Below are 116,479 nucleotides of genomic sequence, written 5' to 3' on the forward strand. Positions count from 1 at the left end.
AATTGAAAAAACTAAAGAAATTATATAGTAGCTTAATTTTTTAAGTATATGGCACTAACCTCCTTCAGAACAGCAGCAGGCTTGTCCTTGACCCTCATTCCCTTCTCCACCTCTTCCCTCCTCCCATCATCCGGTTATTCACCGGCATCCACAAAGGGCAGGACAGAGCAGCTTATGTGCAGGCAGGTAATCGGATGGCTTGTGGCTACCACATCTGAGCAGCCACAAAGGCCAGCGGCTAGAAGCAGCAATCAGACTTGGCTAGCGAGAACTTCTGCCACATTAACGAGTCCCAGCTGAAGCTACTTGCAAAAGGAGTGACCGCGCTAGCGCATTTAAGCAATCCGCATCTGTGTTATGTTCAGTGTTATGTCTGTAAAAGCCTGGAGCCAAAGCTTTTTGCTCAGCCTATCTCAACAGGACTGGTGGTTTTCTTATCAATTCTGTCACTGACACCTAGTTTGACTGTGGGAAATTAATTTAGTTTTGTCTACACTTCATTTTTTTCAACTGCAAAACAGCAATACATTCCTTTATATACAAACACATACACATATATACACATAAACAAATGCACACACTTTTACCACTTAAAAGCCTTTTTTTTTTAGTATGTTTTGCATTTTGAGATCCTACTGTCAACATTTTGCAATGAATATAACATTTTAAACTTCTCGGCACATTTCTTGGTATACTGAAAAGCTGCCCAACAGCAGTTGTCTGCACATCAGATCCTAGGGCTGGGTTATGTACCATTACATTCAAGACAACAGTGACTAGAATAGGTATATTCACATCTCACTAACTACTATTTAGTAGAAGAATTATGGTTACCACTATTTCTTTTTTAAAAAAATAATTAACCCACGTTTCAGGTTAAACTTCTATTTATTGGCTGTGCTGTTTTCCACCTTGCAGAAGTCAGAGAACAGATTGTTCTGTTGCTGCACTAAACTTTTATCTTTTCTCAAGAAAAGATACAGAAATAACTCATGGGAGGTGTTTCTAAACTAGCAGATCTCAACGCAATGTCTCAATTTTTAGTACACATTTCTTGCATGTCAGATCTGAGGGCAAATTATTCTGTGCTACATATGTATTTGATGGCAAGAAAATTGATAAGTGATTCAAAAAAACTCTAGATATTCTTCGCAGCTTAAATGAGTCTATGATATTGTGAATTTAAAGTCAGTTAGAAACAAGTTTTGAAAAGTCAATAATTAATGATCCTGAGAGAGCCAGATAGCCAGGCAAATACTCAAATACTTGCCCAATCTATTTCATTTATTCAGGTATTTATATGACAGTTAACCTTTAGATCATTAATCTCGAATGAGCAAGAAAGGGTTTAATTACCATTGTTTTACTTTCAGTATTTACTTCTGCTCAACAACCATCTTGAGATATTTAGCATTTTCCAAATATTTTGTAAAACAATTTGTTGCTAGTGAAATAATTTGCTGCTAATGACTCGGACATATTTTCTGGTTTGTCTCTGTAATGACCATCAACACAGAAGCTAGACAGTTAAGACATCTTTTCCAGTGTCACTGGCAGCATTATGTCACCTGAAACACCTTCCACGGTAGGTGTGTGCTGAGAGTTCATATTTGGAGAAGTCATCACGCCCAGATGCTCTTGAGGACCTACCGAAACAACTCCACGAGTACTCCGTGAAAGGCACCCGTCCCAGCTACACAGGGAGTTTCCAACTGTGTAAAATGTACTGTTATATATACCCCTTTATCAGACATACGGAACAGTTTCACAGTACCCGAATAACCTAATTTCCATTTGCCTTTGGCTTCGGCTCAGTATTTCTTTCTGATGATTAATACTTCACTTTATATACTGCATATTATAAAGCTCACTGTCTGAAGTTAGTTTTTTGTACAGTATTCTCAGGAGACTTGATAAAATCCCTCTGAAGTCAATGAAAAAGCTCCCATCAACTCTAATGAACACTGGACGAAAGCCACTAAAACTGTTCTGTGCTGTTATTTTTGGTTACGATCCATGTTGCTTCACCTTTTATTAAATTGTGTACTATTCATTCACCCAGGAACCTTAATGACAGAAATCTGTCTCATGAACCATTGCAAGTGTCCGTGAAACTCAAAGACAAGGAGAACATCCTACTTTTCACAGGAACTTGTACAAGATAGTAAAGTGCTTATTCTAAAATAAAACACAGATGCAGCAAACCTTCAGCTCTGCAGGTTTCATGAGAGCCAGTTGTAGACATGTGTATTCCCAGCCGCACTGTGATTCACCTTCCTAGTATGGTGGGAAGCACAGAAAAAACAAACAATTCCTGTTACGTAAAGAATGCAGCTTGTAGAACTACTGATTCACAGGAATCATTCCTCCTTCATGAAGGAGGAGCTGGAGCCTGCATATACACATAGGAAGGGAAAAGAAAGAATTGAATAAGAAAGAGCAAAGCTGGAACAGAAGGGCTGGAAGTGATGACTAGACAAATTTGAGGGAGAAGGCAGGAAACTGAGTATGACTGAGTAAAAGGCATCTCTAAAAATAAACGGAGTACTACTCGGTTTGACCTTCATCCAAATTTCTTTTTCTTTTCTTTTTTTCCAGCAAATAGGAAGAGGGTTTGTGAACCCGATCTTGTTGTTCTGCGCATGTCAAGAACTTGTGAGTTGTTGCACTGTTATTTCTCCCTGGTAGAGCTCATATGCAGCTGTGTTTGGATCCAGGTATGTTCACACAGAGCTGCCAGCTCTCCCAACGTGGATACTAGTCTGTTGCTTTTAGCAGGAAATCTCTCTCTGCTGCCTTCAGCAGTGACTGAACAGATTTGTTTAAGATGCTGGATGTCGGGAAATCCTGAGCAAACGGCCATTTCACAAGAATGCTGAATCACATATGCAAAGAGACCACTGCACCGACCTCGCTGCACGTCCGATTCGCAGCGTCTGCGTGCGAACGTGCAGTATGTCCGACCCAGCCGAGATGTGTCGGATTTGTTGTGCATACACACATCAGCCGTGCAGCAACCACCACTGAACCTAATGCTTCTGGACCTCCCAGGTTGGTAGGTACCTCTACCTACCTAAGAGGACTCCAGCTTTGCTCTGTACCTTAGCCTTTGCAGCACCTACTCCTTCCACCTGTGTATAGTTTCACTGCTGATCAAGCAGTGCTTCTTTTACTCTCCTTTTTAGTCAGGCAGCTTCCCTCTTTTTCAGCTGGTCCTACAGCTAAAAGGACCTCTTCTACCAACAAGGCAAAGCCCTCCATGTCCCTCCTCTTTCTCTGAGATTATTTACATTCCTTCGGGGAAGTCATGGAGACCCCATCTTAACACAGTCTTTCACTTCTGTTTGCAAGGAAATTACCAATTTCTAAGTATCTGAGGACAAATTGGACAGTTGTGCTTACTTAATGATCAGCTGTTCTGCTGTTTGTTGCTCACACTGGAATAGGTTCCAGTGTTTACTAACCATCCCATTTCACTAGTATGTAAAATGCCTAACACAGTCTGTAGGTGATTTCACATCCACAGGGGCAAATATTATCAGACAATAGCTTCATATACTCAAAAAGACCTCATAGATAAATATATTCCCCAAAATATCATGCTATCATTACATAAAACATCAAATGTCAGATTATTACAGTAATGCCTCCTGGCATGGACACTGATCTTGTCCCACATAAGCCAATTTGAGCTTTGCTATTAACTTAAGTGAGTAGAAGATAAAATTCATAGAGGAATAAATAAAAGAAGGCAAAGGAAGACAATTCACTATTGAACAAAAAGTAAACTCTTAAATTCTCTTCTATTTGATCATGTATAAATGTTCAAGGCTGATTTTCAGAAAACCTCTAGGTGCTCAGTGAGCTTGCAGACTCTCTGGGATGAGACATAATGCTGGTGACCAACTGGAACACGCAGACTGCTCTGTGGGGACTTGCAGCCGTTCTGTTCCTGTCTTCTTCTGCTCCCTTCAAAACTCATCCGTCTCTGACACTAGCCACAGGGGAGACAGAGCAGCTGGGGAATCAATAGGGACAAGCTGAAAGTTATTTACAGATGTTACCAGAGAAAATGGGAAACCTGCAGAGCAGAGCAGTGTATACAACTCTATCTCAGAGTAAGTGTTCTGCTGTAATTAGACATGCATAACCTTTTCTGCTAATTTTCAGCTTTTGCTGTGAGCAGCAGGACCTAGTCTCAGCAGTTGCTGTCCAAATATTCTAATATGCCTGACACTGAGACTGTAAACTCTCAAAGAAAATTAAAAAAAAAAAAAAAAAAGCCAAGCATAGGTCCAGTTATCTCCAAAGACAAAATCTCTATCCAAAGACATATTCTCTATCTCTCAGGTTTGTGACAGCACCACAAGAATGGTTTCAGCCAGTCAAAGGATGTATACGAAAATTTGAAGAAGGCAACTGAGTTAGAACAGCCTTCATACCATCTTCAGGATGCTCAATTAAACCCTAAATTTATTTTTAAATTTACTGATGATTCTGTCCCACATCTATCCACGCTCCAGCTATTTCATACTCCATGACCCTCGTCACAAATAAACAAGCAGAACTGAACAGCCATCACTACCACCATCCCATCCTTGATGTGAGGTTTGGGAGTATCACTCACCAATACTGCCCACAAATGTCTATTCATTCCTAATCTTATAATTTAGATTGATCATCTGAGTAAAATTGCACAACTATGTATCGTACCTAGAGGATGAAAGACATGCTCAGTTCATCTAGGAATACCATCTCCTGGAAAAACCACCTATTGATGAGATTTGTATCATCACACTTACTACATCCCATCCTTAAATTGACACTTCGGAATAATATTCCCTGTTATCTAGTTTACAAAACCTAGTGCAATTTTTAAGTATTTTAATAGTTCCTCTCCTGCTCACAGAAAATATTTAACTTAAAAAATTATGACTGCTTTCTTCAGACAAGAGTAAATAGATATTAGCTTCTAAATCTATCCCCCAACTATCCAGTGGCATATTACAAATGCAGTTTGCTCATATATACCATAAATCCACACTAGTCTTGTAATGTTCAACCTGAAGAACAATTTTGACAAAAGGAGACAGTAAAAATAAGAAGGCATGTTAGAGAAAAATAAAACTGAACTTAACATTTCCAGAGAAATACGCTTAATTTTTAAGATAACTGTGTATGCAACTGTGGCAGTTAACTGATCTCAATACACAGAGAGTAAATGTAAGCATCAGTCACAAGTCAGATACCTGCCTGGCCTTTGGCACACGTCTTCCCTTTGTATACATGGTTGCATAATTCCACGCCAGGTTTATGCACCAGCGGTTTTATGTGTCGTTAGTAGAAATTTTGTAAGTGCTCTGTTTCCGCGGCTGGCCTTAATCAGCACCATAATGCCTTCACAGTAGGCTCTCGCTGTCAGCCGTCTATTAAGGCTATAATTAATTCTGCAGTTCTAGATGTTCCATAGCTATAATTTATTTATGCGTCCAACATTTGCCTCACATCTGAAATTAGATTTTCAGTACTTTAGTTTTTCTTAAATCTTCCCTTGATCCTTCTGAATATATATGGCTACTACATTTAGTGTTCTTATCTCTTTGACATCTTCAGAAAAGGCCTCTGGTAGAGTACTTTTCTAGTCGAGTGCGTTGTGATAGTGTCACCAAGAGTAAAGGTCTATACTACTTATCTGCTCTGAAAGGCTGACTCATTGCTATCATTTGCCTTTCCCTGTTTCAACTTGTCTTGGGCAACACACTCATATTTCTATTATCACCAGACATAACCTCACGTTCATTAGTCTCTTCTCTAAAAGTTAAAACCAACATTTGAGGTGTGCATCATGCTTTCTGGAGCTTTCTAAACCAGGGAATACCAGTGATATTACAAAATCACTGAATAATCACTATGATGGAATAGATATAATTTATTTTTGCAAAATACCCAAACAATCAAAACATAGTAAGTGGTGTAGGACCTTCCACACACTCGCAAAAAGCCAATAAATCCTAATCTTATAATTAATGCTGCTGCCGTCCTGCCAGCCTGGACATTCACACTAAGATCATCTCCACAGCCAATTTACCAGCCAAATGAGCCTTACCTCTCTCTTTTTTAAGATCAAAGGTGTACATACATGTCCACCAGCCTCTCAGAAATACTTATTTTACAAGCTGTTGTAAAAATGTAAGGATGGGTACCACACAGGTGTCACATGTTCACTTCTGCAGCCACTAACTGAACCCCAAGGTAGGGTTGTCCACGGGGACCACAAAAAGCCCAAAAGCCAGCTTTCCCTTTCAGCTCTGGCCCTGGCATGTTGTGGGAAATAGTGCATTTCACTTCAGCTTGGTCATCTGTGTAACGCCGAGCCCAACTTTGGCCACAGTTCCTCGTAACTATTCTAATAATAAAAACAGTATTACACACACACACACACACATATATATAGACTGCTATACTCCATCTACCAAATGCTGCTTATAGCCTGTATTTATCCGACAGATACCCTAATGCTGATCCATGGTCACTCTAGTTGAAACTGGAAAGCTTAAAATATCTCAGCTGGAGAGAAAGAGTGAGCAACTCGCATTACTACTCTTTCTGTTTTTCCTAGTAACAGGTATTATGCAACTCCCGTCGAGGCATTTGCTCGGAAGTCTCGATGTTGCCTCAACACACTCTTTCTGCGTTCCAGCCTGGAGCACTGCATCTCTTTTGGTTTTCTATCCTACCTAAAAATTACTCATCCAAAACACTCGTATAAACTTAGCTTCTTCTATTTCAAGGGTGGGGAAGAGAGATCTGGTATGCCAGTGCGTGGCTGTCAGAAAACCTCTCATCCTTACCGGCTTGCAGCTACTGAGGAAATGATCCTCTGTGTCTTTACACATTATGTCAGGGCACAACTGACAATATTATGGGTATTACATATGCAGCGTAACAAGAGTTATGTTTGCTGATCATATGTTAACAAAACAGGAAAGTCGCTTGATTCAGTTTCAAGTGTGGAGGCAAACCAAAACCTACTCCTAACTGTCAAGCAACCGTACCAGAAGCAGTCTGCAACACTAACAAAACCACGTAATGCCACAATGAGCCGGAGTCTCATTTCCAGGTTTATGTCACATTTATTCTCTCAGCTCAGAAACACATTTGGTTCCGAGAAAAAACAAGGAATGGCTTTAAATGACTCATTTATACCTCATCCAAACTGCACTGCTATGCAACGCACCGCAACGCTTCTCGTTCCTAGAAGCAGCCGCTCCGCTCGACTCGCAGCCTGCTCTATCCGTGGGCCTGCCACAGCTATTTTCCTGGAGTACATTCGCATACTCGCTCCAAGCCGGCATTTCCATGACGAGGGAGTGGGAGTAGTAGGTGGATATCAAAGCAAACCAAAGCGCTACCTTGAATGTTCATTAAGGACTGGAAATGGAGTTGGCTCTGCCTCAGCTGCGAGACCCTGCTCAGGAGACAGGGGCGAGAAGGAAATTAAACGCGACTGGCAGAGGGAAAGGAACAGCGGTGCTGGAGCTGAAATTAAACAAAATTATTGGAAATTCCACTAATTGAATGGGACCAGGAAATCAAATTAAGAAGAGCACAGCAGCCTGAAGAATCAGGACATGGCCTAAACCAGTGCAAAGGAACTAGCAAGCCAGTGAGAAAAATATCCAAGACAAATTTAGAAAAGAAAAGGTGCAGTGGTAAGAGTTTGTATAGCTGTATCAATAAAAATGCTGAGTGCTTTATACCTCTGAATCACCTGTGATGGTCAAGATAAGAGAAGAAATTGCATGTTTTTACTCAAAAGGACAAAAAAGAGCAACAATTAATTTAGAAAAAATAGAACTAAAATATATATAAATAATGGCTTCAAATAAATAAGTCTATTCATAGTTTCAGGCTTGAAAGCATATCTAGAAATAAAAAAAGCCCATGAGTCCAGCTTCATTTTAGAATGTTTTAGGCAACCACACTGTGCTGCCTAGATATTTATCAGGTCTGCAGCTGAGTGTCCTGCGAGGCTCCCAACCCAACTGCACTGGGACTCCAGCGCTTGAGGGAGGTGAGTTCCTGCAGAACCTCATTCATTTATTTCAGCCTTATTCAGTTCTTTAAACATCTGTGATTGAAATGCCTCACAAGGACTTAAATTCTTCAAGTAGGAAGAAAACGATACTTCTGATTAGAAAACAAAAATTAAAATACAATTAAAATAATTAAATGTAAAAACATACATTAATTATTGTTATTTTTGACATGGGAAAAAATCAGCACCACCTGAGAACTAGCGCATCCAGCCATTCAAAATGCCTCATTTCTCCAAGCCAGGAACATCAAATCTCCCCACATATTCAGCTACACACACTCTTACATAAATCACTCAAGTCATCACCGGAGGGCACTGAGGATGAGTTGCCAATTTCATTTTGTAGGCTTGCAACAAAACTCTCGCAACACTAATTTCATCAAATCAGAAGAACAAGAGATGTTTTGAAAAAGCAGAGTGTTTTGCTATATTCTTCTCCTTCCGCTAGTGCCATAAAAGACGCAAGTTAGATAAAACAGTTGTGCCTGAACTGATTCCTAACCCCCAAACCCACTGCCACTGGACCAACCACGTGCAACCAAATCAAGCAGTGTGGCTACTCACACCGGGCGACAGAGGCACGACTGGCGCAGGAACCAGAGCCTCCTCCGAAACGCACTGCTACTGGTATCAAAACAAACAGGTTTTAGTACATCTACCGACTACAACAAAAGCCAAGTTACTTCGGCTAAGGATTTTTAAGGGGCCGATTGTCAGGATGCTGAGTAACACAATACGTTAAAACCCGAATAAGCAGCCTACGAGTAGCTCCCCACGACGAAGAACCGTGGAGCAGCGGGCGGACTGTACCATGGCGCCTCACTGAGCGAGGAACAAGCTCTCAGCAAGTTACTCCCAAACAAATGCCACTGAACTTTTAAACAAATCTGCTCTGACTGCATTGCAACCTTTTGTGATTACTTTCCATGAATATTGTATCAAACAAAGATTGCTCACTGGAACACTGAGTTTTAAAGGAACATTGTGGAGTATCTGAGGAAAGTGAACTATGAATTTTTAATTTAAATATACACATTAGAAACAAGTCTCTAAAAGCTGTTGTCTTCCGATCGGACAGATAGTGACCTATGAGTCCAAGCAATACAATTTCAATTTCAAATCCTAAATAGGAACAATGAAATCCTGTCAAGCTGCAGACCAAGAATTAATGAAACATGGCTTGCATTTTTCCTGATGCTAAAATACTAGAATGGAAATTTTAATAGCATTATATTCTTTTAACCTATCTGGCTTTCAGAAGAAAAAAATACAACTAAAATTCTATCCTTCACTGTCTAGATGTAGCAATTTATGCAACTCAAACCCACGCCAACTCCCACTTACACCAGAAGAAGTTGATCCAGCTGATTCAAGCCAGCTGACTGAACAGGAGTGGGATCCAGCTGATAGCATTCTTGCAGAAATAACAGAACTGCAGGTCTTCTGCTAAATCCACTAACGGAGCTTTTTCTCAGTCTATTGATCCAAACTTCACTGAGCCTTAATAAACCCTTCAGAGTCACAAAAATTCATCAAAGGAAACATATCCTTTTTTTCCCCCATTTTGCAACAGAAAATTATTGTGTATCCCATATTGCAAAAATACATATGAACCAGATGTTGCTAATACCTCCCAAACAGTTCACATTTTAACTTATACTATGCAGAAAAAGTTTCAGCTGAAGAGGCATTTAATGAAGAATGATAAGCACCTGAAAAAAGGGAGCTATTACAAAAGCATCAATGAGGCACTGAATACAGTCATTACTAATTAAGAAAATAAGTAAGAGAGCAACTGGGTTGAGATGATGACATTTCCATACATTGTACAACCGCTGCAGAGCATATGCTTGATACCATTCCTGTTAAAGTAGTGGTTTACTGCTAGATCACGTACAACCAAGGCCAACAAGGTACTGCACAGGTTGTGGAAACGGCTCTCCTCCAAAGTCAAGATGAGAAGAAAAAGAACAACAATTACTAAGTGATTTCTTTGAGCAAGAGGAGAAAAATGTACAGAACAGAAAAAAAAAAGGAATCTGCCTTTTTGTGTCTTTACAAACTTGTTTTTGCTGTCTAGTTGTAACCAATGCAATGAATGTCAGCAGAACAGGAACCTCTTAAAGCCACTGGGAACTTATCAATGGTACCAGCCAAATCCCAGTCTCATACACTGACATCCCTGGTGGCAGCTGCAGTTAAGGGCAGACGGACACGTACGAGCAGCCACCACCTCTGCTCTAAGCAGCTCAGGCACAAGCCAGATTTGCGAAGAAGCCGCGCAGCCCCTCTTACGCCAGTTATGCTGAGTTGATAAGCCTTACCACAAGCTGCTCTAGGGAGGCGAATCTCGTGTCCCTGTGATGCAGAGCAGTGTGTTTTAGGTAACGCATGGGGCAAGTTAAATTTTGCATCAGCTTTTCTCAGTGTTGCTTCCAAAACAAGGCTCTGCGTGGACGACAGCACCAGGGCAAGGGGAGGAGGGAAAGCAACAGCAACTGCAGTGTGCAACGCCAGAGAGAGCTGAAGCCAGTAATTTGTAGAAACCAAAGGAGTATGAGCCACGAAAAAACCTAAAAACCACTGTGCCAAAACGTGTGGAAAGTCTAGGCCAGAATGAGGGGGAAATGAATTGCCTGGGTACCAACTCTCAGGCGCTCAGCCCGTTTCTCAAACCTGCGCTCCTAGAGCTACTAGTAAGTTGGACGACAGCTTTTACAAGTTTCAGTGATTGGAAGATGCAGCAGATTTGTCAGTGGCTGGACAGGAATTAATTGGTTCATAAAAACAGGTGAAAATCTCACATTCCACCAGGCTTCATGACTATTTCACACATCAGGACATATGTCACACACTGCCAGAATTAAAGCTTTCATGACCTTTGCTAAACATCATCTTTTCTTCCTTTATTCATGTGATGACCCATGAAAACATCAAACCTTTCTTTCATAAAGATAAGGTGTACAATACTCACTTGCCACTGCCACTCTCATGACTTCTTTCACTGTCACTCTTAAATAAATATATGAATCATCTTTCTCTTCCTCAACCCCCTACAATATATACCCTTAAAAAGTGTTCGCTAAGAGCTACAATAGTCAGCGCCATTTCATGCTAATATTTCATGCTCTGATTATCTTTTTTTCCAATGCATTACCTTTTAAAAAAATAACCTGTCTAACAATACTATTTACAGTTCATTTCTGTCCTGTGAATGTTTTATGCTTATTCATGATACTGTTCTTCATTGCTTTGGCTGAGGATATTGTAATCTGTCACCTCATCTGTCATTTACATCTCATTAATATCAATTGTACCCTCAGGGATGGATCTTGTCATCAGAAAATGGCACTGAGGCCCTGCAAATAGAAGAAATACCAAGAAATTATGCCAAAAATAGTCAGTAAAGAGACATCTCACCTCTCCTTCTCAGACCCCACAGATGCTCCTGTGTATAATCACAGTACACTGATGCTGTTCCAGTCACTACGGTATAAGGAACTTGTATTTAACAATCATGTTGTTTTTATTGAAAAGTTGTGTAACTAACAGAAGAGCAAGCCTGGCATTGATTGCAGCCTGCTGTTTCCTACTGCCTAGGACCTTGTCTACAGAGCAACAGCAGCTACTCCAGACAAGGCTTGAGGATCCAGACTGGGAGGGAAGCATTAGGGCATAACCATTGGGCTACTTTTTATAGTACAGTATGCAGGATATCCAGAGAAATGGTATTTCTGTGTATCTTTACTGGCCTGATACAACTTTACCTGTATCTTGTGCCACTCAGCTTTTCTTGGGAAATGAAGCTATAAAATTTCTCTGGATATCCTGCATATATTTGCAGGATGCATGCTTTTCATCTTTACAAAACATGAAGGTCTCTACAATGTTATACAGGAATGCCCTTGGGACAGAAATTTAAAAGTATTCTTCTGACCGCACCATTACCAAGGCTGCCAGTCCCGCTCACTGGAAAAAGTGTATGACAGGTTTGCCAGAATCATCAGATTGGCTTAGGCCACATGACAGATATCTAATGGGTTAAACACTGGAAGTTTTACTACAGAAAAAGTAACCGAGCTTCCCTGCAGATGAAGGCTGTGATTTTTTTTATATCCGTATGACTTCAGAGGCTGAGGATTTAAGAAAACATAGAGAAACACCTGATGAAACTTTGCAGCCTGCTGGCCTGTCATACTCATGTGCTCTTGAATCCATTCTGCTGTGCAGCATTAGATCCATCAGCATGTTCACCTCCTTCCTTCTGCTGATCTCTGTTGTTGAAACCTAGATCACTGCTGGTTTTCTCTTTCTCTCTGACCCTATTCCTAGAAAAACGTCATTTTTCCCTTTAAAGCAATTACTGGTTGCCTTTTCTGTGATTAAAAAGCTCATTTACCATATATATTAAATATGTCATTCCTTCTGCTTGCAACCCACATATGCAATTTTCACAAATTATACATTCAGGTTTTTTACATAGACATTTCAAAAGTTCTGATATTATTTATTGGTTCTTTGCAGCAGGCCCTACCTTTTCAAAGGTAGCTAATTTCCAAATGAATGTCCATGAATACAGCACTCAGCCTCTTTCGAAAATCCCAGCTGTAGCTGCAAAATTGTATGTTATATCAAAATTACTGTAAAGCTCTCATTTCAAGATGGACAGTGCTGTACTCACTACAGCCACATAACTTTTAAGCTGTTTACCTGTTTGGTTCATTTACTCGCAATTATATTTAGTAAAATATCTCATACTGTTGACTGTTCAGTCACTTGCCTCCACACCTTATTAGTCTTGTCACTAGGAGAATCCTCCACTGGTTCACAAATAATGCTGAATAGCAGTCTGTAGGACATCTGCCTAACTGCATAAAAATGCACTTACATTCTATTTTATTGCAAATAGTGCCTACCAAATTTTCCAAAAGGTACATATTTCATACATCCTCCAATACACTTACCTACAGCCCCAAAACCTTTATCCTAATTCCACTCATCAGCTTATGATGTCTTTATGTACCACACTAGCATCTAGCCTAGCTCATCTTTTCCACTTCAGCAGTTGTACATCCCCTTGTGCTGTTCCAGTTTATCCATGTGGCCCACACCTTCCACACGGCAACATCAAGATGACCACTCATCCAGATAATCCTGGTCAGTACTGTCACAGCTCTGACACCAGGCGACTGTACCTGTCACATTAGATAAGCTATTCCATTTGCTTCACATTAAATGGCAGGGCGATACCTAGATATCATCTGTCACATGGGAAGCCTCAGTGAAAAGACAGCTTTATCAAACAAAAAAAAAAGCATGAAGAGCAGAAGAAAAACCCAGTGAATGAAAAATATTCGAATATTTAAATGATTCTCCTATTAAATTAAAATGGATTAAAAGTAAAATGGTATACATGCATATAAAGAGTCGCCTTACTAAAAGATGGCCTGTTCTTACCCTTGCTATCTCTCTACCAATCACCTTGTTTCCATCAGAAATACTCTTAATATGGTAATAAGTTCAAAAAATTCAAGGAATTAGCCACAAATCTTCCACCAACTGACAGTCTGTGCTCTTTATATTAGTTTTAACAGAATGTGCAATGATATGGCTTTGAAAATCTGTAAACATAGTCAAGGAAACCGATGTATTAGAAACAGTCTCCAAGATAAGAACAACCTTCATGTCAAATCTCTCTTTATTCACCTTTGCAAGAAATAAATTGTATGTAGGTTACATCATTTACGATATTTTATCCAAATAAAATGATGTAAATGGCCTACATGTAAATTGCCATCAAGCTGCAGCTTTCCATTAACTAGGTAGACAAGATCCTACTTCCCCAGTCCCTGAAACCACAGGAGCTCCTCCAACAAAAGTCATAGCAGCAAATGCCAGAAATAAACTGCCAAAAGCAACCAGATAGGTGGTGGCGGCCTCTTACAAAATGATGATGATTTGTAGGGCAGTGATAATTCATCCATGTGTAACTTAATTGATTTAACTTTGGTTTTGTTTTGATATTATAAAACCTCATTCCGAATGAGGTGTTAAAACCATTTTCTGAGTGCAAGTGACAGTGGATTTGGGACATTTCTTGCATACCAGATATATGAAGTTCAGAGTCAATTACTGAGGATAGTGACTACTATGGACAGAGGGCACTAGCCTCTCTGTTGAAAATCTGGAAAGGAAGTTCTCTTCCAGAAAGCAAAACTTGTAAAGGTCTCAATATTGTCAACATATTTTTTCATAATTGTTCTGAATGAATTTGGCCTGCAAGGGCTACAGGATCTGCTAAGGATCTCAGTTTTTATGACTGATCCAAAACTGCATATATGTTTGCACAACTGATTGCAATATCATGAGAATTTATGGTTCAGAACATTAACTATTCTTAAGTAAGCAGTTAGTTAGAATACATCAGAATTGCTATTTTCTCTCTAAATCCCTCTATCACCAAAAACACAGCCTTTTTGTCAAAAAGAAAACAGAATTCCCAAACTGTTTACTTAGCTTTATCTATTTTGATCACTTTGATTTGTATCTTGACCACTTTGATTAGGATTGTTTTATTTTACCAAAATCTTAAATTTTTCAGTTAGGAAAAAGAATTCAATTTTATAGAAAACAGAAAAGTTTTTGATAGAAAATTTTCAAGAAGCACCACGGTTAAGTTTACATCCATCTGTTAAGGGGGATAAAAGCACCCAAAAAAGTCTTAGGAGAAGAAGAACAGCTTGGATTTAAGAAGAGAGTGCAGACTTCAGCCTGGATTGTAGCAGCCCACCTCAAACCCAATGTGAGTGACTAGCTCAAGTCAAGCTCTGTGTTACCACCTCTGAAATACTTTTCCATTCATGCTATGCAGATTATTAGCAATCATATATTTGATTGGAGTGCGTACAAACACAAAGCCACTTAACTTCCAACTCGAGCAACAGTATCATCTCAGCAGGATGCTGGGAGGACGGAAACATTCAGGAGCCTGCAGCATTCATATCCTATAGCAGCAAGAGCTACATAAGAAACTTGATAGAATTTTCTGTGCCTCACCAACACGTTTACCTACAGCTCTAGGTATGCAGCGAGCCCCACGGCTATAGGGGTGACATTTTCAAAACTTTCAAAGGGGTTTAAGAATACCCACAGGACTTGGGCTAAGTCACTAAGGAACGCTGAAAAGTGCATACAAAATATTTAGCCCAGGACAGCAGTGGCAGCGCTCGCTGTTTTGCAACAGCTCTTTTAAGAGTTCTTTAAAATGGGACTGTTCACGTAAACGCCAAAATCAGGTACACGTACCGTGGCTCTACATGTGCTGATGACTAACTGACTAGCTAGATCCTAATAATTGCATTTGACTACATGTGCAGTAGGAAACTGGATCTAGATGGTGAAATTCAGACTTAACAGTGAATATCTGAAAAAGACTTGTTTCTGTATTTTTACTTAATCTTGACAGTTTAATATCCCCTTCTGTAAACTAGGGATATTCTGAGATATTTATTACCTGTTCTAAAGAAGAACTGTCATATTTAATCAGTTTGTACTTAAGTGTTCTAGAGATGGAAATTCTATGTACAGCAAAGATATTACTATTGCTTAAATACTATAAAGTAGATGCAATAGTTCAAATCTAAGGTGATTAGAAAAAAGGCATTGTATAAAGCATAACACAAACATTGAGTGGGCTTCAGCTACTGCTCTGTTGTTAATATTTTCTCTCATTTTTTAAATTCAATGTTGCTAAAGAGTCAGTTCATACTTCATAGGAACTTCATATTTTTTCTCTTTTTTCATTCTTTTGTTTATGCACTTGGAGCAACCAATTGCTTTTTAAAAGGATGGATTCATTTTTAAATATGAATCACACAGTAATCTTAAAAGGAAGGAGAGGAATTAGTCACTAAAACAATTGTATATTCAAGCACAGAAGAATGTGTAGAGCAGAACAGTGAGGGGTGGGAAGCCAAGACAGACAGAAAGCTGCCATAGCTATTTTAATCAGGAAAAAAAAATTGTAGTGGGGGGGGGAGGGAAAAAAAAATAGGCCAGCTTCATAGCCAGCAGAGGGAGCCAGGAAAAGCCCTTAGTATCCAGAGTTAAAGAGAAATTAAAACAGATGCATCATTTTTTCCATCTTCTTTCACATTTTTACCACTTTGTTGAGTGACTCACTATTGGAATTCATGTCATCCATTTCCACTATGACACAGGCGCATTAAATGTAATGAAGAATCTTTACATGTTTCAGACTTACCTTCTACCAATGACCAATAGGGTTTCTACACTGTATAGAGAAAATGGAGAACGTTGACTGCACGGACTCGGAAGACTTATCTGCTATGTATTTTAATCTTGATTTAAGAGACAAAAGCTCTCCTGCAGTATTCTGCGGGACTCAGCCACAAAGAGACTGCAGGCACTGATCCATGGCTCGTGCTTTTCCCAAAATACATACCTGCAGATGGCTACCCCGAATCAAGTGCCTCAGACATCTGTACTGCACTTGAGCAAAGAGGTGACTAACACTAGATTAGCAATGGACTCAGACATTGCTGTTATTCAATTAATAACATAATTAATAAAATAAGACATGACACAATTTTTAGCGTTATTCAGCCAGCTGCATAAATGAGTGAAGAAGTTGCTGGACAGATTAACAATCATCTCCCATGGATCTTTTCTTTCTTTTTTTCTTTTTTTTTTTTTTTTAAGTAGACAGACTAGATCACTAACACTTGTAGGAAAAACCTAGCTCCACTTTCATTGGAAGTGGTCTTGTTTACACAACTCTGAAAATCTTGCCCAAAGTTAGGCAAATGCTGCATTAAAATAAAACAAAAAAAAGCAAACTTTCTGGGTTTTTTTTTGTTTTGCTTTTTTTGTGCACATTGCATTACTTTAACTGTTCTTGAGCTCTAATTTTGGGCCCTGCTCTTCAGCTACTGAATTAAATGGGTAACTGTTTAAGTCAGTAATTCTGAATAGGCTGGTCCCTCAAAGAGATGCCTCAGCACTTTCTGCAAATAGGAAGCAGGACTGGACTTTTAAGGCAAATCCTAACTCCTTTCTTCCCCAAATCCAAAACATTTATTCCAAAACATCTAAATTCTCATTTAGACCATCAGAGTCACCTGACAGCTTCACTCGCAATGCACTAGTTACAGCGAGCCATGGACAAGGCCTTTTTTGGGAACTACCACCTTGTAAACAATCCCAAAGCACAGCTAGATGTGAGGCAATGACAGCCTGTTCATGAACAAGCTGCTAGTAGAAAAGGTTTGGAATATGATTAATAAGATCCAGCTCTTCCTAAACTGACCACATTCTTCTGTGCTCTTTGGACTGCCAAAACAGAGAGTGGGAACAGGCATTTTAAAAGTCAGTTACTTGGTTATGAGTGCACTTAGGACAAAAATGATTTACTGAAGCTTACATCATGTGCTATTATTTTCCACTGTGGCACAGAATCATAGCTGTTCGGCCCGTAACAGTGATGTGCAAACATCTTCCGTCCCCAGCATCGCTCTGCGGCAGGGGATACAGAGCCCATTATGTTCCCGACTCGCAGAGCAGCGACAGAGCGCTGTTCCACCCGGGGAGCAGAATACAAGGAAGAGAACTGCCAGCAGCTTGTATTTATACATAGCCTTCCTCAGTAATTACACAAATGTTGCCACTCTTTGGCTGCACACTTTGGATAATAAATGCTACTTGATATACCTGACTTATCCAGAATGCTGACGTACTTGATTTAGCCATTGCTGTCACATTATTATTTCCCTTTTTTTCCCCTAAATATTACCCCAAAATTTCGTAAGAATATTCTACAATGCTGCAGAAGTGGTGATAAAAATCGACCATAAAGAAATATATAGGAAACAGGTCTGATTTTTTTTTCCTTTTTACAAATTCACTGATTATAACCATTCTGGTGGTTTTTGCCATTGCAAAGTGTGTACTTGTTCCTAAGAGATACTGCTATGTGTGCCTTACCAATGTTCTTTATCTTAAAAATAGCATTCGTAACACACAATATAGCAGTTGCTTTGGTAACTGATATTTCCCCTTTTAAAGGCTGAATAAAGTGAATAAATAGTTGTGTAATACACATGTAAATTATCAGCATGCTTGTGATGATTGCCATGAGTCTGAAGCAACTTCTAAATCATATTTTTTTTCTGTCCTTTTCCATGAATATGCATAAATATCAAGGTATGACATGCTTACTAAGGAAATAACTTGTGTCAGCATGGCATGTTGTGATTAAAGGAGCTTACTGGAAAAAAAATGATTTTGAGCAGAAATTGCAAAATTAACAAGAGCTCTGGTAAATAAAACTTCAAGTTGTTTCACTCTACTGGTAACCTTCACCTTAATGAGAGTCCCAACTGTACATGAACTCAGGGAATGAAATAGTTACTTAATGTGTATTTTGAACTGAATTCAGTAGCAGAATCCAAGCATGTTGCTTTGTGATTTTGGAGTAAAGCAACAGAAAAGAGCTAAACTTCTTAAAAAGCACAAAACTATTCATGTCTGCACATACCCCACTGACATCTGTGGAGTACTTATCTTTCAGACCAGCCAAAACTCTTATCAGTGCAATCCTCCTATTCTTCAGTGGGTATAGGGGACATTTACATTGAAATTTCCCAAGAAAGTAAATAACACCCTGCACAAATACAGGGAGTATCCAATCAAGGGTCGAGTCCTTCCAACTGACTTCATTACCAAAGTCCAACTGACCTCACTGAGAGCAACGAAGATCCTATGTGACTTCTGCCAAAACCAAAAACATGACACTAAACAACAGCACTTCTGCTGAGAAGGCACTTGTGACTAAGTTAGAAATGTAGATTATTTTTACTTAAGTACAGGTACAGTTACATAGTAGAGGAAGACTGATAAATCAAGCTACTATGGTATAGCTGGAAATAAGACCATTTCTTCCTCCCCAAAATGTGTGCAAATATATTTGATCTCAACCACTATCTTTCCAGCTACTTATTTAAAATAAAACACTATTTTATTACTTAGTAAGAGCATTAAAATGCCTTGCCTATGTAGCAAAGAATTAATTAAAATTCAGATTATAATAATAGTTTAACACTGAAGCATAGAACTAAATTTCTTTTTTTACAAATCAGAAAGGGTACTGTGAGCACAGATACATGTGTCAGGAATGTGCTATATTGTTGTGAATTAATTGCAAAATACAGCAGATGACTCTGTTCTTACACTTGGTATTGAATGGCCAAGCTATCATATAAACACAGTGCATTCTGCCTGGTAGTACCATAGAATGAATGGGTAAAATTAAATGAATTACAAGAAAGATTCCTTATAAAGACGTACTCAACAGATCATAACTAGATGCAAGGGCTATCAAAGTCAACAGAAAGATTTCTATTAATTTTGGCATCAAGCCCCAAGAAAAGAGGCTGTTTTGGAAAGGAGTGATCTTACCTTAAGTATTTTAAGAACATGAGGAAGGTGGGCCAAGCAGCAGTTTCAATCTTTAAAGTCTCAGATGTCCTTCAAGAATGTCTTGACATAGTAAGGAAAGGCAAAACAGGCATAAAGTCAAACATGAAGAGGTCTATAAAGAACTCTTACCTATCTGCCTTATTCCAATCATTAGTAGATTAGACACGGATAGTAGCTGATACAGTGGACAGGAGTGACTATGTGCATGAACTTCAGAAAGATTTGAATCCTTCTGCATTGACAGATGCTAAGAATTGACTTTTTTCTTCAGTCTCTAAGAACTGTGGTCCCATTTCCATTCTAAAGGGCAATATTTCAAAATAAAAAGTATCACAGCTCACTCTCTCCATATGCATAATCAGATACCCTCAAACACCACCCTTCCCACAGTCCCTTTAGAGGAAATATGCAAATCAGCATTCAGTGTATTTAATTTTCTACTTATAGGTCCACACTTGCACCTTGGCCTGCACAGGATTTCGGAAGTTTTTTTCACTGACATCCACTAATAATATCACTGTATCTCTATGTGGGACAGTGCGTAATTCTAAAATATCCTTTTTAACTTGGAATCACATTTCGCAGCACTTATGGTAACGATTCTGATGTTTCCAAGCAGCTACTTCATCCAGCCCGGGGATGCGCTGGGAGACTCGGGTTCATCGCTGCTTGCTGCATGTGATGGTCATGTTCTCTCCACTCCCATTCCCCACATTCCAAACTAATTCAAAACACAGTGTCATTAAAGTGCTCTGATGCCTCCACATTAACTAGCAGTTTTACCAAGTGAAGTACTTCCCTTTTATCACTATAGGCACTGAATTTCATGTGATCTTATTTTCAGTAGCAAATTACTTCCTGTTGTGAGTTCAACTGTTGAAACACTCTGCAAAGGATCCTACACTGCAGGAAATAGTCCTGTTCTATTTAAGTATTTTCTAGTTATACAAATTACTTCCTTTCCAAATTGCTTTTCTTTTTTTTACTCTTTAAATTGTTTAGTTTAATTATCAAACTATTTTCAAAAGCAGGATAGCTTAGTTTTTTCAGAATACTATTAAAGTTATTTCTGTAACTAATATATGTTCTTATTACAGGTTTTCCAACTCTCACAAAAATAATTTGTAATTAGTTTCAGCACCAGACAACACAACACCGGTATATTTAAAGGTTAAAGGATAAAGTTTAAGAGACAACTAAACAGCGATTCTTCCATTCTGATAAAGATAGACCTTGTCACATTAATCCTTAAAAAATCAAAATAGGTAAACATTTCCTTTCTTTTTTTAAGCCAAAGCCAGAACCTATTATGATTTTATTTTAAATGGGAAAGAAGACAGTCTTATGTTATACTAAGTGTATTAAATGAGTGCTGGGGATATCTGACTAAATGTTTTGGAGGCAAATGCATAGTGACACGTGCCTAATGAACTACCAACAGCTCTGATTTGACCCTAATAAAACCACTTTCGGGTTATTTAGAGAGGTCACGGTAAAACTACAGATACGTTTTTGAAGGTCAGCTCTGCTACCTGCTTGCTCAGTAGACCAGTACTCGCCACGCAATGACAAAAGCAGTTTGATGAAAGTTGAGCAGTTACGGCTTGACTCCGTCGTTTACATCAGGATCTAATTATAGCGCGCTGGGTCACGCCGCCGGCTCCGCCGCCCGCCTCCAGCGCAGCAGCCCGCGGCTGAGTCACGGCCGCGCGGGGGGAAGGTCCACCACCGCGACCGCTCTCCGCCCGGCGCAGGCCGCCGCTCGCTCCCGCTCAGAAAACGCGGTACGGTCACGTCTGAGCTGAAGCGCTGACATTTCTTACGCACCTCCACTCCGACAGGGTGAAAAAATGAGAGATGTAATGGTCATGCTGCGTGATTTTAATCTAACCTGTGCAAAGCTCGCCAACACAGGCTTTGCCCACAAATATGTTTAAAGAAATCCAACTGAATTTGTGAAATAAACTATTTACAGAGTTTCTGGGTTTTTTAACATAATCTACTTGATCATCTCATTGCCAAATAAAGAAAAGCTTCACAAACAATATTCACCCACAAAAAGTCAAATCTTCACAGAGGATAAAATTACAGACTTCAAGCCTGCTTTCTGAATTACACCAAGGACCTACATTATGTGTCAATTTACAGGAAATTTGTCTACTATGCAATACAGTTGTGAAATAACAAATTTGTGTAGGACAGCATGTTGTAAAAGAGAAGGGTGGATCTGAAAATGAACATAGAACTCTGCATTCTTGAATGCACGAAACTCCTAAAGTTTCTTGTACAGAAATCAAAGTACTAAAACTCCTTCCGCAGCCGTTGCCTGAAATGTCATCGCTGGCAGCGTCAATCCAACACTAGTTCAACCTCCATTCTTTATTGTTAAGCTTCAAAAATTTGCATCTACTCCTGTTAGATACTCTTTTAACTTCAGCCTACTTACTTTTTAATCTCTCACAATTCTAACAGTAAGAAAGGGTGGTTTAATGATTTTTCTACAACGAGGCTGGTATTTATCCATAGCGAAAATATTGCACAGTTTTGCATCCTTTTTATAGGCACCACCACTCTCCTGTCTCAGGACGACTTGTTCCTGAGTTATGGCATTCCAATCCTGGGACTTTTGTGATCATGTTAAATGTTGCTTTTTGTACAGCTGTGCCAGTTGCAGATCAAATTTGAAACAATTACATCTATAGATGGAATTTGAAGCTTAAGAAAGAAGCAAGCATGCAACCCCTGTAAAGGGAGGAAGTGTACTGAATTTATAAAATTCATGCTTACGGATGGGTGAGCCATAATTCTGACTGTGAAGAAGACTTCCACTGGCTGAAGGAATGAAAGCGATATGAAACGGAGTGAACTGCAGTATGATAAAAAACACGGTATTTTCATTCAACAAACCAAGGAACAAGAAGGTCACAAAACTTGCGTAGAAGGCCAAGTTCTTACAATTTTTCTTTTACTTAAGATGAACATTTAATATTACTGTACTAAAAACAAAAGAAGGTGCCCAGTCATTGCTGAAAAAAATATTGTTTGAAGGTTAAATTCCTCTGCGGCAGCATAGAGGTCACCTGCATTTCACACAAAGGGCAGAACTGGCCTTGTGATAGGAATAGAAAATACTTCTAACATTTAGCCTGTTATTTCCTCAGCTTCTAGATACTTAGTACACGGTTATACTGAACTTATTCTAGAAGTCTGTAAATCTGAGTCAGTCTCTGAATATAAATTCTTCCAAGAGAATCATTATATAACCATAAAAGAAGGCAAGTATTTTAAAATGTTAGTAAGCTTTGTAAATACAAACATTATCTGGCAAGTAATATGATTTAGTTATATTAAAGCTCAATGAATTTAAGTGATGGCAAAAACCACGAGATACGTGGAATACATGATGATTCTCCACATGTTCAGTGCAGGATACCAGTTCTGCATCAGTCAGCAAAATGGTCTCATCTTGCTGCCAAATTCTTATAGGTTAATATTTGCTAGAGACATTACAGCAATTCAAAGGATACCTTTTCTGCCGGTATAAATGCTGAGACTGACTCCAAAGAAGTCAATCCTTGAAATGGAGTCATCTCGTTCTGTTTACAGTATGCCCAAATGAGCTCTGGTGTTTTTTTCTCATAAAGGAGACTGTATCTTTTCCTGTCCAAATATATGTTAATAGAGCAGGCAGAAATTTTAAAACATATTTAACTGGGGAAACTAGTAACTTAAGACAAGTTGGAAGGTTCACTATCATGGTGGTTACCCACAAGATCAGTTGCAGGGAGCTCAGGTGAAATACCTTAATGCAGTGAGGGAAGGATTTTTTTATCTATTTTATTTTTATACAATAGCTGAGTACTTAGTACTCAGTAAATGAGAAAATTACTGTCTAGTGCTATGAACTGCTAGATATCTGAGGAAGGTTTTGAAAACCATCCTACATAGCTCTTTATAATTAACTACAATCCATAAAATTCTCCAAAATATATTTTGTTGCTTCAGCTTACTAGGAAGAATAATGATGGAGTGACTGGACATCAATATTATTACCAGGTAATAAAATAGGATTTATCAATATGTCTGACTCATTCATAAAACTGCTAAACTTCAGTATTTGGACAAAAATTTCCACTGTCACTGCAAACAGCAGAAAGATAGGAGGCAACTAGTCCTGTTACATTTCTAGACAGGTCAACTTTCATGCGTTAAAGATAAAATTCATTTTTTGGACTTTCTCTTGTGCTTCTTGGTTGCAACTGCACTACTGAGTACACTCTCAGGTTAACGTCACGTTCCTTCCTCTGATTCAGGATCCCTGAATTCAGGATCAGCTGTTGGTAGATGCCTGGATCCATGTTTCGTAATCAGCTGCATCTGGTACATGGGGTTCGACGGAGACTGTGGCAGTGCCCCACGGCAGGGTAATACACTTCCAGACAACATACATCCCAATAACAAGCTCTGGGAGTAGGCCCTTCCTGTCGTACAACACGACATAGCCAGGATTGGTCATGATGTGAAAAAGTGTCACTGTTGCACAACCCTGCGGCAGACACCCTGGATCCACACCAAGTACCTAGTCTGACATGAGAGTCGTCATGATTCTGGTGGGGACAGTCAATTCTGGTTCCTTAAGAGATCTGGGCTTCATGCCAAATTCTTAATAAATCGTAATTAGGAGCTCAGATGTTGGGAATTGACACAATGATCATATCCAAGCAGGGAATTTGGTTCAAATCCCCTCTCTTTACCATGCAAATAGAAGAATGACCACCCAGCACTAAGAAAAGCTCAATTTAGCATTGCATATTGCTCAGTTTAAGAGAGTGAATTGTACTTAATAATCTGTCTCCTGTACAGTTCTACTTCATCATAGTGAACTGGTTCAAGGAGAAATTGTTTTAACCTTGGTATTAGAATTCTGGATAAGATACTTAATACTCACTACTGGACAGAGAAATAAGGTCATAGGAGACATGCTATTCTGAACCCTTCTTTCCCCTTTGTATAGATTAGCAATCACACTGGGGACCTAAAAACACAATAAGGAAACTACCATGCAGTACAGAAGCAGATCCTCTCCTTCAAGAAGAGCCCCACTCGGTGCAGAAGACAGAGCAGATATTAGTGAGAAGGACAGAGATCCTGGGCTGAGGTCCAGCTCTGAAGCCCCAGCAGGGAGTCCTCCTACAGTAAAGGATTTCTCTGCTAGCAGCCTGTGGCCAAAGCCCATGCCCTTTATATAATGGTACATACAGACCAGAATGTCAGAATCCAAACACAAGAATTGTGTTAGGGATCAGTTAACAAGCAGATTCCTTTTTACGTGTTTTATAAATGCTGATGACATTTGTATGAAGGCTTTGGGCTTTTGCAAGTGAGTTAGTATGAATGAGCCGACTTTCCTTCCTCTGCTAAGGTTACTTTACTGGTTCCAAGCAGCAGGGTTGCAAGAGTCAAGATAAAGGGGTACGTCACGCATAATTAAATATTAATTTCTACTAAGTTTTTAGAAATGCCAATAATATTATTCTCAGTATGTATGAGAACATTGATTATTTCAGTGCCTTTGTCTTGAGTGATTTACCTGCATCATCGTGTATGATGTTTTCAGCCATTTAAATTTACTTTCAACTCTTATAATTAATAGATTAGCTAAATTAGATAGGACGTTTATTAACCTGAATAATCTTTCTTCACAGAGTTAGTCTAATACTAAAAGTAATTTTACACTGGCTGCATATTTTTTGGACCTAATATCTTTTCATGGCAAAATTTTCAAAAAAATTCCATGCCTGGATGCATTCTGCTTACACTGAAGTTAGTGCGTATTCTACCACTAATTTAAATGGGAAAAATTAAGCCAGAACCAAGATTTTTGGCAAGTGCCATCCTCTGTCCTTGGTTTTGAGCAGACATCTCATCATCTATAAATAGATCTTATATCTAGTAGAATCACATTCCTTGTTGTTACCCAGCTGGCAAAATATTTAGCAAAATACTTAGCAAAAAATATATAGCAAAATATTTACTACTGTAACATTTTTCTACTGGAGTAGTTAATGGAAATGTTAGTATAGTTCAGATTATATATTCAAACTATTTGCCAGCTTCCTCTCAGCATGTGAAAACCCTTATTTGTGAGCAACGTCTTTCATGTACTGAGAGTATCCCAAAGTAGGCAATTACTGCTTAAACAGTGGTTACGGTGTAGCATTCTCCAAAGTACAGAAGTATTAGACAAAACAGATGAGAAAGCTTTTACTATGGCCAGAGACTGCAAAGTAAGAGTTACCCTTTAAAACCAACTGTACCAAATGCTGACCTTTCTTAAAGAAACTCAATCACATTCCAGTCGGCAATGTAGTGATTTTATCAAAACACCTTCTATTTTCAGAAAGAACTTCATGAACTTTGGCTGAATTTGCTTTAATTTAGGTTAGATCCCAGTGCCAGTATAGCTTCTCTTTTAGGAAAAAAAAAAAATCTAAACATTTGTTCTTTTAGGTGGAAAAGCCAAGTAACAGATTTGCACAGATCAGTGATGCCTTCTGAAGTTTTATGGACATCTATTTTTCTTTTAAAAATCTTGCAGATTGCCTGCAAGTTTCCAGAAATGATCACAAGAGTCCAAGAGCCAAGGTTACAGGTCAACCATCTTCTCTGACTATTAACAGAAAAAGTAGCTGTTATTTAAAAACCACAGCCCTATTGAAACACTCCAGTACAAAAATAACACAGGCGAATTGAATTAAATGCAGTAACACCTCTTTAATATTCAAACCATTCAGAGAAAGGTGGAAAAATCCAAAAACCATACCAAGGGAAAGGAAAAGGAAAAGGTGATTAGTGTTGTATAAAAAAAGAGTTCAAGAATAGTTTGTTAAAACACCTTTCCAAGTAGGTGTATGGAACAACACGGGAAATAAAAATCGTGTTCTACAACATAGTATCATCATCTTGTAAGCTAAAAATACAAGAGCAAAATTCATCCCAGATGAGCAATGTTTGTGTACAAAACTTAGAAGACGGGGGTAAAAAAATCAAAGCATTTATGACTCCTGTAATACTGAAGAGACGCTATAAATCAAATACAACAATGTATTTACAGCCATTCTCATCAAACAATGAAAGCCAAATTTTAGAAGCCAAGCTCAAAGGGACTCTTCTTGTTTTGAAAGTGTTTTGGATGCTCACACGCTGTAATTGACTTGTAGGCATCACTTTGTAAAGTTTCACACCTCAGAAATTGTGCTGGGGTTTAAGGTCACAATCTTCCACACCCAGCTGCGTGATTCATCTCGGCTTCGCTGGACAACAGAAAATTTTCTACTTTGTTTTCGTATTCATGTCCCCAGTGCTTATCATATCGCAGTGTACAGCCAGAGAAGAAGGTTATTCTTTATTGTGCTAGAAATCGGCCGAGGGGTGGAACTCTCCATCATAAGGACTAAACATTGTTTTACCCGTGTAGTCTGCATTATAAACTGCCCCATATTTCCAGTTCGCCTTGGATTTAACCCTTTCTAGGTAAGCAGGTTTCTTCACTCTTCTCCAGCAGCGTCTCAGAGACCTGGTCTCCGAGTCCTCTGTTCTCGTCCTACTGGAACTTTGTTATTCCTTTAACAATTTTAAAATCAGTTTTCACAATTATATGCAAAGAATGGTCTGGGTAAGGGAATCTCCCTGCATATGAGGAAACATATCTCAAACCAGAAGTGATAACCAGAAATAATCTTTTTGATGGTTTAGTTGAAGCTAGAAGTTAGTTCAACATTTCAAGCTGGTCATAAGGTGTGGCTACCATTTTAAGCTGTATGTCAGTGCTTGGAATGAAAAGGTTAACTAACACAGACTAAAAGATGCTGTATTCTACCTGGGTTTTTCCATTATAGATCTGACATTGTAATGATAGGTTAGACTTAAATACTCCTGTATGAAAACGTTCTTTTGGAAATTAAAAAAATCATAGTCTTTTCATGGTTTGAGGCTTTTTCCCCCCAAATCCTACATAATTTTCTAGAGAGTTATATTACTGCTATACAATTTTATGAGCTATTTCAAAACTCTGTCTAAGGTATCATTTACCATTCATTTCTATGGGTAATTCTAAAAGTTTCCACGGGACTTTATTAAATTCTTGTAGAATCTAACTATTCTTGTTCCTATTAAATTTCACAGCATTTTTCCACAGGGGGTTGCACAGTCTGTTACATCAAAAGCCTGGAGTCAGTATAATCTAATTTGGACACTCTGATGAATGAATTTAAAGGGAAAAATTGAGTCATCATTAACTTATAACACATTGCCAGACTTAACAGTAAATACTGATCACCATAGTTTTGGAAACATCTACACTCAAAGTTTTTACTGACTAGTTTGCTATCACAAACATGCATTCTCACGTATTTTGTGCAGATGTAGACAGTTACATATTTGCAATGGATCCTAATCCCTTATTCTTGAAAATATGATTTTAAAAGCCCAAATAGTTTAGCTTCTTCCCCCAATTGTCCCTATAAGGAAAACGACCCCCAAGCAAACAGAAAACAGCTTACTACTAACTAACTGGAAAGCAGAGGCTTTAGTCTGAAACAAACACATTATATGACTATCCAGGATGAACAAACAAATTGGGGCATAGAGCTAATAACTTATGCCAGCACAGCTCCATGCATCAAGGATCTTATATGCACATGGGAAGGCATTACAAAAATTAGACTAATGTACCAGAAAGAATGGGTCTGATCTTCCGTTACAGCATTATTCTATTACCGCTGCTTTGCTTTTCAGGCAACCCCACAACAAATACCCTTCCAAGGAGTGAGATAAGGGTATCTGCTGATGGGAATTCACCTTGTTTATGTTGGATCGTGGACCTTAAAAAAAAAAAAAAAAAGTGTAGCAGATGAGTAAATTCAGATCTCCTCTGTGCTTGCTCCCTTTTGCCATACGGCCATATGTTAGATTAGCATACGGAAAATCTTTTTCAACACCCTCGATCAGGTTATTTATCATGGTTTAGTCAGATCCCGCTCTGCCTCAAGAGCATGCATAGGTTTGGCACGTGAGCATCATAAGAGGACTGAGCTAAAGAATCTCAAGCAGCAGGTGGGAAGACGCTATGAAAATACTGTGACGGGCACCAAGAGGTTATGAAAGTGAACTCAGGATTCCCATTTCGAATTGACTGACTACTTAAGAAGTGAACAAATACTTCATGAAGTGAAGGAAAAATTCATACATAGTCATTGCTATTAACAGAAAAAAATAACTTGATAAAGCCAAACTTACAGACATTATTTGTAATCTGAAGACATCACAGAATGGCAGCTACCTTCAGCTAAATAACACAAGAAAGCAACAAGTTGTGGTAAAAATGATAGGTTTCTGTTGCTGAACATGTATATTCAACACTTCCACTAAGCATTTAAATGAAAAGCTGGTGAAAGTAGCTGCTGATTTATGGCACTTTTCTTCAGACATCAGAACCACAGTTTCCAAGAGCAGTAAGAACTCAAAACCCAAAACGGTCGACAGCATAATTACACTGAAGTTACAATACTCAAGACCGGCCATATTCCATATCTCACTCTACAAATAAGACCATCTGTGGACGTCTACCAGCATATGGAACAGCAGCGCTTTGTAGGAGATGTTGCAGTGGAAACCTCCCTACGAAGTCTGGCCCTTTACATGACAAAAATTAGGAAAGGCTTTGGGAAACTGCCCACTGAAAACAGTGGAGAGTGCTCCAGTGACCCCATTTTTTTCACTAAGTTCTAACTGAGCTGAAAACAAAACTATCTACCACAAAGTAGTACGTAAAATGGAAAATTTTGTTACTGAAAGGATTCTCATATAGATTCTGCTTTGCATTTCACAGGAAAAGTTAATTAGCTGGGTAGGAACTTCACAACTGTTTTCTTAATTTCTAGATATGTACGTACATGAATATACAATAAAGGCAACTTCTCACACACATGATAAAAAAAGCTCAGTGAATCTTATAATTTTGTACTTCATACATTTTCTCCATTCTGTGTATACTTTGTGGACAAACCTGAGAGGCAAATCCAGTAACACATTAGCATAACAACAGTATTATTAATAACATCAATGCCATAATAAAACAACAATAACTTAAGGAACATCAACATTTTGTCATTCATGTATCTCCTATGGAAAAAAATACTAAGATAAATGCTTCTGAGAAAAGCATGACTTTAATCTTTTCACACACAAAATATTGCTACCATATAATTAATGCCAGTAGACTCACAGACTGTACTCATGCATTGCTTTTATCCTCCTTGAAAGGAAAAAATCCAACAATTTTCATCGCATACAAGTTAGTTTCACTATGATTATTTTCAATCCAGAACAAAAAGCATTGCTCAATAATAAATTAAATACTGTATTTTCAATCCAGATTTCTATACACAAAAGCAGTGAAATCATGACAAGGGAAGAATAACTCATCCACTAAAGGGATATCCTTGCGTATGGCTGGTTTGCTGCCATTCTGTGAGGGACTAAATTCACTTCGCTTTGACTGGTGAAGTTCTACTGGCTACCAAGGCCGTAAAAATGTCTTCCAGGTGTTTCTCCAGTTTCTAACTCAGCTGAAAATAAAAAATGCAAAAGCAAAGAAGGTACTAACAACTTCTGTTACTGACTATTCAGCTGTTGTACTTAACATGGGCCCAACTGTGGTCACCCATGTGCTACAACACTTCATTCCAAGACACCCAGCGATGCAGTGTTAGCTTGCTGCGTGAAAATCCAGTGGGGCCTCTAGACTGAGGCAGGACACGCAGGGGCACGGATGGTAATGGGGTTGATGCAGTAGCAGGGGGTGTCCCATGGAGCCATTTTGACACTGTGCTGTTTTGACGCTCTTGGCTCACTTGGACCATCTTTTCAGTAATGATGTTCTTTACTCCTTTCAGAGGTTATTTGGTCAGCAATGAAATGGGGTTCACTGAAAGCTAGTGGCACTCCCAGAAAGTCCTAAGTGGAGATACAAATCACTTGAGATGCTTATGAAAGCACTTCTCCAGAACAAGATCCTAGTTCTTGAAAGTTCCTGCTTTCAAGAAATGATGACATGCACAGCAACACTCTGTTACTGATTTTCTCCCAACAAAATAAGATAGCATGGAAGTCCAGCCACACAATAGGCAACTGCTGGATCCTGGAGATCTGGATTTTGCCATGAATTCTGTCTCTCAGAGACTAGAAAGAAGGGTCATGAACTATAATGTATGTAGTTGTATCTATATCTGTATATAGATGTTGTATATTTATTAGTCAATGGGGAAAAAATTATTACCTGTATTTCAGCCACACTGGAGGTGAAAAAATGTAAGCTAAGGAATGCAGCCTTTAAGAGTGCCACTATTCAAAGAGACTCCAGTTTGATGTGCACAAACAACTACACACAATCACGCATCCACACTGATTTATGTAAAGATCTTTTCTCCCTAGTCTTCACTATAAATATGTAGATTAAAGTTTTCAAACTGTTTTTCTACTCATCTCTTCCAGGATTTTACAGATTCAGAATGACTCAAGTTCAGCTTCTCAGTCAAGTTCAGTCATGGATTGTGCAATTCAGTATTATGTGGTTTAATATAAATAAGCATTTATTCTTATCAATTTACTTATACAGTATTTCTGTCTGGTTGTGGAGGGCAGAATGATATTGCATTTTTGACTCATCAATGAAAAATATTAGCTCATGGTGTGGTAAACAATCAAATGAAACTTCTGAGTGCACAGTCATTGCATTTAAAGGCTCTAGCTTTACACTACAGCAGATGTGTTTCTAAAGGTTTCTTTTGTGATTACCAGTTCTAGAAAACACTATTTTCCTGAACAGAACAGTATCCTTACTTATTGTTTTTTTCTTGAGAAGACCATGCTGCTAGTTGCATGCAGATGTTATTTGTGACAAATAACAAATACAGATATTATTTGCAAGTTCTGCACCTAAAACAAAGGAAAAAAGAAAAAAATATGCAGCACTGCTATGTGGGAATACAGGTTCCATCCTTTGCTGCTGAGCGCAAGGCCTCCGAAAAGCAAGCTCCCACAGAGCCATGGTAAATGTGAAAAATCTTCAAGAGCAAAGAAGAAGAGTTAAATGCAAGCTGTCATGGACTCTGAACTCTCCAGCTAGACTCTGTTCTAACAGTATGAAAGGAAGAGGTGGAGAAGTAGATAAATAAAGGTAAAAGAAATGAAATAGGAGGTTATAAGGGAAGCAAAAAGGTAGTATGACTTCTGCAAGTGAAATTGCACGATACCACCAAAAAGTTGAATACGGAAAACAGAAATGGAATGAAACCTTTATATGCTGGGTGAATCACAGTTTGGCTAGAAACCAGGAAATAACTGCTGGAACAGGCAAACAGTGCAAAGCCATTTATAAGACCCTCGGCAGGAAACAAGCAAGATGACTTGGGAGAAGTTGCTGGACTGACTTAGGACAATTTCCATTGATGATGCAGGTTAAGAGAAAACACAGCACAAAATGGAATTAAGGAACAGCTGCTCATTTTGACAAGTAATGTTATCACCGTCTGATCTGATAAGCTAGAGGAAAACACTTGACTTAAAGAACAACAAATGAACTTTGTAAGAATCAATCTGCCTAAGGCAAAAGGTAACTTTAAAAGAAAAAAAAAAACAGAACAGAAACAAAATATTTCTTTCCTACATCCTTCCATAAAGTGGGTGACTGCATCTGGTTTTAAATGGAGTGTTTAGTTTTCTTCTAAAAAAGGGTTTTCCACAGAAGTGTTGGTTTTCCTTGGAAAAATGCTGATTCATTTAAAGTAAAATCCCTAGGAAATACATAGAGGACTTGGAAATTTTATTATGATGCTGGATCAGAGCTGTACTTTAAGTGTCTTATACTTCCATGAGAGGAAAAATGAAGAAACATAACTCATAGAAGTCATTGTGGGGATTAAGACATCCTGGCAGCATTTTCAAATCAAAACTTAATGTTTCAACACAAAGCCACTTTTGGCTGAACATTTTTTTCACTGTTTATTTTTTATTTTTGACAAAATAAAAACCAAAAAGTATTGCCATTAGCTTTAAAGGCAAACTTTTAGAACAGCCAGAGAGTATAATATATTATGTCTTTAAATAGAAGTAGTTATTTACTTAATTTCATAACTGTAAATTCAATTGAGTAGGGTATTTCTTTGAAAAACTGCAGGAGGATCAGATTGCATTATACTAATTTTTATTTAAAAAAAAATCTATTCTAAGCCACAGATGATCAAAAGATTACAGATGATGACCCTTCTCCACTAAATTTACAAAAGGATAAGGCATAAGCATTTGTTGAAAATACCATTTCTGTGAGGTTAGATATCAAATTACTAGTATGAGAATGCCTATGATTAGGAGACATTGCAACGTAATGTGAATGAGTAAACCAACACTTCTGTGCAGTCTCAGAGCATGCTCACAGCAAAGTCTCTTTGAAACAAAGGGGCGACTAGAGGTTTATCTAACCTCTCATGCAATTAATAAAAATATTCAGTTCTCACTCTTGGCAAATCTGACTTCTAAGTGCTCTTCAAATGTTACAGTATTCAGCCTTTGTCACACTCACGAAAATATACTCAAGTGAAGTAGAATTTAGCCCTCAGCCATTAACTTAATTAACTTTTCCTCTATTTTTCCAGGCCAACTCAGAACACTACAGGCACATGCAATTTTACCATTTCTTATGGATGACATAGATCTGAATTAATTGACCCATCTCAGAAAAAAATGTGTCTTTTTGGACAAATACACAGTTTTTGTGTCTACTGATCTCTTTCTAACTTTGCCCTTTTAAGATAATAATGCTCTCTTTCTTTTCCCCTGATGTGAATTAGAGGTACCCTAATTAACTCAATAAATTTATACTGGTGACAGAGAACAGGTAGCAGGCCCTTTACACTCCTGCAGTATATAAAAACAGTATTCTTCAACAGAACTTTTCACCGTGACTGTCTCCAGAAATTAAGAGTTCTAAGGAGAATTAAAATTACCTCAGAATTTCAAGATTTTGAAATTTAACTTAATTCTAAACAAAAAGCAAAAACCTTTCAAAATGGTGTAAGGAAGAAAACTGAGGGAAATACATTTAACATAAGACTACAGGGTCATCCATACCAGCTCAGAGGCCCTAAGCGCCTGCCCACTCCAGTAACTTGTCTCTCTCTGGGCCTGGCAGCAGATGCCCAAACAAGAGTATAAAAGCAAGCAAGCAGATAGTGACATTTCTACAGAATACTCTCTCAGACTCCTCAGCAAGAGTCAGTGTCTGTTATGAAATAGCTGTGGATTAATTTTTCCTTCATAAATTAGTGTAGTTGCTTTTTGAACTCATGAAAACTTTGGTTAGCCACAGTATCCTGTGGCAGGGAGTTTCACAGCTGAATGCCACACGTTTGCAGCTCTTTTCCTTTTCTGAACTTGCATGCTGCTAACTTCATTTCACGCCCCAGATCTCGTATTGGAAGAAAGGGTGAGCCATAATTTCCACCTCACTCCTTCCATGCCACTTACAGTTTTACATATTTCTATCATCTCTCTCATTTACAGGCTAAGTCCTAACCTTCATTCATTCTTCAAGAGGAAGCAATTTCATTCCTTTGATTTTCCATGTTGTTTCCATGATTTTCCACTGCATCTTCTCTCCAGTTCTGCTGCATTTCCTTTCACATAAGGAACCACAACTTCATATAGAGCATTAAGGATTAAAGCATACCATGGATATAGGCAGTGACCTGTTTTTATTTGTTTCCTACTTACTGCATTCATTTCACTTTTTTTGAACCACTAAGCTGACATACTGAGCTGGCTGACATTCAACTGACTGATATTCTGACCTTGCTTTGAGCAGGGGTTTGGACTAGGGGTGGGTTGCATATCCCTTCCAGCCTCAACGACTCTGTGATTCAAATTTATGGGACTTAAGGGACAGCAGGTAAAACGTTAGCATTTTGTCACTGTACAAGACACTCCCATCTCAGTTTTATACACAACTTCAGTCATTCCCATTCAAGAAAAATGAACACAAACTGGATCAAGCACAGAAAATTATTACCGAGACTATTAGGAAAGGCAGGCATTATTCTGCATAAGAAAACTAAAGGAACTCAGGTTCAGCCTGAACTGAAGGCTGACAGGATTTACGATTGATATCCAAACTACATTAAAGAGCTAAATACTGTAAACGTCTATTTAAACTAGATGATAGCATTGACAAGAAAAAAACTCTGCACGTGTGTTAACTATCCTTGAAAAATTTCAAGCGAGCAAATAGGAAAAAGATTCTGTAGAGGCTTTAAACACCATTTCAAACTCTCAACATTTCTGGCAGTACCAAAGCCAAAAAACCTCATTATGTTTAGTATGGAGTTTCCTGAGTTTTGACATTTTCTGAGCTCTTTCTTCCTTAAAACTAAATGATGGGGAAGATGATGCAATTTTTCAACGTGTTTTAGCTTTCATGGAATTTCATACCATAATGGAATATGACACTTTCGAATTTTCTTCATCCAAGTCTATCTGAGATGCAGGATACACAGTTTGAAACTATTAGCTATAACAACAAGTAAGAGATGGGCTTTCTACCAACTTTGGATAGAACTCTTCAAAATCTAATGTGAGAAAAAACTTCAAAACTCTTAGAAATGTCCACACTGAAAAAGGAAGGCAAGCCCAGAGACATTCACTGCTTGGAAAAAGCAATTAACAACTTGGAAATTACACTTCCTAAATCATTCTAACAAGATGTGACACTGCTAAACCAGGGATTGTTCTATTACCTCATATGAAGCCCCCTATTAATAACTTGAAAGAGCAACAACTTTCTTGTCTATCAGCTCAGGCAAGTCAAGACAATAGCTTTCTCTTTCATCCATTAAAGCACAAAAAGAAAGCACCATCAAATCAACCAGACTGAACAGGCTTCTAAATGAGCTTGGTTTAAACTTGGTGTCCCCTGTCCTCCCTGTTCATTTTTCATCTAAGCCATACAAAACTGGGGCAGAGTTAGGAAACCCACTGGTCTCAGCTCTAGGTAGATGTTCTAGCTGCTGACGTGTTAAAAGAACCAACGTGACAGATTTCATTGGAGCTGCAGAAGTTAATCTGTCGGTTAGGAAGTGTGGAGTACAGGACATTACACACTTCCTAAAATCTTGTAGTCCAGGTATTCCATAAGCATTCTGTAACTAAGATTTTGAGTCACTCACTTTTTTAATTTCAGGTCTTGCTAAGAACATTAAAGCACGCCTAAAGTATTGCTGTTGTGGTGGCCTGCCGCTCCATTCAGACGGCTTATGTCTACTCAAAAACAGTTTCACGTAAGACCCTCTCTACTTCCCAGGCATAGGGTCCATCTGCACACATACACACGTGATGTCTTGTAGAATATCACATGCAGAGGCATGTAGACTTAGGTGAGAGACTTGTTTCTTTTATAAAGACAAAGCAACAGAGCCTAATACTTCACAAATGAAAAAAGAATTTCTTCAGAGTAATTTTAAATAGAAAAAAATTATTTTCTTCTACTTTTTCAGGAAAACATCACTGTCTGTGAGGATTAGCAGTCAAATACTGATAGCATAAGTTGTTGAGCACTTTTTCTTCAATGGAGCAACAGTTACTACACAATCTCTAGAGAGGTCATAAGCCTCCCTACAATTCACATTTTAATTCTGATTCTTATCGCTGCCTCTCGCCAAATCCTAGCCTTGCTAAGGGACTGGGAAATACGTCACTGGCCTCAAGGAGTCAGTTTGAGACACTTTTTGTATATAAATTATTTCCAGAATGTGTGTATAAAGCCAATATAAAAGTATGTAACACTTTAATCTTTAATCACTATGATTGCAGATTACAGGAATCTCTCTCTTATTACAACGGTAAACTTATGTCAGGCTTTAAACAAATTACTCTTGTATGGTAGAAAGAATCACATCTAGCAACAGCCAGTCAAGGTTAATCACCATTCTGCCTCAGCAGCAGTAGCTACAGCACTTACCTTGTAAACCTTCTTTTGAGATCTCCTGGGAGAGAGAAAAGCAGAGGACAGGTCCAGGGTAGGGTCAGATTGTTGCTGTTTGCTTATGTATGTTTTTTACTATTCTGATTTTACTGTTCAACAAATATTGTTCAAGAGTTTTTTGCATACCTGAGCTGATTTAACAGTATAATTAACTCGTTTCGACTTCAGTCTTCTGATCAAAGAATTTTAATTTGAAGGCAATTGTGTCATCTACCAGTACCAACATCTACACTCCTATGCCCTTTTTCTGTGCAATTCTCCTGCTGTTACTGAAATTTACTGCTTAAGTAAAGATTTCAGCCACAGGATCTGGCTCAATCCCATCTCTGTTGTCAGAATGTCTCTGAAAGACTTTGCTGGAAGTGGATGGGGTCCTAATGGTTCCTTGAACTAACACTAGTGTATTATTGGCCATCATTGCACTTATCTTCACAAATATTTAGCCAAGTACCAGTACTTTTTATTTTTTCTCTCAATGTTAACGAACTCTAAATGTTAAATAACTTTCTACACCTCAATTCAAGTTAAGAAAACTACTTCGGAGTTTCTTGGCATTCTGGATGGAGTGCAGTAGAAGACTTCAGCTGCAGGTTCACCACACTGCCGTTTTAGCCATCCATATTCTCAGCTCAGAAGTTCATTATGGTCAGGAGTAACACATAGAGCATAGCTGTAATGCACATGTAACCCTCAGTAGCATATATCTAATAACATGAATACGATGAATCTTCGTTAGCTTAGATTCTACTGGTTTTGTATTCTGTGGTCAAGATTTACTGACATCTGGCAGACATTAACCAGTTATTCTTGCACCAGCCTGTACAGAACAACTAAGAGAAATGAGGTATTAGCCTCATCTCAGCAACATACAAGAACTTCTCATTATACATAAATGGAATCATCTGGGACTACATCATCCTAAATACTAAAATAAATGTGGAACTAACACTATCATCTACATCAAACTCTACATTTGGCCATAGCGAATGTGACATTTTCTACTTAAATTAATAGTTCTTGTCTTTGAATGAGCCATGTATATGAAATTCTGGTCTCAGACAAAATAGACATTTCAAAGGTATCAGTTACGGACTACTTCTTTACAAAGTTGTATTTTCAGCTTTTCTATAACTTCCAAAGTTGATTTAGGCATTAATGCATTAAATTGTGACTAAGTGATATAAACCTGCTTTCACTAAAACTTAACTCCCATTTACTGTATTAACATAAAATTTTAATTTTCTCATTCAAATGAACACAACAGCTGATGTTGGATCAATCCTCTACTTTGGCATCATCATTTTAGCTTATATTATTGGTCACTTTATTTAAGGTCGCATTGTGCTAAACATCGATGGAGGATCCCTTAATATACAATACTGAAAATTACCGATAATTTATTCTGAGACCCCTTGAATATAATTTAGACTTACTCTGATGCAATACTCTAAATTACTTTTGTTTTGTATGTTCAAACAATAAAGTTCATGCTGCTTATAATAGTAAATGATATCATTATTTTTATATTAATATAATATTGAACACATTTGAATGCAACAGGATGCAAAGAATCTAGTTTGTACTGCTTCACTTCAATGAAATTAAGATCTGTGTAACCAAGAGGCAGATCAAATCCAAAACATAAATTTTACTATCTACATAATTTCAAATTTAAGACAGGAATAAGTTCAGTAGGGTAAAATGGTATAAAGTAAATTTTGTAGTGAAATACATTTTCCACAGAACAGACTGACATTTCTTTGAAGGTTTGCAAAAGGTACTTTATGACCCATTAGGAATCAAATGTAATCTTTGTGGCACAAGTGCATATACTGCAACATTTATTGAGCCTATTTATCTGAGGTAAAACACATAGGATACAAAATGTGAAAGCTATTATAATATTTTGTCTCCATTTATTTACGTGGCCAGGATACACTATTGAATTTCACAACTCATTTATGACGGACTAATGGGAATATGGCAATTGCATAAATAATACCCCAAGTCAAAATGCAAAGCTGTAGCCATTGAGAAAGTACAATTGCTTTTTATAGCAGTTCTTATCTGCTCTTTCCTCGCCAAGGAAAAATAACACGTTAACTGTTTATTGATCTTTGATGTCATCATGTGAGCTTTAAAACAAAAAGGTGTGGACTTAAACAAAAACTCTGTTCCATAACAGTTTAATGCAGTTGGCCTTTCTCGTGACATTGTTATAGCTTCCAGAGCAAGAGTTTATGATGTAGGATGCAGAGCATTATCATTTCAGCAAGCACAAAAGGAAAGAGAGACACCGTGGATCAGAATCATCAGTTTACCTTGCTTAATGAGAAGTAACCCTTCATTGAAAATACTAGGAGTCAATCTAAAAGAAATTACATCTTTGTTGTAACTGATGACTAAACTACACGTACCAGTAAGGAAATTAGTTATCAACTTCCAAGTGGACCATAGATGGATGGATATACATATATATGTATATATATGTGTGTGTGTGTGTATGTATATACATATATATGTGTGTGTATGTGTATATATACACACACACACACACACACACACACACACACACACACACACCACACACAAACATATTCTACTGTATGCACTTCTCATGGCCAAATATTTCAGGCTCAGAGTGCTGGAGCCAATAGCCGCAAGCGATTAAACCGACAGGCACAAAATACACTTGGGTGCACGAGTCTTCCTGTCTCATGCAGACAAATGAGTGATGATGCTCCCAAACAAGACCAACGTTTGTGTGTGAGAAATTGTGCGCATGAACTTGGGCAGAAATCGGTGCTGCAGCAAGCACCACTGAGGATACAACAGGGCAGATTCTAACCAGAGATTCAGACAGGGTGTTGATACTGGAGAACGGAAGGAAAAAAAAGGGGGGAGCGAAATATCACAACTTTAGGAAGAAAAGTGAGAAAAGTTTAAGTTTCGTCCCAGGAAACATCCAATGTCTAATGTGTATTTGGTCTAAGAATTTTATCACCAAGCTGGAGCAAGCACTATGGACAGCTGTTCCTCAAGCTCAATCGTACATTCAAGAGGCCCGGTGTGCCATTACACTTTCTTCCAACGAGGGGAGTTTATGGTGTACATCTTACTTGACATTTCCACTGCAGAAGTAATGGGACACATGTTTTCCAGTTACAGTAAGAACAATGCGCGGAGGGCTGAGCCTCTCAGACAAGGCCAAGTACTTCTCTGTTGCAATGATGTGGCCCCACTGATTTCAAGATGTGGCTTCAGGGATAAAAAAAGAATGGAACTGCAGCTACAACACAGACCCAGTTTTCATATGAAGAAACAGATTATATTGGAGTGTAAGCAACATTATGAGTAACATCTAATTATATTTTAAAGCAGAGCTATGACTCAAAATACTTATTGATGAAACCCTTGAATATATTAATTTCACTAAAGAGGCAAGCCACTAAACTGTCTTCGAAGTGGTGTTAATAAAAAGGTCAGTCAGTCATTAGCAACATAAAGTATCCTCCTGCACTTTGGAGAATTTTGTAATGGATGTTAAAGGACAAGCCAGAGCTCTTTCAGCACAGTTTAGATGAAAATTGCCATATTTTTCATGTAAAAATATAATATATAAAAAAGCTAGCCTTTTCACTACAGAATATGCCAATACAACAATACAGAACAACATAGACATTAAATTTCTAATGCTTTTTTTTTAGCATTGCAACTTTGTAAGTGTTAGCTAAAACTGAACATGGGTAGAAACTTAGCAAATGCAGCTGTAAAGGATTCAAAACCCTCCCAGACAAACTCCACCTGTGAAAACCCAAACAGTAGAGAGGAAAGGCAGCTGGGAAGCCATATTTCTTCTCTCATAGAAAGTTATAACTGGAAACAAAAATATTTTATTAAAATTTGGGGAGTCTGTACAAGACATAGTTTTGATTGTCAAAATTGAGAATATTTGTATCTTTACAGATTAGAAAATAAGAAATATTTGTAACAACAAAAAGTTCTTCCTCTCCTACCCTGAAAGTGTTATTTAATTGAAAAGTCAATTTATTTAAAAAAAAAAAACTTTGGATGAAGAATGTCCTACTTGCTGTTACTAGTTTCAATGTTCGGACTAAAAATCTGGAAACCATTGACACTGATAAATTTGCTAGCAGTAGCAGAGCAATGCTGCAAGCTTCCTGCAATCCCCACCTCCTTCAGGGACCCAGAAATAGCTGCTGAAGTCCCAGAGCAGGTTTAGCTGATTCATGAGAAATGTGATTAGGCTAGGAGGAAAATGCACTGATTAGTCATTTCTCAGATAGGTTTTGCTCATAAGATTTCAGGTGAGGACCGCATCTCGGAGAGGCTTTGGCTCATATGAAACTCAGCCAAACTGCAGAGGCAATAGCAACTGTCCTTATCAGCTGACTCTTAATCCACAAGTTTAAAGTAATTTGTATTCTGCTTCTAGGAATTAATCTAGGTCAGAGCAAGAGTTTCTATTGAGACTTGTGCATAAAAAAATCCCAAATACTGAAAGGAAAGCTTGCAAACAAGAACATGGTTTAGTACATATCTTATGTATTAAACACAGCCTTATTACAGGGTTCTACAACATTACCAATCAGTAAAAAGCAGTATGTGTCAATAAAGGATGTTTGTGTAATGGGCATGGAGAATTAAGCTTGCGAACCAATTGTTCAGACCTAGAATATGTAACATTATTTCTCTGTAAAATGTATGAAGTATTTTACCACCAAATTAATGAAGAAGAGCTCTTCCAATTTCTTGTGCAAGCAAGCCTCTCCACAATGCTTGTGTACTGCACATATAATTGTTACAGACTAGTGCTGGGCCACAAATAACTCACATCAGTGCATTCACTTTCACTTAAATGGATTACACCAATCCTTCTCTCAACACATTATGAAAATAGAGCTTGTTTTTCTCCTCCTCCAGGTTAGCTTTTCTAATTCAGAAATTTTTAAAAAGACATTAAACATTATTGCTATTAGCAGGCCTCAGATTTATAATGTCTAAAACTAAAAGATTCTTACAACTATTTTTGACAAGCTACTATGGTTTGCCACGGGCCTTTGAAATGCAGAAGACAGAATGCCCTTAAGCTAAAGAAGTCCCTTTTCCTTATCCCATTAAATTGTACTTGGGCTCAGCTGAGTTACAAACTGCTTAAAATTGACATTTTCTTCTTTTGCTTGAATTGCTTAGGAAAATTTAGGAACATAGGACTGGAAGGGACCTCTCGAGTCATCAAATGCTGTCCTTAGGCACCATGTTATATAACTTTTCATAAATGTATTGAGTTCTACCTCAAAATCAGCTGTTGTTTTCTGAATCCACTATCTCATTTTTAGGCTATGGCCATGGATTTTCCAAAGAGCCAGGTCTGCACTGCCACAAAAGCAGAGGCACATGCTACACTGGGAACTCCTGAGATCTACCAGAGACCCTTGACCGGCCAGAGATTTAACCTGGAGCTGCCACATTGCTCTTCCCTAATCCAAACCATATTCAAGTATGCCCTCTTCACTGGGTACCACAGTAGGTGAAAACTCTTATTCTCAGAGGCAGACAGCAGAGATGGGAGAAGGCCATGGAAAGAAGAAAGAAGTAAGAGGGAAGTGGAACAAACATTTCCAGTTAAAAAAAAGACAAAGCAGAAATTCAACAGATAACACTTGTCAATGGAGCTCAGTACCACCAGGGAACAGAAAAAGGACAGCACTGGTGCAAGGCTATATTTTTAACTTCTCGGGCATTCTTGAAATGGATAATTTCTGAAGCATTTTACCTAAGACGAAAAAAACAAAAAATATCAAGAATAGTTCTTAAATGTCCCATTAAAAGCTGCTGACATCAGACTGAATTTTCAAGAAGCTCTCAAAAATTTTAGCCAGGACCAAAAGGGGGTAGGTCTTAAAAGTTTTGTTACAACTTACAACATAGTACACAAAGGTTGACACAATTATACAGCCCACAGACCATGATAGATACAATAGATCTGCTTCCAAGAGAAAAAATGGGAAAAATACAGCACCAGTGATGGAGAAGAGGAAAAATAAAGTGGGTATTTAATCACATTTGGTGAGGCAATGTTATTTTTGATGCAAAATGACACAAGGAACATTAGGTTGAGTATTAAAAAATGCTCCTTAATGATGAGATTTGCTAGAGCCTGAAAACTGGGAAACAGCGGACGCTTGAAAGTACACGACACAAAGCACTTGAAGACAAACTAGTATCAGAGAAAAGTAATTTTAATCCTACTTTTTTTCTTTTGTTTCTCAGATTTTTTGTTTATATTCTATTGTAGATTTCCTTATAAATTCTACCCTGAATTTTCCTCTGTAAGGAATTCCAGGTTGATACCTGAGAGGCATGACATTTCCTTCCAGTCCTGTGAACGTATCTGATGCCTGGAAGCATGGAGCACAGAGCGCCTTAGCACTGTTCCACCATTTCTCATCTAAGCCCATTGCTGAGAAGCAGCGAGATCAAGGCAATGCGTGCTTTCACCATCCTGAAAGGTGAATGCTGATCAATGGCATTTATGAATGATTTAGTATTCAGAGTGCATTTAGGACTCTCTTGTCATGTCATCTATCATAGACACACAAAGACAGATGCATAAAATAGAAAATTAATCCTTTACATCTAGCTTTATCAAGTACAACGCGTCACTACTGTGGTATAGACTACCTTTATAAAATACATTCTGAAGACATTGAAGTAGGACAACAGCAATTCATCTTGACTAACAAACACTACAATCCAGAGCCTAACCTACATGTAAGAATGGTACATCTCAACACATACCCACTTCTCTTCCCTCCTTGGCCATTTCTGAAATCTGTAGCAATGAATTATCTTTTAATTTTTAAAAAGAGAAAGAGAGAGAGAAAGAGAAAAAAGAGAGAAAGAGAGAGGGAGAGGAATTTCTACTAAAAAAAAAGAGCTGATAGAGTAAACAACAAGACCCTTTAAGGCCACCAGGTCTTACATAGGCTTCCAGATCACTTAAAGGAGCAACTGCCAAAACAGTCGTTTACTCATTTGATTTAAAAGATCTCCTGAGTTAGAAAAGTTTTATCTGTTACTCTTTAGTTTTGCTGTAGGCTCCAACAGCAACTACCCAACGGCTTCTGATGTCTGCAGTCTTTGTCTTCTGACAAGAAATAAAGTTCTTTATTTTCTATATTCTTTAATTTTTCTGACACACCAGTGACACTGATGAAAACACGCCCTCTACATGTACAAAATTTATTCCATGTTGGCATTCACTCATGATATGCTATTAAGAGAAAAAAACATTCTTTGATCTGGACTTTCTGAAGAGAGACAGCTTAATACATCTATTCTATTTGAAATGCACCCTCTTCACTATGTTTTTGTAAAAAATAGTCTTCTAAGCATCACATAGAAATGCTGCTGTTAAGGGTACCATTTTCCAATACAGTTAAGATCAGCAGTGTATTCTCACCATTCTTTTTAAAGCCAGCTCATGAACTAACTTACTTTTATCCTATTAATCCTTTGAAAGTAGGGGCAAGATTTGTCCCCATTAGGAATTTTGCTATCCAAAAAAGACTACAGTTAACAACTATAAGGACTGAGACATATTCGTGGATTTCTCAAGAGCAGACAGCTGATACACACAGCCTTTGGGCTAAGCAGATCACCACTTTAGATGACAGAGGAGTTCTGTTCTTACATCTACCAGTATCAACCTTTTGAGACTACCAGAAAAATGGTTGTTTTTTTGTTACATGGGTAGCAGTTCATTTAGACCTGAAGCTTAGACTCTAAAACTTACTTCACAGGCATATTTTCATGCTCTAGTTGGGAGAAGACTACTTCTTTTATGAGCCTTCCTCCAACTTAACTGCTTTTTCAGTTTTTCTACTGACTGCATGGCTAGAGTCAGCAAAACGTGGATAGAGTCATGGATACTGAGCATGACTGGCTGCACGAGAAGGGGACAAAGGGAGCTCTGTCTCTGCTGCTGTCACCAGCATATGACGGCGAAGCCACTGCAGCAATCACATGAGTGAGTCAAGTGTAGTCCTCAGCACAGCTTGTCCGTGACCTCCAAGTACATCTCAGGTACATCCAAGTACACCACACCCCAGTGCACTGCTGGCCATAGTGAGACATATGGGTGGGTCAGCCAGGGGCAGGATTTAGAGACAGGGCAGAAAGGGGATGACACTTGTGGACAGGGAGGGAGGTGTTGTGGAGTAGATGGTATATGCAAGAGACAACAGACATACTTTGGCCATTGCTGCTGGACTCTGTGCACAGCTATGGCCCTGAGCCAGAAAAAGGGCAGCACTTTTGGACAGGCATGGCTGAATCAGCCCTGGTCTTGGCATCCCCACCCTGTCGGATACTGGACCATTTGAACATCACCAGTCCCAAGAACTGACTTCCTTTCTTTCAGGAAACCTAGCATCAGCAGCCCAAGCTATCCAGTAAGACATGGAGAACCTGCAGTATCTTCTAGGAGCAAACATGGGAGGGTAGCACAAAATACAGTGCAAGTTCTGTGGGTGACGAAGATAGCTCTCAGTTCATTAAGGTGCTGGCTGTGCTATTACAAGGCTGAACCTTGTAACAGGTTCAGCAGATATTAAAGGCTCCAAAAAACTGCTATTCAGATTGCAGCTGACGCTGCAATCCAAGCACAGTGTCAAGATCACCATGGCAGAAAGACATCCAAGTGTATTTACCACTTTCTGAGTATCAAATATTGTCAGGTATGTACAAGAATCACGGAACAGTTATCAAACAACTATGTGTTTGGTTTACTTTGCCCTGTGATGGACCTGTATTGCTAACATTGTGGAAAGGTTCAAGAGCTAAATTTAGAAGTGGCCTGAAAGTTGAAGCCATGTGAATGAACACAAAGATGTAGAAAGCAGAGTCTGGCCACTTACAAATTACAAATGCTCAACTGCAAGTACGTTTTTACCAGCTGAAAGTCATGTCTGAGTGGTGCATCAGTACCACAATCACAGGCAGTTCATGATTGTCTTGCAAGTTTACTTGTTTCCTGCCTTCCTTCAGCTGAAGTAGCACTAGGACTTGTACACAATGCAGCAAAGAAAGAGCACAGAGAAATGCAGATAGCAGGAGCTCTAGCTCAGGATACATTCTGCTACCACCCTTTTTAATTACTATTTGCAGTTCAAGGCTGCACAGATTACCTCCACCCACACAAGGTAATTTGAGCACTTTTATTTCGTAAAACTATGTACTGACATGATGTTAACAGTTGCAAATTTCAAGGAGTAAAATCCTTAGAACTGTAGTTAGAGATCAGGCAGAAACCTTCAGATCTTTCCCTCTGATTTCATAGAATCACAGAATAGCTGAGAGTGAAAAGGACCTCTGGAGGTCATCTAGATCACCCTCCTTCTCAAAGGAGGGCTAATTTCAAAGTTACTGGTTGCCCAGGGCCTTGTCCAGTTAAGTCTTGAAAATCTCCAAAACCAGAAATTCCACAGCCTCTCTGGGCATCTGATCCAGTGCTTAATTTCTCATTATGATTTTATTTCCCTTCTGTCCAGTCAAAATTTCCCTTGTTGCAACTTCTGACTATTACCTCTAATCTTTTTGCCTTAAATCTCTTAGGAAAGTCTGGTATATCCTCCCTATTACCATCTTACAGAAGTACAGTGAGATCCCCCCGCTTAGGCTTCTCTTCTCCGGGCTAAACAAGCCTTCGACCTTCAGCCTTTTCCTGTACATCAGTTTCTCCAGTCCCCTGACCATCTTAATGGCCCAGCTCTTACCAGACTGCAAGCACACAGACCCACCGTACTGCTTTGTAAATGAAAGGGTTGGAAATTATCCCTAAATCGGATAGTGACATCAGGTATAAATTCCCAGTCTCTAACTAAACCTCACCTAAAACATCAGACTTTACTGCAGAAAGAGAACCATTGGACTAACAGTGGGGAGAAAGATGTAAAAGATTTTTGCATTAGAGGAGAAAAATGAACAGAAAAGGTGATGAGGAACTGGAAAGTCATTCTCTTACTTGACATATGCTCTGAAACTGACTTGCTATTAACATAGCAACCAGAACAAAATGACATGTTTAATTACTCAGAATTAGAATGAAAATGAACTGGTTTGTGCACAAAAACATGACAGCCTGGCCAACGTGACAAAAACAGAACAAGAATATTATCATATAACACTAGTGTCAATATTCTTTAGCAGGGCACCATGGCTTAGCTGGTTAAAGCGCCTGTCTAGTAAACAGGAGGTCCTGGGTTCGACTCCCAGTGGTGCCTGGGCTGGGGACTGTTTTGACAGAGCACTGGAACAGGTTGCCCAGAGAGGTTGTGGAGTCTCCTTCTCTGGAGATATTCAAAACCTGCCTGGACGTGATCCTGTCTAACATGCTGTAGGTGACCCTGCTTGAGCAGGGGGGGTTGGACTAGATGGTCTCCAGAGGTTCCTTCCAACCTCAACCATTCTGTGATTCACTATGTCTTGTATGAAAAATGGCATACATATTTACAAGTATGTGGCATGAACTTACAAATAGAAAAAACTCAGCTCTTACTTCCAAAGAGAAAATTTAGATGGGCTTACTTACTGGTTTAACTTTTTAACCATAGTGGGAACACAAAGTAATACAAGCCAATGAGAATTACAGCTACAACTGACCAGAACGCTAAACTGAAACAAAAATAGAACTTCTGATTTCAGGGAACTCAGAACCAGAACTAACATGTTGTAAGAGAACAGACTAAGAACGAGAATTGATGCATTATTATGGAACTAATATAACACACAGTAAGACTAAGTGATGGGAGCTAAGCTGGGAACAAACCATCTCTTTGATTCCCACCAATATGCGATTTATCTCCAGTTAAAGACTCCAGGCCAGGATTTCAGGGAAGGTGAATAGCTGTTGTTATATTCAAGTAATTACTTTAAATGCACTGAAAGTCCAGCTTTCAGGCTGTGGCTCTTAATATGCTCCAACTTGCTTTGCCCCAGCTAGACTGTAGGAAATTTGAGTTTGAGTGTGAAGATACAGACCTGATTCTCATCTTACTCAGGTTTTACTCTTTGCTGAATTTTAAAGACTATTTCTGATTCACATTGGCAAAGTGAACCAGTCTTTCAGATTAAAACTAGCCTTTTTTTGTCTAATAACTTCATTTAACTTTCACTCTAAGAAGTCAGTCCATCTTGGTTTAAAAAAGCCCTATTACAGCAGCTCTGGACCAGTCCATGCCTAACACAGGTAGGCTGACTGCCATCTCATATGTACTGATACATACTTTCAGAAACACTAAAAGGAAGTTTAATGGTTCATTATTTGTAAATTAGTATTGCAAATGGAGTTCAAATTTTTTAAAGTCATTCTAGTGCAAAAACTAATAAAGTAAAATTCTTGGCATTTCTAAAGTTATATGAGAATGTTTAATGTCTTAAAATAAAAATGAGAATATATAAAAAGCACAATATCTGAGAACAAGATATTAACATTTTGCAAATTCTTTGTCAAAGACGGCATAAGTATGCTTTGGAAGCGTACTTTTCCTGCAAATAAATGCAATGCAAATACGAGGTCCCACAAGGCCTAGTTTATAGCCCTTACCCTAAAAAGTAGTCCTAAGGATTAGCATAGTTAAGTATGTACTGTAATATAGAGTCTGTTGTATATTCATTCACAGTGGGTATAATTCTCTTCTTAGAGACATTACAAAACCCAGGAACTGCCTTTGTATGTAAATGGAGCGTTCCACTAGCTTGTATTTAAATGTATCTATAATAACAAATAAATAATATGCACAATATAATTACATATTTTAAAAGTGCAGACTGTACTATAAGGTACCATGTAACATACATTATCTAAAAACATATTAGTAAAATAAATAAATAATTCTTTAAATTTTAGTTTCCATGCTCCTGAACAAACCTCTTGTAAATACATAAATATTCTAAAAAAAATGTGTAGCTAGTGACCATGAATAATTAGGCACAGAAAGAATTTCAGAATGTGCATCAGACAAAATTAACACAATTTTTCCTGGACTACAAAAGGCTTTTCCCATTTTGTCCATATCTAAATGATCTTTGTTTTAAAATTCCAGGCAAGAAATAGCTAATCCTTTACTAGCTCATAATAAGACTACTTTTAGCTGTGTTATGATACTTAAATGTAATATAAATGCATTTTCTTGAGTGAAACTCAACATAATTTCCCAGGGATCAAGATTCCTATAACTGCAAAAAAAGGCTCTCCTTAAAGAATGTACTCAGAAACAGTAACACAGATAATCCAATCAATTGCTGGTACAAGGGCCTGAGAATTGAGGCATGGATTTCATCCCTGACTGCAATTTGCTGTGATCTTAAGAATTATTGAACCTTGATACATTTCATCTTTCAGATCATCATGTCCAAGATACTAATATATTTTTTGTTTTGGAAAGTATTTTGAAAATCCCATAAAGAAGAAACTGGTTAAATACAGTTTTATGAAATATAATTTAAATATCCAGTTAAAGACTAGAAAAAAAAATGGAAAAAAAAATTTTTTTACTGTGAAAGTAATCAAAAACTGGCACAGGTTGTTCAGAGAGGTTGTGGAGTCTCCATCCTTAAGAGATATTCAAAATCCAACTGGGCATGGTCCTGGGCAACCTGCTCTAGTTACTCTGGTTTGAGCAGGGGAGTTGGACTAGAAGATTTCTAGAGGTCCCTGTCAACCCCAACTACTCTGTCATTCTGTAATAATTGTACTTATTTTTTTTGCAACACTTCTGATGCATGTTTTCACTTCTAAACGTAGAAAAATGGATTTGAATGCACCTTCTGGCTTACAAAGTCAGGTTCTCCATACTCACAAATATTGACATTACATAATCTTTTTCATACACTGATCAGGCTCCATCTTGCCTCTCAGTAGTAAGCAAACAATCTTTCAATTTTGTTTTCTGAATTGTTGTGTGTCCATGTATGATTTCAAAGTTAATGTTACAATCATGCAGAGTTATTCCTTTTCACTGGGCTCCTGTTGTGAATACGCTAATTACAGAGAGGATGTTTTGGGAACGGCAAATATAGAGACCCAAGCTGCACAATTAAACACAAGACATGTTATCACGTAACATATATAAATATACAAGCTGATGTTAAAACCCTGCCTATTTGCATATTAGTAGACATCAGTAGTTCAATGCAATTTTTAAGAACTAAATCTCAGGAAAAAAAAAATCCATTAGCCTACTTCTGTGTGGTAATAACACTGTGAATATTCCACATACTTCATGTGCAAGCTATAGGGAATTTGTCAAATGTCATCTCTTAAATAGACCCTTATGGTCAGCTAAATCTAACACTATTTTCTGTCCTGTCTAGCTATGTATGGATTCTTTTTACGATTCTAATATACCTTGTCCAGATATTATTGCTAAAACTTATTTTGACTTCCTTTAATTGGCACTGTGTAAGTTTCAAATCCCATTTTCCATTAGAACTTCTACAATTCTTAAGTGTTTACACAATTTAATTTTTGTTTAATAGAAGACACTACCTGAGCACTTGGACACTACACTTCACACTTGAATTTCCACTCACATAAAAATGAGAGCATAAACCAGTATCTCTAATAGTGGACCCTTGCCTGATGTTTCAGATACAGATGAGAACATGGAAATCATGTTTTTGATTTGCTCCTGTTTGGTTTTCCTAAATCTGGTGAAAATCCAACTGTTGAGCTGTCAATTTTGAAAGTTCTGTATAAACAAGAGTACCAATTTCCCATATAAAACTAACTTCTACAAGATCTACATTTCCCATTTTTCCTCTGTGCAGGAAAGTTAGCAAACCTTTCTGTTTCAACAGGAATATTTTGGCACCTGACTATTAGCTATCACAACATGTTGGGTGGAAACAATAGCATCTGCAAACAGGAGAGAACAGAATATGGATTTTCAATGTCATTGGAAGTACTGGCAAAAGGACCAATGCGTTCAGACAAAGTGAAAGCTAGGTTATTTTCAATGTTAGAAAAGACTCTACAACAACTAGCTTCAATTCTTGTTGCCAGACATGATTTTAGCTTCATAAAATAAGACGGTGAGTGATACAACAGTAAGCAAGAAGGACTCGAAAAGGAGAAGCAAGAGGAACCACAAAAGGAGAGATGAACATCGAAGGCACCAAAACTCACAGAAGGTAAAAGAACACTTCCACTGATTTCCATGATTTTTGAATGATGATGATCATTTATGTTCCAGAACAAGCATGCATCCTAGTAAAGCATGTTCTACAGTGGCTGTTATGTGGCTGTGATAATAAACCATGAACATACCTTTGCTGATCCACATCAGAAACCAATCCCGAGCCTTCTTTATCTGATGATAAGTCTTACTCACTATCTGGTTTTCTTCTTGTTCTTTTCAATGACTGCTGTTACAGAACACTGCCTGTACTGGTTTAGGGAAACACTTTTTTGAAAGCGAAGTCTCATTTACCAGAGTCATTTCTGTGCTTGCCTTTTTTTCTGACAATGATATACAGTATCTCTGTTTCCTTCTCCTTTGACACACCGTTCCATACTTCTATTTTTTAGGTATTTTTTCTCCATCTCTCTTTCTCACATGACGTCAGTCCGTTAAACTGATGGCAATGAGTTGATCCTCATTTTTTCAGGGAGATCTGTTAAAATCAATGGATCACGTGAATCAACTCACAGAATAAGGGCATGCAACATAGCTAATATAAAATATTTCGCACTGTTAGTAACTACCAAGCAAATACGTGCTAGGCAATGGAATTTCCTTACTTTCTAAATATAGATGAATCATGACAAGTATACACAACTGCATCATATAGATTCATAGATTCCCGTTTGAAGTATTAACCATGGTAGATACCTATGTCTTCCCCTATATATCTTAGCTGACATCCATTTTTTCATGTATCCTTGGTCAAAATCTTCATCTGATAGGAAGTAAAGATGGTTTTCAGAACAACTGCCATTAAAATACATATTCAACCCTGGAAAAGTTCTGTTCTGCTCACATGCTGTACACTAGCACATAACCATTACTTTGTTTTCTATATATTATTGTTTCACTATATTGTTGTGTTTCATATTCTGTTTCCAATGCTTCCTTTAGATGACAAATAATTGCATTTTTTAAGAAAGGTTTGGAGAAGTACATTAGCCTAGCATGAAAACCAAAGGATCACAACTACTTGCTTGCTTTCAAAGATAGCATGGCAAAGTACAAACTATAATGAGCATTTCCCAAGTCTATGTCTTCCTGTGCAAATCAATTATTGAAAAAATTGTGCTTTCCTATTTTCCTTTCATGATCATCTGTTCTCCAGTTTTTAGCTAAGGACTTCCTCGTCTTGCTTTGCAACTCCTATTCGATGTTGCATCTTTAATAATTCTTCTGAAAACTTTCTTGGAGTATTTTAGCCTTCTTTCAGACCTAAGGGGTGAGTACACAGCCATCACAATACCAAACCAAGAAATCCACTGCTCTGCCTATCACCCAGCCAGAACAGTGGCGTCATAAGTGACTCTCCTCTTCCTGCTGTAGAAACTCACCATTTCCTGTCAGCTCTTCCTTTATGAACTCACCGAAACACTTCTTTTCATCTTTACCCTGACTGGTGAGACATTTCTTCACATTCTGTTCATCCTCCCCTCTCTGGTTAGAGATAGACAACTTGTTCCTTTGTCCATTGCTTCACTTCCAGCTGCTGCTGCTAAAATATCCCATTCTGCCTCCCATTTTTTGCATACCCAGGGCTTTGCACAGCTTTCTCCTTGCATTCACCTTTGGTTTCTCATCCTTCTCTCCTTCCTCTCCCCCATGCCTTGTTTTCACCCTTTTCTCATTCAATTTTCATACTTTCCTGTCCCCTAATACAGGAATACTCTCCATTTCTTTGTTTACCAAACTATTCTCCCTCATCATTCAGCTTCCTTCTTAAGACACAATGCAGTCCTCCGCAGTGACTTTTCCTAGAGCTCACTGCCAAAATGCACTATTAGACTACACTCCTTGGGGCAGGAACTGTACTATTGACTACACAGTATTTCCAGTATTTGCACAGCACTGGGCAGACTGACTAAACAATCAATAATAAATCAATGGTACAGATATGATAACAATATTTTTAGCTTTCTGAAATATAATAGTTTCATTTCTAAGTGTATTCAATCCAAGAGATAATGCCTGTAATTAACGTAGTGGAAATCAGAGCATCCACCAAACCAAAATTAGTGTTCTAATGTGACGTATCGCACTTGGAACGTCTCCCTTGCTTGCATTGCTCTCTTGGGATGGGAAATAGGAGAAGGCGGCAAAACAATAAGAGTAATGAATAATCACATATTTCGCAAAAACGTTCAGTCGAGAGTTTGTAATTTGTACAAAAATCTGGATTTTGCAGCAATTTAATTTCAGAGTAAAGATATTTCCGTTTAAAGACAATTAAAATTTGTAAATATTTATTTCTAGAAAATCTGTCATCACAAACTCCAAAAAAATCCAATATAATAAATTTCCTTCTATTTTTTCCACAAAGACTCAGAGGTATATTGTGTGAATTGATTAGGATTAAAATAGAGATTTGTCGGATTTTTTAAAATCCAGAACTTTGTTTTCTGCTAAATGAATAGGAGAAAACACTGAAATCTCAATCAACTTTTCCTAGGTTTGACAATCACAAAAGTCCTCTTCCCACTCCTCATTATTGACTCACACACAACTGCATCCCAAGAGACTAGATAGTCTAAAACAAGGAATGAGTAATCAGGAAAAAGATGTTTCCCCTCTTCAAAGTATGCACTAAAACATTCATCTTTTCAAAACTTCCAAACTAAAATTTGTTTGGGTTGTGAATATTACAGCAACAATATTGACAGCGTTAACATAATCTAAGCACAGTACACAAAGTACATTCCCTTGCTAAAATATAGACCAGCTCATGGAAATTTCTTCCAATAAGGTGCAAGGCAGGTTCTTGTTTTAGCCGATTGAGAACGGAGTAACATAGAAGTGCAGAAAGACCAGGCGAATTATTAGACCTATCTTGAAAGACAGGACATACCTTCTTCTACAGCTTGGAAAGGGACATTTCTTAATTTGTTCAAGACATCTTTGATGCAAGTTACTACTGTAAGTGAAGGCAGCAATTTTAGAGAAGGGATATTTTAGAACACATTCGAAAAAATGACTCAATGGATTTCACTGCCATTTTGTTTACTTCTGTAGAAAGCAGCGTAACAGTAGATGTAATAAAGCAGATTTTAATTTAAAGAGGAATGTATTAAAATGTCTACTCATGGAACAAATACTCTGCTCAATGAGCATGCCAAAGAGCTGACTTGCTACTGTAAACAATAAAACTCAGTTTACTGTAAGACAAAATAATTGATTTGTTTTCTGACAATAGCGTCAAGGAGAAACTATGGGATGTGATTATTAACTTATGCATTTCTTGGGAACTAAAAATTTTTTCCTACACTAATTACTAAATTTGCTAAAGGTAAGGGTCATTTATATTTCTTAGTCCTTTCAACATTGTACTGATCAAATATCAATTCTCAGAAATCCAAATATTGCTGGCAAATTGGCAAGCAGAGAACAAATTTCCAGCTCTTTTTGGTTAAGATACAAAACTACTAGGTTTTAAGTAAGCAGAGTTGCTCGTCCTTCAGAATTCAACATTATCGCCTCATCTAGCAGACCACATAAACCATAAATGTCTTTAAGCTCCGAACTACTATAAGATAGTTTTTATTGAACTACAAGTCAATACTAAACTGGTTAGCTGGCAAGTTCATAATCACCAGAGGTAATATTCACAGTTCAGGAGACTGGGTCAATCAAAACTTGTATGTGTGTCTGTTATTTCCTACTTTCATGATAAAAGGTGGCAGCTTTCAGAACATCCATTATCAATATTTTGAACTGGAATCCTTTCAGTTGGAAGCGTCTTCAGTCTTACCATGTGTGGAATTTGCTGAAAATTTTGGTTGTAAGTGAAATTTCAAAAATAATTTAGTGTTCAGATTTACCAATGCTCAGTACCCACACTCATACCCACTGTTTTATGCTCAATAACCGGCTCCAATCTACTATTCGGATAATAGTCTGGATAGTGCCGAATCTCACGTTAACATGTAGGGCAGTGTTACACAAAGGGTTGAAATCAAAAGATGAAAAACGCCAACAAAATGACGACGAGCAGAAGCCACCACCGTAGCAAAGCCAAGCGGCACAGCCGCGAGCGTCCCTCCCTCGCGCCGAGGCAAGGGCTGCCAGGCGCGCATCAGCCATAAGGTGAAAACACGGAGTCCAAACGCCGGTACCAATTACAGCAGGATCTCTACGAAGCCAAGACGTGAAGGGCCGACCAGAGCAAAATCTGACGGTGCGCTTGCTTATCAAGAAAGCTAATACTGAGAGGGCGCTCGCACGTTACCTGGGGGAACGAATCCTCCCAACGCGCGGCTGGGGAGCCGCGGGAACAGTGCTCGCGACAGAGCGGCCTCCCCTGAGAAGAAGCCGTGTCCTTCACGCGGCTTTCGGTCACGGTGCTTCGCTAACGCCTGCCCCCGCACCCTGGTTTCCATCTCCTCAAGTCTCCACCATATCCGGTGCAAAGCGAAGCTTCCGCTAATGGTTTGCGGATTCACCTTGAATTATGGCCAGGTTGGTCTGGAAAAACCTCCTTGGCTTGGTGCAGGAGCAGGAGCCATCTGAGGGCGGTGGTGGGTCCCGTGCCAGAGCGGCCTCGCGTCGCGTGGGGAGGCCGCCGAGGCGTGCGGCGCCTCCGGGGGCACGCGGCCGCGCGAGGCCGCCACCGGAGACGGGCCGGAAGGTTCTCCGATGGAGAACCGCGCTCACCTGGCGTCGCGCGCCACCGCTTTTGGCGGCACCACAGCGCGTCGGCTGCCCTGCGCGTCTACGCAAAGACCGAGGGGGAAGAGGAGGTAGGTGGCTTCCATTTCCTCGGGAGGGCTGGCTAACTTGCAAAATGGCTGAAAGGGAGCGGGAGAAGCCTCTCCTCGCCCGGCGGGGCTGGCCGTGGGGCGCCCGGCAGGCCGGGGCTGGGGCGCCCCTGCCCGGGGTCGCTCCGAAGGCGCCGTGGGCGCCTCCGCTTCGTGGCCGCGGCCTGCGGGCGGCGGCGCGGGGCGGCGGCGGGCGCGGGGCGGGCGGGCGCGGGGCTGCCCGAGGCGGCGGCGCGGGGCCGGGGCCGGGGCCGGGGCCGCCCGCGCCCGCCAAAGCACCGTGACCTTGGGCGGGCGGCGCGGGCCCTGCGCGCCGCGGCTCCCCGCGCGGCCTCGCTTCCCCCCTTTATTTTTAGGTTTTGGGGGGCTTGGGGTGGGGTTTTTCCCCCCGCCTCTTTTTTTTTTTTTTTTGGCCGCGGAAAGAGTTTGAAGTGCTCCCGGCTGGCAGGGGGGGAAGGGGAGGCCGGCTGCGGAGCGGCCCCGGGACTTTCCCTGCCGGAGGGCGCGGGGGGAGCCGCGGCGGCGCCCCGCGGGCGGGGCGGGGGGCGGCGGCGGCGGCGGCGGCGGGAGGGGGGCGCCGGCCCCGGCGCCGCGGGGGAGACGCGGCTCTCGGCGCTGTGCGCCCGAGCTGCTGCTGGTTACGCCAGCCCCGCCGCCTGCCTCGCTGCCGCTCCTCGCCTCTGATTCTGCGCACAGCCAGCCCCGAAGCCTGTCATTCTGCAAAACACAGTTTACTCAACAGAGAGCGAGCGAGTGGGGGAGCGGGAGAGGTGGAGAGAGGGAGACGGCGCGGCGGAGCCCAGTCCCGCAACCCAGCATGGCTTCGGGGGACCTTTACGAGGTAGCGGGGGGCGGCGGGGCGCCGCGGGGCGCGGGGCGGCCGCGGGGCGCCGGCCGGGGCGCCGCGGCGGGCAGCGGCGGCGCGTTCGGGAGCCGCTCCGCGGAGCCCTCCTAGTTCCCCAAGAGCGGAGGAAATCGCCGAGGGAAGGGCTGGGCTGGGGGGAAAAGGGCTGGCGTGTGTGCCGGGGGGGCAGGGAGGGATGGAGCGGCTCCCCTCCCTTCCCGCTGCCTCTCTCTTTCTCTTTCTCTCTCTACTTTCCACTGGGCTCGATCTTAGCAGGCCTTGCAAGAGAGAAGGAGGAAGGAGTGAAGGAGAGCGAGAGTTAGCGGTAGGATGGGGAGGTGATCGCAGTGTGATGAGCCCGGAGAGTGGAGAAAGTCCAGGTAAAGTCATAGGCGCTCTGGACGTGCTGAATGTGCAGATTAGTGCGAAAAAATGCGCCTTAGCGCTGCCGGGAGGCGCAGGGATGGAGGCGGCTCTGCGCCCGCTGTGCAAAGTGCAGGAGCCGACGCCAGGTTGCTTCACCTCGCGCCCGGGGGGCGGCGGGGGCGGCGGCCGGGCCGGGCCGGGCCGGGCCGGGCCGGGCCGGGCCGCGCGGGGGGCCGCGCCCGCGCAGCGCCCCGCGCCGCATGGCGGCCCGCCAAGTTCGGCCGCGGCCCCGCGCCCGCGGCGCCGGGCGGCCCAGGTGCGCGGCAGCGCGGGGGTCCTGCGCCGCCCCTCGCCGCGGCCGGGGGGCCCGGCCGAGTCGCGACCTGCGGCACCCCGCTCTCACGGCCGGGCGCTGGACAAGCCCAGCCGCGCTCGCTGCGCCGGGGCACACGGCAAGAGAAAACAGCCCTTTTTTATTTATTTTTTTTAAAAAAGGAAGACCTGACTCTGGTGGTTCAAATATCTATCTCCAGTGCATGGAACCGAGGTGGAACTCCACCATCTACACAGCCCACAAAGAGTAGATGTCCTGCACCAGCACTTGGAGCAGGACACCGTGGGCTCCATGCTCCCTGGTGAAAGGACAGTTGCTGCGCCGCTGCTGCCGTGGCTGCCGGGAGCGCGCAGTTCAAGGGCTACCACGAAAGCGATCGTGTTCTGGTTGGACCCATGTGCCAATGGTTCGGTGCCGCTCAAACACCAGGGTACACTTGGTGTAGAGTTACTGCTGCGGTAGATGTGGTTGGACTTACCATCATTTTGATGATCTGGTTTAGGTTCCTAAGTGCAAAAATTGGAGGATCTGCTGGGTTTCACATAGACAAAGTTTTTACTTTGTCATGATATTTTAAAGTCTCTAACAAAGGTCACAGTTAAGGGATGACATTGCTCTATTCGGACTTTATTTCACTGAATGGGACTCAGACCTTCTTTGAAGTGGAAAGCACTTACACTCTCCTAAGTGGTGTTAAGTGCTCAGAAGCACATGATGATTTGAGTAGTATCATTGACCTTTTTCCCCACCATTTTGCCATAGTTGTCAAATGAGTTTGTAGTTGTAAGGATACTGTGTATCAACTATGTTACCGCTGGGACTCCAGCCTCGCCAGCAGGAGTTCTATGAAGAACAACCTTGACTGGCAAAAGTTAGTGATACAATTGCTTATTAGTAACTTTGGGGATGTGTAGAGAATCTTGCCTGGTTTGTCCAAGTTTTCCATATACGTCTGGATTAGTTCTGGAAAGAAATAAAACTAGAACCTCTTGGGTTAATGGTAGCCATGTTGTTTCAGCTCCTACTCATCGTTTAAAATTTCTGCTCTTTTAAGATCTTTGTGTTATTACAAGATGATGATGTTTGGCAACTGGATGTGGGCTGTGTGGCATATAGGTACAGCTGCTCAAGTAAATACATGGCAGGAAGATGTTGTGTGAGATAGCAGACTGCTGACCCGGGCAGTCAGTTTTCAGCCCAGTCATTTGCAGGCATTTGTCTGCAGCCGTTACTGGCTAAGCTGCAGACTGCACCAAGGCATTGTCAAGTGCTGTGGTTCAAAGACTCTGAATCACTTCCTCTCTTTGTTATTCCATTTGGACTAGTTTTGCTTATCATTGTGTAATATGGAAGAATTTATCTACCAGAACAGGTAAGTAGAAGTTTGGCTATTCATTTCTTGTTTGGGATGTTTGGCATTAATACAACCTTTTCAGCTGGGCGTGCTTTGTTAAGTGTTCATCTACCTGTCGGACACTGCAAAAAGTATGTACAGGGCTCAAATTATCAATCTAGCTACGTATTGCGTATTCACTGTGAAGTTCTTGTGACAGGGGCCAGAAGAAATGTCTAGAAATGTTTTTATGCTGAATAGGTAGCAAGTTTGCAGATGGTAGCTTTGTTTAAACAACAGCTCAGCTTTGCTTCTTCCCATCCCAGAAACCCAACCGCATCAAAGGAACTCATTAGAAAGGAGCTCTTACAGGCTGGGATGTCCAATACCAGTTAGACCACACGTGAGATGAAGCTATTCCCACCAGCACTTTACGCTTTCAGAGCTGACACCTCATTTCTTGCTTGGATACACCATTGTTTTCTGTCCTTCTTTTCAACAACTAAAACATTATGAGGCTGGCAGGATGATCACTAAACAGTTTCAAGATTTTATCTTGAAATATGTTATTCTTCTGAATAATGTGGGGTTTACGGAAATATTTTAAGTCATACTACACTTGATTCTTCTTTGACTCCATTAGTAACACCTGAGTCCTTCAAGGTTTCTTACTGAACTTCAGCAAATGAGTCGGTGATAATTTTCTCTGCAATTCAGAGTGCTGGCTGCACTACTAGTGGCTGCAGAATTATTTTTGTTAGAGCTGACAGTGGTCCAGGAGTCAAGAAATTATTATTAAAAATAATACATTTTAATACATTAAAAAGTAGAGGGTCCATTACCCACACTAAGTTTTGCTCATGTATTGGTGGCACTCAAGAAACTTAATTCGGTATGAAATTCACAGTTTTAGAAATAAATGTAACTATTTCTCCTATCAGTCCATCCATTTTCTATTGTTATGTTATTTTAGAAGATTTTTCTACCTTTTAAACTTAAAGATAAATTCAATGAATATCTTAATATTAAAGCTAATTAAGACCACAGACAAAATAACATCAGTGTTCTGTTAACTGGGTGCCTTTTTCCAGTTAGAAGTAGCTTTAAATCATCTGAAGTATGTCCTATTATATTATTTTTAGGACCATGAAATAGTTATCAATTTATTCTAGAAATTAAAGAATATGGGAATTCTGTGTTTACTAGTAGTCAGTTCTAGATTTGTGTATTAGAACCAGGACATCGTCCATTTAAATAGAGTAGCTTCCGCTTTATATGAGAAGGTAGGTGTTAATTTTGAAAGAAAACCAAAATTTTTATTTTTCTGTAAATATAAAGACTTCTATTTTAACAACAAGAAATGTTGTATATATTTTAGTATAATTCCCAAGTTAGATAAAGTGCTAGTTTGCTTGACTTCCATGTGCTTGGGACTTCAAGCTTTTCTGAGTCAGTGGAAAATTCATGGAATATTCCTCTGTCCTGTCCCCCCAAGAAAGAGATAATCTGTTAAATATTAAAGTGCTATGCTGCATATTTCTTAGAATTAACAAGCTAACAGTAAAGGACTAGCAAAAGGTCCTTTACAGACCTTTGCAGAGGCCTTTGTTAAGACATCCCTATTCTGCTTTATGATTCAAATATATTGTTGGATGCGTTGACAGAAAATCCCATTAATTTTGATAACAAACAAAAACAGTAATGTGTTTGAAAGTGAGCATCAATTTTGTTGATTCACATTAAAGTTTTTGTCACTGCTTTGGAGTAGTAACATTTTGAATTCTCCATCTTGAATTTGGTTCCCACATTATCTTCACTCAGATGGTTTACTCACAAAGGCTGTGATATTAAAATATATGACATGGTTTTACAGGAAAAAATATTTAATATGAACAGTGCACCTCATTTTTTTTCCTAGCACAAAGCATCCTGTTTAGTATAATAAAGTTCAACTTTATTGATGAATATGTAAGTTATCAGCATCTTAGAAATGCTCATGAAGCTGACACTTTTTCATTTAATACTTTGATTTTTCAAAATTTAGATAATAAACACAACTATACATTCAGGGACAATGATGTTGAAATCTAACATGTTATTTTAACATCGTGTTAGATTATATTACAACACCTTAGGGGAGTGATCTAAAGATTATAGCTAACTCTCTGAAATGGACTGTCACATGCATATATTTCTGGATCACAACAATAAAATCACTTTTAAAACTCAGCAATTTCTGCACTGAAGTGTCCTCTGGGAAAAATGACTTTTTTAAAAATGGTATCTTCCCATTAAAGTTATCTGATACCCATGGATAGGAGGCTTGTCCACCTTAGTGACAAGTCTCAATTAAATCTTATGTCTGTTTATACAGCTGTGTAAGAATGAGCTGCAGCTTATTTTAGCTCATGTGATCCTCCAGAAAGATAATTTATTTCCAGATAAGTTACAACATCACTCCTTTATACCTGCACTCAGGTACCAGCAAAGTCAAAACCTGAAGACAATATTGGCACTATTTGGCCTGCTGAATCCTTACTACATGTGCAAACACGCAAAACACAGAGAACATGGCTGAACTTTTAGATGATAGGTTTAGTTTGAAGAAAGCTGAGTTTGGAAAATACCTTTTGTTTTACAAAGTGAGGAAATGCGAGTTGTTGAGCACTGTGGCTTTCCATCTTACTTTTTTTTTTTAATGTAGTCACTTTTTAGAAGAGAGACATACTTAAACCTGCTTACTGAAGACTTCTGGAAAGCAGGAATCTATTTTTAAAGTACCTGAAACATGTAACCTCTGTGGCAGAGCTGATTTGCAAGAAAACAGGATTTTTAAGGAAACATTATTATTTCATATCAGCTTAAATAATGATTTTACTGCCATAACAGTTCAGCATTGAGGGAACAGAGTGATGGCACAAGCAGAAAACAGGGACTTAAAGTGTGATGGTGGGGATACAGAACAGAGTTAAGCATCTGCTCCTGCTGCAGAATGGGAAGCTATGGATGCAATGCTGACTTCAGTAATACTAGGCATATTCCCAACCACTAAGCATCTGGTCGTCTTCAAGTAACACCATTGTTTTTTCTAGTGGAAAAGCTTTATCAACAACTATTTTGAAGAATCAGCTATTTATCCACACACTGTTATGGAACTATTAGCAAAATCAGTTTTTAGAAGACAACTGCACTCAAAATAAGGTAACTTGTGAGCAATGCTCTACTCAGTAGAAAATTTGCTGCTTCATGAAACTTTTCAGAATTTACTTCCAGGTTAGGTGTGGTTTGCATACAGTGCAATTTGCATGCAGGGCAGACGGTAGCCTTTAATCCTAAACTGAGCAATCATCTGGATGATAGATTAAACTGAGGTATAAAGCCCATAAGACAGAGTTAACCTGAGGCTCCTTCTATCCAAGTCCTACAGTTCCCTAAATTAAAAATATCAAGTGAGTTTCAAAAGCGTTACTGGGTAACTCTGGCAATATTCATTATCTTACCATGAAATTCCAGCATCGAGCTGCACATGGAACATTACAATGCACATAATGACCATCTTGTTTACCTGCAACGTCACCGTGCTACCACTACTCCAACTTCCTCATTACATTGTAAACTGGCTGGCATATTTGGGGATACTGAAAGGTAATTGATTTCTTATGCATGTTACAGTTTAGTTACAATCTTGGTGAAGTGCTTTATCTGGATCAAGTGTAGTTTGCCTCAAGAAGATACCCATCACAAGCATCTCTGGCTTGGAAAGGCTACTGAAAATAAACTCTGGAATGCACATGTACACCTAAATGCGTGCAACGAAGCCTTTCCCCCACCAAAGACACTGAACTGAACAGGGTTCCCTTCACTGTCCAGGTTCAGTGTTTCTCTTTACCTATCAGGATAAAAATGATGTAACTTTATGTAACGCTTTGTGAACGACAACCATATTTTATTTGGGATTTGGTCTTTAATTCGATATTAAAACCAGTCATAAAGCCATTATTTAGTAATTGTTTCTGAAAGATAAAATATTTAGAGAGAGACTAGTTCAAATAATAGCAAGATTTAAATGTGATCTAATATTGAGAGAAATTGGCTGGGGGTTTTTTACATCAATGGAGTAATTGTGATGGCTAACTATGCTGTAAATAGTGTTTCTTTGTCCATTCATTTGACTTTTAGCAGTGTTACAGTTTCTTGGCTCTGTACATTTTCATCAGTGCAATCCCTTTTTTTTTGTCCCTCCCTACCCATGTACTTTTCAAAAAATTTTTGCAGTCCATTTTATGACTCTGGCATCTTGACACTGACAAAAAATATTAATTAAAAAGTAACCTGTTCTTTATGTCCAAACTATTGGAACAATATACTGCATCAGAGAGTGTACTATGAAATATTTATAATGTAAGGGGAACTGGTAGTGAGGTATATGAATGCTGGCTTGCTTTACATTCAGGAAAATAAGATCATTCTTCTGTTCTCCACAAAAGAAAAATTGTCCTTTTAGCCTGTTTAATACCAATGTCACATTCTCTTTGTTTATTATCAAAACTTCAGGCTGGCAATACTGAAAGGCTGAAGGAAAATGCACCTGCTTTTTTTGATTACACAGCGAATACATAGGTTTTGGTATTATCTCATTATCAATCAGGATATAAAATAGTCAGGAAACTATTAGGTTTCTAAAAACTTTCTTGAGAGGTTGATGTGATTGACCTGTGTAGGAAGAAATGATTCTCTCTGAGGCTTACCAGTAAAAGAAGGGGGAATAGATTGACTATTACAGTATTATAAATAGTAGCAATGTGATCAGCAGACTACAACAAAACATTAGCATAAAAACAGCAGAGAAAACATCTGTCAGAAGTCCACTTCTCTTTGAGAATAACAGTCGCCCCACTTGGACTTTGCTGGATTTCTTACAGACCACTCACAAAGCTCACAGCCCATTCCTTTACAGGGGCAAAACAGGGACAATGAGGATACTCTCTTCCATAATGCACTTCACTGTATTTATTTAGATTTGTGGATTTTATTCAGAATTCTCTTATAACAATGTAATCACTTACATCTGGTCAGCACCCAGGGGATTAAAAAGGAGGACCAGTAAGCCTGAGACCCATTGTATTCAAATTAATAGCACCTATAAAAATAAATTGAATCAGCAGATATATGGGAATATGTCTTGGTTTGGAGAAGAGTTAACATGACTTCTAAGAAGAAAATCACATCTCACAGATCTCTTAAAGTCAATGAACATATGGATAAGAAAAGTTCTGGCTGATGTAAATGGATTTTCAAAAAATCTTCTGATAAGATCCCAAAGGAGCAGCTGTTACTGAAAAAAAAAGGAGGATTGGTCATCTGGACTACTTGGTTCATAGAGAAGAACCAAAGGAAGCAATGAAACGAGGTTATGACAGAGTTTCCAAATATCAGTACTGGGACCTGTGCTATACAACCAAATTGTAAATTATTTGAAAATAATTGCATTTATTGCTGATAATTTACAGATTATTATTAGCATTGTCAAGAGGAAAGTTGACAGTGAAGAGCTGGATGATAAAATAGCAATTGAAATTCAGTGTTTATAAATTCAAGCTAGTAATCAAGGGAAAAATAATCCTGACTATACATGCACAGCAATGAGCCCTTCCTACAGTAGTAGCTATTCAGGAGAGAGATCTTGGAATCACTGTGGAAAGTTTTTGGGCGTGTCTATGCTAGGATTTTAATTTGGATCAGATGCTTTCTAAATGGATCTCCCTCTGATCCCCGTTTATCCACCTCGGCTCGCATCATGGAACAGTCTCGGAGAGCAGGGACTGCATTCCTTTCAGATGAAACTAAACCGGAAAATGTGTTCCAATTCCTAATGGGTATCCAGGCCATGGGACCAGACTACTGCTTATCAGAGGTTAACTTCCTGAGCTGTGTGTAGTGGAAATACCAGGTCCTCAACACCTATTGCTTCATTCTATAAGTTTGTTTCTACTTGCTAATCCAGATGTGGTCTTTGAAAAAAATCAGCTCAGTATTTAAGCACAGAAAAGCAGAATTTTGGTGTTATTAAAAAAAGAACTGAGAATGGAAGAGAAGAAAATCATCTTTACATCATTGGGGAATACCATTGTGCATCTTCAGTACTGCAGTCATTTCAAGAACACAGCAGAACTAGAAACAACGCAGAGAAGGGCAAGTAAGGCATTGCAAGGTATGAATGACTGTCAGTGAAAAGGTATCTTATGATACCTCTCTGGCTGGCTGAAGAGGTGATTGAGGAAGATATGAATGGCATGGAAAAGACAAATGGGGATGATTAGTTAATCCAGTGATGAATGCTATTTCTTACTGCACAAGAAAAGACATGCAGCAAATAAAATGATCAGGCAAATAACTAAGACAAAAGCAGTAGTTCTTCACAGTATCTAAATCAGGGAGCTCATTGTCACAGGATGTTGTGGAAGTCAAAACTATAAATGGTTTCAAACAATGGTAAAATAGCTTCTTGGAAGGTAGACACATTTAGACCTTCAGCACAAAAAATTCTTACACTTAATTTCCAGGAGCTAGGAGGGTAGACCAAGGACAGCACTTACCCTACAGAAGCTGTTTTCCTAAGCACCCAATACTATTTTCCATTAAAACATATAAAATGTTGAGCTAGATGGACCTGTAGTCTGACCCTCTATGGCAGTTCTTAGTTTTGTATATACGGCAGTCATTAAACAAATACAAGTATTGACTAAGATGTTGATATGGTCTGCAGAGATCACATACTTGCCTGACAAATTGTGCTCTAGTATTTTAACAGATGATCACTGCTAATTAGGGGGTTCAGTCTCTGACACAGAAAAAAAAACAGTTTCTGTTTTAGAGACCTCACAGTCTAGACTTCCAACAAGATACAACAGGTGGAAGAAGCAAACAAAAGAGTAGAAGAATGGAGGAGGTTATGAAGTAATGTTAAAACAAACATTCAGGATGACGAAAAACAAAGTTCTGACTCATTGCCATAGTCTGCCTAAAGCTGGGGTAAGAGGGATGATGGTAAAATGATGGTAAACTAGAAAACATTTGAGTAAATGCATAGATTGAGGCAACTTCTCAGATCGTTGTTATTAGAAAGCTGCATTAATGAAAGAAAATACTTCTAATGATTGAAAATAGCCTTCTCCTACTTTATGAGGAAATTATTTTGAGATCTAAAAGAGCTTACTTATAAATTTAAACATTTTTATTTTTGGATGTTCTTCACAGGTTTCCCTAATGTTGTATAGGATTGTTAGGATACACTTATAATCTTTCAAGGTCTCATCTGAATGTAATTAAAAGAGCCACTAGCTTTCAATAAACCTACCAAATTGCTATTTTGTTATTTTCTTGCCTGTAAATGGTGATTACTAATATAATGAAATAGTCTGACCTTTAACTGACGGGTTCTACTTGTCAAATTCTTTCAGATGCACCAAAATTAACTTTTTTTGACATCACTTTTTTTGACATCACTTTGCACTCACTACAATGACCAGTGGTGGTCTAAACTGTGATCGGATATCAGGCTTAACTATGAAGGAGAGAGCTTTGCTTAGGTATTGTACTAGTTTTAGTAATAAGAAGGGGATTACAAAACAAAGTATGACATTACATAGCTTTTTGGAAGACTATTTTGTTAAATTGGTTTGACTGTGCTAATGAACTTCCCTTGAAACGGAATACAGTTGAAATTTGCTCCCATAATATTTTTGAAACTGTTAAATATTTTCCCTTTCTGGAGGGGGTGCTGTTTAGCAGAATACAAAATCACATTATTACATCAGTACACTTGATGAATTCTTCTTACAAAAATCTTCTCAAAAGTCTGTTTGTGATAGGTTATTAGGTGTTTTAGCACACAAAATCTGATAAGATGGTGCTGGGGAATTTCTGCTAAATACAGTTCACGTGGAAACAAAATGAACAGTAAAGCTTGCTGTATTTTCAAACTCTTAAAATGCAAAAGATATTGGTCACAAAGTTTTCGGTGACATGTTTGCAGTCCCGTGCAAACATGAATGTATTTAGGATGATACAGTGCGAGAAGGCCGCCTTCAATGAGAAGTGGCTGAATTTGATTGCTTCTAACTAAGCAGACGAAGTAACAACGTTCTTGGTCCAGTTATGGCAAGATGTAATAGTGTTGGTCTAAGTTAAATAGCAACGTATGTCAAGTATCAAAATTCATCATAGGAAAGAGGATCGAGACATTCTGCATCACAAATTAAATACCAGCAATTATAGGAAAAAACACATTTATAAACAAAAATGTTTCTGCAAAACTCCAAGGGAAAGAACCCAGAAGTTCCTGAAACAATAAATAATGGTGATCATGACTGATGAAGAACAACTGAAACTTTACAATTTGACTGCAGTAACTGGAAACTGGATTATAATAGAATCTGGGTGCACAAACTCAAATTTTTCACAAAAATGTTAAAATAGCTGAAAAGCAGCTTCCACTCTTGTACAATTAAACACTGCCACTAGTTCATAATTTTCTTCTGTGCTGAAATGTCAGAATAAGAGTCAGAAAAGGAAACTGTAGCGATGATGGGGAGCATGACAAAGTTTTATCCAAGTAATAACTACTATATACCTAATACTACTAATATGCTATCAATAATAGTAATACATAAGAATAATTAATACATAATTATATAGTTGGCAAGTTACACCATAGCACAGAAACAATGCTAAACTGGAAACTGAAGGAAGTAATAGGTATCAGCTTCAGATCTCCGGCAGCAGCAAAGCAGAAGTGAGCACTTCTTAGTAAAAATCTTTGTGTATTTAGTATTCCTTGGTAGTTGCATACCAATGGAGCTAGACAGGAACAGTTCCCTATGGATGTATAAGGCACCAACGATGCAGACCAAGACATCCTGAGCAGAGATTACAGATTTAAAATATATAGGGCTACGAAGATGATCAGAGGAATGGAGCATCTCCCCTACTAGCAACGGCTGCGAGAGCTGGGCCTCTTTAGCCTGGAGGACTGAGAGGGGATCTTATCAATGTCTACAAATACCTTAAGAGGGTCTGTCAGGAGGATGGGGCCGGATTTTTTTTCAGTGATGCCATGCGACAGGACAAGAGGCAACGGGCACAAACTGAAACACAGGAAGTTCCACCTGAATATAAGGAAGAACTTCTTTACTGTGAGGGTGACAGAGCCCAGAGAAGTAGAGGAGTCTCCTTCTCTGGAGATATTGAAAACCTGCCTGGATGCAACCCTGTCTAACATGATCTAGGTGATCCTTCTTGAGCAGGGGGGCTGGACTAGATGATTGCCAGAGGTCCCTTCCAACCTCAACCATTCTGTGATTCTGTGATATACTTTTTTTGTTAATATGGAGAAAATTAACATTTTGAGGGTACAAGAAAACAAACAGGATCTTGAAACTACTCTCTGAATGCATTAAAGAGCACACCATAAAACACAAAAGAGCCAGAGGATAAAATTTAACAAATGCAGTTTTCAAAGGAGCAAGAAATTCAGTGAGCAGTGGAAGGAAGCCCAAAAATCCATGGGTTTGGAGAATCTTAAGAGATACTGACCTGCAAGGACTAACGAGCCTCAGAGTAAAACTCCTCTGAAGGAAAAAATGAGCAATAAACCCTAAGCTGTGTTCTGCATGGTTTCTTAAGGGGCATCACAGAAGTTTGAGGGTTACAACTTATTTTTAGGAAATGATGAAGGGGATGAGAAAATAGCAAGAAATAGTAGATGGAAATGGTAACCCATCAATGAATGAAGAAAGAGACTAGATCTTTACAGCAGAAATGCAGTATGACTTCATTTCTGTCTTGTGTATATATATATATATATATAAAAAAAAAAAAACAGAGAATGAGTCTTAGTCAAGTATAAAATAGGCAATTCAGATGGAAAAACTTTCTAAAATGCTGAATGGCCTAATAATGTCTTATGTACAACAGAAGCCCCAGTCCTCTGTGCAAAAGCTGTACCGAGAACCCCAGAGAAGCTGTGTTTGGTAACACTGTTTTGGTACTGGGGAATTTGTGTGCTGGTGAGTTCATATATTGGGGAATTAGCTTATTTCTTATTTCAACCCACAGAAATACTCTGTTTCTTATCAGGATAAAAAAGATGAGGGAAACCAAAGTATATAAATGCACCATCAGCCTAAGTGCCAGGCAGGCTGCCTGTGGGACCTGCCAGCAGCTAAGGGGTAGGAGAGTGCTCTGCCCCTCCTGTGTCCCCAGCACGCAAGGATCGTGTTGATGCTCTTGGAAGCAGGTTCATCCATCTCCTGCCTGCTTTTCTTCCCCTGCTGCCTTCTCCCCCACAATAGATGGCTTCTGGTGCCTTTCCCATGCACTGGCATGCCCTTGCATCAGATGACAGATTAAAGCCAGAGTGCCAAGGTGGCCTTGTCATCTCTCCCTGCTGACTAAGGCCTACACAAACAGTATGTTGCATGACATTTATCAAATGGATCAAGATAACAAAAATTGCAAGCTAACAGGAAGACTCCTTGTTGTGTTGTGTTTTTTGTTTTGTTCTTGTACACATCACATGCTTTGGATTCTTATTCTCACCAGTCTTTTGTTAGACTGATAGCATGCACTTCCACCAAAGAACACCCCTGCTTGGTGTGTGGACTGCCAGTCATAGTTCATAATCTTATAGGAACTGTTGTTTTTACTGCCTCAGAAAGCATCAAGGAATTGATGGAAGACTGTTTCTCTTAGTTGAGTAACATGTCCCCCAGCTTTGTCATGAGAGCCACAGAGGATGCCAGATCCGTTCCCTACATTGCTTGACCATCCTACAGTCTGGCTTTCTGACATGACATTACTTACAGTATTTCCAGTGAGTGCCAGTGATAGCACTTCTCTCATAGAAGTGGTGTCAAATATTGCAGTATGTGCATGGTTTCCAGTTATTGACAAGCTGCTGTGGGCTGTGATTTGAATTGTTCCACAACTGTCCTGCTGTTATTTTCTTTGCTGCATCTACTCATATCAAAAACCACTGACAACCTGCTATGTTTAGAAGACAACGACAGGTCTCTTTTTAACATGAACTGGACCTTCTATTTGTACCATGAATAATGCAGTTTTTCTCACGTGCTGTTAACTGCTGCTCTTGTAGCCTGTTTAGTATACATGAAGTCTTGCTTACTGAACAATTAAAATGTGTAGGCTACTCTTTTACCTTGGATATGCAACCATCCTCCATTGCTGTTTTTATCTTCACCCTTTGATTTTCTACAGTCCCTTTCAAGATATGCATCCAAAGCACAGTTCATAAGCCAAGGAGAACATTCTTTAAAGCTATTATATCCCCAAGGCACAAGACAGAATTCCTTGGGTAATTGCTGTAGTTTCTTCCTTAACATAACACTTCTGTCAAATTTCTAGTTTCCTATATTAAACTCTTAAGTTTTTGTGCAGTTCAGAACAGCTTTAACAGCACTTTCCCTAAATACCTTTCTTACCTCCTGTCCACTTGCTGTTGCTCCTACTACCTCCAAATACAGCCATTCCAAGATCAAAAGCATCTCCACTAATCACAGGCTGAAATCTAATGGCAGCTGAGCTTTCAAAAAGGGCAGAGCCATGCGCTGAGGGTGTTTTTTTAGTACTGAGCATCACAAAGGTCTATTTTGAATTTCTATTTAAATACATACATATATTTAAATGTATGCATGAAGGGGTACTTGGGATTGTCTAGTGGATATTTAGTGTTTGATATATCACTTATTCAATATTTGTAACGCAACTTGAGTAGTAAGCCTAAAGGTTAACAGGGGAGCTCCATGGTAAGCCTCAGCTCTAACACAGGAACTGATAGCAAGACCTATGCTTTTGTTCCCCCTCTGATTATACAGCAGCATAATACTGCTTTGCACTACCAAATGCAGTGTAATTGAACCAGACAGAAGACAACCACGACTGTTCTACAGTCTGTTGTTGTTGTTGTTTTCTTCTGCAGTGAATAGTCTTTAGCTCCTTTTTCTGAGACAGTTTCTTGAAACTGTGACTCAAACAGAGACATCTCTGAACGGGGTGAACCAGTAGCTGCAGCACTTCTGGGACAGAAACTGCAAACTGTTAGGAGACCGTTCCCCTTTTCAAACATGGGGGCAGCTGCTTTCGATCTGTGGCTTCTTGCTGCTATTGTGCAAGGGAACAGCACTCTGCAAGTTTCAGGAGCCACAACAGAGAGTAAGTAAAGCTGGGGCTCATTTAGGACTGGGTGTTACTTTAATGAACTTAATAAATCCTATCAAGAACTGAGAGTTTTTCTAGAGTTCTCAGTCCTGCAAAGCAGCAATTTCTGTCTGACCTCCGAGCCTTGCACACCCTGGACCCTACAAAAACTGCACCTGGTCTAAGCAGCATCAATTCAGCAATACCAGTAACCCTTGTGCAAGCAGTTCCCCCACTTCAGCAGCTTGTTTTCAGCGTGAAGTTGATTAGACTTGCTCTGAGCAGGGTTTAAATGAGTCTGCACTGCAAATGGCTTCTTCAGCACCAGGTCACCACGACAAGGTGACGGGAGTCTGGTGGTACACAACACACTCATGCAGAAACAAACTGGTTTTCATTGTGAAATAAATACCCATAGAAGATAAGAGGTTGGCATTTTTGTTAACCGAACACATCATATGGTTAAAACTGAATGTTAATATTGTTCTTGTAAAACATGAATGGCAAGGATTTGTTTCATGTGCTGTATGGATACCGCCCTTCAAAAGGCAAAACGCATCGCAGCACCATTTATCTAACTTTTAGGAAAGCAGGATAGAAAGAGATTTCCTAAGTCATTAATTCCAGAGTCACGGTTATCAACTCATCACAGTCAGCCACGTCATGTAATCACTCACATCAAGAGAGATGGTATCTGGATCAGACTCCATCTTAAAATGAGCAGGGTTCGCACCCTCTCCCTCTAAACTTAAAGGATGCTTCTGGAAAAGATTTCTAAGACCAGTCATGGTTAGGACTGAAAATGCACCAGAGGAAAGACTAAGCCAGCCAGCAAACTCTGATGCAGAAAAAACATTCACCATAGAAACCTAAAAATGACTCAGAATGATGAACTAGTTCATCCTTTCAAAAAGAAAGTACTATCATACCTATTTTCTGGCCACAGGGCAGTTTTGTTTACGGACATGAATTGTAAATTATATATTCTTGGTCTGTCTACTTTGGAACACTCAAAAAATTAAAAAAAAAAACTTTTATAAAATATTTCCGCGTGCTTTAATGCCAAAAGCTGATAAGTATGGTAGATAAACCAAGAAAATTAAAAGCCCTAGGGCTAAATATTTTAATAAATGTCATTAGAAAAACAAAACTTGAACTAATCAAGTTGACCTTGCTTTTTAATGTGCTGGAGAGATTGGGTTGTGCATAACTCTGAGTATAGCACTGTTTAAATAACATATCAGAATCTACTGGTGGTGTAATGCTTTGTGACTTCTGCTAAGGCATAATCTATAGCTTTTGAAACAGATGATTAGGTAAAGATCTGATATACTAGGTTCTCCTGTTACTTAGGGGAATATATAATTTACATATATTTAAAAAATTAATGTTATACTACTGTCTGTTAAAGTATTCTTTCCTTTCTTTTTCTGAAGCCCCTTTAAAAGGATTTTCAGATATCTAAAAATAGAACAGAAATACCTGCGGGCCTGGTTCTTAAATGAAAATATTCACAGCTTCCCAGACTTTCATGGTGCAAAAGGTCGTGGTGGTCTAATCTACTACAAAAAAAATGAAGGCACCCTGGAACACAACAGAATTGTTATGCCATTCCTTACAATAGATCTGTGCTGCTCATTTTTTTGTGTGCAGCTCAAGAAACGACTATATTTCCCATGTGACATACACATAGGACAGTCACTTTTGTCACAAGCAGGGACATACGATTTAGGCAGTATATGTCACTCCTAATCCCAGACTCGCTCACTGAGCTCTGAAGGCTCTAAGGAACCTCTTGGTGTGCGCTCAGCCCTCTCCATGTGCTTCCCAGCCATCCCCTGTCTTTACGCTCCTTTGTGGAGTTTGCCCGGATGCTGCCGGCACTCGGGAAGTCTTCTGGCAGCCCCACAATCCCACTGCCCAGCTCCAGCCCTCCGCTACCTCTCTGTGCTGCCTATGGCTATAGGGAGGCCGAGAAAGGGAGACAGGCTGTCCTCAGCTTTGTCTCTGTCTTGGAAGACTTGGCTTCACAATCAAGAAGCTCTATATGAATTTTAAGGCCAGGGACGCGTAGCTGATATACTTTAATCAGTGAATTAAAATAACATTCATACTAAGCTGCCCTGAACAAGTGAACTCATGTACCACTAATGCAAACTATTTACTGAATTTGCCCCATGGAGTTCCCTGATCTCTGAAATGCAGAACTGGGTTCTTTTACTAGAAGTTGATTCACCAGTCATGAATTTCATTTCAGAAAATGATGTAATTTTTGCTTGTTGGTTCGCTGTCTGCTCTGAAGTGTGACAACAGCTTTTTTACATACCCCAACAGTCTCAACAAACTTTCATAAGAGATTGAGGGTAGAGAAGAAAGTGTTGTTCCTTCTTCATTTCCCTCAACACATTTTATGGTGAGTCACTTGTGTCTAGTGAATGCTTTCGAAGGTCAGCCCAAACAATGCCCTTCTTATTTTGGGGCACATGTATGCAAAGGATACCAACCCTGGCATCTCGCGAGATAACAGGTCTTGAATGCACTTTACCATGATAAAAAAATTAACAAACCTACCAAATTAAAAGCTTTTAAACTCACTCCTTATGTTTGATTACTGCTTTATATGCGTCCTTTCAAAACATTCCTAAAACAACTACTTGCATTCTAATTGGTTTAATTATTATTTTTGAACATGTAGCGTGTATTTTTAAAAGCTGAACGCTAAAACATTTTTATTCTTTAAAGGCAGATTATTACTTTTTACAGCATGTGTAACTTTCATACATGACTTTGTTTTAAGGTTTTGCACTTATATTAATATAAGTGCAAAATATAAATAAATTCAAATAAACATTTAGCACTTGGATTTTTCACAAACAAACGAGAAAATTCTTGTCCTGTTTCTGAAGGACAGGCTACATATTTATGCAGATACAAAGCAGTTTGTAGACAGATGTGGGCAATTATATAGCTATACGCAATAATCCAGTGTAGCATGGGTGAAACTGTTCTCTTTGTCCATATGACTGAACACATGGATAAAGATTTAAGACAGTAAGTAAGTAATAAACTGTTTTTGCATAGCCAGATAAAACAGGGGCACAGAGCTGAACATTGAGTATTTTCCTTTTACGTAAATTTTACTTTGTCTTTGGTGAAAATTGCCCCACCTTTAAAAGGTACATTATTTTCTTAAGCAATAAAACAAAGAAAACAAGTGACTGGTACTAATCTCGAATGCAAATATCATAGTTTCTGTACATAATAAATATGTTCTCCCTCAAAATTGTACAAAATTTATGATTTTGAACTTTAAGCACAGGTGATGAACACTTGGGATGGAGTTTTAGAATATGGCTTCTGAAGCAGCTACAAAATTTTAGACTAAGCCATCACATTAGCACCCAAATTTTATAAAACTTAAGAAATATGGAGACCATCTGTTCAGTCAGGTGCAAACTCCCTTGCAGGATTAAAGGTTTGGAAAATTAAACTAGCTAACAAAGACATAAAGGAGCCAGTGGCTGGAAGTTTACCCTACGTAAATTAGAAGTTAGATGCCTTTTCAGCATTAAGGTTAGCACATTTTATTTATAGCATTTAGGAAACTTCACTAACAGCAATGGTGCACTTTCTGCGAATCATTTCAAATTAAGATGCAATGATTTCCTAATAGATATGGTTTAACTAAATCAGAAGTTGGGACTTGATGCAGAACAGCTGAATGAAGATTGTTCCTTTGCAACCTAAGACAGGCTAGATGAATAGAATTGTTCCTTCTGGCCTTAAAATCTATGAATCTGTGAGTCTGTAAGTACCACCGTGACAGATAAATCATCAAGTCTGGGCCATCACACTGAAAAGGAACTTAGGTTCCTCTTAAATGAACAATACCACTTCTGGCGGCATGGTTACTTCTCTTCTTCTATGCATTTGTATATAAAATTTATTCCAGCTCTGTGCTCTAGTTTTTGTCAAAATATTATCAAGAGGTTGAATATCTCCAAAGTTTTATAGCGACACACCAATATTTTGTCAAAAATAAAAAAATAGTGACAAAAAATTGGGATACCATGTTGTACATTCTGAAGCTTCGTTACTATTTTAATAGGTTTGTATTCTTAGTTTTCAGACTTTTACTACACAATAAACATACCTAAAAAACTCAAGCTCAGACATGAGAGTCTTTTTCACCATTATTCTAGTGATCATCTAGTGAACACCCTATTAGTTTGGCATTTTAAATACAAGTTGAAAACCTATAGGTTTAGGAAAAACATGGTGACCAACTGTCCAAGAGTGAATTCTAATGTGTGAATTGAAAATAAAGTGCCTGTCACTCTCATAGAATCACAGAATCAGTAAGGCTGGAAGGGACTTCAGGAGATCATCTAGTCCAACCTCCCTGCTCAGCAGGGTCACCTAGAGCATGTTAGACAGGGTTGCATCCAGGCGGGCCTTGAAGATCTCCAGAGAAGGAGACGCCACAGCCTCTCTGGGCAGCCTGTGCCAGTGCTCCGTCACCCTCACAGGGAAGAAATTCCCCCTCACAGTCAGGCGGAACTTCCTGTGCTTCAATTTCTGCCCATTGCCTCTTGTCATGTAGGAGAAATTTCACTATTTATACTGTTACTATATACTGTTAGAAATTAGAAATGTTCTCAGTTTACATGCAGCATATTTAGATTATTATAAGATGCCATTCTTTGAACATCGTATGACCAGTATGACCCTACGACTACTTACATGATTAGATGTTTTATTGCTGACTTATGAATCCTTTAACTAAAGGAGCATTAGACAGGGGAAAGACCCTGGATCTTAGAACACAAACTTGGGGGTAGAAGAGAGCCTGAAAAATCTCTTCAATGTATAATAATTACCATAAAATTTTTTTGAAGCGAAACAGATTTTTATGTTGAAGAAAAAATGCAGTTACATTCCTTAAGCAAAACTGAAGTGACTTACTGATTAACTTGGACAGGACTCTCCATTGTTACAATCTGTGGAATTACAAGGTTTTAAAGAAATAAGGAATTACAACAACAAACAGTTTAAAGTGGAAGATTTCAGATGTTCTGTTTGTCATCTTGAAAAAAAAAATATTTGATATTATATGGCCATCAGCGGAAGTTACTAAAAACCTAAAGAATGCTCATCTGAGTAAGATAAATTTCCAACAAAATGCAGGAGATGCACAGATGATTCGCATGCACTGTTCTCCCGCCCTGTCACCTTTAGAGAACACCTTCTAGCAGGTAAAAGAAAATTAGTGAACTTCTCATTCTTCTTTCCCCAATGACTCTCATCTAACTAGCATATATCCTTGTGTTGAAAAACATCTCAGATTCCCTTTAAAAGTAACTCACAGACTTAAACTTGCCTTTTAAAACCCGCACTGACTACTTGTAATTGTCTGCATTAACAGAATCAACAAGGCAGAAATTGTAAAGATAACGTCGCATGCGATACTGCATGTTTTGTATTTGCCCTGTACTGCACAGTATGTATTTTGAACACTGCACGTGACATTCAACAGCCAAGGGCAAGGTCTTTTCCTGAATAATACTGTATTTTTACAGTGCAGAACCAGCATCTTTGCTTTCTATGCTCACCAGCAATAGTGAACACTGATCTGACAGCTAGTCCATACTGGATTTTGTTACCAGCATATTCTGACCATTTCATCCAATGAACAAGTGGAATATTATGGCACACTACAAGTTAAAGGCAAATGCTCATTGTTCTAAGTTCTACCTGTTACATTATTAAATAACAGTAACGATCATTAGTATCCATCTAGTAGTATAGATTTGTACGGAAGTAATATTTCAGAATAATAATTGGGGAAGTACATACTCTCTAGGGAAAGCTTCTGATTATTTAAAGACAAATTGTCACTTTCACTGTAACTCATTCTCCCACGGCCACCTAAAGAAGATTTCTGTTTCCTTGGAATTAAAAAAAAAAATTTAACCATGTGCATATTATCTTGAAACCTTCAATGCATCTCCATACATTTTACATTCTTATCCAGAAGTTCAGTTACTATCGCTATAAATATTCCAACAAGGATGAGGTTTATGTTCCCTATATTAGGCTGCAGCTGAAAAGTATAATAAAAGTAATTAATCCTTCCCCCAATATTAATCAGTATTCTTGCTGAAAGAGTAAGCATGTAATACTCCTCCATCAGGGGTGTTACTGTTTATTTCTACATTATTTTTTCTATGTACACCTTTGTATCCAACTGCTCTTTGGAGCAAAGGACGGGTTGACATGGGATCAGAAATTCCATATGTAGTTCCAGAGCTGTCTGATCCGGATATATTCTTGTTCCCAGCAAAAGAAAATGGGTATTCATTGCATGAGTTTGCTACCAGTCCCACTATGCTAGGAACCTCTTGATCTTTCAGGAAACTGCACTGCACAAGCTACTAGTGAAACCGCTAAATACAAGCATCCGCTAGCATAAATACTAAATGCAGATATTTTGCATGAGTTAAAGTATCTTCTTTTTCCCTATTTATATATGGTTCAGTTGGCTTCAAAACAGATTTTCTTCATCAAAATTTTCATTTTGTGGACTGATATACAAAAAAATTATTTCAGTGCACCTTTCCCCTTTTCAACCCCAGCTCTGAAATCACTTTGCAGAGAAGGTACTCTTTTCAGACAAGGCACATGACATGAATGGTTGAGGTGACAGGTAGACTAGAAACAGAAGCTCGAACTTGCCAGCCCCATGGAAGCAGCCTGTCCCCGGGAGCACTCTGTCACTATCTCCACAGAAACCTCCAGGATGAGTACAAGAACTTCTTGCACTTTTCCTTGTAACTTTGTGGCAAGTGCACCGTGGTTTATCCTTCTTGAATTCAAAATGACTTTAATTCCTTCATATTGGATGAAGAGCAAATACACAGTCACTATCATGGAGCATGTTGTATGTTCACACCCCAATTCACCACACATTCACTTGTTCTGCTCATGCTGGAAATACTGAGAGTTCATACAAACACTGAAAATACAGATTATTAAACTGTAGCTTCAAATGGGGATAATTACTTCAGAATATATCTCATTTAGTGTAAAAAAATGCCTATTAAATGACTAAGAAAACATTCTTTTAAAACCTTTGTGATCAGCTGACCTTACTCCTCCAACCTCTCTCTCCCTATTATATCTCAGAGAATAGATGACTCTCTTGCAGTATGACCTCAGAGAAACAACTCCTGATGGTACCAGGTCAAGGCAAGAAGGAAGTTCGGAGCTGCTTGTGGGAAACTCCCTTCCAGCAGCCTAGTAAATATAAATTCAGCTTGACCGAGTCAGTTCATACACCTCCTTTCATGCACTGTAGAGAACTTAGTTCTCCAAGCAGAACTTCTTTTCCAAGTAGAAAAGAATTAATAAAGAATTAGTAAATGATCGGTAAACATTTTAAGCAAAAATTATATATCATAGAATCATAGAATAATTTAAGTTGGAAGGGACTTTTGGAGGTTATCTGATTCCCCCCCTCCCTTGCTTAAAGGAGTACCAACTTATTTAGGTTTCTCAGGGTCTTGTCCAGTCAAGTTTTGAATATCTCCAAGGCTGGAGATGCCACTCTCTAAGCACCTGCTTCAGTGTTTGACTGTATCTATAGTTTGTGTTAGGACAGTTTGTGTTAGGGGTGATGGTGAGAATATTAGAAGACTATAATGGACTCATTAGAAGACTAATTAGGTGCTGGATTCATGACAGTCTCTGAACAATTTATTAGCCATTTGTTAACTCTCCTTTTCATAATTTCATAAACGATTTGCAAGTGAAATCTTAATATTCAATGTGACCCAGCAGTTTCTTAAATTAAAGCATGAATTTAAGCTTCCATTCATAAACTACTTGGAAGTCTAGGAGTACCGATGTATGTTGGTCTCTGCACTAACCCTCACTTAATAATAAGCAGACAGCTGCAGCCTTCCACAGCTTCAGTTTGTGACTGGCATAGTGCCATCGAGGGAACATATACCAGCCTAATCCCAGTGAGACAAATGTAGGAATAAATCTAAGAAATCTTACATTTAGAAGAATATAGTGCCCCATTCTAGGGAGGCAAATGAACCCTTTGCCTCACCATTGCTGTGCATGCAGCTAGGAGCAGCTGAGGTATTAATACACCCGTCTGACTAACAAATGGATGGAAAATTTCCTAAGTAATATATTCACTACTTACATATTCAATACTGCTTCAAGCACAGACATTTCTAAATGGATCCTCAGCTTCATCAAAGTTCCTGTCTCACCCTGACACTTGGTACGTCTGTATGTTCAATCAACAGAAAGAGCAGACAACCATCAGCATGAAGATGTGGCCCAGGCTCCACTGTAACCCTTGGAGTAAACCCTTAGGCATTTTGAGCAGGATGACAAGATCTGTCCCTCCCTGCCTGAGAAACAACAGTGTTGTTCTTTGAGACCTCTGTGAACAGAGTAAAGGACTCCATTCCATAGCAAGCCCTATCGCTGGAAGTACTGCCAATGCTTTGCTGAAATCCTCCTCAGCAATAACCAGGATCTAAAAGAAATCAATTCACCTATTAAAAGAACTCAAGATTCATCAATTAACACTTCCTTAGCTTATGTGTATTACCAAGGCTGAGGTCAAAATCATCTTACAACAGGATCTAGGGCACAAGGACAGCAGGAAGGCAACCTGCCTGTCCCCTTTGGTGCATGCCACTCTGATACCACCTCCAGAGGAGACTCTCACGTTGCCAAAGGACTTCCATGGCAACATACAGCTTGGAGCCTGCCATGCAGTATGGTGCAGTCAGGGTCTGACTCATCACACACATATCCAACTTGTACAAGCACGGATGTGTTAGTGTCTTTCATCCACACTGTAAGCTAACTGTCCTCCCCACACAGACTCCATCTGATTGCTCCAAAACACACACTTACGTTAAACCAATGAATATGCTTTTATTGCTTTGCATCTCTGCGTTTGGAGCACCGTTGTCACTTTTTAAATGTAGATTTCTAACCAGCTACACTATGAGGCTTTTTCAGATGCATCAGTCTGATGAATGCTGACAGCTTTCATAACTGCCTTTAGAACTGTCCATAACAGAGTTTGTTCCTTCTAGGCACTCATAGTAAGTTGGTTTTACACTGGACACAATTCAGATCTCAAGCACACAAATTAAATCTGCAGTGAAAACTAGTGCAATAATTAAGGCTAGAATTTGGCCTACTGACCTTGCTCATCTGAATGATATCTCTGAGGGCACAATGGTGTATTATTCTTCCGCTTTGACAATTACTCTTTCATAGATAATTTTGGGAATTTTATGTGACATTTTTCTAGGATGTTGCACTGGTCTCCTGGATACTTACTTTAATTTCTGCTCATATCATGCCATTAGGGTTGTCTAAAGCATGTTTCTTTTTTTCCTCTTTCTGCTCTACCTTTCTTTTTGGCTCATTTCTGTGTTCTGCCATCACATTGTCTGCTATTTAATGGGGCAGCTTCATTTGTATAATGAAGAAAATGAAGAATTCTGCTGAATTCTTAAAGCAATCTTTGAGTTTCATGATTTTGCTTCTGTTATTAGCCCACTGCCTCACATACTGCTACCTCAGCTTTTCACTCAGAGGACCTCCCCTCAACTTTCTTCTGCTTTGTATGGTTATCTATTTTTAGCCCTTTCCTTATAAAACCTATCCCTGCATGATGTTATTCAGAAATTTGACTATTGCTACCCTGTCTGCCTGGATGATTCAGAGGGATACTGCTCTTCTCCAAACTATTCTAGAGTCGCATTCTATAGTCCTATCCTAATTTGGAGACAAAAAAATGTTATATGGCTATGATTTATCTTTTCAGCATCTTCTTATCCCTGTCCAGCTGTTAATATAATATGGACAGAGTTCTTCATTTTCCTCTCCCTCCTGTTTCAATCATGGTGGACAAAATATCATCCTCACTCACCTGCAGGCTTGTAGGTTGCGGCTTCATTTCACTAGGTGCTCTCTCAAATTTATTGATCATTTCAAAAATATTTGCTTCTCCCTGTGCACAGTAGCTATAAAACATATCTTATCACTCAAAATTCTTTACACATTGTATCAAAACCTTGCTGTTCCACATCCCTTTTCTTTGAGTAACTACCACTTCAGCTGCTAGCCCTGAAAAGGAATCAGGATGTCCACCTCAGCTTCTACATCAGTGACACCTGCTCTAATTGTCCATTTGTCACATTTACAAACATAGCTTTAATTTTTCACAAGCTACCATTTCAATACAGGGCATGTTCCTTGATGATATCTGCAAAGCTATCACGTTGTTCTCTTTCAAATATCACTTTAAAATTCACTTCTGCAATGATGCTTTCAAAAACCTTGGTAAGGAGTGTTGTACAACTGCTACTTACGCTGAGTAGTATCACCTTGTACTGTGATCTGCTGTACCCTCCTGCTATCTCTTCTCTTTTCCATAATGTAGGCTTTGTAAAGCCACCAAACTGCCCTTAGACAATTCCTCTCAGTTGTCACACTGCATGAAGCTGGTAGAGCCTTTCTGAACAGCTGAAGCTCATGCCAGCATTGAAATCATAGGTCCTCAGCACCTATGGAACCCCCCAAGTGAGGAACAGCTCCACAGAAACTAGGCTTTCATTGCTTTGTGCTCAAGTTTACCACTTTTCTTTAAAAAGGATAAGGAAATATTTTTCTACCTACCACACAAGAACACGTGGCTTATTTTATGACAGTAGTATGAGTAGCGTTTGTAAAGCAATGAGTCACTGAGCGGTAGTACAGCACAGGAGTTCAAATATTTATTTATACAGTGCTGTAGCTGAACCTTTGTATTTTTCTATGTGGAGTCTTAATTTCTGGCTAAGCTTTGGGATGGATGTAAGAGTGCCCAACTGAAGCCCTGGCCTTCAGCTGAATTTGAATAAAGCCCATATGGCGGGAAAAAAAATGTGAGTGAGCTTTACAACAGAACACTAAAATAAGCTAGACTTGAACATAGTAACAGCAGAACATCTTGCAAACAAACATAAAAGTAAGCAGACGGCATTAATTAATTCTAATGATCTCAGGTACAGCTTTTACATAAATTAGTAATAGGTTCCTGTATTTCTGGACATTGCAAAATATTCCCTGAGCATTTGCTTTAAGGTTAGCAAAAAGTATCTTTAGTGATAGTCTTGTTATTTTTTTAAAAAACTGCTGCTTATATGTTTCTAGATCTGTTTAGAAACATGAGTATTTTTAACACATGCTAGTTTTACTGATAGAACTGTGATAGGTCCACACAAACACTGACTTGAGTCTCTTCAAGTTCTATTCCTGTTCCTATAAACTACTTTTAAAGTAATAATAAAATACCTTGTGGTAACTATGATTAAATCCCAGGGTTTCCCACTTTGATTTTACTTGCTTCTAAGTAAACTGGGAATAACTGCTGACCTGCAGTGTTGTAAAGGAAGCATAGGCAGAATCAGGTCCTTACAAGGCTGGACTGAACAGTTCCTCTTTGATAAATGCACATCTTGCCCATTCACATTCTCTCAGATGGTAGAAAACTGGAGAATCCCGTAGAACTCAGCAGAGAAACACTTGAGGATGTGGTCCACAGCGTTAAAAAGCTGAGAGCCATCTATGTACCCAAAACAGCCAGCTCTTTGTAGAGCTTAACAAAATATTTTGTCTCATTGACTTTTGATGTCTCATTCCCCTTTTAGTCATCTGTGTTTGTCACAAAAACAGACTTTATAAGAACAGTTCTGATTAAAGCAAATTTCATGCATGTCTCGATTTTCTTCTATTATCAGAGTATATTAACTGTATTCTTAAGTCCCACATGTGACAGTAAATCGGAACTGCATTTATTTTTTCTTTTGTTGGTCTATATACCAGGAATATAGCTATTGTTTCTATATTTAAACCATGCACTGTAATACATAAAACTCATTCAGTGATATAGTAAAAATTACCAGCTATACTTTACTACTGAAATAGAACTAAGCATTTATCATCAAACTCAAATGTTCTGGATACAATTCTAACAGATTCATTCTAAATTAAATTGTGCTAGCAAGTTTGTAGAGTATGTGATCAGAACTGACTAATTTTTAACATAACAGATATTAAGATTTTGGTATGCCCGGCTTCTTGCTTTCCTTTTCTTAAGAAATATGAGCACCAAAAAATAATGGTATATTAACTTACTGTACAAAAGAAAACAGTGCTTTGGTAAAGGAAATGCAACCATTCTGCTTTACAATAGATGGAAAACCCCATGTTCTTTGGTCTTTAACATATGCCGTATGTGTTGAATAGTGTTTGCAATTGAAAGGAATTTGAACTATTTACTGAGGGACAGATCTGAAGAGGTCTTCTCTGCTACTGCATAGTAGTTCTTCTGGTGACAGTGGTGCATATTTGGAGTGCAAAAGAAAAATACTGTTCTTACATATGAAGAACATTTTCAAGATAAACTTAACCTAGCCCCAAAGAACATCTCTCTTTTTTAAAGGACACTTTTCTTGGACCCTTGAAAATGGACTTGCTTTCTAAATGGAAACTTTCAGTATTGTTTATAAAATGATTATATTTAAGAATTACCAGCTCTTTGCTATGCAACCTATCAACAATAAACCTAAGGCAGAAATATGTTCTGTATCATTAACATACACAACACGAAACGGTTTGTATGATATAATTGCCTGCAACAATAGGGATTATAAATGCTGCCCGGTAAGTCCCTTCTTGGTCCCTGTGTCATCATTTAATTTTCCTTTCCCAGCCCTTTCCCACAAAGCAGTATTGGCCTGTACAAAACCCCCTTCCTCCAGCACAAGATTCTTGTGTATAGTATTATTCCTGTTTGCTTAAAAACCAGCAGTGAATCTGCACCATAGATATTGTTGCACATACACACTTAAATATCCTAGTAAAAGAAAGTGATTTAGAATACATCCTTTAAGGTGGAGTGGGAGGGGAACATGGCTGTAACAGACTGGGAGACATGAGCGCCCTACGTTCTGACCAGGAGAAAGTTTCAGCAAACAAAATGAAAGAAGGCATACGCATGAAAACAGCTTCTGCTGGGAGAGTCAGCAACAGAGACAAATGACATCAAAGGGGAAAACACAGACCTTCTATGGATGTGAAGATGGGGAATCAGGGCAATTTTCAGAAGGGAAATGCAGAAAGAACTAGAAATGAGCAACTGAGAGGTGAGACCAGAAGTTCAGTTCTAGTGAGCCTAAATTCCAAATGAAGACAGAACTTCCAAGAAAAATGGCATAAGTCTACACAAGCTATGGTTGGCTGTTTTTCTGCAGGCTATGAGCCAGGATGTCATTTGATCTAACCCGGTAATAAAGACAAGCTCCTTCTGCCAGAAGACTCCTTCCACAGTGAGGAAATCACATTGCTTGTGAGAACACAGAGTTGGGCTTTTGTTTCGTTTTTTTTAATATAATGGGATGCCAAGGAAGATAGTTAACAGAGCTTGCTTATCCAGGAGAAGCACTGGGTTCAAATAATACAATTTCAGGATTACAAAAGCTGCATTTTCAAGAATAATTTATAATTGCCTCATCAATACTGTAAAGCATAATTAGCTTGCAGTGCACTTCTGCCTTTCCATAAACCTGGAACATCAAATCACATAGCAGGAAGCCTCTGTGATGCTACTGTCTACCAGGGCAGGGAGATCAAAGCTGCAGGCCGACACACTGGGAGCAGTGGGAGTTTTTACAACATTCATTTGGTCTGTCTTAGGTCTTCATATGTATGTGCTGTAGGATGTGTATATTTAATATAATGGTTTGCAACATTATTTGATATCAGTCCCTTAAATGTTTTTTAGTGGAAACGCAGAACATTCAGAAATTCACTAGCAAGTTTAACACTTCTGCTGATTCTGAGAAGACTGCAGAAATTTAGAATTTCACATGCTTAAAAAGAGGAAAGAGAAGAAAAAGCAATATCTTCTTAACATTAACAAGGTGTTCACCGGAAAGATGTCATTTGATTTTTTGTCTTTGAATGATTCAGACCAGGAGGTTTTCCCTTTCATTTTTATGACTAGCCTTTTCTCTTTTATTTTGTCCTTCCAGGTGTTACACAAACTTACTTTTGGGGGGTTTGTAGCTTACACACTGATTGGATCTACTCTACTTTTTTAACTATGGGTCAGACTTTGAAGACAAACCCAGCATTCATTCCACAATTATTTTTCTAACATGAAGAGTGACAGCTTTTGAAGATACAGTCCCATATATTTGCTACATCTGGAACAAATGCTTTGATAACCAGCTTTTGAGAAATTAAATACAAGAGAAACAAAAGTCACAAATGCAAGCAAGCAAGAGATATAAAATCAATGGAATAAATTACTTCTAAAAGAGGAGGTAACTGAAAAGAGGAAGTTAGGGCAATAATGAATTTTTAGAAGACAAACATGTTGAATCTGATCGCTTTTATCTCTCTCAGAAATCTTACTGCCTTCCTTTACTTGGCGCTTTCTTCAAATACCGTTCTACATCCCGCCCAACACCCTGAGGCACAACATGGGACAAAGATCTCCAATGACAACAGCACACAGAACAGTACAAGTGCTGTAATTTATAGCAATGAAAAGCAATTTTTCTGGTGCATGCCATGAAATCAATCTACTGCTCCATATCGAGCACTAATAGAGACTATCTGAGCATCACAGAGTATAGTTTAAATCATTTACATACGAGATATATGCGGTCAAAGAAGTGCTGATGACCTGTGCTTTTTACGGAAATCATTATGTAGATATGCCACCTTCCAAACCTTTCTGGAAGCTGGCGGATCTTCTGGAATGTGGTCTTTTGGGAACAAGAGAATTTTTATTTATGCTTTGTAGAGCTCATGCTCTGAACTGTGAGCCAAATATACTGTGTTCTGATTTACTATTATAACTATATAAATAATTCAATGGGAATTACCCTTTTTTAATCTGGCCTAGATTTTTTTTTGATAAGTTGATAATAACACTGAATCTTCTGTGAAGGAGGAAAATATAGGTGTTGTACTCTGCACAAAAAGCACTTGATCTTAAGTTTGTTTATGAAGGTTCACATATTTGTACCATAATTGTTAGAGCTCTTTTTTAAGTTCACGCTAAGTTTAGTGAAATTTCAAGAGAAAGGATTTCATATTTCATTTATGACTCTCACCCTAGTTTGTGTAGGTGAATATAGTGCTAGGTTTAAGACTACTTGAAAGCTAAACAGTGGTGCTGAAAATGCATTTGCACAGATCCAACAGTCTTGTTCCATTTATTCTCCTTAAAAGTATATGGTAACACATTAAAACCTCATTTCATCCAGAATTAGTCAAGAAAGAGTGTAGAGTCCAGGCAAGTAATGATATATGTCACATTCTAGCACTCTCTTAACTGCAATATGCCATCAGTAAACTTCGTGGTCATTTCAGTTTTATTAAATTTAACTATTTACTGCTCCAAGTCAAACACAGTGAATTCAGGGATGTGGCAGCCTGTGACTAGCAAGGGGCTAGTGAATGGAAGGGAAATGGGACAGACAGTACCAGGTGGGGGAATAACCCCAAATCTCTGCCTACGCTGAAGCATTTCACTGTAGGCACCGAGACCGCAGTGGCACTCTGAAGGGGATAAATAGCAGTGGAGGACTGGAAGCCCCGACAAAGCGAAGAGGCCATGTGGAGAGGTCAAGGATGTTTGATGCTACCCTCAAACGCATTCAGCAATGAACAATGAGGCAGTAATGAGGATGAGGCAAATATCGAGGCAGGCTTTTTATGCGTCATTAGTCAAGCCAGTGAGTATGATGGCTGAACCAAAAAACTTGATGAAAACAAGTGACTTTGGATCAACCTAAAATGTTGTCATTTTCTCCCCAGCAAAACAATAAACTGAGAAGCGCTTTGATCTGAAACACAACAGTTTGTCTTGAATTTCTTTAAGCCCTCTTTAACCTTTTCATTTTAGTTTTGTTTAGTTAAATTTGATGAGAAACATTAATAATAGTTTTGTTCTGAAAATGCTGAAACAAAATGCTTAGTCCTTCCCAAATATATTTGCTGAGTATTTTTTCTGAAACCATTTATTAAATTTGACCCAATTTCATAAATACTTTTATTCTCCCTGATGACGTGTCGTGTTGAACTGGTTAATCACATTCTCTCTTGCTGGTATTTTGTTTCCCAGGAACAAAGAACTCTCATGTTTTCTTCCTTTATCCTGTTAATTGAGATCTGTAGTCCCTCATCAGCTAAATACTTAAGTGTTTTCCCATATTAAAAAATGCTTTCCAAGTAACCTCCTCCTTTCACTTTCCCTCCTTGCAGTAAAGCATAAATATGAAGTTGAATATATAGTTACATATATATATATATATATATATATATAACTATATATAGTTAAATCTAAAATGAGTGAAAAGAACTTAGGTTGAAAATATGTTTTGTATCTAATTTGGAAACTTTTTTGTACTTCCTGAGGTTCTTCCTTCACTGAGCAAATACTGGTAGAATACAGTGGATGTAATGCATCAAAATAAAGAGAGGTTTTCTCCCAGGTAGCATCATGCTGACACAGAGCCTGTTTTAAGTCCAAATTCCTGAGTTAGAAGGAGAGGATGGATGCATGTATTGAATAGCTAGTATGGGCAGAAGTGTGCTAGTCCTGATTCTCTACAGTAATGCTAGCTGCGGTCTGCTAAGCATAGCAACGTAATTTTTTTCCCAGGGATATATGCATTTTTCGTTCCTTGGTATACTGAGTTGCAGTAATTAAAGTAACAAATCCAGAGACAACCACAGGGCACTACAGAGTTCCACAGTATGATATATGGTCTTCTGGCTACTCTCAGATATCAGGATGAGAAGTATTTTAAAGCCAGGGATAATTTGGACATCTGCTCACTATAATTCAACAAGATCATAATAAGTCTATTAGTTTAACAATTGAAAACCACACATCCCAAATGAGGACAAAAAAATGATAGTTCATTTTTTTGTGGCTACTTTCCTCTTTTCAGGCGAATGATCTCAAACTTGCCTGGATTAAGCTTCAGTTAATTATTTTGCCACACTGAGCAATCCTGAAGGGGCCTGTGCCAAATTCAGAGGACGGAAGATGATTCCTTGCTTTGCTTCTGCAGTGGTTCTGCACAGATGTTTGATAAGGCAGCGCACAGGATGGAGCTGTTTGGGAAGCTGCAGTCAAGTGCCCTGGAGATGGAGAAAAGCTGTCCACTCTGACTCAGACACAGATATCTGAGGACAGTTTTCACGTAAATGAATTCAGACAGAAGTATATAGTGTTTAGCTGCTAATGACATTAGACTCCTTTGGGGACCCACCAGGATTTCTATGAATGTATGGTTCCGGCCAGCGGGCAGACAGAATTAATCCATTGGTTTGGTCTAACAGGGGACCTAAAAAGAACAGTTACTTACGCTGCTGTAATTGCTGTTCTTCAAGGTTAAATTCTCCGTACAGAGTCTTCTGTTGTTCTTTACACAAGACAATTTTTCTTTGAAGACCAATGAAAACTATTACATTAGCTATCCACTTATTATTTTTCTAAATTAACAATTGTGCTTTTGATGAACAATAATGATTTTTTTTTCATTATTGGCAGCTTTATCCCTCAGAAGCCACACTTTCAAAATATATAAAAAAAAATAAAAATCAGAAAATAGAACTTGGAGAGACTACAAAAGGTTTTCTAATCATACCCCGTGTCCCAACAATGACTATTCCGGGCAGATTCCAGCACTAGACCTTTCCTAGAAGATGTTTGTCTAACCTGCTCTAAAATGCCTCAGTAGCCTCCCAAAGTTATCCGCTCTAGCACCTAACTATCCCTACCAGAACAGAGTTTTTCCTAATGATTGATCTAAATTTCACTTGCTGCAATTTAAACCCGTGACTTTTTTTAGAATCCACAGGGAACAGTTTTACTTCTTTCTTATTTGCCTCTACCTTTAACCTGAAGACGTCATTGTTTCCCCTCTTCTCTAAAGCAAACAACTTAAATCTCTTCAAGTTTTACTCACAGTCAATATAGATCGCTGATTATGCTTGGGTTTTCATATGCACTCTGGCTCTATTTGAGAACCTGCCAGTGCTGCGATAGCACAAAGATTTCTTCAGTGGTGCCACAGTCTGATTTCCACAATAGCATGATCCTGTTAATTCACATTCAGTCTGCAGTCCAATGTAGTCCCCTTATCCCTCTGCACAGACGTGCTTCTTAAACTGCTATTCCCTATCACGGGTTCATGAAATTCATTATTTCTGCGTAAGGATTTTGCTTTTATGCTTTTGATTTGCATTCTTTTTTGAAAAATGTGCACTCTCAAATTTCAGTGTATTCACTCAAACATTGCATTCACAGAAAATACAAATTTTTATAAGCTATGAAGTAGTGAAATCCATGTAGGCTATTAAGATTTTTGGAGTAAAAGGTTGTAGCATGATTTGAAATAATTGATTCTCTGCTCAAGACAGCTTCAAGACATGAAATAGTACAGGGACATTTATGAGGACATAATTAATGCATGTGTGAATTCAGGAGAATGTTCACTAACTGGCAATATACCAAAACATACTTTATTTAGCCCTTTCAAACAAAAGGTAGCTGAGGAATTAACAATAAAGGCCTCATTTCACACACAGATTTTCAAAGAAATCATGTTTTTATTACTGTTCTTAAGGCTCTCACTGCTTCACAGTGTGGCTACCGCAGGTTCACAGATCGGATTTGATCAGGTGTTTTATGTTTTTGTCTAATATTTTTAGAAGTGGAAATGGCTTTCCTGTCAAAATACCACTGGGGCTACTGCATACCTCTTATGCACTGCCAGATCTATTCATGGGCATTCCTTGTCAAACAGAAACATGTAATTGTGATTCCTAAGCATTGTGTTAGGCAGTTTATACTGAAGCCAATTAGGCTCTCATCAGCAGCCAGCATGGTCTCTATAGATCCAATGAGAATATAAAGTTGGACTGCATCCTATGAAATCAAGGTAAATTTTAATCTGTAAACTAGAGTGCTAAAGTTTGCCTAGCCTAGCCTGGGTAGGCTTTCAGTGTCATAGTCATTTCATATTTTAGGCACTGCAATTTAGGAGCTGAATCTCATGACCGCTAAGGCATCTTTACATCATCAAAGACGCTTTTGTGGCTGCAAATGACAAAACTATTTTTCTTTCTAATATGATATATTCTTTTTTTTTTTCCTGTTAGGTTGAGAGGATTGTGGACAAAAGGAAGAACAAGAAGGGCAAATGGGAATATCTCATCAGATGGAAAGGCTATGGCAGTAACGAAGACACCTGGGAACCTGAGCATCATCTACTGCATTGTGAAGAATTTATTGATGAGTTCAATGGACTACATGTTACTCGAGAAAAGCGATCAAGACATGGGAAACAGGCTGGCACTCCAAAATTTTTACGGGAAAGTCGAGGGTCATCTGTTGAGAAAATGTCACACAGACCTTCTGAATCTGGGAAGTCTAAAGGGTCAACACATAAAAGGAAGAGAATTAATCCGTCTCTTCAAAAACAGAAAAGAGGATACACAGCAAAGCCAGCATCTGCTACTGACAGGGCTGCTAAAACTGTGACTTACAGAACTACTCCCAGCGGTTTACAGATCATGCCACTGAAAAAGCCACATAACGGTCTGCAGAATGGAGATGGCAGTCATGAAAAAGATTCTAGACATTTTGGGAATGGCTCACAACAGCAAAACACGGATTTAAATGATCATGAAGGAGAACACAATTTGCCAAGCGTTTTGGAAGTTAGTAACGATTCGCCTGTTGTGAATGGAATTGGTATGTGATTTAAACAACTACAACTTTTTTTTGGGGGGGGGTGTTAATTGCAGCAACTGCAAACAAAAAGCCCACTTATGGAAACATCACTGTCATGCTACACCAGTAATATGGGGAGAAGTGCATTAAAAATTTCACATTCTTTCCCCATAAATTACACCACTATTCTACCAGTTGGCTTCTCCGTTTCCCACCGAGTGACATGAAGCAGTGTGGGCTTTGGTACATGCCTTTGCTGTATAAAGTTCTCGTGGGGAAATAATGACAAGACTTGGAGTAGGAATGACACTTGAGGTATGTACAGTGCTGAGACTTGGTTTCTGTGTATCACCAAGTAACAAATCGCTTCTCAGTTATGTGTGCCTAGACCCAATGGTCTAGAAAGATCAGAATGATTTTAGAAACAGAGTTAGTACCTCTCTTGCTAAAGTATCCCAGCAAGTTTGCCTGAGTAACTTTCAAATTCTTCTGTATTACCATTAGTCATATTCAGGAACAGTTACTCAGAAGTTCCAGGTCCTCATCTCTGACAGTGACAGGATACATCCGAAGCCACAAGACACGCTTTATTGGAAGTTCTAAAAAGCCTCGCAGTGAACGACACAACTTGCTTATAGGAGAAATTTCTTTCTAATCCGCATAGTTACTGACTGGCTTCTTTCCCAGTGAACAAAGGTTTATGTTCTCTATAAAATCCTATGCAGTTTAATGCAACTAAGTAGCTTCTCATTATCTATATGAGTTCAATCCTTTTATTTCTTTTTATCCTACTGATCTTACAGCCTTGACGACGCTTTGTGGCAGTAATTTCCAGGACTTAACAATTTGTTGCACGGTTTATTTGATCAATTTTTCTTTTTTAAAAAATTTTTCTGACTTTACTGTCATCAGTTAAGCTCTTTTCTTCCTATGAAAGGATGAAGAGGGAGATGCACTGGGCAATCTGCAGGCAGCCCCAACCTTTTCAGCCTTCCTACCACATTGAAGTCTTTCCACATTCCTGATGGTTTTCAGTATTCTCTTAGGCTTTTGGTTTTTTGGAGGTGTTTTTAAAAAAAATTTTAAATACCTTTTAAAGACAGCATGAACTATTCCCAATGAGTTCCCATCACTTACTGATGCAGTGGTGATACAATCTTTTGGGTATTATTTTTTCTGCATAAAGATTTTCATTGAACAACACACAGTTGCTCTTGGTTATTTTTCCTCACTGGTTACAGTTAATTTAGAACACAGCTATATGTACGATTCTTTCCATTACGCATTTAATTGCTTTACTGTTACCAATTCACCTTTTTGTTATGACTCAGTGGAGATCTTCAAAATCTTTCCTAGTTTTTACTCTACTTATTTTGTATTCTCTTCAAATTTTCCTATCATACTTCTCACTTCTTTTCCCAGTTCATTAATACATACATTAAATAAACTAATCCTTGTGCAGGTCCTTGGGGCAGCCAACTACTAATCATTTGACAAGATGAGAAGTAACCATTTGTTCCTATTATTTATTTTTATTAGCCACTTTCTGTAGCCCATGATAGTACTCATTTCCTTAACAGCTTCTTGTGAACTGCCCTGCCAAAAATTTTTCAAAAGTCAACATAAATTATATCATCCAGCCTTCCGTTTTCCACTGTACAGGAGACTTAAAAAATACTACTTGATTTGGGAAGCAAAACTGTCCTTGCCTAGTCTTATCAGTTACATCCTATAAATTGCTGGGATAAAAGGACCTTTCAATCCAGGCATCAAATACCTTAATAAAGACTCCAAATTCAGCAAAATACATGGTCAGCTTTGAAGGTATAAGTAACCCAGATGATGTCAATGATGCTACCCTACACTTAAAATTGTGACTGCAGACTTCCGCATTTTGGTTACTTTGTGCCCACATGAGCCTGTTTAAAAAGTTAGTTGCTTCTTTAAAAAGACTTGCATATCAAATTGCAGATGTGTATAAAGTTATTTTTGTTTGTTTTCTTATTCTAGTAAGATTTTTTAATCATGTATGTTATTTTTCAGGGAGCTTCTAGTATAAAATGCATCTTTTTAAATACATTTATTCCCAAATTTTAAAGTCTTCTTTTAATAAAAAACAAAAGCGCTACAAAGAACCGTAAGGTAAACGAACCTTTCATTTGTCCTCATAGGAACTAATGAACGGTATCTACCAGCTCTGTTTGCATACCCTCTGTGAGGGCACTCTATTTCGGGAGAAGGCCGCTTTGCCTAAGCGGCCAGGCGCTCTGCCATGGATAGAGGGCTTCTGGCCTAACAGTTGATGATTCAACTCCTTTGAAACATCTATTTATTACGGTTTTCCATTCTTCAAATCCTTCACTACTGCTCTGTACTTTGCCCTCCATCTGCCCTTGCACTATGGCCTCCCTGTGGGCAAAAGCAAGGGATCTTTGAATTGCTACACAGTTTTCCCCTGAAAAATCCGTACTCAGCAGCACGACCGAGGTCGGAAGTCCCTTCACTCTTGCTTTGTGACACCCAACACATCTATAGCGGAGAAACGTATAAAGAAGACAGATGAAGCTTCCAAAATAAGAGAAAACAGGAACTAGTGAGACGAGAGCAAAATAAAAATAATAGCTTTTTTTAAAATATCACCTTTTAGGCTTGAGAGAAGTCGTATTTCCTGATACAAGGTTTTGCATCATTTGAAGAGACTACTGTCAAATCAAAGAAGCTTGCATTACTGTTCACCACCTCCAATAGTGAATTTACTGAACTCCCTCAGTATTCACACTCGCAGAGAAGTAACACAGAAGATCACTTACTCCTTTGAAACAGGATAGATGTCATACTAAAATTGCTCTAGAATTTTACAAATTACAAATGAAGAAAGTTTTGGAGAAAAATGCGAATTGGTTCAAGAACAGAAGTTTTGTTCCAAACATCTTGGGTTTTAAAACTTTCTCCAAATCTGAGCCAAGGTCCCAAGACTCTGTCCCCTGAGACGTGGAGCTCTGGAGCTCTGTGGCAGCCTGCTTGGCAGGACTCCCATGTTCAGCTTTGAGGCAGCCAGCTCTGCCAGAGGTTTTGGGCTGTCTGCCACGGAGTCTGGAATCCGAAAGCCCGGCATGCCCCACCACTGCTCACACGGCTTCCAGGCGCTACACAGAGAACAAAGACAGAGCCTGGAGGACTAGGTTTTGCTCCCAGCATCTGTGTCTCTGGGGCAGCCCCATGCAGAATCCTCTGAAGCAGAAATTTGTGTCAGCTTTAAGCTTGCCATGTGAAGCCCAAATGAAGGTCAGCTTCATTTCACAGCAAGGTGTAGGGGCATGCAGAAAATGTATATATCAATTTTAAGTCAGTCTTGCAGAAGCAAAGCCTTGGAAAACTCAAAAATTCCCTAACATTTAAAAACCCAGCTTTAGGCCCAGCTCTGCTACCAGTATTGGCCTACAGATAAAGGCCTCTATAAACCATCAATCTGAAGCAGTTGTCTTGCATATTATAAAAATATTTAACTACCAGTGTACTGAACCAAACAATGTAATTACTAACCTGTATACTGAGTAGATCTGTAAGCAATCAAAAATACCTATTTTATTTGTCTATAGTATGCCCCCTGCACTGGCAGTTCTGTTGAAATAAATAATACCTATTTGCAAGCCAGTTTTTGATGGCTTCTTGAACTGACTTCCACCCGTCTGTGCTTGGTTTTGTATACGCATCCACTTGGTAAAGTGTTTCCTGCTGAACCTAAAGATAAAACTTTCACCAATAAGCCATTTGCCCCCCCAAAACTAGCATATATATGCAGATGTAGATACAAAATTATAAATGCAGCCTGGTGGAAGCCTGGAATTTTGACTTGGTAAAGTTGGGATGGACCTTTCTTAGCAAGACCTCCTCCCTACTATCTACACTTCCCTTCTAAGGAGAGCACTGTCATCTTTACTGACAGTCTGCAAACTGGAAAATGTGGAAAACCACTGCATCAGAACATCCAGGCTCCCAGGATGTCCCAGTAGCACTCCTTCTGATGGCATTTGGGGTCTTCTGTTATCACACTGCTACTTCTCTCAGAACACTGTAATCGCGAGTGATTTGTCAAATTTCTTGACAGCATCAAAAACATCCCCTTTTAACTTTCTCTTTTCCTTTTCTGCATTGTTCTATTTCTGTACTATATGCTGAAGAATTTTTGCTTGTCATGTATCACTAACCACTGTCTTTCTCCACTACAAAAACCTTTTTAGTCTCATGGTGCCTTTATTTGAAGTATTCTCTATCAACTTAGTCACTGTTTCCTTTGGGGTTTTTTTTAGCTTGTTCTGTTTTATTTACTCTGGAGCAATACTGGCAGTAAAATACAACCAAAAATGCTTGCTTTCTCAGTTTGGAAAGAAACTCATTGCTTTTAGATATCTTACAGATGCTCCCTTTGCTGTAGAAGTCAAAAATTATTAGTAAATTATCAACAGCACACTGTTTTTAAATATGTACAGTATTAACCATTACCCACAAGAAAGACAGAAAGGAGATAGAGAAGGGCTGTTGGGAGGACTGGGGAATGCCAGGCTGTTTTACCAGGACCGTGGTTTATTTCACCTAGAAAAATTAGAGCCGTAGCTCCACGATCCTTTACATTCAGCATAAAAGCATGCTGCTAACAAAAGCAATGGTCCAGCCCTCCTTCCCTCAACATCCTTGTCATTATTCCCATCCCTCCTCTGCACTGGTTTTAGTATTCTTGAGGCTACAAGGTGAACTGGAGCAGGGACCTGATCTGTTTGAAAATTAACCAGGGCTTTGCAGGGTGAGTTTCCAGCCAGAACAGTTCATCCAGCCAGTTCCTGGTGTGCCTACCTCAGCACTAGTGCCAGCACAAAGATCCCTAAGTAGAGTGGCAGCATGGAGACTGCTGCTTTAAACTGACTGTGGAATTATGGCAAAACTCTAAGAAAAGATACATCTGAAAATAATGGTGGCTTGAGGTATCGTCTCTTCTAGGGGACAGGAAAACTCACAGGAGATGGGGAGATCTGAGCCCTCTAAATTGAGTTATCCAAGGCTCATTTTCTCTCTTTTCTCTCCTACTCTTTATTTGTCTCATCTTTTTAGACTATAAATTGCTTGTGTGTTTTCCATAATGCCTAGCATCATGGAGCCCCAGACCCAATCTGCAATCTCTAGGCACTTTATAGTATCAATAGCAGCAACAATAACGTCATTGTATTTTGCCACATTTAAAGGAAACAGTGGAGTATTAGAGAAGGTACAGGGACAGGCAACTGAAATGATGAAGGGGATTACAAGAGGAGAAAGACTAAAAGACTCTTCAGTTTGGAGAAAAGGAGAAAGAGGGGGAATGTGATCAACATTTACAAAATCATCAAGGCCTCAGATAAAGTAAATGCATAACTGTTGTTTACTAAATCCCTCAATAGCAAAACGAGGGGCCACTCACTGAAACAAGTACAACGTCAGATAAAAGCACAGATGAAAGAAAATTCTTCTCTGTGTAGTGGCTACTGAACTTCTCGAACTCATACCACAGGAGGCTGTGGAGACAAGATAGTATCAACAGGCTCAAAAATGGATTAGAGAAATCCATGAAAAGGTCCATGAACAAATGCTAAAGGAAATAAGGAAGATAAATTTTCCCATATCCCTATACAAGACTTATGGATAATACTAGGGGAAAGGACTACGGAAAGTGGCCAAACTTGGGCTTTCTCCTTAAATAATATCCCTTATCGCTGTTCTTGGAGGAGTACTAGATGGACTACTGGTCTTGCAATATTGTTAAAAATATTAAAATCTGCTTTAAATATCAGTATGTTTTTAGATACCTTCACAAGTTCTACTGTGGAGTAAATACTAGGTAATAATTAAACTAATCTCACACTAGAGGAAGGAATATTTTCTTTTTTGTGACATCCTTAATCTACTTCACATGCAGTATAGATTGTTTTGCAGATGCCTTTTTTTTCCTATGTCACAGTCATTTTTCATCCAGACATATTAAGGTACTATTCCCCTTGTGTGCATTAAGCGGGTACTAACTATGAACCCTCGAGCAAAGACAATCTGGATGCATTAGCGGCTCCAGAGCAAACCCTCAGCAACTCCATCACATCCACACAAAAGAAGTGGTGAATTGGCCTGGTTTCACTTGAGTGTTATCTTTGGATTTTGATGATCATTTTCTCCAGTTTATCAGATCACACAGGATTACAGGGACCCACTGAGTACACAAAACAACAATTTACTCACTAGATGCTGTCCCTCTCAATCATCCATTCTTAGAAATCATGTTGTTCCATTCATGTTTCTCTTATATTTAATATACACCTTTCCCTGGTTACATTTCTGTCAGCTTGTGGGCAGAGAGTTGAAATACTATCATAAGATCTGCAGTCCCTTTTGTCATATATTTAACTTACAAACTAATACATTACTAGAATAAAAAAAGAATGCAACAAACAATTAAAATAGAATTATGAATATGAGGGTTTCGGTTGAGCTGGATTATCTGTGAGAATTAATCTACCACTATTACCATCTGTATTTGAAATGGATGTGGCTTAATCTTCAACACTAGCTAGATTACCGCTTACAGTTAGTCTGACACTCCTTCCATTTATTTGTGCACCTGATTTTACAAGTTGTTTAGACTTTTTGAGGGGATTTATTTCTTCATCTCTTTAGTGGTCAAGAAACACAGAAAGGACTAAGTAATTTAAAGTGCAGTACTCTGTTTGTTTCAATCTAATAATGAATTTGCTTTAGCATATTATTCTCAATCCTATTAATTCTGCATTAGCAATTTCACAAGTTGATTTTTGTTTATGAAGAATACATGTGAAAATACATGTGGTAACAAAAACTTATAAAAAAAGGCATTTACTGTAAGAAAATAAATTGTAATTTATAAATTTCAAGCATTTTCCGATTTCTACACTTGTAAACAATTCTTGTCAAGAAAACAAATTTCAAATTCTGTTGGCATCAAATACTTTTTTCAAACTGATGAACTAACACAATTTGTCAGTGTTTTCATTCTTTGGCATCAGTTAGATGCCTGATTTATTGTTAGAAAGGTAATATTCTAGATCGGATCTTTTAATTTAACTATGAAGAGAGTTTTATCAAGTGCTTGAAATCGCAGACATTTTAGCAATGTGTATCTGTCTGTAGATGTATGTGCACACATATGCATACACATTACATAATGAGGCCAGATGATGTATCAATAAAATACCATTAAGCATTCAGTATGTATTTTTAACTTCACGTACTTTAACTGCAGTATATACACAGGCATTTCACTTGCTGTGGACAGTTCCCCAGGACATAGTCAGTTGAGAACTAACCAGACAGTTAAGTTACCTACATAAACACCACGCAAATTTAAATATACATTCTATGAAACAAAGATAACTGGTTTTGGTTTAGAGAGTAATCTGCTAAGAGTTTATCATTCAAATCTACTCCAGCAAAGCATTTTTAACTGGATGGTGGTCAGTTAAGCTATAAAATTTAAATCTATGTTCTAATATTCAAGTCATCTCCCCTGTAAAATTTCACAGCTATTTTTATCCTTTCTTAGATACGGAATATTGTGCATATGGAACAAATGGAATTTTTGTTCATATCATGGATATGAACATATCTTTATAAACAAAAAACAGATTTGGACATTATTTCAATGAACAGGGTGACTTTAATCTCTGTTCTTGAATAACCCATGCTTTACTTCTCATGGCCAAAGCATGAAACATCTGTAATTAGAAAAGAAGTATTGCACAGCAAGAATTGTAAAGGTACTTTCAAGATTCCTCAGCACTGCTACCAATCATAACATATTGCCTATTTCAAAGGAATTGTAAAGATGATAAAAGTAAGAGTTTACAGTTCATACAAAGTAGAAGTCAGAATAAACTGCTTTTTAAATTTGACATATTATTACTTTCATTTTTAAGGAGGAACCGTATTTGGTCATTGTCTCTATTGCTGAGTACCCTCCAAGATGGCATCAAGTATTATATTTTTAATGTACAAATCCAATATTAATAGTGCTATTCACAAGTCAGCAACTGTTGTTATTGTAATGAGCAGAAGTTTAGAATCAGAGCAACTACTACTTTTAAGGATGACCAGAGGAGATAAAAGGAAGAGAATGCTGGTTGTGGCATCTATAGGCTAGTTAGAATTCCCTTAACTTACTGTCACACAGAGATGTGCAACCGGAAAAGACCTGCATTAAAATTTGACACTGGTAATGGCTTTTGGTCATCATAAAAGGAAGAAAATGTAACTTTGAAAGACGGATTTGGACTATACCTGTCAAGTTTTTCCAAAGCTGATTTAGAATTTTCCTGTTAATTCAAGGATCACCCTAAATTCTTATGAAAGACCATGTTACAACTGCTTTCATCATCAAAGAAGAACTGTGTTACATTAAGAGTACCAGTCCTACATGCCACAATTCACTTGATCTAATGGTTCTCTGATCAGAGAACAAAAAATACTGCATGTTGGAATATAAAGGCTCTATAGAATAATGAAAATGGCTTGGGACCACATTTGAGTAGCCAGGCATATTTTGGATAATTTATCGAACAGAGGCTATAGTAAATAATGGGATACATTTAAGCTAATAATACGACTTCATTTCTTTGAAGATATAGACGTAATTATGCTCTGATTATTTCCATCTGACAGGTTCTTCTCTGGCCAATGGAAGCTTGAATCTACACAGCACTGTGAAAAGGAAACTAGATGGGGAGAAAGATTATGTCTTTGATAAGAGACTAAGATACAGCGTGCGTCAAAATGAAAGTAACTGTCGGTTCAGGGACATTGTAGTCCGGAAAGAAGATGGTTTCACACATATTTTGCTGTCCAGTCAGACTTCAGATAACAACGCACTGACCCCAGAGGTAAGCATGCAGCCATAAAAGCCAAAGCAAGCCATCCTAGTATGTGGGGATGTCGTAAGCACTGCGCTTAAACAGTATTTTTTGTTTTGTGTATTTTTGTCCTAATCAATTGTCTTAAAAAGAAAGTGTGGAGTTCAAATATATCTGACTTTTCCACGCTTGGGGTCGTATCAAAAAGAACACAATTGAAATTAACCTTTCATATACATCTCTGAAACTGAAAATTAAACATAAAGAAAGGAATGACACAGCTTGTATTTCCAGCATGGAGCTGCAAGCAGTAGTTGTTCACATGCTGAAGTTATTGCCAGTTACCATCATTAGCGAAAATCTGGTCTCTTTCATGATATTAGTTTAATGGTGCTCCAGTTGTTGCATATAGATGTATTTCAGGCTACGTCCTGAGATAATCATTCTAAAAGTGTGTCTTGATACCCAATTGCTTATTTTCTAAAATAACTCTTATTTATGCAGTCTTTAAAAATTAAGGGCTCTATTCCCAGCTGAATTGCTTAAGAATGTACAACATATTAATGATTTTAATGAATTCCCTTGTTCAGACATTACACACTTAGAGTCAGACTTGCACCTGTAGCTCGTACTACTCCAGTACACACCAGTCACAGAAAAGGCTCCAAAGCCCTTCCTTCTATTCCCTGCAATCCCTGTTTAGTGGGTAGCGATGTCTTGGTATACCTGTTTCAGGTCAGAACAACAGGGATGCAAATGCTTACATCAGGACACGGGCAATATGCTCGAGCCCTGTTCCACACCAGCAGTAATGCTCTGATGGAGAGGAGTTACTGAATATCAGAGAGGAAACCATGGCGCTGCCTCGCATCACTGATTCTGCCTACCTGGGCGCTCTGCAGACAGAGCTCCTCCAGGAGCTGCCAACAGTGTCACACATCTCTGACCTTCTCTACCTTCCCGGCACTCCAGTGCAGCTCTGGCTCGCACAGTCACTACTCAACCTTCAAGATTAGAGTGTATGAAATACCAGTTTGAGGGAAAAGTAGACTGTAGCTTTTACGAATTCTTTTATTCAGTAAGAAATTAAGTAATTCTGACGTTAATTTCCTGTAATTAGCTTCAGATAAAACTACTGCCAGGTATGATCGACCCTAAATTTGACTCCCCTTCCCAAATTCACAGGTGCCCATGGACATTGATACACACATTGATACCAGGCAGTTTTAACTGTTAGTACATACACTTATAATTCCTAGGCTTTAAACTATTTAATTTTTTAAAACCATATCCTAGTAATTAACACTGAACACCAAACACCTGTTTTTAATACGAGATCCTTAATATGCATTAAGTTGCATACAATCCATCATTTCATCCCTGTACTACTAGAGAGATTACTTATATATTAAAGAAACTACCACTGACGGATGCCACACGTTATTTAAATGAAGAGCTCAAGGGCCTGAAAATTATGAGACCAAGGATTTAACCATGTTCAGGCTGAAAAGGCATATCTTTGTGTTGCTGTCTCTGCTACTGCACATCAGCAGTGTTCAAATGCACTAACCAGTGAATTAATTCAAGCTCTTCATGTTTGCAAACCAGTTCATTACATTTTTTTTGAAAATTCTCAGTATGCCAGGAGTCCATAGCTATGTAAGAATAAATCATAAACATGTAATATTGCTCTCCTTGCATCACCAGCATTGACTATTTCCAGATCTTTGCTGAAGCTCATGCAAAAACTATGAAATTCATTTTAGGAAGCTGCCCTACTGACTAAGATCTGGATGGTCAGGAATTAATCAAAGTAATGAGTTCTCTACGTTTAGATTGTCTGTTTAAAATTCATCCAGGCTGAGAGCAATTGAAAGCTGTTGCCCTCTGAACGCTGCTTATTGGCAAATGTGAAACAACTTTTTTGGCCTCAATCCAGGCTGCAGCCTATGAGCATTCACACTACAAAATCCAGCACCTCCAGTATCGACATCCTTGTTGGCAATTTCAGCAAAAAAACGAGGGACTGAAAGGAGGAATATGTTGAATGCCTCATCCCTACAGGTTTTTACACAAAACCAGAGTTGAGAAAAACTGACAGAGTAGTTCAAGGAAGTTTACACTATTGTCAGGTTTGACACCTTTTACCACCACTGAATACACAACCACAAAACTCTTACAAGGTTTAAGAAAATATGTTTCATTTGCTGAAAGAAACACTAATTTAAGCTTTATTAGAAATTCAGTAAATTCCCCAATAAAAAATGATAAACTTACTTACAGCAGGTCTACTTGGTGTGGTTAAAACATTAGTGGTCTAGTTATTCTAGGCCATCTATGTTAGGAAAGAAAACAAGTTGTGCGCTGCTCACGATCATTATAAAATTGATCTTATACCAAATCACTCTCACCACTAAACACCTCTGCTTCCCTTTGTGTTTTATCCTAATCCTCAGATGAAAATAATAGTTTCATTCAACCAGTGCCGTCTGCTGTTTATGCCCATTTACTTAAAATAACTAAGAACTTAAGAATTATGGCACAGTGTTCTGTGCGTATGTCCAACCTGAGTCAAACAACTTTTGCCTGTGCGAAATCAATTTATCATTTATATGATACTCAACATATTTTCATGAGGCTTACTGATACTGAAAAAGAAGCTTGGAAAATTCTACCTGTACCTTCATCCTATGTTGCTGGTAACGACATCACACCTATGGGTTTGTGCAGGTAATTTTAGCACAAAATGTGCTTTTGCTCCTTCCAGCAGCATTTGCACTGACTGAAATTGGCTTAATGCCACCACAGTAATTGAGTTTTTCAACAAAATGTTCAGGTCACTACAAAAAAATTTTTTTTTTGAATCTTTTACAAGACCTTATAAAATTTTCAAGCCAGTATCATGAAACAGTATAGGTTTGTGTTTATTTCGGTGGCTTAAGCTGGCCTTTTAATTTTAAATGCATTTTTTAAATAGATACATAAAATATTTCATGATTATAAATTCCATTAGAGTATTTTCTTTCACAGTTCTTTTGCTGCTTCTGAAATTCTTTCTCCAACAATGATTTAATTCAGCACATTTCAAGGATCCACGTTCTGTTTCAAACTTGAGATTAAACGGATCCATCCACTGTTTTTACTTTACACTGTTAATACAGCTAGGAATTAATATTCCACTGAATTAAAAGCAAAACATATCCTAAACAGTTAATGTTTTCAATAAGGATTGATATAACTACTTCAAGTTCACTTTACATGCAGAAGAGTCAGGCTTCAAATTTCTAGCCATGAGAATTACAGGTTCTACAGGATGTATTTTGAAGCACTGGTGTGCCTTCACTTTTCCTTGCTTTAAACTTTTCCTGACTTAAAAGAAACATGGCAGGAACAAGTTTACTGCTACGTGTCATTTTTGCTGTCATACAAAGACAGATTGTTTCTTTGGCCAATATCTATGCCTGAGGACAGTCATATAGGTTCTTAGGTCTTTTATTTACCAAACAGCCTTATACAGAAAAGGACTCACAATCTGTCTGCATGAAGAGTCAATAAGTAACAAAAAGTGTATTTATGTAAAAAGGTAAGACTTGTGGAAGAAGTTCTAAGAACAACTGAATGGGGCTACATTTTTCTTTTACTGTAATATTTTCCTTTAAGAGTATCAGCGCTGAATCTTTAGAGGTTCAGAGAAGTAAATCTTTTAAACTAGTATTTCTATTTATACAAGAGACATCTGACTCTTGTAGAATTAAGGTGATAAATTTCCAACTTTCTGATTTCCCCAGAATGTAAGAAATCTAAATCAAATAGCACCACAAGCCTTTTAAAACCTCCTACCTCCCATGAAAGGCATTAAACTAAGGTCTTAGTTTTTAAACATTTGATGTTTATTTTGCAACATAAGGTGTCCTATTAAGAAACTGAGCAGCTTCTTGTCTTCATAGTATTATAAAATAAGCAACTTTTGAAAGAGAGATACTTTTATTATATATTTGGGTTTCAGTAAAACAGTAAGTGAAGCATTAGAGCTGGTCTAAATTTTTAATTTGATAGATTTTCATAAGCTGAAAATTGCCTCAGTAACTTTAATAAAATAAAAATAAAAAATCTATCCCTACAACTGAAAATTGGCTGAATTTGACTGATCATAAAAAAGCTTATTAAAAAAAAAAAAAAAAAAGACATGGAACTGGAGAATAAAGCTTGTAGCCCTGCACACAGTAATATTAGATCTGTCTCACTAGAAAAAGTAAAATTTAATCTATCAAATGCCATAATTATACCAAAATGAGGGAAGGTTCAAGTACCATGAAGGAGAGAAAAAGGAATATGGAATTTCGCAAAGGAATATAACTAAAAATAAACACCATATCTGTTTTTTTTTTAAGTGAACTCACTACTGCATTAAATGGAAATTTGTACTCCAAAATAGCAAGTTCTGAACCAAAATTACATTTAGAGTCCTGCAGTTAAGTGTGGAGCTAAAAAGGCAAATCATTTTTTGTCTTATTTTATTGTCAGTAGTTTTAAGTAATTGTATAAACATCAGGAGGAAAACATCCACATACAAATGATCAGGAGGAAGGCCATGATGCCAAGTGAAGAGTGGACAGCCCGTTAGATATAACACGGCTGACGGCCGTGGCGGTCACATGAATTTTGGACTGCACAGGCAAAGGAACCATACCATAAAATAAAGGAATGGGAACTGACTTTGCTGGCATTGGTATATTCCATTGAACTTCTGAGCACTTTTTGGTGAAAAGGATAATAACAAACTTGTAGCTATTTGTCCAAAAAATATTTTTTAGATAGTGATAAAACCAAATTATGATTTTTTCTGGTTTCTGATACTATTTTCTTTCACTAGAAACCAGTGGAACAGTGCAAATAAATTTATAATGCTATCTAGAATACTGTCAAAGCCTTCCCTATTTCAACAAGATCTGAGAAATCAATTTCTAATAACTGACCTTTAATACCACCCTCTCCAAAACCTGAAAAAAGGATGATGACAAAGTATTTTTCCCATGGATAACCTCTGCTCAAAAGCCACATATGTACATACATGTAGTTTTAGATCACTTCAGACATCCAAATAAATAAAAAGGGTGACAAAAACATGCCAGGTTTGCAATAGATCATGTATTTGAAGGACAGCAATGGCAACATCAAAGAGATGGTATGTATGTGCAAATATCACTGGAGGAAGGGAAACAGAAGAGAAACCTACTGGACATAATATCATATCATATTAATCAAAATTCCTCATTGTACATAAAAATGACAAATTATTCTATAATGTTATTTATACACCTTCCTTTAGAAAGAGCAGATTTTAAAGACATTTGAAATGTTTAAAATAAACTAAGAGGACAATGTTGTACTCACATGGAATTAAATCAAAATTAATATTTTTTAGTTCTACCATCTACTGACTTCTATAGTTTCTCTTTTTAACTTTGAACAGAGGTTTAGTTTGTTTTCCCTTTCCTTTCCCTTTAAAAAAGATGCAGTTTTGCCCACATTTTTACCACATGAGGGCTGACAGCCTCTGAGATTCTGAGAATAAACAATCTCGTAATATGGCTGATGACATTTTTGAACCTGCACAAGAATTTCAAAGTCAGTTCCAAATTCTGTTGCATTTAATTACTTCACTTCCACCCACTGTCACATACCTGGTGTTACAGGCGCTCCAGAGTGCATATGTAAAAGGGAAGCTTCCAAAATTTCACCAGCCAATTTCTCGTGTCCTGGTCTTAGCAGCCAATAGAAGGCAGGTATTCCTATGCAAACATATATGGAAAGCAGGCAGTTAGCATTGCGCTGCATGGTTTGAACACACAAGTTCAAGCTTGTTCTCATAAGCCACAGAATTTATAATAAAAGTCTACCTATTTAAAATGATATAAACAAAATTGCCGTTCTCTGTTTAGGGAGATTTCTTATGTAAAACATTTAAGAGATGTAAAGGATTTCTGGAAACAGAAAGTAGTGAACAAAAATAATTGCAAGCAAATCTTTTCTCTCTTGTGTGGAACTGTATTTGATCCATCAGCCACATTTTCCTATCTTTGAAAATTTACCCTAACAGCAAACCTTTCAATGCAAAAGAAAAAAACTGACTCACCAGGCCTCTGTGTACAAAAACTACCTGGGCACATGAGTACAGCTAAGCATAGGAAGTGTTACACTAAATGAAATCATGGCTCTACTAAAGTGAAAAGCAAATCATTGAAGATAACAGGACAAGCATAAACTCCTGAAATCAATAAGTTAGTAGGGCTATCTACACACCGCAGGGTAAGCCCAGACTTACCAACTATGCTGAATTGTGACTGAACAAGAAATTACCTTTCAGAAGTTTATGAAACAGTATTTCCTTTTAAAAATCATTAGGAAAACAGTTCCACTCAAATGGCTATTTTCTTACAATACCAGCAGCTTAATTCTCTATGGATTTTGATTAGTCTTGATTTATGGTGCAATTAATAGTTTGATTTGGTTGTAAATCACAGAGTAAAAAGGTCTTTCTAGTGGCTTTTTGGTCTTTTGTAGACTTTAACCATATCAATGACCACAGAAATATGAATAATATATTTGTCATATTGATGTATGTGAAGTCATCTTGTCCCTACCTTGCTGTAGTTCATGCCATTTTAAACCAAACTAGCTGAAGAACTGAAAACTGGGTTTACAGATTTTGCTTACAACATATTGAGGTTAATAGGCTATTGTTGTAATAATCATGTTACCAAGGATATAGTGATGTACACTGAGCGTTTTTTTAAACTATGAAAACAAAAAGTGATATCTGAAACTATTAAATTGCAATGAAATAGTATCAGTCAGGTAGCTAGAATTTCCCATAGAATAAGCAAACAACAGCCAAGTTATAAAAACTTTTTGAATCAGTAAATATCTATAAAGCACTTCCAAATATAAAACATTTTGCAAATTCTCAGTGTTATCATTCCAATTGTATTAAAATTATATAAATATATATAATTTATGTAAGTATTAATTAATAGTGCCCAAAATTTAAGTCTCTCAAAATCAATAAGGTTTGTAAAATTAGGGAAATGATATTGCAACGGCATGCATGTCGAATTGTTTACTTTTCTTTATCCACAGATCATGAAGGAAGTTCGGAGAGCATTGTGCAATGCATCAGCTGATGACAGTAAACTCTTACTTCTCAGCGCAGTGGGAAGTGTATTCTGTAGTGGCCTAGATTACTCATATTTAATTGGCAGGTTATCCAATGACAGAAGAAAGGAAAGCACTAGGATTGCAGAAGCTATAAGGTGACCCAAGCTTACCTATGATCTCTAAATTATGAAATGCAGTGTGTGATTATAAAGATATTTATCAGGTCCAAAAATGTTGTATATTTAAGTGTTGATTGCATTCTAATATAATCCTACAAATTTATTTAGTACAAGAACCTTGGACCTTTCCTTATTAGAAAAGAAAGCACATTTACTCCAGTGCTAATATTCACAGCAATTTATTTTATTCCACTCTGTATTTAATATTTCAAATTACTCCTCCAAATTCGAATACAACTTTGTTGGTTTTTTTTTTAATTAGCTATGACATTATGTTCTAAAATGGTTCCTGAAAGACAGATATTTTATTTGTTTTCATGTTCATCATTTTAATGAATTTCAGCACAAATGGGAATCCATGGCTTAGTCATATTCTGTTGAAATAATGGTCTTCCACTGTATTTCAGAACCTTATTAGAAGGGTCTCCACTCTTTTTCTTAAATTTAAATTACTTAATATATATGTAAATGTAGTTTTATTTTCATAACTAAAATCTGACTTTCCTTACATATATCAGGTTATCTTAGTAGAAATTCAGAGTCTATGGCACGTAGACATTAGTGTGTTTACCAGTCAATCTGCACAGTACATCACCAAATGTTTCCATTATCCACATGGTATATGTATTGGACAGATGTTCCAAAAATAAATCAGCATTACTCCACTAAAGTCAGTCTGTACCAGCTGAGGGTTTAGTCTGGGTTTTTTTACTTCCTACAAATAAATACGCTTCTTCTGAGAGCTTTCAAATTCTATGCAGCACATTCCAACAATTCTGTGAATGAATACCAAAGGAATTATTTTACAACAGATCTATATTTTGGAAACATTAGCATAACATAAGATTAGGGTTAGTTGTTCTATGATATGTATTTCATTTCCCTAACATAAGCCAAGACATTCTGAATAGTGCCCTCTGTTTGTTAACCATCAGTTTTCTTGGTTACAACTACTACAGATCAGTTTGGATTCTCAGTTCGATACTTTTGAAATTCTCAGAGAAGTAAAAATTATTTCAAAAGAATGAAAATGTTTTATTAAAAAAAAAAAAAAGTCTAGCTATCCTTGATTATCATTTAGGGATACTAACAAAGAGGAAAAAGGAAAAAGCCTGTGAAGGACAGATCCTAGATTACTTTTCATAATGTGAGGAATCTTTAAAAATGTGGAACCAAAAAGAATGGGAGGAAAGAAAACCATGACTCTTCTTTGAGAGCACTCTACGAAAGGACACAAATTTAATACTACTCATTTAAATATTGTGTAGCTAGGTATTGCTATATATGTATATGTTTACATACGCACATTTATAAACAGCTATACTTATCAATTCAACATTTAAATTAGTATAAGCCAGACTGTGACATTTTTACTCAATTTTTCCATCCCTGGAGTCATGAACACTCTTGAGGTACTCGCACAATGTACTTCCACTTGTCAAGAATGTCAGATTCAGGCCCACTGGAAATAGATTTTTATTGTACTTCTGGAAACAATACACTATTTTTTCCATTTAACTCTCTCGGTGCTTTCTTTGAGCAAAAGACTCAGCTCACGGAGAATATACTATAATAAGCACAGGGAAAACACACTTTTTCAGTGGTTAGGATGTCCTAATACACCAGAACCCATCTCTGCTTTCACTGTTCTGCATCAAGTTAGACTGATACATTTGTATCAACATGAAATAAGAATCTTCATTACAATATGTCTTTGCTTTCTGAACTATGGATGTCACATTCTGATCCGATAAAACTGAAGCTTAAACATCTGTCAAATCTCCTATCATGTTAATGGTTTACTTGCTTGGCCCTGGTCCTCATCTGCTGCCTCTAGGGCTTGCAACTCAGAGAGTGTGTGGCCTTGCAGCTTCTCTCCAGGCACGGAATGTAGCTCATCAGCCTGAGCTGCACTCGTCTAGAAGCGTGTTTGGCACTGCACTCCTGGAGCAGGAAACGGGTAGAGAGACTGCAATGCAACCACACATATGTGGCCTACAGAGCTCTGCACTCCAAAGTGACTCATTGGAAGGCATCCCTAGCATCAGGGTCTTCCTTGTCACATCATCAGTGAGGCATCATTACGTGACCTGATACATGGAATTCTGGATGTGGTCTGAAGAAAACTGAGGAGGAGTTTACTTGTTTAATTTGTTTATAGCCTTTGATGTATTGATAGGCCCTAGCCTGCAGCAAGACCACTGCAACCAGACAGCTGTTTCTGAGCATCCCAAAGTGCATTCAGTGGTCAACTTTCCAGATCGCCTGTAGTGAAAACAGAAGCCTTTTGCACATAACACGTTCTCTGATCTTTGAGCTTCAGGTTCTCCTGTGCTGCAATTACAGCTTTCAGTCTTTTTTAAAGACCGTCTTGAATTGAAACAAGGAACTTCCAGACCAGCAACTACACACACAAACTTGCAGTTCAGAGACATGTAAACACATCAGGTTCTGGCACAAGGAGAGCTCGCTGAGACAAACAACGTACCAAGCAAGGAACTGAGATAAGTAGAGTGCTGCACAGTGCAGCTTTTGTAGGTGCACTGCATCAAATGCAGGTGTTTGCTCCCCCCATAAAATCCCTATGTTTTACTCTTCCAGTCCTTTCTATAGGTGGCATGTTCCACACCCATCCATTGTGCAATGTGCTTTGTGTTCCCCATCTTTCTCGTGTGACTGAGGCACAGAAATGTCTGCTCAATGTTCTGTTCCACTCTCTCCCCAGCACCCTAGCTCCAGGTCCTTCCTTCCTTGCTTGATCATATGAAGATTTCATATTTCCTTCATCCTTTCCCCTTCATTCATTTATTCTTCCACCCCATCATCTAACCATTTCCTCTCTATGCCCCTAATTGCTATATGCTTCCATATGGTCCTCAGGTCTGCTGCCACTACTTGTCCATACTGTTTGTTCTTTTTTCCTCTAATTTTTCACATGCCTGTTCTCCATCCTTAGTCTTACTTGCAGAGCTTACTTGTTTATCTGCTAAAGCTCCCAAAATTCTGGAATTAATCAGGTACAGTGATCCACAATTATTACACAGCCATAAACAACCAGAGAAATGATAAGACAAGGGAACAACATTGCTTCTGCAACCAAAAAAAAAATGAACATCAACTGTCCTGAATCCTTCCATGCTCTAGGAATAAATTGTCTTGAACACATAAATATGATGTTCTTTATTTCACTCTCTTTGTCATGCCTCAGATCTTCTGTTGCATTGCTCATTGTGTAAACAGAGCTGCCTGAATTCCCATGACTCCTTATTTTCTCATAGTCAAAAATCAACTCCTTAGTAGATAGCCAGAACTCATTCATTTAGCTTTTAATGCTGGGTCACCTCAGACTCTTCTTCGTCATTTAAAATATAAACATTTTCCTTGCACTTCAGTCCAATAAAATACTTATCTTCAGTCTGTTTTCCATTTTTTTCCAAGTTAAGACACTAACCTGCAAGACTCACATTCTGTTCTCAGATGTGCAAGTCTAGGTCTTTTTTACCTCAGCAGGAGATCTGCAACTCATCTAAGGGCATATTTGACAAAATGTAGTCATACTCTTTCCTACAGTCTGTCAGCAGTGATGCACACTGGATCTAACAGATATCCAAGGCAGTCACAGAATCATCTGCTTTGTACTGAATTTGATTAATATATGTCTTTTTATCTAAAGTAATTGAGCATCTTGTTTGCCTTCATATACCTGCTGTGCACTGAGCTGCTGGAGCCCATAATTTGCCCACAATTACACTCATGCTTTTTCCTAATTGGTGTATAGACTTTTCCATTCAACAGATGTCTTTCCACAGTCCTTAAGGGGTAGGTGACTTACTCAGACTATCTCATAACAGCACAGAATTAAACATGTTCCAGTTTACTCATCCAGATGAATTCAATTGTATTATTTCCCCATTATTTCCCATTGCTTCACATTCACAGTTGTAGGCAGGCATGGACATCTACTTTGTTATGCCTTATCTAAGCCATTTGCAACAAAGACTAAATAGATCACTCTCGTAATCCTCTCCTTGTTTAAACTTTTTCCCCCTCTCTTTGATTCCCCTTTCACGGGTCTGGTTCCTTCAGCTGGAGTGCCATACAGAACATTCATTATCTCCCAAACCACTGACGGGACTTGCAGTAATCTTTGACACAGGATCTTAAAAGAGTGTTTTGAAAATGTAAATATGCAAAAAACACCTATGAGTTTTCTCTATCTTTCATGCTAAAACATGTTTACCAACTTAGTCAAACCAGATTGTCAGAATCCACACTAGCCATTCTGGAACAAATAAGAAACACTACATATACAAACTCATGACTTACTGGTCTATAAGTAAAACTAACCCTAACCAAGCCATTCTGCAAACACTAGAATAGTCGGTGCATTTTGATTAATCTATTAATATACAGCAGAGACAAAATTATTTAATATCCCAGGTACTCTGAAAGTTTAAATAACTAAACACGAAAGAAATTATCCATGTATGAAATAGAAAGTATCCTGCAATTCTGACCTCATAAAACTGGGCCATGGCATTTATTGCATTCATCCGAGGTTCAATTTTGTTTTCAGATTAAGTTGTTAGGCTCAGGAATTTTTCTAAGTGTTATTTCTGTATTCAAGATTTTCCCTTTATTTTTTATTTTAGGGATTTTGTAAAAGCTTTTATTCAATTTAAGAAGCCAATTGTGGTTGCCATCAACGGCCCTGCTCTTGGGTTAGGAGCTTCTATTTTACCACTATGTGATATCGTTTGGGCAAGTGAGAAGGCCTGGTTTCAGACACCATACGCAACAATCCGACTCACTCCAGCTGGCTGTTCCTCATACACATTCCCACAAATACTGGGTGTTGCACTGGTAAGGTTTTCCATCTAAAATTCCTAAAGAATCTGTGTTAATTTCACGCTTTTGTTTTCCCTGTCTTTATGAAGCAAAACAGAAAACACAAGTTTCTCTGAATTTTCGGAGTGGAAATAAAATCCATGGAAAGTTCATCTAGTCCCTAGGTATTTCTTATCACAAAACGACCTCAGAATTCAATATATTCCACATCAGTATACAAGAGAGATTAAACTCAGGTTGAAAGAGTGAATATTGCCAACATCATGACAGAAAAGGGAAGAAGTGGATTGGCAAAGTACTTACCTGTATTGTGTTAGGATCGTGCAGTAACAGAGCTAAACACTGTTCTTTGCTTCTTTTCTACAGATAGTCATTAATAATTCTAGAAATGTTGTTTATCTTTTACCATTGTAACAAAATAGAATTTAACCCACAAAGTATTTCATACTATGCTTTGGGACTGGCAGCACAGTATCACTGTATCACTGACAGTTACTCTTGTAAAATCAGCAATATAGATTCATCATGCACACCAGCACACTTCTTTTTTAAATGAAACCCATGCTGTGCTCTAGCCACCTGCACAATCCTTAAATAGCTACCAAAACTCCTTTTAAAGTATTCTGCAGTATGGAAAGATACAGGAGAACATTTGTAAATTTAATCTTAAAAATAGCAGGCAAGCACAGAAAAAGTTTTAAGGGAATAATAACCCAAGATCTCAAGTAACCTTCTGCTTTTGTAGGCAAATGAAATGTTGTTCTGTGGGAGAAAGCTGACAGCACAGGAAGCCTGCAGCAGAGGATTAGTATCACAAGTATTTTGGCCAACAACATTCAGCCAAGAAGTGATGCTACGAGTGAAGGAAATGGCCTCCTGCAGTGCAGTGGTAAGGAATCAAACAGCTTTGTGACTAAATTACACTTCACAAAGGTAAGGTGTGCTCCAAAAGCTTATCACATCTGAAAGGTGGGTCCTCAGCTTCCACCATGACACCTGTGGAAGAGGGGTTAGCATGAGCAAACCTGGATAGGGATCAGGCAACTCAGATATTCTCCTTTTCTCGGGGGCAGGAAGGGTTGTTTCATTTCCCCAACTCTATCCACACTTATTCAATACAAGTGGAACATCCTCAGCACAGGTTTTGAAGGGAGATTTCAGCATAGCTTTACCTTATAAAGATGGACATCTCTGCAGGATGTAAGAAAATATATTGGGCCTTCACGTTGTCCTGGCCCACTACGTCTTAGCTGACTGCCTTCTTTTATGCACCTGCATAGCTCCTGATTCTGCAAAACGTTCTGCACAGGGCACCAGAAGGGTGTAATAATGCCCGCTAACCTCTACTGTGAAGAAGAGGTGAGATTCAGACATAGATGGATACGAACAACATGTGGATACAGTGTACTGTATCTTTCCTTTTGTGTATAAAACAGTTGAATGAAAATCCTTTCCTAGTTTTACTTTCTAAGGCCCTTTTCCTTCAGGCAGGTAAGACTCCTGTTCCAGGCTCATCTCTGCTTTTAAAAAATGCAGTGAAGAAACTAATACTGGCAGCAATAAAACTGCACTAACAAAAGTACAAATTGCTACAGTTTATTGTTATACTTCATATCCCTGAAACTATCTTAGCATCCCTCAGTTTCATTTAAAAGATCCACTATAAAAGATAAGGAAGAGGCACAGGAGATTTTTAATTAAATAAAGGGTAGATTATATCTCACAAAGGACATTCAGAATGAAACTCACTGAAAATGTAGCATAAGCTTATTTGATCATGCTGATAGAACATGTATTATAGGAACTAGGAAAACCTCTGGGTCTTACTGTGAATTCTTCCTTCCTTCACTGTTATTGCATGGCAATGAAGTTTTCTCCTGAAACCTGTTAGGAAGATCAGTGCTAGCTTGTGGACAAAGATGAGAGTTAAAACTGTCACAGATTAGATTTATTCTCTGAGATCCTAAGTGCAAATCAGGCTGAAGTCACAGAAACAATGACTGTAACGAGCTCATCCAAGTTGACTGTGGATACTTTTCATGACAGAATAACACTCAGGCCCAGCTACTTACAGGTAACACCACTTACTAAAGAGAAATACTATTCCAGAACAGCACAGTGCTATAACCTGTAACTTACAGGAACTGGGCTTCAAATGTAGGTGTTGGCAAAGCTGAGGGGAGGGTATGCATCCCCCTTGCTATAAATGGGATAATAATTTACATTAAATCTTCTGTCCCCAAAATTCAATACAGTATAAATTACTAATGATTTTGTTTGAGTAGTTGGGTTTCTTGCAAGATATGTATCTGTGTTATAAATTTCAAAAGGAATTTTAAAGGAGACAATCTCATTCTGCTTAAAAATTGTCTGGGACAAACAAGAGCTGAACTGTGGGAACAACCACAGACATACTGTTCATGCCTAACTAACAATGATTATTGAGAGAGATTATTAAGGCTTGAGATTTGGCTTTCCAATGTAAAAACATCAGGTGATTCGTTATGACCTCTTAGGTAATTCTAAGAAAATAAAACTTCAGAATAGTCAGAGGGTGCTTCTTTCACTTAACACCCTTCTGTTATAAAATGCAATTTCACTTTTGTAAACATTTAGGCAAGTAAACTTAAAAAGGTGTTTGCAGTAAAGGCCCATTCCTATTCATTTCTGTTCTGAAAATTAACCAACACATGGGGAAAAATTGTTAAAGATTGACATCCACATTTGGAGGTCAAAACCATAACCTTAAAGACTAGTTTCCAGAAAAGAGATAGCTGATGTATCGTGCCTCACAGATTTTCATTTCAATGGGTTACACGTTTAACAAGAAGAAGCTCAGCTCCTCCTAGAACCTTATATATAACCTTGGCAGACCTTCAATAAAATAAGGTACTCCTGAATCCGTCTTTCCTTTTAAAAAGTTTGGCATTAACACAAAACCCACAGAAGTCCTGAATTCTTAAAGACACTATCAGCCAACTGGAATTGCAGCTGAAAAACATGGCTCATTTCTGTGCCCAAGAGACTTAATTAGATTGTAAAAGTCAGGAATATAAAAATGCTGTTCAGACCATTATCCATAATAATTTTATCAGATTCAAAATAAAATACTAAGCAATATTTTGGCTTTAGGTATTGGAAGAGTCTAAATGCCTTGTGCGGAGCTTCCTGAAATCGGGACTGGAAGATGTGAATGAGAAAGAGTGTCAGATGCTGAAACAGCTGTGGAGTTCTTCCAAAGGACTGGACTCATTATTCAGCTATTTGCAAGACAAAATTTATGAAGTCTGATGTCATGGCCTAACTTCAAGCAAAACTGCTCCGACTGTAAACAGAGCCCAACATTACCTGTGTTTGAAAAGCAGAGGCAATGCATCCTTGAGGAATTTGTGACAGTGTATCTTAATACATATGGTTGTGTCCATTTCCTTGTGAGTTACACAGCTGCTTCTAGCTGGTTTGATTTTGTGTAACAGAGATGTAGGCAGGCTTGTTCAGTGCACACAATCTCTGCAGAGGGCTGCGTCTTTCACATGCTCACCCAGACAAAAGTACACATTCCATGTGCTGAGAAGCACCACTGAGGCCCAATAAGGCACGCCATCTGTAATGATTTATTTTGTCTGTCCTTCTTAACTTATTCTTGCTGTTGCAACACATCTGGGCTGACACAGAGGGCTCAATCAGAAAACTGGGTCAGCGTAACACTTTGTAGACCCAACCATGATTCTTATGAAATATTTTAATTATTTTTTTCTAGGTTCTAACAGTGTAATGGAAAAATCTGATAATTTATATGTATAATATGTAAAGTTACTTTTACAAAAGCTACTAGGATGTTTTCTTTGTTGAGTTTATTTAACTTATTTATTTTGTGTTCATTTTCAGCTGTTGGTTGATCACAGACCTTATTTTCATGCTTCCCTTGATTGAAATAGCAGTATCGCATAAGAATGCAAACATTTTTTGCAGTGAGCTGTGTAGAAGATAAAAAATATATAGAAAACACACAGTATGCTGTGGGCACTAAAAGAGACAGCCATGTGCATGCTCTTGTGGGCAGGAAAATTGTACAAAGATATATTTGCCAGGGTTAAGGAGAAAAAAAAAGCGGATTCTGAAACAGTGAGTCCCCCTAAGTCTCTCTTCACTTTCTGCCTTCTTGAGGAGCATTGAAGGGCTTGCCAACAAGATGCTTTATTTAAGTTTACTATATTCCTGTTAGCCGGATGTCAGTAACAGGGTGAGTGGTGCCATTATGTGGCATCTTACTGTTCTTCAGGTTTAAACATCCCCTTTTGGTCTGAAGTCTAAAAACAAATCTTTATGAGCCTTAGTCTAGCTGCCTGATTCCTCAGGTGTGAGATAATTTCTGCTCTGGAGGCCTTTGGGTGTGGGCCAACACTTTATACAAGGTGCTAGGTACTGAACAAAGTGGAGGGAGAAGTTTCGTTTTGCTTTTCCCAGCTCTCCACATCTGGCCACCCCACCATCTGGTTACAAGAACTTATGGCTGTCCATAAAAGCAGTCCACAATAAATGACAAAAATCCAATCTGATACTTTAGAACGTGATCTGAGTATTTTTCTGTGACACTGACCGACTTCCGAACACTGGATCTCTCTCATTTCTTTCTTGCTAGTAAGGCAGTTAATATGGAAATAACACAATATAACAAATAACACAAACAGCTCAGTGACTTCAGCTGCCATTTTAGCATGCCCAAATCAAAAGCTCTTGAAGCT

General features: G+C 38.5%; 1 protein-coding gene and 1 non-coding gene across 2 annotated transcripts; both read left to right on the top strand.

Annotated features, from left to right (window-relative positions):
* Positions 1–46,919: 46,919 nt before the first annotated feature.
* On the top strand, positions 46,920–46,993 carry TRNAT-AGU (transfer RNA threonine (anticodon AGU)). Its single transcript has one exon. It is a non-coding gene; the product is annotated as a tRNA-Thr (tRNA).
* Positions 46,994–56,467: 9,474 nt separating this feature from the next.
* Positions 56,468–115,543, top strand: CDYL2 (chromodomain Y like 2). Its single transcript, XM_062586410.1, has 7 exons — positions 56,468–56,548; positions 90,076–90,670; positions 99,362–99,579; positions 106,690–106,862; positions 111,539–111,749; positions 112,480–112,623; positions 114,867–115,543. The coding sequence occupies exons 1-7, from the start codon at positions 56,525–56,527 to the stop codon at positions 115,023–115,025; spliced, it is 1,524 nt and encodes a 507-aa protein (XP_062442394.1). The 5' UTR covers positions 56,468–56,524; the 3' UTR covers positions 115,026–115,543.
* Positions 115,544–116,479: the final 936 nt, after the last annotated feature.

The sequence above is a fragment of the Rhea pennata genome, chromosome 13 (genome assembly GCF_028389875.1).
Source record: "Rhea pennata isolate bPtePen1 chromosome 13, bPtePen1.pri, whole genome shotgun sequence".
NCBI lineage: Eukaryota > Metazoa > Chordata > Aves > Rheiformes > Rheidae > Rhea > Rhea pennata.

Excerpts from the sequence above, each read along its gene's own strand:
- CDYL2 (XM_062586410.1), top strand. The coding sequence starts at position 56,525 with ATGGCTTCGGGGGACCTTTACGAG. Across the intron at positions 99,580-106,689 it reads ACAACGCACTGACCCCAGAG|ATCATGAAGGAAGTTCGGAG; the intron begins GTAAGCATGCAG and ends CTTTATCCACAG. Across the intron at positions 111,750-112,479 it reads AAATACTGGGTGTTGCACTG|GCAAATGAAATGTTGTTCTG; the intron begins GTAAGGTTTTCC and ends CTGCTTTTGTAG.